This window comes from Microcebus murinus, chromosome 1 (genome assembly GCF_040939455.1).
Source record: "Microcebus murinus isolate Inina chromosome 1, M.murinus_Inina_mat1.0, whole genome shotgun sequence".
NCBI lineage: Eukaryota > Metazoa > Chordata > Mammalia > Primates > Cheirogaleidae > Microcebus > Microcebus murinus.
The window spans coordinates 26,968,759-27,112,937 of NC_134104.1; the positions used below are offsets into that span (position 1 = coordinate 26,968,759).

At 35.8% G+C, this 144,179-nt stretch overlaps 1 protein-coding gene across 3 annotated transcripts; it reads left to right on the top strand.

Moving 5' to 3' along the window:
* The first annotated feature begins 11,506 nt into the window (after window positions 1-11,506).
* On the top strand, window positions 11,507-99,534 carry NRIP1 (nuclear receptor interacting protein 1). Of its 3 annotated transcripts, none has more exons than XM_012786016.3 (4): window positions 11,507-11,774; window positions 33,225-33,306; window positions 56,179-56,301; window positions 95,403-99,534. In XM_012786016.3, exon 4 carries the CDS (start codon window positions 95,754-95,756, stop codon window positions 99,222-99,224), a length of 3,471 nt encoding a protein of 1,156 aa, XP_012641470.1. In that variant the 5' UTR covers window positions 11,507-11,774; window positions 33,225-33,306; window positions 56,179-56,301; window positions 95,403-95,753; the 3' UTR covers window positions 99,225-99,534. The 3 variants fall into 3 exon arrangements, with proteins under 3 accessions (XP_012641470.1, XP_012641469.1, XP_012641471.1); XM_012786015.2 differs by lacking the exon at window positions 11,507-11,774 and adding an exon at window positions 12,480-12,744; XM_012786017.3 differs by lacking the exon at window positions 11,507-11,774 and adding an exon at window positions 13,235-13,390.
* The last annotated feature ends 44,645 nt before the right edge of the window (window positions 99,535-144,179 follow it).

The window sequence follows — 144,179 nt, forward strand, 5'->3', positions numbered from 1 at the left end:
CAAAGGTTTTCATGTTTGTTCAGGAAATGAAAGACTTGTGGCAAAGTTTTTTCCATAATGCCTTAAAATGTTGCCATTGTAAACTGAAAATGACCATATATTCTGTGTAAATTCAATGGTCAAAAAAAATTTTATGTAGAGATGGTCACTGTTGCCCAGGCTGGTCTCAAACTTCTGATCTCAAGCAATCCTCCTGCCTTCAAGTCTCAAAGTACTAAGATTGCAGATGTAAGCCACCATGACCAGCCCTGGGAAATATTTGATTTAGAAAACTATCTGATAGCTGATTCTTTTCCTGCAAGTTAAGAGAAGATGACCATTATTTGATTTAAACACAGAATATCTTGAAACATCAATATTTTTCTAGAGCATAGTTTATGAACTATTGGATTAAATTTTTCAAGAGGCCAAGAGGAGTGACAGATAGGGAGGTTGAGAATTACAGTGTAGATCTATGAATATCTAAGAAGTATAATGAGAAGTGGCATGAATGGGTGGACAGAGTCTTGGATTATGAATAAAATGCCCCAGCACTACCAAGCACAGTACCAAATCTACTTTTTATTATCTTTGTGTCATGGGGCACATTACTTAATTTAGGGGACATCCATCCAGTACTTTATTTGTAAAATGAAAACCAACGACCACCTGACTTACCTTACATTATTATGATAAGACTGAAAAGATACAATGTATGCACTAACATCTTGGAGGTTATCAATTAATATATATCTTTGATTCTATGTCCCATGCCATTGATTCATCATTTGAAATAACATCTCTGAAATGGGAAAGCATCTTATTGTCATTGTCTGTGGGTGTCAGTTGTCAGTACTACTACATCAAAATATGCCCAATGGAGGTCAGCAACTTGGAAAAAAAAATCCCAAAGATAGTAGTGGATCACTCCTTTAAGAACTGCTGTATCAACAGTATTGCTTGATGTCACACAAGTTTAATTTTTTTTTTAAGTAGATATCTGCCCGGGTATGGTGGCAATCCTAGAAATTTGTGAGGTGGAGTCAGGAGGATTGCTTGAGGCCAGGAGTTTAAAACCAGACTGAGCAAGAGGGAGAACCCATCTCTACTAAAAAAAAAAAAAAAAAAAAAAAAAGAAGAAGAAAGAAAGAAAGAAAGAAAGAAAGAAAGAAAGAAAGAAAGAAAGAAAGAAAGAAAGAAAGAAAGATTAGCCAAGTATGGTGGTGTGCATCTGTAGTCACAGCTACTCGGGAGGCTGAGGCAGTAGGATCACTTGAACCCAGGAGTTTGAGGTTGCTGTGAGCTATGATGATGATACTGCACTCTAGCCTGGGCAACAGAGCAAGATCCTGTCTTGCAAAACAAACAAGCAAACAAACCAAACAAAAAATAATAAACACGGATGACTAAGTCAAAAAGTGATTCTTGGGAGATAGACTCAATGTGAAAACATTTTAGGAATATCTTAAAGAATGTGTTTTACTTATATTGTCCTTTTACTTATAAATAAGAGTGATATAAGATTAAAAATCTATAAATAATTTTATAAGAGATCTTTCAGTAGGTATAAAATTAGAATTCTGTGTGATAAAGCATTGTACAATTATTTAATTTGTTGCAATCTTCCTTCTTGGGGGTGTGTGAAACAATTGATGGTGTGTTAGAGTAAAAAAAAAAAAAACGGTACATAAATATACAAGGTTACAATGAAGTTACTGGCACCTAAAAGAGTATTGCACTAAAAATTAGTTAGAAAAAGGGCATGTATTGCTACCAAAGGTAAGGTTGGCACACTACATGGTTTTGGTTAAGACTGGCTTTGATACCAAGGAAGAGATCATGGAAATGACAACACTCACTACTACTAAAGACATCTGAAAAATTTCTACGAGCATGCAAGCCATGGAGCTATTAGAAAAACAGATGTTATCCCAAGGGAGGAATCTGAATCTGCTTCCAATTGATAAAATGCCACTCTAGCCCTACATAGTGACCCATTGAAAATTAATAAAGTCTTCCAAAAGGGTAAATAACACCTGCAAAATACAATTTGATGAAAAGATGTTATAGTAAGTGTATAAAAGCTAATCAGTGATGACCATAAAAAAGAAGCATGTTGGTAAATTCATTATTCATGATCTAGTTCAAAAATCATTTCCCTGAGGGAAGGAACCTTTCCTTGAATCCCTCAAAATATGAACCAATGCCTCTTTACCCTATAACACCCATTGTTATGCCTTTATTTAAAAACATACCAAACTAAATATTAGCTGTCTTCTCCTGTGGGTGCCATGAAGGAAGTAACCATGGTTTGTTCATTTGATATGAAGAGAACTAATACAGTATGCCAGAGGGTATATGTAGGCAATCAGTAAATAATTGGTGAAAGAATGAATATGTGTGATGTATTTTGTATATAAGAATAACAAGCATTAATTTGCAAGCAGACAGTTTGTAAATAAGATTAATGATGCTGTTACAACATTACAAGTCTTAATTTATGTGGTGTAAAAGATACTGACTGTACTAGAGACATTACTTTATTGATCTAGCACACTCATCTCACCCTTCTAGTTTTACCAGCTTTATTCACAGGACTTGGGAATGTTGATTCTTTGTACTAAGTTAACTTTCCCTCACCTCCTCTCAGTAAGACTGTTTAGACCAAGGCTGGATATCTCCCCATAAAAGAACTAGTTCATTGGCTGTCCAACAGTCAATCAAATTATCTCTTTGGAGAATTGGACCAATAGACAGGGTCTGAATAAGTAAAGAACAAAGGCACATTGTTGATGGAGATCCAGAGTGAAGGGCTATAGTTTCTTGAGTATAGTAGGACAGAATTTCCTCAGATTCCATTCGTTTTATACCTTAGAAGTTTATTTTTCCTCAAATTAATTGGCAAAAGTCTCTCTTCCTTACAACAAAAGATGGCCTATCCACTTATTAATACTTGTCTAAAAGTAAGTATATATTTTTGTTATCCCAACAAGATCAATATATAGTATACTGGTTAACAGTGGTTAGCCAACCTTCCTAGAGCTAGAATATAAATATAATCAATGTAAAATTTACCCAAATTTAATGATCCTTGAGTACGTTGTTGTTTATTTTACAATCTAATATATTTCCTTGCTTCAGAAACTTTGGGTTTTGATCTCTTCTGTATACTTGACTTCACATTCTCCCTTGATTTTGACCCACTTTAACTCCAGCTGATATTTTTCTCTCACTACATGATCTTTAGATGTACCTGTCACTATCCACTATTGCCCCACACCATGTCCCATTCTTGTGTCTTCACCAGGAACAGGCTTAGAACAAAGAGATGCACCTTATCAGAATGGAAAAGTGTGGGTGTAGACTGAGCAGTTTTTGATTCGTTTGTATAAGGGGATCCATATCAACATTTTTGGGATGTTATTAGCTGCTTTAAAATAGAAAAGTAGGCCAAACAAATTATTACAGCAACAACAATGCTAGGGTTTGGATATGGTTTAAGTTTGTCCCCACCCAAACTCATGTTCAAATTTGATCTCCAATGTGGTAGTGTTGGGAGGTAGGGCCTAGTGGTAGGTGTTTGGGCCATGGGGGTGGATCCCTCACGACTGGCTTGTTGTTCTGCTGGTAGTTAGTTCTCACTCTAGGGAGACTGTATTAGTACTCTTGGGAATGAATTAGTTCCCCAGAGAACGGGTTGTTATAAAGCCAGGACGCTTTTCTGGTTTTGTCTTTTTGCAAGTGTCTGCTTCCCCTTTGACATTCTCTGCCATGTTATGATGTAGCTCCAAAATCGTAGCCAGGAGCCGGGGCCCTGTCCTTGAACTTCCAAGCCTGCAGACCTGTGAACTAAACAAATCTCTTTCCTTTATAAATTACCCACCCTCAGATATTGTGTTATAACAATACAAAACGGACTAAAACACACACACACACACACACACACACACACACACACACATCTAGAGAAAAAGAGAAACATAGTAAGTCAACTTAATTCATATTTTTTATTAATTTTACTATATATGTTGTCATACTTTCCCTCAAAGTTTAGTATATCAATTAAAATATAACTGAAACTCAAAAATAAACTTTTAGGCACTGTGGCAGATACTGTACAATGACACACTGAACACCACTCTTCTCTCTTCCTAGTGTGCTTTCCAGGTTACTGGAGAATGGAAGCTGAATGTTACAGATATTTCTCAGATTCGGGTGAAGCTAAGGTTTCCCATTTGAACTGGTCTCCACCAGCCAGATGTCCCTACATGAGACATGGAGGATGGATGTGAACACTGTGAAGCAGAAGCAATAGGGCTGTTTGGCGAGTACAGTGGTTGAAGTGTTTGGTTCTTCCATAGAATTGTAATGGAGGTCCTAGTGTTTACTCTGTATCTCCATTAGTGCAAAGGAGCAGATTGTGGGTGGAGTTTCCTTAGGCAGTCTCTTGCTGCAGCTGGACAATTCTTCTATGTATCATTCAAGGTTGGTCCCAGGGTTCTAGCAGAAATTTTGTAAACTATTATGTTATAATAAGCCTGTTCCTGTTTAAACTGGCAAGAGTGATTTTGTTTTTTGCAACCAAGAACCCTTTCCAATGCAATAATTGGTGTCAGAAATGGGATACTGCATGGGACAAGTACCACTGATTTAGCAGAAGCAGTTGCACAGTGTATGGTGAGGGTCCACTTTTAATGTGGTAGCAAAATATTTGACTAAGCTGGCACTTACTTACCTTGACTGTTGACTTATGCAGACTGTTTTTAGACTGAGGCTATAATGTTAAGAGAAATAAAATAGTAGAACAAATTCATAATGTTGGCAGGTGGTGGCTCATTTTTTGCTATTTGCAGCAAAACCGTATGAGTTAAATGAACTTAGATTAGAACCAAACATTCTGGACACAGAAGTGGAAGGAAGGAAAGATTTGCTAAGGAATGCATTCTCTGGCCATGCTTGCTAACTACTTTCAGGGAAAGTCCAGTGATTTAGGCCTTGCAGTGTTGAAAAAGTCATCTGCTCTGTACCTGAAATTGAAGAAGTTTTAAGCTATGGCCATGAAACTGCAGGCTTAGCAGGAGGTAAGACTCATGTCTGTCATAAAACAGCAGTGATATTGTTGGCAAGAGGTGATAAATTGTATTGCCTTCCCTCCTAAGCCTATTATTTCAGATGATCTCAAGGTAGCCACCATTAATTTAAGGGCCAGAGGGATGGGCAGAGTATAGAGACTAGTAAATAAAAATTGAGAATTTGCAGCCTTGAAAACCATGTGTGGGCAAGACTTTTGGCTATGGTAGCTTATACATTGAATGGAATGGAAAAAAATCAAGCCTTCTAAGTGTCTGAAGAAATTAGCTTCCCAAGGAACCCTGAACTTGGTCTACAACAGTCTGTGATTGTAAAAACTTCAAAACAATCAATGCTGCAACATTTCAAAATCCAAGAAATCTCCAAGAAGGGCATCCTTCCCTGTGCCCACCTCAGATATACTTGTCAAGGAAAACTGTCAATTTATAAATCTCCCAAGGGCAGATCCAGTAAGAAAAAGGGCAAAGCATGGAGGAGAACATTTGAGAGAAAGAATTGGAGGCTACCAGATTGGCCAACTAAGGAACTTCCAGCATCACTAGGGCAGGGAGTCCTGGCTATTCCTGCTCAGTAGGTTGTGGTAATTATCATGAATGGTGAGTAATGTGTGTTCCTCATTCTTCTCTTTTCAAAGGGACAGATTTATCACAATGATCCTATTTCTTCTCCACCATTGAAAATTTAAATGTTCTGGCGGCTGAAAACACGTCTTTAGTTTATTGGTTGCCAGACTTCAAGGAGCCCTATCTGCACCTCTTGTAAAGGGCCGCATATCACCCAGAAATCTTGGGCAGTAGATTTAATGCAGTAACAGAAAGATACAGTGAGCTTGTTTCACATGTGAAAACAAGGATGCACATGTTTGTTTGGGAAACCAAAAAGGTAGACAGTAGCAGAAAATGCTGGTAGCCTACCGTGGTGGTTTTCAAATACGTCCACAAATTATTTGATAACTCCTTCTTTAAGGAGTATCATTTCCCCTTGAGTGTGGAATGAACTTAGTGACTCACTTCAACTAATAGAATAAAATGGAAGTAACCGTGTGTGAAATAGGAGACCAAGTCAGAAAGGACACTGTGACTTCATCATTGCTCTCTTGGATACCTTGCTCTAGTGGAAGTTAGCTGCCACGTCATGAGGATACTCAAGCAGCCTGTGCAAAGGCCCACGTGGCAAGGACCTGAGGCCTCCTGCCAACAGCCATGTGAGGGAGCCTTCTTGAAATCTGATTCTCCAGACCTGGGCACGTCTTCCGATGACTACGGCCCCTGCCAACAACCCGACTGCAGCCACATGAGAGACCTTGTGTCAGAACTATCCAGCCAGGCTGTTTCTACATTCCTTACCCCCAGAAAATATGAGATAATAAGTGCTTCTTGTTTTAAGCCACTAAGTTTTGAGATGAGTTGTTATGTAGCAACAAGGAATAACAATTGATCTTTCCAATTACTCTACATCCTCACCATTTGTTTCCATCTGTTTTTCCATTGTAGCCATACCTATTGAGTGTGAAGTAGCATCCCATTGTGGTTTTTTTTGTTTTTTTTTTTAATTTTTTTTTTTATTTTGGCATATTATGGGGGTACAGATTTTAAGGTTTCAATAAATGCCCATTTCCCCCCCTCCTCCCAAAAGTCTGAGTCTCCATCATGTTGTGGTTTTGATTTGCGTTTTCCTGATGGTTAATCCTATGGAGTATCTTTTCATCTGTATCTTTTCATCTGTATGATGAAACGTGTATCTTTTTTGGAGAAATGTCTATTCAGATACTTTGGTCATTTGAAAAATTGGGTGTTTGTCTTTCTGTTACTGAGTTGCAAGTATTCTTTACATATTCCAGGTAAAAGTCCCTTATCAGATTTATGATTTGCAAATATTTTCTCCCAATTTGTGGGGTGTCTTTTCATTTTCTTGATGGTATCCATTGAAGCACTAAAGATTTTAAGTTTGACTTAAGTCCAACATACCTATTTTCCTTTTGTCATTTATGTTTTTCAAGTCATAGTTAGGAAGGTTTTGCCTAACCAAGGTCATGAGAACTTATTGCTATATTTTCTTCTAAGAGTTTAATAGTTTAGTTCTTACATTTAGGTGTATGTTCCATTTTGAATTAATTTTTAGACATGGTGTGAAGAGGGGGTCTTTTTTGCATGTGGGTACCTAGTTGTCCTAGAACCATTTGTTGAAAAGACTATCATTTCCCCCATTGAATTGTGTAAATTCATGGGGGAGCAGGGGGTGTGTGTGTGTGCATGCTCCAGGTTTTAGTGTAAAGATAAATTATATAAGATTTTTATGTTTCTTAAACTAATCTAAAACAGATATGTCAGTGTCTCTCTGTTTCTTTTGAAAGTCAAACAATTATACAACTGGTAAGCATACATCATGTTTTCTTTATAGCTTTCTTCCCTACAGATCCTTGAATAATTTGGAAAAACAGATGTGTACTATACTTTGCTTTAGTTGAAGGCTATCTGAATAAATCTCTAAAAATTAACAGGATCATGTTTTCCCTGAATCAATTCAAAAATATGGACATATGTTTGTGAAATCCCTAAAAGAAACTTTTGTATTTATTTATGACAGGACTGCTTAATGAGATCTACATACTCCATATTTATATGAAAGGATAGGGTTCTGTATAATATTTAGTCTCAATCATTTAGACATATTAAGCTGACACAGCATCAAAACTGACAGGTTTTCTTTGCTTCATTGATATTTCTTGGCTTTTTAGATCCCTTAACTATACTATACATTTTTTTTTGTTTTGAGGAGGAATGAGAAAGCATCATGTACATTTGCATTTCATTGAAGTATTTGCCTTTTTATTGCATAGTTTCAGCTGCTTGTACACATTCTCAGAATTGTTTCTAAGATCTAGTTTTCAGAATTCACTTTAGTGTAGAAATTTTGTGCCCCGGTGTTGCCAGTTCTTTGCACTCAAGTCCTACTGAAATTAAAAGGGCTCCAATCTCATTAGGGAAAATTGCACAATAACCTGCAGATAAGCATCTAAACATCTTCACGTTCACTTTTTAGACTTTTCTCAGTACTCAGGAACCTGAAGCACATCCTTACAGCTGCAACTCTAGATAGGTGAATGCCTCAAACAAAGGCTAGTTTGGATTTTGTGGTCCATAAGTAACTTCCCGTGGAAGAATTAAAGAGCAAAACCCTAGGCTTCTACAGCTAGGAAGATGCTTGGCAGTAATTAGCATAGAGGTAGTTCCATGGTGTAGGAAGACTTTTTTTTTTAAGCTTATTTAACCCCAAATCTATAGCGTTTTATTTCCGCCATAAAGGCAGTTTACATTTACAGTCTACCACCACAGTTAATAGAGACAGAAGTAATTGTAACTACAGTATGGTTAATGAAGACACAGTACATAAAATGTAAACTTTGCTGATTCTCTAATTGGTATAAAAACCTAAATTACACAAAAGTGGTCTTTATAACATAGTATAATTAAACACCAGTAATTGACATAAAATCTTAGATTTAACGATACATATTTTCATCTTAAGAAAATTTGTTTTTACTATATTATTAAAGATTTTCTACATTCTCTGGAGCTGCACTATCCAATATGGTAGTCTTTAGCCACATGTGGCTGTCGAGCCCTGGGAGATGTGCTGAGTGTAAAAGATACACTGGATTTTGAAGACTTAGAATAAATTTTAAAAAGGTAATCATATTTTGTATATATCGGGTTAAATAAAGTACACTATTAAAATTAATTCTGCCTGTTTCTTTGTACTCTTTATACATGGACACTAGAAAATTTACAATTACATACATAGCTCACATTCATAAATGTTTTTTATGGATTCACCTTATGTTTTTATGGGATGGTGCTGCTCCAGAGGCTAATTGCCTACGTTGGGGTTCCATTTTTATATGATCTATTATTATACACATTTTTCCCCTCAGGTTCATTCCATAGTATATAATATGGGTTCAATACTTTTCAATGCATATTTTTTGTTTTATCACACCTCTTTACTGTTAAACAGTCAATTTCTTCTGAGAACACCTTTGCCCACTTTGCCTACTTGGCAAATTCTTTTTACCTTTCAACAGCCAGCTGAAGCATTATTTTCTCTGTAAAATGTCCTCTAAACTCCCTTGCCTCACACCATATCCCAAATAGAAAGACATATTCTGTCCTCTGGACTATGACAGAATCTTGGCCAACATCTATTGAATGCCTGCTATTTGCAGAGTACAAAGATAGGTGGCTGAGGGTGATCAAATGTGAATGAGAGGGATATGGGTCTTGTGCCTACACTGCTCTCATTTTAGAGTGGGACACAGAAGCGTAAATATTCACTCACAAATGGCTTGAAAAATGCTACACAGGAGAGATTCACAGAACACCAAAGGCTTACCTCTTCCAGACTTTGTGGTATATAGGCATATTAAGACTGGACTATAAGCATCTGATTACATGGGAACCCTGGCCTTTAAACCATACTTATGTATTTAAGTATAAAACATGAATGACATATTTTTCACATCACGAATGGCTCAAATGAGAATTGGTTTTATAATACAAATTACCGAATAGGCATTATATTACACATATGCCCTTAGTATCCTTGCAATGATTCTCTTAGCCAAGAAAGTTAGGTATTGATTTTTTAAAAACAAAGGACAACAAAATAGTCTCCACACAATTAGCATGATTAAGTAAAAATGAATTCCACAAGAGGTGTGCGATTTACTTAACACTACTGAACTATCAAAAGAGTTCAGGATTTTAATGATTGGATTTTGTGGGGCTGAGCAGATAGATTAATAATAAGTGAGCAGCTTTGGTAAGTCATTTAATGTATGGCAATGGACTTTTTAACACTGGTGTTGGAGGGCAGGACCAATACTTGGCTTGTTGGGCAGTATCAGTGATTCAAACTCTCATTAAGAAGCAAAGAAATTATTTTAAAAGCAACATTTGAATAATCCAAATATTGGTCCCTAAGGCTGTGTGCTACCTTACTCCTTGGTGAGCACATCGGTCCCTCACACAGACCCTATTTTAACTTTAAACAGAATTGTGACAAGTGAGGCTATCTGGATTCCCAGTCTGCAACAGACTGAGCTGCCAATCAGAAGAGGAGGGCAATGTTAGAGGGAGCTATGCTGGTAACAGAGAAAGGACAACAGATTGTCACTTAGTGAAGGGGGAGAGAAAGTACAAAAGGCAGAGATAATCACTAAGTCAGAGCATCCTGGTGTTCTACAGTACAGGGATTGATAGCTTTTATACCTATGGGGAGGATCCTTAACACCTAGGAAGAAGCCTTTTATAAGATAGGAACTTGATGTATTTATTGAATCCACTACAAGCTACTACAATAATTACTTTTAAGAAAATTGACACTGAATTGTCAATAAAATGCCAAATGGTATCCAATAAATTGCTTAAAGAAACAGAAACATTTATAATACATTTTAGAAAATCTTTGTATAACAGTTAAAATAGTTTTTTTTTAAAGTTTGACAACCCCTCTGCCAAATGGCCAAGGTCCAGTTTTGCCGATCATCATTTAATTAGAACAATTTACTTTGTATTAATCCTGAATAAATGATGCACTATAGAACGCAGGCCTTACTAATTTGCCTTGAGCAGATTTTGAACTGTGGCATATGCAAATAATATGCTGTTATACGAGGTTTAAACTGTATAATATGGCAACAGATTGCATAGTTGAATCACTGGGGTGATGTAAAATAATTGTTCTAAAAGGTACCATCACCATTAAGTAAAACATTCCTACCATGTGCCCGGCAGTGTGGTAGGTGCTGGATTTATTAAGCATTAATTTGAAAAATTGCTTTCACTTTCAGGATTGTGAAGGTATTCCGAAACTCTCATTCATATTTTTAAAGGTTAAGTGAAATTTTAAATGCACAACGCAGCCATTACATAACAGGCATAGAATACAGTTTTATGACTTGGATAGTTTTTGTTTTAAGTGCATTAGCAACTTTATTTTCAAATGCTATCAATTCTTAAGGATACGAAAACCTACATATAAGAATGGAGCTCATACACTCACTAGTCTTATGTAATAAGTGTTTTAACACTGGCATGCCATTTCAGCGTTTAGGGTAAAACTAAGCTATACTTCAGCGTTTTTGAGTCAAGCAAAAACAATTTTAGCAACGGCACTCATTTCCCCTGGTAATTTTTTTTTTTTTCATGGCGAGTTACTAAATGCTAGATCTAGAGTCAAAAAGAAACCTGACATCTGGGGAGGTGTTGAGGGGGTGTAAATAGTTCTAGTTAGATGTTTGGGGAGCGTTGAGGATACGATTTTGAAACAGCAAACACACGGAAAAGGGGAAATTATGGTTTCATATGACTTTCCCCCTTCACCAATTTGTGCCCCTCCCCGCCCCCCAATTTAGAGGCGGGTTCCGTGAGGTTAGGCTGCAGGAAACTGAGAGGCTCCACAGTGCTGCCGCCCCGGCCTCGTGATGTAATTGTTATTTTTTATTCGGAGGCTGAACGGAGGAGAGCTGCTGAAGAAGTAGCAGCCCTGCTCCTTTTGCCTTATCTAGTTGGGTCAGATCCTTCCCGGTGATGTAGACTGGCTGACGGACTCCGCTGGAGACTTCGCAGTGACAAAGCAGCTGAAGATAAACCCTGCTCCTGGGTCCTACATCCGTCCAGGGAGCTGGCCCGGGCACTCCTCAGGTCTCCTTCCTAGTTTTCCTCTCGGAGTCACTCCACACTGTCACTGGGAGCCTACTACGTGCTGGGCGTGGGGTCAAAGTGGCCTAGAGTTCGTGCCCGTGGCCCCCAAGATGAAAGCAGGACACACAGATTTCGAGGAGATGGAAGGGAGGCAGTGAAAGGGGCCAAGGGGTGAAATGGGAGGACGGAGACGCTTTAAGCGCCAGCCCCCGGGCGGGGGCCCTGGGGCATCTAGGGCGCCCCAGCCCCTGGGCTGCGCCCCGCGCGTGAGCGCTTTGGCCTGGGTAACGGGGACCGTCCCCGGCCCGGGGAGGAGCTGTCCAGGCGCCCACGGCGGCCGGGGGCGGCTGGGCAGGCCGGGAGCCCCGGGGGACGGCCGGGCGCGCCGAGCACCCACCTCTGCGGGCCGACGCGCTCCTCTCGCTGCCTCGGGGCCCTGCGGCCCCGGCCGGCCGTGCGGAGCGCGGGCGGAGAGAACAGCAACAAAGCGGAGGGGCTCCCGGCTGCCGCGCGCGGCCGCGATCCGAGCGGCTTCCTCCTGACCCGGCGACAATGGGAGGGCGGGGGAGAAAAGGGTTAAGAAACTTGGCTGAAGAGCTGAATGGCGTGGAGCGGCGAGGGGAGGGACTGGGCCGCGCGGACTCGCGGCGGAGGGAGGAGCGCGGCTGCGGGCGGGCGGCGAGCGAGGCGCTCAAGTCCGCCGCGCAGACATTGCAGCAGAGCCCCGAACTCGGGAGGCGGCGGCGGCGGCGGAGGAGGAGGAGGCGGCGGCCGAGGCGGAGGGACGACCCGGCCCTGCGCCCGCCCGCAGCCTGCGCGCGCCCGCCCGTGGCCTCGCGCCCGCCGCTCGCGGGGCAGCGCGGCTGGTTGGAGGGAAGAGCTCGCCGGGCGCCGGGGAAGGTCGGGCGGCGGGGCGCCTTCGCGGAGGGAGCCTGACGGAGCCGGGGGCTCGGAGCCGCGGCGGCCTCGGGTGAGTAGCGGCCGCGGCCGGGGCCCCGGAGAGCGGCCGCGGGCGCCGCCGGAAATGGCCTTGGAGCGCGGCCCGCGGCGGGGCTGGCGCTGGCGGGCAGGGCCGCGGGGCGTCGAGGCGGCGCGGCGGCGCGGGGTGGGCTCGGCGGGGGGAAGCGTTTCCGGGGAGCCCTGCCTCTCCGCCCAGGTCCCAATGCTCCCGGGCGCTCGGGCTCCTGGGCAGCGGGCCGGCAAGTTGCGGAGTTCGCTCGGGGCTCGCCCGTCCGTCGGTGCCAGTCCGGGGCCGAGGGCGGCCGCCGCGAGTCCCCTGCGCCCGGCCGGACGCGGCTGCCCGGGCGCCGGGCTGGGGCGCGCTCCGCTCGGCCTGAGTCCGGCGCTCCCCGCCGCGCCGCTCTCGGACCTGCTGTCCAGCGGCGTCCTGGGCGGCGCCGGGCACCGCTCCCGCCTGTCGCCCGGTGCCTGCCTGCGTGTGCCCGCCGGTCCCCAGCCAGGAAAAGTGACTAGGAGGAGGGACGGCTCTCCCGGCCCCCAGCGGACCCCGGCCCGCTCGGCCAGCACTTGTCCGTCCCCTCCCGAGGGCGAGGTTCCCGGACGGAGGCCTCAGCCATCGTTTCGCCCCTGAGCCGGGAACCTGGCTCGCTCGTAGGGTGAGCCCCGGGGAAGTGCTGGGAGGCTTTGGGAAGCTGCTGCTCTCTCACCGTCTGTGTCTTCCCTCCTTAACGACTATCGAATATTGTTGTTTCACCAAGGGTTTGCGTGGAAATACTCGACATACCCTCCCGTCCTTTCCAAAGTAGTTTCCGAATTTTAATCAGCGGTCCGTTCAGTCTGAGGGAACAAAGGAATCAACTGTGTGTTACAGGCGGACACGCTGAGAGTCTGTGACACATGTTGATCTCTGAAGCATTCCAGGACTTTCTACCCTCATCATGTTAGTGACTTAATTGGGTTCCAAAGGTAGCAAAAGAAGGACAGAATGGTTAGTAGCACTTTTGCGTTTTTGAACTATTTTTTAATGGGATGTTTTATTTTGGGGGGGAAAAAGAGGTTCTCAGGTACAAGGATTTTCAACTCAGTTGGTGGAACCGAGTTGGAGTTTGTCTCCGTGTAAATGATTGAATGTGAGATTGTGAGGAAATATTGTCTTTAGAGGAAGAAAGACCATCTATAGGTGTCCAGAATAAAAATGGTTGTCAGGTTATTTATGATGAATGCTCTTTATATTTCTTGGGGGAATTTGTGAAGCAAGGGGCTTTGGTAATTCATTCTTTAAAGTTATGAATCGCATTGAAACCTGCTTATTAGTGAATCATAGGTTTAGCAAGTGGGTGGCGTTATTCAATGTTTAATCACCAGTTTGCCACCTTTGTTGCAGAGACAGTGAAATAATAGACTTTTTAAACAAATGGTGCTTCATCTGCCTGGCCCTAAGTGTCAGTTGCTGTCTGGAATATGTTGAAATGTTTTTCAACTTCCAAGTGAGTAAGTTGTTCTAGTTTTGCCCGGCAGTTTGGTAACGTCCATTAGGTTGAACTGGCTCAGGGAGCAGTGGCTTCATCACCAAATAGTAACTTTTCTCTGCTTGGAGTTAGTGCCTAGAGACAAAGAAGGAGAATCAATCAATGGAGCAGCTACTACATAGGCTGTAGGATTGGTTACTCTAGTTTGTTTCATACTGTCCTGGGCAAAGATCTCTTTCCAAACTTACCCTAAAATGTACCCTAGGACTGTGAGTAAAATATATAAGTATTTTTTAAAAAAGGAATACTAACTTTTACTCAAATGAGTTCTCTACAGTGCCTTTGAGGTAGTTGAAAACTAGGTTTAATGTCTAGGGGAAGACTTGACTTAGAACTACATCTTACATGTGTTTCTAAACTCTACAGAACTTGGATTTTACTCATTTAAACACTCTAAAATATTGTAAGTTTGCACTGTAGAAATGTGTGAAGAGGCTAAAGGCTCTTCTGACTCTTGCAGTTTTAAGAGCAAAACGTCATGATAAAAAATAACCTATACCACCACCTAGAGTCTGTTTGTTAGTTTATTGCTCCTGAAGTTTGCTTAACTTGACATGTCTTTTACAGTCCCGATATAGTCAAAAAATGATTAAGAAACGATGACTTTCGAAAGGCCATCCAAGAGAACAATTATTTAAGTAATAAATAGCAAGTGCCAATTTAAATTATCCGAGCCACCTTTAGGATTGAAAATTATGATATATCAAGTTGAATGGGCTATTCTCCAAAAGATATTAATTCAGAAGAATTTAAAACAGGGAAATTTCAGCTCGTGCTCCAAGGCAGCTCTGATTGCTTAAACACTTTCTGTGTTTTTGTAGAGTCAAGAAATCTTACAAATTAAATGCCAGTAGAGCTTTCTGAAGTCCAGGTGAAACAAAAGCAATGGCAAAAATATAGGGGAGCATTACAGCTACAGGAATTCTGGAAACTTAAAAGTTAAGAGAGAATGTAAGCTGTGGCAGAGTTGTGGTTCAGAGATGTGAAAAGTAAAATCAATGTGAATTAAAGTGGTAATCTGTTTTGCTGGTGGTTTAGGTGTAGTGAAGCAATCTATTAAATGGGAGACATTAGGGAGGCAGCTTTTTTGGCCATGTGGCTTGTCATGTTGTCCATGGAGGAAGTAATGTACCTCCTTTAAGTGGTATAGCCTGAGAGAAAGATGGCCTCCAAGATCTTTAATTAAATACCAGTTGAACAGAGAGAACTAGAGCACTGTATTAATTCTGTCAAACATCACTATTTTAGAACATTGAGGACAACTAAAAATGAATTATCTCATATCTGAAAGCAGAGTTTTATGGAAGGTGACAGATGAGGCAAAATATGTCAATCTAATGGAACAAATACGATAAGGGGATATACCATCCTTGACTGTCTAGAAAGATGAGAGGAAGGGAGATCATTATTAATTGCACAGATTCTATTGCAAACCAGTAGTAGAAGATAGTGACATAGAAGTAATTTTAAATCATAGTGGCATAGGGTATATGAGGTTAAAGGATATAGGAGATTAAAGAAATTAGGTTTTTAATTTTAAAACCTAGAGAATGTAAGAAACTTAAAAGCTCGTGTTTTAAGTGTTGTTTGGGAAATACAGTAATAGTTTTTTGCACATCAGGTTGAAAGATAATTCTGTTCATTATGAGTAAGTTTAAAATATATAATTTTTATCAAGAAAAAGTTATTCACTTTAAATTCTTATAGGGTTAGTTTTGCTTTTCCCTAAAGTGAAGATTAATAGAAAAGAAGAGTTCAGTGTCTCCCCCTCTACTTCTCCCCCATCCCCTTTTGCTTTCTTCCCCTTTTCTGAAATAAACAGCTTCTACATCTTTGGATGTTTTCTTCCATGAAAATTGCCTTCGTTTGCAGCTTCCTTTCTTGGCTGTGGTGGGGTGAAGTTTCTTTACTCTGTACTTTTCCCCCTCTGCCCTTTCAGGTGATTAATACACAGAGTGAGTTTTGTTTTGTGTTTTTAGTAATGATTTACTGTTACATAGATGGAGACTGGGAAAAAGCATTTGCTATTCTGCATACCCATGTCTTCCAACTGGAGAAATATTTTTATTAATATACTTTTGCCTACTACTGAGAAGTCAGAGAAGCATTTTCAACAGACTGTGGTGGAGGGACTTTCAGGATATTTGAGTCCAAATCTGTGAATTGAATTGTTCAAGATGCATTTCCTTAAGTTGCAGTTTTTTCAGGGGACTGTGTGGGGAGGAAATGAGTGAACTCATTCTGTAGTATTTAGGTAACACAACAATGTGAGAAAAGTAGCACCAGGATGGTCACTAAGACTTGAGAAGGTAAAAACCAGGAGTGTCAGACGATGAAGCAGGCTATTGGAATGGAACAGAGGATTATGTAGAGAGGTTGGAATGCACAAAAAGTAAATGGAGGGAAGAGATCTTGTTTCTGTATCCTGTTTGCATCTGATGCTGAAACAGGGACATGAATTGCTGATGGTAATGGATTCCCTTCTATGAGGCCAACAATATTATATAGTGATTGTTTGAGGGAGAGAAATGACAAGTTCCCCATTTGTACATGTGCACTTTTTTTTAAATGTCTCTTATATATCCAAAGTAGAATATCAAAATTGGGTATCAGAATGAAATCAGGAGGTAAAGTTTGTCTGGAAGAAAATATATCAATATTATATCATTTTATCATTTTTCTTTTATCTGTTCTTTTAAGATCTGGAGTTTTCTAAGGGTCTTGTCATGGAAAATAGTTTTGAGTGCTGAGGTTTGGGTAGAGAACTGGGTAACTCTTTTATAGTAACTCTGATAAAGATAACTTGATGTAAATAACTACAGAAAGAATGCTTTCTTTAAGTACGTTATCATGTGACTTCAAGGTAGGGGGGAAATTGAGACCACAGAGACCTCTGAAGTCTTATCAGGTTTTCTTTGCAAACTATTACATAGATGCCCATCTGTTGTTTTTTTCTTCCTTGAAATTTAATGTTCAAGTTTCCTTCAAACTTAATGTTGATGGATACTGAATGTGTAGGACTAAAGATTTGAGTTTATTTAAAACAGAACTTTTGTTTTGCTACAAGTATGAAAGTCTTAATTTTTCATAATAAATATAGGTACCGAGACAAGTAGGAAGTTATACTAATTTTTGTCACTGTTACAGTAAATTTTTGTCACTGTTACAGGTTCATGTATCATGAACCTTGAAATTCAAATTGATCCCTACACTATCTTGCTATATTACAAATAAAGCATTATAAAATTTGTGATATTTTAGCTTATTAGTACACCTGAAATATAATTTTTCTTAAGTTTGTAAAACATAGAGAACAAAAAATGAGTTAAAAATAAATGTACTAAATTTTACAGTTGTATTAGGATTTTGTTAAAATTAATATCTTGAATCATGTTAGGGATAAACATTTAGCCTAGTACCTAGATGTAATATAATGAGAAACAAGTTTAAAGAATTTAGAAGGCTAGTAATTCACAAATGGAAGAAAAAACACTCTTTGTGATTATGAAAAAAGGTATCTTCACTGTATTTACTTAGTGGTATTAATTTTTTTTTTAAAAAAAGCTATAACCAGTTTTAAGATAGATTGTTTTTAGAGATAATGGTATGAATAATTACCTGTTAAAGAAATTACTATTTATATGATTTGGTTTTTGGTTGAAATAATTTCAAGATCTCCAGCATATGTTGCAACTTTGGCTGGAAAGATGACTGTCGCATCCATCCGTTGTTCATCCATTCTCTCCTTCCTTCCCTTCTTTCTACTTTCAATAAATAGGGCTGGGGTAAAAAGGGATTTTGTTAAGAAACTTGGAAATAGAATTCTCTGACAGGGTTAATAATTGTGTTTGAAATTCAAAACTAGCATAGTTCACTCTCCCCAGAAAAAAATTTAAATTCTTAACACCTCAGGAAACAAAAGCTCCAAATTAAAACCCATCTTGCCTCTTTAACTTTGTGTTGTTTAACAAACATATTTTTAAGGATGGAAGGAAAAGACACTTATTTGCCTTAAATTCCAAGTCACTGCCTGACTAAGCCCAGAGTTTCAAGAAATATTAAACTAGAAGCCTGCTGGGAATTTGAGTCATCAGCTTAAGATACCACCGAGATCAGGACAACTCTGGTTGACCTGATGTTGGTGTTTATTCAGAGCTTTGGTGGAAAGGAGTCTCTCACCGTTGTTAGATGTCTAATTTAAAAAGTCATTTCTTAGTCACTTGTTAAAGTGATAGGACTATTCTTTGTTTTCAGACCTGTAATTTGCTAAGGGATTGAGGACAATAAGAAACTAAGGAGTTTGGAGCCTGTGTTGTTAGTAGTCTGCTTTGATTATTTTACTTTTACTTTCTTTACTGTTATAGCTATGTGAAGGTACTAGGTAAAAGTCTGGTGGTTAGCTTTAGATAGTTAAGATAAAAGCTTAGCTTAAGTCACATACAGTGGCTAAGGTGGCGTCTCCTTATATTTAGGTGTTTTTAGTAGTTTGTTATACTCTACCTAACATGTTAAATGTGTTACTGCATTAAAAAGACATTGCAATAGTAAGATAGGAAATTATGTTTGTATGAAATCTTAAAATGAGAATAGTATTATAATGTAGTGTTTAATGATATAATGCAGGTGAGAGAACCTGGCTTGTAACAGTACACGATCAGAATTTGAGAATTAGAAGTTGAGAATAAAAAGGAGACATCTCTCTTGAGGAATCTATCCAGAAATTGAGCAATGTGAAATTTTTAAGGGATTGTAACTAGATTGTGAAAAGCACACTTTTTTAGATGCTTTAAATTCCTGAATTTATGAGTTTATAGTAATCTGTAATAGAGCAGTGGATTTATATACTGGAAAAGTAACACATTAAGGGAAGGAGGGAGGACAGAAGGTGGAAGACACAAGAAAAAGTATTTGGGAACATGTGAAATACTCCAAATGGGAAATAAGAAATGTCCTCAAAATGAATTAATCACAGTTGCAGTGTTTCTCCTAAAGGAACTATTTGCACAATGGGTCATGTAGGCTCACATTTGATTTTTGAAAAACATACTTAAAAATATTTCTGTTTTGTTATTCCACATTTATTTTTCTAGTCTAGGTTCTGCTACTAAATCAGTGATGCTACAGAAAAAGGAAAGTTTTTCTGTTTTTTTTTTTTTTTAATCTCCCTGGGCAGCATCTGTAGAATGAGGGGGTTAGATTTGATTTCTGAAATTCTGACTATACATCAGTCTATGCTGCTGTTGATAGTGAGCAGTAAAGATTCTAAGACTGCAGTTTAAAATGGAAGTAGAGATGATTTGGTAAAAACTTGGAATATAAAAAAAGTTGTTGTTTAGTTGCTTGCCTTTTGCCTTTTCCTTTTTTATTGGGAGGAGCAGGGAAAGGAAGAGAACTGCTATTTTGGGGGCAACTGCTTTGTGGCTTTGCACACATTTTCTCTTTTGAAATCCTTCAATTCCCTTTTGACATATAGGTGTCATTTTAAACATATTGACATTTTAAACATTTTGACATATAGGTGTCATATTACATAGATAAAGGAACCTAGTCTGAGAGATGCCAGAGTAACTTGCCTGATGTCACACAGCTAATTTAATTGATAATTTGATTTTCCATAAGAACATGCCATCTTTTGAAGAGAAAGCCAGTTGCCATCTGATTTTCAGGAAGTCATTAAAAAACCTTGCTCCCAACCTGGTAGCCACAAACTCGTGCAGCGTGTACAAGCCTCCAAGACTGGATTCTCAAAGACCAGCCTCCCTGGGAAGGCTAGTTGTTGCCAGCTGAGATTCTGCAGCAGTGTATGTTAGTTCTCCGGAGAGCTGATGTCCCACTGCCTGTGTTTAACTGGAGGGAAATGTAGTCACCAAGGGCAAGCTGTATAGGCTCTTTTCCCTCCAGTACCAGCTCTTGTGAAGTGTACCTCAGAATTACTGCAGTGTTCTTTGAGGCAGAAAGCAACTGTGTTTCTTGATATAATTCATTAAAATAGCTTGTCATGGTGTTAATCCGGGTGTTCCCAGGGCTAATTATGTTTGTCCACTTCAAGGAGCAGTTGTAGCAAATTCAGAGCCATAGCTCTTCCTGGTTGAAAAGTTACAACTCTTGACTATTATAGTTCTTAACATGATTTTTTTTTATTACCCTGGCTTCACTACAATAATTTTGTTAAAGACTATACTCTGCTAATAAACTAGTCTGTGTCCTACGAAGAAGAAGTTGATAATGCATTTGTGAATTTATTAGAAGGAAACAGAAGTGGAAAGATGAGTAGTAGTTGGCTTCATTTTGCAAGTTGACTGTTGTCAGTCAGGAGGGAGATTTTTGACTTGGAGAGGTTTATGGTACATAGTGTATTTTTAAGTACACACCAGGCATCTGCTTTTATTGTTAAGGCCATGAGAAATAGAGTTATGAGCCTTTCCACCTCTTTTTACTTGCCTCATTTAAAATTTATGGAATTTTGAACCCAAAAGATTCAAGCTGAGTGGTTCCCTATACATTAAAAGGTACAGGCAAATTGAAACTATATTGGAGACACAAAGATGAGTAATAAGATTCATATACATAATATATTCTAAGGTGCTTTGGATTTTGATTTACCAAGTAATGTTGGAAGAGCAAAGAATTTGTATTATGAAAACTGCAAAGGAAATGTTTTGCTTCTATCTTTTATTAAGATAATATATTGTATTTTGGCTAAATAAGAAAAAAGACAAATTGTCAAGGTGAACAATCTGAAGGAAAAAAAATCTTTCTGAAGTTTATATATTTATATTATTTCCCTAACCCATCCCTGCCTTTTTAAAATATCTAATTGAGATGCATTGAATCTACGAGATGCCAAACATAAGGATTGGAAATAGGAGGTTTGTTATTTACTATCTGGTTCTTTCTCAATATCTGGATGTTTGGTATTATTGAGGCAAACCCCAAGGCAATGCATTGTTAGCTCTGTTGCTAAAAATGTTACCTTTACCTATCCTGGTAATATTTGACTGACCTGAATCAAAGTCACATTTTCCTTCTTCCTTTTTTTCAACTTTGAATTTCTTTTGCTTAGACTTCCACAAATTGAAGTAATTTCAAAGAATCATTAAATTTCAGGTTGGAAGAGAATTTGTGAAACTGTGGATGCTGTGGATTTGAGGCTGCTTGTCTTAGAGGCACCTGTTCTACTTCCCCATTATCACACAAGTCGGTTTATAGAGGCATCTTGCTTATGGAAGAACACACGGTTAGTGTAGGCTATAAATCAAATAATGACAATGCTACCAGTCAGCACTTATATACCATTTTCTTTTCTTTTGATCCTCCTCCTTTCTCTATTTTTGTTTGCTCTTTACCTTGCTTTCCCTTTTCTTTCTCAATTTCTCACCTAACCTTTTTTTTTTTTTTTTTTGCCTGGGGATCCATGTGATACAATGGGGAATGATTACTTAAATTCTGCAGTGTGTGTTATTGTTGTTAAGTTAAAATTTCCAAAGCATTTATTATCTGCATTTTACAGAGGAGGAAATTGAGCCCTTAAGAATTTAAATAAATTGTAAAAGTCATACAGCAAGCAATTGGGTAGACCTGTGATGAGAAATCAAATCTTGATTTATTTCACACTTTTTGTTTGTTTATTTTTGTTCAGAAAGAGAAGTTTGTGTACCAGGTATTAAGGAAGAGTTAATGACCTTTGGTGATGGATCGAGCAGTAAAGTCCAAGCTAACCTACCAAGGAGTGATCTATGATAATCAGAACTAGGTCTTGAGACATGGAATGAGAAAGGGCCAAATGCATCACTCTTGACCTCGTATCTTATTTTCTTCTCATGGTCTTCAAAAAAGTCTTAGGATGCATTGAATTTTCTAATACTTGAAATGTAATTTGTAGGCTGAGAATTTCAAAGAGGTACGTTTTATAGTATAGTTGTGTATATGTTCATACAGTGGCTTTGTTTTACATGTCATATGTGTATTTGGAGTTCTATTGAAAAAGCCATGGGAAAGTTGCTATTTGTAGATTAACAGAGCCAGGTACCTTTAGTTGACAAGTGTGACTTGAATTCTCCCAGGCCAGCTCTACTTATTACTGAGGAAGAATGTTCCAAAACCATTAACAGAGATGTTGGGTCTATTGGTTCAATTGTAAACATATTGCAAAGATTGTGGACTCCATTCCTGTATTCTCCTATGAAAAGGTGGGGGAGCACTGTGTAGACCAGTGGTAATAATGTGCTACAAATCAAGTGCATGTAGGTCTACACCTCTAGAAAAAGAGCAAGAGAGAAGAAACCTAACTGTAACCCTTTATGTGGGCCATACACTGACCACATTCCTGACCTTGGTGAAGCAAATTGGGAGGGAGTATTTTCTCTCACAGGACTGTGGGCAGGAGAATTTAGAGCCTCATTACCATCCCCAAGCCTCTAACAAAATCAGATTTATCTTTCAGTTTTCTGTACCCCAATTGTAACAGTCATACTTGTTTTATATCTAGGTTCCTTGGTAGACTGTAAACTCCATGAATAGCAACTTATTCATCATTGTATTGTTGGTGACTTAAGTGCCTGGCACACAGAAGCGTGTCTATAAACATGTGATGAATTGAACTGTACCAATCCCAGCTATTGGTGAAATTTGGCTCATTTGGGTTAGGGATGGAGGCTTTATGTATCTATATATTACGATTGTTAATTATTATGCACAATTTATGAATAATAGCTGCTCTTCATTTTTTCTTTAGTCTATTTAAATTGGGATTTCTAAAAGGAAGAAATAGACATATTAATTATGCCTTTTTAGGCATATTAATTATGAGGGAAAAAGTAAAACTAACTGTTGTAACATTATAATTAATTGGCACTTGGAATAATTTGTTTTGTAATACTAATTTTCTTTAAAATACACAAGTTATGAGAAATATATACAAATATACACAAATATATGAGAAAACATGTTTATCAGAATCTTTGGGGAACAATATTTAATTTTTTTGGTAAGGAAATAAAACAAAATATTTCTAGAGCCTTCTAGGTAGTTTCTTTAGCTTCACTTCTAGCAGTCAGAAGGACCTACCAACTCAGTGCATTTAATTGCATTGGCTTTTACTGCTTAGGAAGGTGAGGCATCTTAAAGTTTCATATCTGGAGTTAATGTTGGCATTTGATAACCTTAAAAGTTACAGGGTACCAAGAATGATTGATGATTCAAAACCTGGCAAGTTATATAACTTAAGTGGTATATGAAGCCCTTTTGTTATCTTTAAAAAAATTAGAATTTTCTCTTCACTAGAGATGAATTTCCTGACTCTTAGAACATCATCATTTTCAGCTACATTAATAATTACTGGTAAGAGGCAGAAAATAAAATTTTGAAATGAAACTCAGAAATTTCTAGATGAGAAATTTATTTTCAAATGCTAATCAATATATACAGATTATTTGGGTATATGTTGTTATTTATAGCATTGATGTTTAACAAGTGCTCTTAAAATAACCTAGTTTCCTGTTTTGTGAAGACAAAATTTTGCACCAAAGGTAACTTTAGGGGTGTTTGGCAGTGAATTTCTTTTGTAAACAAGAAAAACATCTTCTCTTGCGGCTCTCATTTCTATGTATTCACATGCTTATAAATGATAGCAAAAGAAGCAACAGCTAATGGAGTAATGTCTGAAGTGAAAGGGCAGAAAAGTGAGCACATTTAGTATTTATGTGGTATTACTATTCTGTGTTTTCACCAGTGCTAAAAAGTTACCCGGAGTACCTGAACCCCTTTCCTTTCATTGATCATTAGTGTCAGTCAGTATGTTATAGAGTGCATGAATTTCTTCTATATGTTGGTATGAATTTCCCACTGCTGGATTTCTCAGCAGACACCCAAACTTAATTTCTCTTTTGTGAACTAAAACTTGTAACTGAGGTATGGCATTTCATTTTAATTAACATTATTATCCTATGCAGTGAAAAGGTGAATGGATCACTCTGAATGCTGCTAGTTGCCCCTGATACAAGTATTTTCTTAGCTTGACCAGTCATCCATCCACTTATTTTACATTTCACACATCCTTGTGTGTTCTACCTGATAATGCCAAGGAATGCTTTCCTTTGAAAGTATTCAATTAACAAACGCATTCACCTTGAATTTTAAACTTTTGTACCACAATCTTTTTTTCCTCCTTTAAAAATGACACATTCTCTTATTAAGATTATTCATTGTTTTAGCACAACTCTTTTTTGCAAAACTATCATTTTCCATCATGTTCCATTTGATGGTACATTATCTTAAACCTGTACGTTTCAGGGTTGCTAAAGGCAAAAGATGACAATATTGGTTAATATTGAGAATAGGTAAAAATGGGCAGTCAACAAAAAAAAGTAAAATTTGACTTTAAATCTTTTGAATATCTAATATTAATATGCATTTTTTCACACCAGTCATAGAAATCCAAGTACTGTTTTATGTTACTGATCTTTAAGTTGTTTCATGTGTCACAGTGAGAGTGGTAAAATTTTTTTTATAGTTGTATGAAGTGAAAAGAGAAATAATAGTATATATCACTATATGATAAAACTAAAATATCTCTGGGTTAATAGCTTGCTAGTTTAGACTGCATTTGATTTTATTTTACAGTGGCTTTTAAAGTTTGTGTTTTTTTGTTTTGGAATTCTGGTAAATGTGAACAACAATTCATATGCATATAGGTGTAAAAAAGATATTTTTAAAGATATGCTGTGTAAATATGTCCAATGGAGACAAGTAGCAAGTTTTAATTGCTTTCTGCAGTTTAAGTCACTGGCTCTGTTGAATACTTAAATGAAGCATCAGGAAAGAAAACAATTTGTATTTGTATATACTTGCCTTGAGAGTGTTGCAGGATTTAGCAGTTCTCAATGACGATTATTACTTTTAAAAAGGAAAAAAAAGAAAGTAGTGAGGGGATAGGAAGTTTTGGTATGTGGGAAGGGAAAGGAAAAATTACTTTCTAAATTGTGTTGAAGTTACCATTTATTTTGTTTTAGGCCTATTTGCATAGCACATTCTAAAGAATGGTGAAAGGTAATAATTTGTGGTGAAAATATTAGTATCCTTACTTAACACATTGCTGGGTGGTTTAACTATTAATCAGAGAGAGAGTGGAGAATAAAGAATTAGAGCTGGGGATTAAATAGGTTTTAGCATGATGGCTTTGCCACAGAAAAGCTATGAAATGGGTGAGTCATTTAATGTTTTCAGGCCTCAGAAGTAGTGTTACTTCGAAAGTGAGCTTTTATTTTCAAATGCATTGAGTATCAGGGTGCACAGAACTTAGGGCTGGGAGGATGTCCCTTATGATTTTTTGAGCTTGGCATTTAATATTTTACAGCAAAGTTTTTAGTCTAACATAATTGAACTTGTACTAGATAGGGTTAATAGGCTAGAACAAAAGGTCAAAGCATAAGGCATTAGGCTTAATTAAGGGAGAGCAGGAGTGGCAGGAGTGTGTGACAGTTAAATGGGTTTCCCACAGACTAATGTCGGTTACAGTGCAACCATGCCTCAACTTAAGTGGGTTATTTTGTGCAAAGGGCAGCAGTGATTAGCAGTTTGACATGCCAGACACTTCTGGCCAATCCCATCTGTTTTAGAGGTTAAAAAAGCACACCTTTATGAGCTGATGGATTGATTTGTGTGCCCGTCTGGTAAAGATTAGAAGTCCAAGGCCAATGCAGTAAATGTCAGTTACAGAATATTGTGCTTTCTTGGTTGGCTCATTGTTTTAACCGTCAACTGTTTTATAATGGGGGATAACTGCTGTTTATGGAGTTGAATGCAAGATGGGTGGGGGAACAGGTGAGGGAAGAGGAAAAATATTTCCTACATGGAATTGTGAATTAACATATTCTGTAGCAGGTGTTTCAAATTTTATGGCATGTTTCTGACCTGTTCCTTACAGTTTGAGTCACATTGTTCTTTTCTGAGTGTTAGCTCAGCAACACTGTCAGTCCAGAATTTAATTCTGCATACAGAATTGGTAGGTTTCTTTATTTAGGCACCTCTTTTTCAGGCAGATGGATAATTTATCTCCTATTATTATATATATTTTTAAAAGTGTAATGTTTTGTTCATTGACCTCCTCAGGAAGGGAAAAGAGAAAAGAAAAGAGGAAATGAAGAGAGCCATAGACACACAGATACACATATACACACACACACTTATGTTCTTTTATGTGGGCAGTCAGGTGCAGCCACAAAAGAGACACAGGAGAGACTCAGGACAATTGTTTATGTAGTTTATTATACTCATCAGTCCTAGAAGGCCATACGATGCAGGACCACGTGAGAAAGGATCAGCATTGGTCAGGAGGCTAACGGGGCAGGAAGTAGGAAGTAAAAGCCTAGGCTGTGGCCTTCATTGAAATTTCTGTGGAAAAGGCAAGGCAGAGCAGGGTAAGCAGGTTTAGGATTGGCTAGTTCAAATAAGCTATAGGTATATAATAATATTAATAATACGCTATAGGTATATAATAATAATAAGTTTTGAATAAGCTGTAAGTATATAAGCTCTAAACTGTAAGAGTAGTCCCTAGTTTGCCTGGTACCTGGCCCTGGGATAATAAAGGCAGAGAAATATTGCCTCCTAGGTTGTGTGTGCCAGTGAGAGGAGTTATGGGTCTGGATTGGTTAATTTGCGTATCAGAGGCATCCTCTGGCTTTGCCATATCTAAGAATTGACTAGCTCCTGGAAGGGTAGTGTCTCCCCAGCCAGAAAGGTTTTTAAGAAGTCATAATATACAGAAAATCATTTTTAAGAAGTCGTTTTTAAGAATCGTTTTTAAGAAGGTTTTTAAGAAGTCATAATATACAGAAACCTCATAATATACAGAAAATAAGAAATATAAATTATGCACATACATATATACTTGTTCTGCCCATAGAATTTAATGTAATCACCTGAGATTGAAGTGTGACTAAACCTAGATTCCAACCTGTTTCTTTCTTCATTGAAAGCTGTAAGTGATGCCATTAATATAGTTTGTTTTCAGTTCAAAATTGTAGCCCATTTAAAGATAACACAAAGACTAAGTTGTAGTTATAAAAATTGGCTTCAACATATTCTAATAGCCAAGGAAAGGAAAAAAATCCTAATTTTATGGAGATGAAATAGATTCAGATATTGTTGTCATAATCAATAAGTTTGGGAACATAAAACATTCAGTCTTTTAGGGTGGGCAGAGGGAAGTGTTTGAGAGAAACAAAAAGTTATCTCTATCGGAAGATTATCTTCAACCTGAAGTTTGAATTCAAATAAAAATATAACGAAGAATATGTAAATGACATTGGAAGATTCTGATTGATGTCATCTTCTCGTATTCTTGTCAAAGAATGTGAGCCATGAATTGCCTGTTACATAGTTACACAGATTGTGTATTTCAAGTCTGGCCCTGAATTGCTTCTTATAGAAAAAAATAAAGTATCCTAAGGAAATGTGATCACTGAAAGTTATATTGTAAATGATAATAGTAATTAGTATTTTATGAATTGTATGTATCCATTTATTTTTAAACTAAGCTAATTCAAAGGAAACTGACTTAATTTATAGAAAGAAATTGAAAAATTTTATTTCTTGTTTAGAAAGGACTGAATGACATCATGGTACTAGAGTTTATTTAGGCATACAGTACTTAAGTATGTAATCATCCTTGTGTCTTTGTGATGTAGCATCAATTGAAATAATTTGGATCTAATCCAGATTTATGTGAAAAAAGATTTGGTCTTCTCTGTAGGGAGAGAATGTGAAGAAGCATAAATTTTATATCATTGCTTCTCTTTCACTAAATCATTTTTAAATTGCAAAAGACTGGCTTGAGTAGTATAATAGTGTGTGAATGGTAAATTAAATGTGCGAAATTTACCTAATTTAATGGACAAAAACTTCTTCAATGAATCTCCTGGTGATGTTATATTAAACCTAAAATAAATACTTGACACTCTACATTTGTGCTCATATCATAAACATTTTTAAAAGTACTCTAGATCCTATCCTTTTGGTTTCCTTCCCTTTTCTCCGGTAACTTAAAGTGCCCATAATAATCTAGTTTGTGTTAGAATTGCATTTTACTAAACTAAAGGGAAATATTTTGTAGGGTTAACTTTTTTGTGTTTTGATATATTCTGAGGTTTTGAAGAATACATATTGTCCCCTGTAATCTATTAATATAGTAGTTAATTTCTGTCAATCTATTGTACTTCCCTTCTTTTACTAATGTGATATTATTGGATTTGTGACATGTAAAGTATGCTCCTCTAAGCAAATTAGTTGAACATATGCTTGTTTAGGTTATGAAAAATGAAAGCAAAAACTTAATGTGCTTAGCATCTTGTGTTTGCAGTTCTTCTCCTAAAACTATAGATTTGTAACTTGAATTTTAGTTGTTAGACATTTTTATGAGACAATGAAAAAAAAATTAGCCCTATTTTGTAATTTGATTTTAAATGCTATTAAGGTATAGAATTGTTCTAGGCAGATTAATTTTAATAAGAAAACCATGATACATGATGAACATATTTGAATATATTCTTAATATGTTATATATATTTATATTAATAAAATCAATGTATGTATATGTATGTATATGGTATATTTCCAGTAGATATGTCTGAACCTGTTGATTGTGTTAAGCATTTGGTACCTCCTAATGAAGGATGGAAAAGGTGCTACTGCACTAAGTGGATCATTTCTCCTCTGTAAATTGCATACATTTTACTTTTTTGTATTTTGTGACCTTGCAGTCAGTGACTTCAGCCCAGAATAGTTTCAAAGTCATGTAAATGAATGCAATTAAGGTATTGCTTATCATCTTACATAGTTCAGATGGAACCTTATTGGATAGAGAGGTTTATTTGTTTTATGAGGAAGGTCAAAATAAGGTTAAATTTTATTACATAAAATGATTTGGTAATGTCTTTATTTAGTTGCTGAAAAAGTAGTGTCCTAATAGGAAATGATAATGCTTTTTTTCCCTCAGTTGCCTGGAGGGCTCTTCAGGGTTTGTTTGTTTGTTTTTTCTAATAGTTATGAATTCTATTTTAAAAAGATGTCTTTTGTCTACTTCTAAGATTTTGAGAACATTCTGCCCTTACTTTTGATTCTAGGTATCTTTGATTTATGCCTAGGTGACATGCCCTGCTGCTGATAGAGGGTAGCTTTGGTGTTGCTGATGTATATGTAGGCTTACTTCGTTTTATTGTCTTTCACTTTATTGCTCTTCAAAGATACTGTGTTTTTTACAAGTTGAAAATTTGTGGCAAGCCTGCATTGAGCAAGTCTGTGGTACCATTTTTTCCAGTAGCATATGCTCACTTTATGTCTCTGTGTCACATTTTGATACTCCTCTCAATATTTTAAACATTTCCATTCTTTTTATATCTGTTATGGTGATCTGTGAACAATGATGTTTGATGTTACTATTTCAATTGTTTTGGGGACCATGAACCATGTAAACAAGTGAACTTAATCGATAAATGTGTGTGTTCAGACTGCATCACCACCTGGCCATTCCCCAATCTCTCTTCTTCTTCTCAAGCCCCCCTGTTCTCTTAGACACATCAATGGTCATATAATATCCCTATAATGGCCTCTTAAGTATTCAAATGAAAGAAAGAGTCACGCCTCTCTTACTTTAAATCAAAAGCTAGAAATGATTAAGCTTGGTGAGGAAGGCATGTCATATCTGAAAGCCAAGATACGCTGAAAGCTAGGTCTCTTGCACCAGTTAGTCAAGCTGTGAATGCAAAGGAAAAGTTCTTGAAGGAAATTAAAAGTGCTACTCCACTAAATACATGAATGACAAGAAAGCAAAACGTCCTTATTGCTAATATTGAGACAGTTTTAGTGGTCTGGATAGAAGATCAAATCAGCCACAATATTTCCTTAAGCCACAGCCTAATCCAGAACAAGGCCCTAACTCTTCAGTTCTGTGAAGGCCGAGAGAGGTGAGGAAGCTACCAAAGAAAAGTTAGGAGCTAGCAGAGATTATTTTGTGAGGTTTAAGTGGAGGAACCATCTGCCTAAAATAGAATTGCAAAGTGGAGCAATAAGTGCTGATGTTGAAGCTGCAGCAAGTTATCCAGAAGAGCTAGTTAAGGTCATTGATGAAGATGGCTACACTAAACAACAGATATTCAATGTAGATGAAACAGCCTTCTGTTGGAAGAAGATGCCATCTGGGACTTTCATAGCTAGAGAAGAGAAGTCAGTGCCTGGCTTCAAAGCTTCAAAGAACAGGCTGACTCTCTTGTTAGGGGCTAATGCAGCTGGTGACTTTAAGTGGAAGCCAATGTTTATTTACTAATATGAAAATCTTAGGTCCCTTAAGAATTATGCTAAATCTACTCTGCCTGTGCTTCATAAATGGAACCACATAGTCCAGATGATAGCACATCTGTTTACATCATGTTTTACTGAACATTTAAAGCCCAATTTTAAGACCTGTTCAAAAAAAAAAAAAAAGATTCCTTTCAAAATATTACTGCTTATTGACAATGCACCTGGTCATTCTCAAGAGCTCTGATAGAAAAAATGTACATGTTGTTTTCATGACTGCTAACACAGCACTAATTCTGAAGCCCATAGATCAGGAGTAATTTTGACTTTCAAGTCTTATTATTCACATTGTGTAAGGCCATAGCTGCCATGATAGTGATTCCTCTGAGGAATGTGGGCAAAAGTCAATTGAAAACCTTCTGGAAAGGATTCTCCATTATAGATGCCATTAACATCATTTGTTACTCATAGGATGAGGTCAAAATACTGACATTAACAGGAGTTTGGAAGAAGTTGGTTCCAACCCTTACAGATGACTTTGAGGGGTTTGAGACGTCAGTGGAGGAAGCAACTGCAGATGTGGTGGAAATAGCAAGAGAACTAGAATTAGAAACGGAGCCAGAAGATGTGATTGAATTGCTGCAATCTCATGATAAAACTTCAATGAATGAGGAGTTGCTTCTTATGGATGAGCAAAGAAAGTGGTTTCTTGAGGGGGAATCTATTCCTAGTGAATATTCTGTGAACATTGTTGAAATAATAACAAAGGATTTAGAATATTCCATAAACTTTGTTGAAAAAGCAGTTCCAGTCAGTATTTGAGAGGACTGACTCTAATTTTGAAAGAAGTTCTGTTGTGGGTAAAATGCTATCAAATAGCATTGCATACTACAGAGAAATGTTTCATAAAGAGAAGAGTAAACTGATGGGACAAAATTCATTGCTGTCTTATTTTAAGAAATTACTATAGCCACCCCAATCTTTAGCAGCCACCATCTTGATCAATCAGCAGTCATCAATGTGGAGGCAAGACCCTCCATCAGCAAAAAGATTACGATTTGCTGAAGGCTCAGAGCATTGTTAGCATTTTTTAGCAGTAAAATATTTTAAAATTAAGGTGTGTACATTGTTTATACACAACGCTATTATACACTTAATAGACTACAATGTAGTATAATACAACTTTTATATGCACTGGGAAACCAAAAAATCTGTGTTACTTTATTGCAGTATTCACTTTACTGTAGTGGTCTGGAACAGTTCTAGTGATATCTCTGAGGTATGCCTGAATGTGTTTAGGTGATTTGTATTAATGTCCAAGTACCATGCCAGTTGATACAGGACCTGAGACAGTGGCACTAGAGTCCTAGCTGACCTGGGCAGAAAGGAGACATCCCTCCCAGCCTAGCTGATTCTGGGCATTGGGAGAACATTAATATAGACACTAGAAGAGTCTTACTGATGAAGAACTGAGAGTGAATGACTGAGTGAGTGTCTGTTTGTGTGTAGTAAGCAAAAGAAAGGCAAGTATTTTTCATTGTAGTTGGTCCATATAACTATGTTCCTTTTATATTATTTTTACTTAAGCATGGTATGTCAATTGATCAAGGCTCTAAGATTCATTGATTTCATTTTGCAGACATTTACTGAGTATTATTTGTATACCTTGCACCATGCTGGCATTGAGAGATCGAAAGATGAATTAAGGGCTCACAGACACAGGGAAAGTAAGATAAGGAAGACAGAGATAAAGTGGCCTAGAGGCATAGTGGTGAAGTGCCTGCTTGACTAGGATGCTATGGAAACATCACTCTGAGAAATTTGGTACCTGTATATATCTATTTAAGAAGACTGAAGGGCCCTGGTAAAATGAAGTGATAATGAAAGGTAACTATTTTGGGAGGTTAGAATTCAGATTTATTTTGAGTCAAAGTATAATCCTTGAGAGCTGATAGTAGATTATGGGCTAGGAATTGAGAGCTATAGAAATGTAAGTCAGATATGAGTACAGTGGCTGGTCGAGACAAAGGGAATGCTGCATGATACCTGCCTTATCACCAGCTAGCTTCCCTTGCCATGCCCTATTGACCAAAATAAAACTTCTTCAGCCACCACAGTATTAAACTGTATGCTGTGTCTTTTTCTGGCTAAAAACTTGCACCCATCTTTGGTTCCTGAAAGTGTAAACTTTCCCACATGTCTATGTCATTCCATGTCTAGAATGGTTCTAATTCTGAGTTTAACATTTTCTGTTCCTAGTGGTCTGGAAAAGAAATGAAGTGTTTTAAACTCTGTGATGACCATCAAATAATTCTAATACTTTTTCTCCCAGAATCCTTGATTGAAATTCCTCTTTCACTGTCATTTCCTTGACATTAACTTTTCACATCTTTGAGAATAGGCACCATATTTACACTAGTGTAAAAACAGATAGGTGTATTTTGGTAAATAATTATGAAATGCAAGTTGTTTTATTAGATGTGATCAATAACTATGCCAGGAAAACTTGTATCATGAAGAATACTTTTTACCCTACAGTACATCTTTTTTGTTGTTTTTTGAGATGATTTATTTTAGTCAGTAGTTAAAATTCCATTGTAAAACATACTATTGAAATTCTTTAAGATAAGACACACTTGAAGTAATACTTATTTCTCTTCATTTTCAGGGAGTGTTTGGATTGTGAGCTATTTCAGAACTCTGTTCTTAGGACCCGTGATTTTAACATTTGGGAGAAACACATCCAGAAGGTATCATATTTTGTCTTATTGCTTCATTTATTTAAATGTAATCAAGCCTTTCCAATTATGGGAAAGTAATATTATTATGCTATATTGTGTTGTTTGTTTTTCTTTAACTTTCAGAATTTTTTTTAGACACAGGGTCTTGCTTTGTCCCCAGGCTGGTATTGAAGTAGTGCAATCATAGCTCACTATATACCTCAAACTCCTGGGCTCAAGTGATGCTCCTGCCTTGGCTTTGCGAGTGGCTAGAACTACAGACATGTACTACCATACTAGCTAATTTTTTTTTTTTTTTGCTTAATTTTTTGTAGAGATGGCATATCACTATCTATGTTGCCCAGGCTGATCTTGAACTCCTGGCTTCAAGTGATCCTTCTACCTTGGCCTCCCAATGTGCTAAGATTACAAGCATGAGCCACTGTGCCCTGCCAACTTTCAGATATTGATAAACTAGTTTGACATTTCTCACCAAGAAGGGGGCGGGGGTATATTTCAATCTTGATAAATCTAAATTTTATGTAAGTAAATAGAAAACCTGGTTTAGATTAAACCACTTTTGTATATTTTAAACACTAAGGTATTTACATTTTACCTTTTTAGTATAGAGCTATTTTAAAGAATGTCTTGATTCAAAAATAAGATACATAAAGTTCTTCTTTATCTAAGACAGTGTGAAGTATACAATAAACATTCAGTCTTAAAGTCCTTCCTGCCTATGACTGCTCTGCCTTCTAGTATACAGAGGAGCTGTCATCTGTATTTCTATCAGTCTGTTATCAGAATCCATTACTCAAACAGGCCACCTGGCTCTGCCTCTGTCCATTTACTAAATTTTCTCTTTGCATTATCATATTTGGTTACATCGGTATAATATAATAATTTATCTGCTTGTAGACCCAAAGTGTCAGGACATGTGACCATATTACTAGAAAGGAAAGATATTAAGATCATCATGCTGGACGCGGTGGCTCATGCCTATAATCCTAGCACTCTGGGAGGCTGAGGTAGGAGGATAGCTTGAGGTCAGGAGTTTGAGATCAGCCTGAGCAAGAGCAAGACTCTGTCTCTACTAAAAATAGAAACAATTAGTCAGGTGTGGTGTGGGTGCCTGTAGTCTGGCTACTTGGAAGGCTGAGGCAGGAGGATCACTTGAGCCCAGGAGTTTTAGGTTGCAATAAGCTATGATACCACTGCATTCTAGACCAGTGACAGAGCAAGGTTCTGTCTCAAAAAGCAATAAAAAAGATCATCAGTTGGGAAACTTGCCTGCTTTGTCTTTTTCACCTTATCTTAATCTGTTTGGGCTGCTATGACAAAATGCCATAACTTTGTGGCTTATAAACAACAGAACTTTATTTCTCACAGCTGTGGAGGCTGGGAAGTCCAAGATCAAGGTGCAAGCAGATTTAGTGTCTAGTGAAGGCCCATGTGCTCATAGATGGCTGTCTTCTCACTGTAACTTCACATATTAGAAGGAGCTTCTGGGCCTCTTTTATAAGGGCACTAATTTCATTCATGAGAGTATCACCCTCATGACCTAATCACCTCCTAATGGCCCCACCTCCAAGTACTCTCACATTGGGGATCAAGTTTCAATTTATGAATTGGGGGTGGGGCACAAACCTTCAGACTATAGTACACTCCATATACCCCACGTGGATATGCTGGCTGATTGGACTAAAGTCAGTGGTGAACAAGGTCCCCTTGGTCCATACCCAAGATTTCCTTCTTAATGTTCATCTTTATACCTCTCCTGTACCTTGTGTTTCCCTTTTTAAAAATTTTTACCATCTGTCTTGCTTAGAATAGAAACAGATGGAGAAAGGATATATAAATATATTTAATAAAATAATGTATTCTTTAAGGTTGTAAGGAATAGGCCAACTTCTTTGAATATATATTTACTTTATTAACTGAATATTCTTGATTTATACTCAGATGAATAACATAAAAATCAGTTTTACAAATTTTCTTTCTTTTTTTTTTTTTTTTTGAGACAGAGTCTCTCTGTTGCCTGGGCTGCAGTGCCATGACCTCAGCCTAGCTCACAGCAACCTCAAACTGCTGGGCTCCAAGCCATCCTTCTGTCTCAGCCTCCCGAGTAGCTGGGACTACAGGCATGAGCTACTATGCCCGGCTAATTTTTTCTATATATTTTTAGTTGGCCAATTAATTTATTTCTATTTTTAGTAGAGATGGGGTCTCACTCTTGCTCAGGCTGGTTTTGAACTCCTGACCTTGAGCGATACACCTGCCTCTGCCTCTCAGAGTGCTAGGATTACAGGTGTGAACTACCTCGCCCAGCCCAAATTTTCTTAATCACTGTCAAGTACTGTGAATTTCTAGGATTGTATGAATATATTATGTTTTCCCAGCACATTGTATTGAACTTTTAAAATAGAAATTGTTTTATATTTAAGATTCTTCACTAATTAGTAAAGCAGCATTTTCTTCCTCTTCTTGTCAGTTATGGGGGGAAGGCAAAAGCAAATAAAAAATTGAAATGAGCAAATTAGAACTGTAAAAGAACGTTTCAGTGAACCCCAAATATTAGTTAAATTTATTATGTATTTTATTAGTAAAAAGAGTTATGTGTCCAGAAACTTTGGATAATATGGAATTCAGAGTGATCTTTTTAGATTAAAGATAGAATTAACTATTTCAGTTAAATATTTGAAGGTATAAACATTCAAGCTTAGTTATAAAGGGAAATGATCTTTGACATCTTTTACCATAGATTAGTTTTGCCTGTTTTTGAACTCTATAAAATTGTGAACTGTTTTGTATCTGATTGTTTTTATCAACATTTTGTCTGTGAGAGTCATTCACTTTGTGCATATCATTTGTTTTTTCCTCCTACATCGTCTATATTCCATTATTTGATTATATTACCATTTATCTGTTCTACTGTAAATACACATCAACTGTCTTTCCAATTTGTTGCTACAAACAAGGCTGCTGTGAACTTGTTTATATCTTTTGGTAGATATGAGCATTTGTTTCTGATGAGTATAGTATATGCACAGGAGTGGAGTTGCTGAGTTGTAGGGTATGCATGTGTTTAGAGTACTAGAGTGCTTTTAAAGATATTTAGGAAATGTCATTGTATCTTTTACTAATGATAGATTTTATTGTAAGATAGACTTTTTTTCCTTCAACTTTATATAAACTCTAAAGTTGTTTTTTAGAGTTATTTAAATTTTCCCATATGTTAAAAAAATAAGTTACCTATTTTCCGATTCCATTATAATATGTATTTGGTTCACAAAACCTGGATCTGTTCTAGCCCTAGTGAAGGAAAATAGGACACGAAACCTTCTTATAAATACTTATGATTGTGGAAATACTGTAAATGGATTTTAAAGCAAATCAGACAAAACATAATGAAGACTTTATTTGTTGAATGTTTAAATATGTCCTTAAATATTTAAAGTAATGGATATTCTTGATTTACGAAAAATGTATTTTAGCATTTCTGATAAATATTTCTTGTGTCATTTGACTGTGTTTGTATTACTCTGGTGACTAGAGTGAAATTATTCATTCTAGGATATAAGTATTTGAGAAATTCTATATTAATCTTTCTCTGGGTCTTTCCTGTAGAGCAGTGCTGCTCTGTAGAAGTATAAGGGAAGCTATGCTATGTAACTTTAAATTTGAAATTTTCTGGTAGCCACATTAAAAAAGGGAAAAAGAAACAGTGAAATTAATAATATGTTATATTTAACCAAATATATGAAAATATTACCCTTTCAATGAATAACCAACATAAAATTATGAGATATTTTATATTCTTTCTCATATTAAATTTTTGAACTCTGGTATGTATTTTTGCTTATAGAACATCTCAGTTCTAACTAGTCATCTTTCAAGTGCTCAGTAGCCACATGTCCCCAGTGGTTGCTATATTGGACATCTCAGCTATAGAGTTACATCTTGGGTTTTTTTAAAGATAATGCTTTAGTCAAATTCACATATAGTTAAAATTAGCCTTAAAAATCCAATATAAAGATGCCGTGTCAGATGCTGATATACCGTCTTTAAGTAGGTCTCAAACAGCCTATTTTTCCTCCAGTGTTGGAATAAATAACATTTTCTTTGGTTGAATATCAGATAAAGCAATTAGTCAGTGTTTAGGGGGCATGCTGAATGACAAATATGTATCTTTAAACTGTAAAATCAAAATGTGTAACAGTAGATTTACATCTTCCATCTTACTCTAGGTTCTATGTAATGTAGAATTTTTTTTTTTTTTTTTTTTTGAGACAGAGTCTCGCTTTGTTGCCCAGGCTAGAGTGAGTGCCGTGGCATCAGCCTAGCTCACAGCAACCTCAAACTCCTGGGCTCAAGCGATCCTGCTGCCTCAGTCTCCCGAGTAGCTGGGACTACAGGCATGCGCCACCATGCCCGGCTAATTTTTTATATACATATCAGTTGGCCAATTAATTTCTTTCTATTTATAGTAGAGACGGGGTCTCGCTCTTGCTCAGGCTGGTTTTGAACTCCTGACCTTGAGCAATCCGCCCGCCTCGGCCTCCCAGAGAGCTAGGATTACAGGCGTGAGCCACCGCGCCCGGCCGTAATGTAGAATTTTAATGGGGGTTGTTTTCTTTTTTTAAAAATAATCATAGCTGGTTTAATTTGAATATGATAAATTGCTATGTGGTGTAACTGTACTATATTCTGAATAAAATATATTTGATATGTGTACCTATACTGTGGTTCTCAACCCCCACCCCACTTCCATGGAAAAATAAAACTGTCTTCCATGAAACTTGGCCCCCCCCCCCCCCCCCCCCCCCCCGGGGGTGCACAGCAGGAGGTGAGCAGCTGACTAGGAGGGAAGCTTCGTCTGTCTTTACAGCCTTATAGGCACTCCCCATCACTTGCATCACTGAGGTCCTCCACCCATCCCCCATCCATGGAAAAATTACCTTCCATGAAAACGGTCCCTGGTGCCAAAAAGGTTGGGGACCGCTGCCTATAGATATACCTAGGCCTTTACATTTATTAGGATACTTAAAGGCTACCTAGATTTTGAGGGTTAATATTTCATCATGTGTATTCTAGCCAAGTAGGGGAAGTCAAGACCATAAGCTATCTTACATGAATGTAGGTCAGATTTTGCCACCAGATTGGTTTTTAAAGCTTTTTGTTGTTCAAAATTGTGAGTGTGGATAAAGGCCTATCGACCTGTGAAAACAGTCAATATGGAAGGTTGCTGTGGGGGTAAAGCTTTTTGAGCGATAGTTGGCACTGTCACGCATGTTAGCAGTTGTTTTGAGTCCTGGATCTGAGGTTCTGTAGCAGTTTTACAGCCCTACCTCCCAGCACAAATTTTTTGATTGTACTTCCTCTTCCCTCTTAAAGAAAACCAACTATACCTTTTACACTCAATTCTAATTGTACATCTTGTTGGCTGTTTAAAAAAAGGAAAATCATTCCATTGCTTAACAGGCTTCGTCTCAGTTAGTAGGAAACTACAGCCACTCAATTCAAAATTCAAGCTTCCTCTTTTTTCCTCTCTCCCTTATGCTATTCTCTTTTCTTTTTCCACAGCACTGAAAACCTTTAAAATTGCAATGAGATTTATTTTTTAAAAAAAAATACGTTGATAGCATATTGATCATTTACCCCTTCTAATTCCTGAGGGAAGGAATTTCTGTTGTGTTCATGAGAAGAACCTAGCATAATGCTGGGCGTCTAGACGGACCACATAAGTATATATCGACTAAAATATTTTATTGTACATGTGGAGAAGATACACACTTTTTTCCTCTTGAAAATTTACCTTTATGGATTTTCTGGGCCAGGGAATGTTTATAATATTTAAAGGATATGAAAACAAAAATCTTCAATTATAGGCATAACCATACATTTTGATAATGTGAATAATTTGAAAGTAGTTTTTTCATCAAACTGACATATATGTCCCTTTGAAAGGTAATTTATAGATATGAAGTTTTAAAAAAATAGGGTTTATTATTATCAGGTAATTTTTCTTTTAGGTATATGTGTTTTTTTATTTGGGTAGTAAAATAATGTTGGTAATCAATTTGAGAAGTACCATTATTACCTTTATTTATAAGAGATTTCTCTTCCTATAAAATATAGGAGATACACATTATATTTTCATATTTTTAAATTAGTATAGATCAGACAGAGCTCCAAAGTTTTAGTAAGTAACTTTTGTGTAGTAAAATACAGATTGTTTTTCATTTCATATAGGTAATTTCGGATTGTGGTTTTTGAAAGTGTTATTTTTAGGTCACCAACAATAAATGTTTTTTAAATAGTACAAAAATGTAATTAAAGACATATTAAGTGATGGTATATGGTACCCTAGAATACATCCAAAGGGGATATTATAATGTTTATTTTTCATAGAATAAATAACCTTATGAGATGACTTAAGAAAGTTTTTCCTGAAAGTTTATTGGCAAGTTTTTGGTTTTACATTTTGCCTTTACTTATTCAACACATGATAGCAGTCTGCCATACATATTACTGTGTCAATAATCATTTTCATTAGAATAGGAAGAATTAAGAGTCTTGGTTATTTATTTGTCTTTCCACCACCATCTTCTAAATTCAGGCTTTAGTACTTACTGTTATACAGATACAGTAGTAACTTTCTAATTGGTCTTTTGCTTTTTAGTTTTTATTACCCAGTAAATTCTACACACTATAGAAAAATAAAGCTTTCTGAGAAATGTATCATTATTCTAAACAAAGACCTTTGCTCCCACGATAAAGGCCAAGTCCTTGTTTCTATCTGACTCCTGCTTACGGTAGCAAATATTTGGTTTGCCCATCCTTGTTAATTGCGCGTTTCTTACGCTGCCACATTATTTTTGCCATCTTCATCTCAGATGTGTTTTGGTCCCCACTAGTTGTCTTTTACCAAAATGCTGTCCATCCTGTGATTTGTGTGATCACTCTGGCAGAAGGGAACCGTGCTTTCAGCCACTCTCCCATAGTAGTTGATGAGTACCATTCACACTGCATTTATTTTTCATAGTTTATCTCTTCAGCAAGATTGTAAACTTCTAAAGGGAAGGGATAATATTTTTTATAAATTTGTGACTTAGAAAGCACTCGGCTTGATGCCTCACACATATAGGGTGATAAATCAAGCTGTTTATGAAATAAAACTCCAGGGTGTATACTGATACTATTTTAAAGTTTTAGAAACAATTTTAAAAGGGTAAAAATTCATCTTCTATTATAATGTGCAAGTTAAACTTGTATAATAAGTTTTCTTTGTGGTTTGTGTGAAGCTGAAATAATAGCATGTGTTTTAGACAGTGTATCTTCCAAAGTGTGATATGAATATTTGTGATAGCACCCATACTTTATTTTGTTGAATATATAAATTTCTTTGGCTTAACTTAATATGATACGTAGAATGGTCTTTTAATGTTCCTTACCTGAATAACAAGCAAGATGGGCTTAGCATACTAGCTGAACATCTACTATTTGCTGTTCATCCAGAAAGAAAATACAGATGCCTTTGGTGAAAATAATAAACTACCTATTTGGAAAGCAACAATTTCAAAATTAATGATTTTAAAAGTTTGGTTAACTTTCCAAAATTTATTATTAATTTTTCATATTTAATTCATATTGGAGCAAAATATATTTTTTAAAGGGTGCATCATTAACAGATTTCCCCAATTCTTTCAATTCTATTTCCTTAGAGTATTTAAAAGTAAATAGCTTACCTGGTTGGTGGAGGTTCCAAATGGGACTGAATTTGGGCTGATAAAAATTTTATTTGGTTGGGGTGCTAAGAATAGTATCTATGAATGGAACAAGTTTCTGGCATTTAGAGATTTTTTTTTCACCCCTCAAAACCCAAATCTGAGGATCATGTGTATCCGGGTGGTGGCTGTAAATTAGGTCACAGAAAAAGATGGTACAAAGTTCAGGGAGGAAATCAGTTTCATAGAATCAGCAGCTTAAACCAGGATAAATAGTGTCATCACACATAGATCTTGAAAATTTGGGCTAATTATGGTCTTATATATCTAAATGCTCAGATGTTGGTAACACAGAGCATATAGCAGAAACTGCATTTGGGAGGAGGAGACAATGATGATGGTTTCTAAGTCTTCCTTACTCATAATAAAATAAGATTTGGATAATATTCTTTTGGCCACTAAATAGGTTTGGGAAGTTAACTTTATAGACCACCCAGATTATTTAGGCAGTATTCAGAATACTCATTCTTTTTTTTTTTTTTTTTGAATACTCATTCTTATCTAAGGCATAAAGTTTAGAAAATAAGAAAATATTCAGCCTTTTTCCCTATTGTTGGCCAAAAAAATTGCCCCTTTGGTTTTATTTTATATCACAGACAAAAATTCTGAAGGAAAGCCTGCTTATTCTAATAGAAATGGATATAATGACAGTAAATGTTATTAAAGTTACTTTGATAAGTATATTAAAAACATGCATGTAGATTGTATTAATAGTGATGATTTAACTGAATTAATGCTAACTTGCCATTTTCACAGTAATTTCAGGAAATAAGGAATGTATAACATTTTCATTTTATTTAACTACTCAGAAGTTTCTTTTAAGGTTGCAAAGCATCATTACAGTATTTGTTAGAAAGTCACATACGATTTAAACTTAGTCTGGTGACCTCAGAATGCCATTTTGATAGCTTTTAAGCCTTTGACTAGTGTAACCTCTCTTCGTCTAAGTTACTTTAATGTAAAAAGGAAATCAGGGTGCTGACTTTCTTTTTACAGCAAAATTGTATGAAATGAATATATGTGAACTTTTCAAAACTGGTTCAAGTATTTAGACTTGTTTCTAATATGCTTATCACATGATCATAACTCATTAGCTGGTGAGCTTATAAAATAAAAGCTTTTAAAAGCTTTCAAAGTAAAAGGAAACATTTATTCAGAATAGATTCTTTTTTTTTTTTTGTGAGAGTGTAGAGATAATTATTTTTTTAAACAATTTTAAACCAAAGAGAATCTTCCTCTTTTACCCGTTGGGTAGTCACTGAGAGCAGTTTAGAAATAAGAGGGATAAAAATTCATCCTGTATTATATTATGCAAGTTACACTTGTGCAACAAATTTTTTATGGCCAAAGTTAAATACATCCCCGCCAAAGTTAAATATGGTAGCATAGAAAATGTTAGCTTTAGAATCCTAAGATTTATTTTTGAGCCCTGGCTCTAAACATAGACTATTAGCAAATCATTTAACCTGAGCTTCAGCCTTCTGATCCGTAAAATGAGAATACAACCTACATCACAGTAATATTTCCCATCGCAGAATAAATGGGAAATATATAAAGGTGCATTTACATCAGTGTAATGTCAGGAAAACATGTTATTGAGAATATTGTTAATTCTAATACATTTAAAGAAAGAAAATAAGTTTGTGGCTGATGACTGTTTTACTCAAAAGTACATCCTTCTAACATAGGACCTTATCTTCCATACATTCTCTGTTTTTCTGTTTTTTTCTACTTTCAAGAGCTCTCACAAACCTGGCCCCTGCTTTTGAACTCCTTTCAAGTGTGAGCCAGTTAACATCTGCCACCTACTGACCCAGTTCTCTCTACTTCCTCCAACTCTCCTCTCCCTGTGCACACTTGCTTATTTTTGTTGGGTGATTAAACTGGCCTTCATTTAATTTTTGCAAATATCTAGGCAGTATAGGGTTAGAAACAGCAGTTTCTGAATTTGAACTATAAACCAAGGTGGTGCAAAGGCATCAGCAATAATATTCATTTTTTTCCCCAGGGAAAACAGTTTTCAGGGAAAAGAATTAGTAAAATCCGGCATGGACTAGCTTTTCCTTTCATAGTATGGCAGTCATAGGTTTTAAAAGTGCTCTCTGCCTACATAGACAGGTTAAAAAAAGTTTTCAGTACAAAACATGAGTTTGGAAGTGACTCACCACCTATGGAACTACTTCAAAATGCATGCCCTTAACTGCGATTTGAATTTTTATAGGTTTGTAGTTTTGCTGACTGCAAGAAAATAAAAGGCCCAGTGCCAGTTCTTACTGGGTCAAAATTTATTTTGAAGTATCAACATTTCCTCAGCTTTTTGACACTTAAAAAGTCCTAAAGATTTTCCTGCAAAAAGTTTTAACAGGCTTTATTCCAGTAAAGAAAATTCAGTGTGTTCCTGGTGTGGTAGTAACAAAAGCAATGTATTTGGTGAATTTGCCAATAGAAATTTCCAGAAGCTAGACTACACTAGGAATGTATTTTTATTTAAAGAGTCTAGTGATGTCGGCAAGAATTTATAATTATATTTGTCCTGTTAGCATAGCTCTAGGCACAGAAAATTTGACCAATGATTTATAAACACACTGTTAATCTTTTACAAAATCATCAGGAGACCAGCTGACCAAGGCAACTGATCTGACACTGGGCAAGTCACTCATCTTCTCTGAGCTTCATCTATAAAATCAGGTTATATCTATTTTATAGATAATGATTAAGCAAGATAATATATGACATAGCACTGTTGTCAATAATAGGTATTTACTTGTATTTAATTAATGAAAGTTAATCATAATAACCGACTGACCCACTGAACACTTGTTTTAAAACTTAACATTTCGGGTTCAGAACCATCATTAGAGTATAGAAGTATATTTGAGGCTACTTAAAATCTTTAGGTAACCACATTTGAGTCAAAGCAATGTTTATAGTAAATGGATTAAAGATGACAAGAGCTAAGACACTATGGTATGGTGGTTTTGAACAAGACCAGGTATTTTAGGTGTGATTGTTCACTTGGGGCAAATTACCTTACCTCACTAAGTCTCAGTGTTCTCATCTGTAAAATGGGGATAACTTCATATTTGTTTTGAGAATGAATGTGTAATAATTGAACCCTTGCACTTAATGCAGTTCCTGGCACATAGTAAGTTTTAGTTATTTCTGTTATTCCTTAGATAACCATTTTGGACATGACCTTAACTGCTTGTGGGAAATATTGCTCTGAATTTTATAATGTAATGGTTAATGTTGGAATTTTTGGTTTTAAATACTTTTTTCTTTTTATTTGAATAATGCTTATCCATCTGACTTCGTTAAGGTACTTTAGAGATGACCATTTTAAATTTTCAGCTTTCCTAGTGGCTCATTATTTAAAGGAATGATATTCTAAATCCTTGTAGTTGAAGAGACTAACTTATATTTTATAAAAACAGATTTTTACATAGCATACCATTTTTGGTCATTCTGTGGCTTTACACTTTAACCGAATCTTAATTTCTGCATCTGGTGTCTCCCTTGCTTCATTTCCTGTGTGTAGAGTGACCCAAAAAGGAAGAAAGGAAGAGCAGGAAAAGGCAAGGATTGATTATATCTGAGATCAATATAGTCAACCTTAGGGTGACCAGACATCTTCTCTGGATTAAAGCCCTTGGTTAAATTGATGCCATGACTGCTTTTTGAAGTTTTACCAACAAAATAACTTTTATGGCTTTTGTTTACTTTTGGAGAATATGGCAAGAAAATTTTGAAGGAAATATTTACTTTTCCCAGGGACTTTAAATAATTTTTTTCAGAGCTATAATTCATCCAAATAATTTTTCAAAAATGACAGCTAATAAAAGTGTTGATATTGAACAGTTACCGTATATTACAGATATTATATTAAGTATAGAGTTAAGTTTATCCTATGGTAAAGTCCTTTTAAATATCTTCTATTTTTGGTGCTATGTATCTACAGTAAGTTAGGTAGTAAGTGTAGGGACTTTGTTAGAATTTTCAAATTTTTTAAGACTTTATGAGGAAGAAATGTTGTTTGTTAGGTTGTTGTACTGAGAACTTGAAGAGTTCTAGTTTTGGGTAGTTATAGCTTTGGCTTTATCACCAACTAACGGTTTGGCTTTGATATAAAAATTAACACACTGACTCAAAATTAGCCCTTTGGCGTAAACCATTCCTGACCTATTCCTCCCCCGCCCCTCAATTTAGGTTTACTTCAAGGATGAAGGGGAGTATCTCAAATAAATGGTGGTGTCCCCCAACTGCCTTCCAGAGTGTACACACATGCATAGGGACTGTAATTATCTCTTTTGACTTTGTTTAATTCATCATCTTCTGAGTTTATTTGAGTTTGGGGCCTTCCTATCTCCCTACTTCCATTTTTCCTTCCTTTGGATGATCACTTACTGTTCTACAGAACATCATTAGACATATAGTGATGTGGAGCATAATTTTGTCATTTAATTTTATCATAATTTTATCATTGGACCAGTTTACGTTTCACTAGTAATGTATCGCAAGCTTCCCTGAGCCACATCGTTGCCAAATCTTGGAATTGTCAGGCTTCTTAACTTTTCTTAATTTAGTAAATACAAAATGTCATCTCATTGTGATCTTAAAATTTGCTTTTCTGTGATTGTTAATGATGTTGGACATCTTTTAATGGTCACCATTGGTGTTTTCTTTCATGAAATGCTTATTCCTTTCTTTTGTCCATTATATACTTAAAATTGTATATTCAGAATGTGTTTTATGTATGTTTTAAATTTTAAAATAATAACACACACGGAAAAGTTATACATATAATACAGACGAAATTTTTTCCACTGAAGATTTGACTTGATACCCCTTTGCCCATGAATAAACAAGTGTGTGTTTCCTGCAAAGAAATAAGGACATTGTCCTATAAATTACAAAACTATCAAAATCACTGATCATTTCTACCAACTAATCCTCAGATCTCATTCAGGTTTCCAAGTTGTCTCAATAATGTTCATTATAGCAAAAGAATTCAGTTTAGAATCATACCTTCATTTTACTTATTACATCTTTTCACTCTCCTTCAGTCTCCAGTAGTTCTTTAGTGTTTGTTTGACTTTCAAGACCTTGGCACTTTGAAGACTATAAAGGCTAGTCATTTTGTAGAATATCTCTTTCTTCAGAGTTGTCTGCTATTTCCTTATAATTAGATCTATATTATGAATATTCAGGAATGTCACAGAATTGATGCTGTGTCTTCTCTTTGCATTCTATCAGGTGGCACACAATTTCATTTTGACCCATTATTATTGGTGTTCACTGGGATTACTTGATTAAGATAGTGTCTGTTAGGTTTATCTACTGTGAAATGACTCATTTTCCCTCTGTAATTAATAATTATTTTGCATGCAGGTGCTTTGAAACTATGCAAACAATCCTTTCCTGATTAAACTTTCAGTTAATTAATTTATTTGTATCAGCATGTACTCATGATCCTGTATTTTATTCAAAGAACTATAATCCATTACTTTACTTACTTTGGTGCTCATCTCATTCCTGATTTAGCCGGTGGGATCCCCTTCAAGTTGGCTTCTATGTCTTTTTGACATGTCATTCCTTGATCATACTGGTATCTCCAATTTCATTCCAATGCCAGAGGGTTCAATTACATTTTCTTCCTTTTGTTGTACCTTGTCCTCCTCTAACAGTGAGAAACTTGCCTGGCATGATACTTAATGTGTTTCCTTACTTGATCAGTTTCCCTGTGTGTGGTCAGTCTGCCATTTCCATTGTCCCTCCTCCTGGCCAATCTGTTTGAGCCTCAAAGTCCCCTTCACGTGGAAGCAAGCCCTCCTCACCCCACGTGGATTCCTACTTTGCACACCTTAGTGCATTTTTTTGTGGGCACCCTCCTCCCTCAGCTTGGGCATTGATACACAGTGCTGGAACATTCCTGGGCAGGGACTCCTCTGTCATCCTGCTCACCTCAGACAAAACCACCCTTTTCTCAATATAGTGGATGCAAAATGTCATCTTATTGTGGACTTGATTTGCTTTTCTGTGATTGCTTATGAGGTTCAACATCTTTTCCTGTAACTATTCACCATTGGTATATTCTTTCATGAAATGCCTGTTCCTGTCTTTTGTGCATTATGTACTTAAAACTGTGCTTTCAGTACATTTATATTTTATACTTTTTTATGTTTTAAAACAATAACACATACAGAGAAGTTAGAAGTACAATACAGAATTAGAGCTTGGGCTGTAATTCCCTATACCACTGTGTTTCTTCCATTCCACAATTGACACCTACCTCATCCTGCGTGAGCTCTGACGCCTCTTATTAGGGCTACCCTTCTGCATTTTGTTCATTTTTAATTAAAATATGATACCGCACACATACACACACACACGATCTGGATACCAAATTTCTTTGGCAGTGTATTTTGTGGTATTGTAGGTGATCTTTTCATTGATCTTTTTTGTATTTGTTAATGAATGGAAGGTTTTAATTTTAATGCAGTTGAATTTATTAATCTTATGCTTTATAGTTAGCCCTTTCTATGTCATAAGAAAACCTTCCCTCCTCTTAGATCATAAACTTTTTTTTTATATTTTATTTTAAAAATATTAAAGACTTGCCTTTTGTATTTGAAACTTTAATCCCTCTGGAATTCATTTTTTATATGTTGGATAGTGGGGATCTAATTTCATCTTTTCTCCCAAGTGGATAACCAGTTATTTCAACACAATTGAATGACTTCTCCTTTCTTCAGTGATCTGCAATGTAACTTTCATCAAATATTTTCCATATGTGTGATGATCTTCTTCTCTAGCAGTTAGTTTGTCTCTTTTCCAGGAGCACACTAACTTAATGTTTAGAGCTTTATATTATAATCCGTTTTGGTATCTGAAAGGGCAAGATTCCCACTAAACTCGTTTTTAGGTTAGATGGCTTCCCTATTATGGGCTTTTGCTACTCCATGTAAATTTTACAACCAACTTATTAAACCTTTTGCATTTTGGTTGGCATTGCATTAAAAGTATTGGGAAGAATTGTCAATTTATGATACTGAGTCTTTCTGTCATGAACATGGTGTGTCATTCCATTTGTTTTGATTGTGTGGGTTCCATTGTTAATGTCTTCCAATACATTTTCTCCATATTGAAGGCACAATATTTACAAATTACTTTTATTCCTAGGTATGGTTTATTATTGGATATTTTAAAAATATTATTTTGTTTGTAACTGGGGTATAAAAATATAGTTTATTTTTAAAACGTGATCTTGTATTTAGCCACAATTAATTAAATACAAACAAATGTGAGATAAGCTGAAAAGCAAGTAAGATTAGAGAGGGCCAGGTGTTTACCCTCAAGTTACTTTTGGTGTTTTAATAAATCCAGGTGAATAGTCATTTTTTTTTCAGCTTTATTGAGATATAATTTGCATACCATAGAATTCGCCCAGAGTTTCAGTTTAGTGGCTTTTATAATCATCCAGGTGTGCAGCTAACATCACCATCTAATTTTTTAAGTTTCATGACCCTCAAGAAGACCTCTATGCCCATTAGCAGTCATTCCCCAATCTCCTCCTTCTCCACCCCAGCCCTGAACAACCACTGATCTGCCTGTGTCTGTTAATTTGCCTCTTCTGGACATTTCATATAAATTAAATCATATAATCCATGTTTTTTTGTTACTGGCTTATTTCACTCAGCATAATAAGGCTGAATCTGTGTTGAAGCATATGTCAGTACTTCTTTTTTTTTTTTTTTTTTGAGACAGAGTCTCACTTTGTGGCCCAGGCTAGAGTGAGTGCCATGGCGTCAGCCTAGCTCACAGCAACCTCAAATTCCTGGGCTCCAAGCCATCCTTCTGCCTCAGCCTCCCGAGTAGCTGGGACTACAGGCATGCACCAGCATGCCTGGTTAATTTTTTCTATATATATTAGTTGGCCAATTAATTCTTTCTATTTATAATAGAGAAGGGGTCTCGCTCTTGCTCAGGCTGGTTTTGAACTCCTTATCTCGAACAGTCCGCCCGCCTCATTCATTTTTAATCTAAATAATATTTCATTCTATAAATTTATCACATTTTATCTACTTAATAGTTGATGGACACTTAGGTTGTTTCCAATTTGGGGCTATTATGAATAATGGTGATATGAGCATTCACATACAAGTTTTTGCATCAACATGAGTTTTAATTTCCCTTCTGTATATATTTACAAGTGAAAGTTCTAGATCATATAGTAACTCTGTGTTACCTTTTAAGGACTGTTTTCCTTAATGGCCAGACCATATTTTACATTCCCATCAGCAGTATATGAAGAAGGTGAATAGTCATCTTAAATCTACTTTTATATTCTCCAAAGAGTAATTGCAATATGTTAGGTTTATTTTAAATTATGATTATTATTTTAAATAATGAATGAAATGACAACTTACTTTTTACATCATTCATTTTAAAGGAATTTATGATTCTATGTGTAGTATATACCTTTTTATTTTTATTTTTTATAGCCTTAGTGAAGTATAATTTACAAACATCAACATACATCAACATATACAGACTGTGTTTAGTTTGATGATTTTGATTCAGTTTATTCATATGTGCAGCCATCACCATAGTGCAGGTTTAGAACATTTTCATCACCCCGGGGAATTCCTTTACACCTATCTTCAATCTCTGTTCCCTTCTCCTGCTCCAAGAGGTGATCTGCTTTCTCTACCTACATTTTAGCTTTGCTAGACACTTCATATGTAAATGTAATCATACAATATATATGTCTTTTGTATCTAGCTTCTTTCACTAAGCATAAAGTTTCTGAAATTCATACTTATTATATAAATCATGATTTCATTTCTTTTCTTTTTTTGTTACTACTTTACACTTATCCCCTCCCCAGTTGATAGGTATTTGAGTTATTTACAAATTTGGGCTATTATGCTTGATGCTGATACCACTATTTGCATACAAGTTTTACATGGATATGCGTTTTCATTTCTCTTGGTTAGGTACCCAAGTGTGAAATTGTTGGGGTGTTGCAAAGATATATACATACATGTCTGCTTAATTGCCAAACTGTTTTCCAAAGTGGCTGTTCCATTTACATTCTCACCAGCAACATAGCAGGATTTCAGTGTCTCCCTGTCATCCCTAACCTTTGTTTTTTTTTCAGTATCTTAAAAAAAAATTTAATAGCTAATCTAATGTGTGTGTAGTGAGATTTCAGTGTGATTTTATTTGCATTTCTCTAGTGGGTAATGGTAATGAGCATCTTTTTGTGTTTCCTAAACATTCATATGTTTTCATTCGTGAAATGCTTTAAATCTTTAGCCCATTTAAAAAAATTAGTTAATCATCTTATTTTTTACTTCTAAGGATTTTGATATGTGCTGGATACCTCTTCTTCTTCATGTATGTGATTTGTAAATATTTCCTCCTATTCTGGAGCTTGTGTCATCTAACTGATGTCTTTTAAAATATTTGATGAAGTTAAATGTTTTAATGTTTTTTATAGATTGAGCTTTTGTTTTCATATTTAAGGAACCTTTCTGTAACTTAAGTACATAAGATTTTCTCCTATTTATTCTTCTAGAAGTTTTGTTATCTTAATTCTTAAAATTCAGACTATGATCCATTTTGAGTTATTATTTTCATACATTGCAAGGTAAAGGTTTACACTTATCTGTTTGTTTTTGTGTGTGGATATTCAACTGTTTCAGCACCTTTTATTAAAAAGACTATTCTTGCTCTGTTGAATTGCTGTGGTACATTTGTCAAAACTGAAATGACCGTGAATGTGAAAGTTTATTCTGGACTCTCTGTTCTGTTCCATTATCCATATAGTGTTAGTACCAACACTATGTTGGTTACTATATAGCTTTATAGTAAGTTTTAAAATTAGGTAGTTTAAGTACTGTAATTTTAATCTTCCTTTTTGAAGTTATTTTGAATAGTTTTAGTCCTTTATACTTTCATATATATTTTAGGACCAATTTCTAAAAAAAATGATGGAATTTTGAAAGATCAGATTGAGGAATTGACATATTAAGGATATTAAATTTTCCAATCAAGCTGAATCTATTCTAATAAACAAATCTTCTTTAATTTCTCATGGCAGTGTTTTATAGTTTTGGGTACACAGGTTGTACACTTTTGTTAAATTTATTCTTAAGTCTTTTTGCTACAAGTAGCAAAAGAGTGGGATCCATTTTTAAATTGTTACTAGTATGTAAGAAATGCAATCTATTGTTTATGGATATTATCATACACCTTTCTAATTTTTCTTAATTTTAGTTGGTTTTTTTTTTTGGTGGTCTTTTTAGGAGTATCAGCACACAAGATCATGTGACCTGCATATAAGGATAATTTTAACTTTTTCTTCTTTAATCTATATGTCTTTGTATTTTTTGCTTCATTCCACTAAATAGACCTCAGACATTCTTGCCTTATTTCAGTCTTGAGGAAGAGGAGATCATTTAGTCTTACACCATTAGTATGATGTTAGTTGTAGGCATTTATCCCAGAAAGGAAGAGCTTTTTTTAACATTGAAACAATTAATTAATATATTTTCTTAATAAAGAGCAAAAACCACACGATTATCTCAATAAATGCATAAAAAGCATTTGACAAAATCCAACACATTAGTGATTACAGCAAATGAACAAAGTCAAAAACAAGGTATAGAAGAAAGTGAAAAGCCTATTCTTAATATAATAATTAAGAGTGAGAGACTATTTTTTCCCTAAAATCTGGGGACAAAGCATGGATGTCTGCTCTCACCTATTTGTTCAACACTGAACTGGAAGTTCTAGGCATATTTTTTTCTCATTGTAATATTTGTACAAATTATTTTAGAGCATGTGGAAGATAAGTATTAAGGAGAAAAACCCAAACTACTTTTCCTACTGTGTAGAATTATCACTGTTTCGAACACCTGACCTTGAGTGATCCACCTGCCTCAGCCTCCCAGAGTGCTAGGATTACAGGCGTGAGCCACCGGGCTGGGAATTATCACTGTTAACGTTGTGACCTCCTTTCCTTTCAGTATTATGTGTGTAGAGTAACATTTTTTTTTTTTTTACCAAATACAAATTTAAGATTATATTTTATACTCTTAAATTTGTTTTTTACAAGAAACAAATTTAAGGTTATATTTTACTCTGACCTCATTTCTCTCTATTTTCTTCCTTGCTCACTACTGCCTACTCTGATCATCTTTCAGTTCCTGGAGCAGGCAAGTTCTTTTTTTTGCTTCATGGCCTTTGCATATGCTGTTTCTTCTATTGGAAATTCTCTTCACGTTATTATTTGTATGACTAGGGCCTTCAGGTTGTTTAGATATTGGCTTAAATGTCATTTCCTCAGAAAATATTTTCCTTATCACTATGTAAAGAAGCTTCCTGTATACCTCTTGCTTTGTTTGAACTCCTCAATTATTTTATTTATTTTCTGTTTTCTTGTTTTTGTCTCTTTCCCACGGGTGCTGTGTTTGTCTTATTCATGTTGTAATTCTAGCTCCTAGCATAGTGCCTCACCTTCTAATTATTTGACAATTGTTCAGCTCAAATGAATAGTATCTTGCATTTTTAGCATCGTAATCTGATAATTTTACGGTGTCATTATTCTTTGAAAATGTACATTTTAATAAGTGCATAATATTCCACAATATAATTATGATTAAGTTATTTAAACTTTTTTTAATTCACAGTCATGCTTCCTGCCATTATAATTCAAAACACATCTACCATATTAAGTTTCATTGGCTTGGATTTAAGGCTGATTTACCCATTTATTAATATAAGAAAGCTTGTGAATATTAATCTGTTTATATTATCTTTTGTTAATTTTTATTATTTAAATATTCTTTTAATTTATCTTTAGTATAGTCATATATTTATCTTGAAAAGGATATAATAATGCTTTAATAGAGGCTGACCATTAATATAACTAATTCTAGACTGTGGCAAAAGATCAGATGCAAATTGTGGGCTTGAAATATTTTCAATTCCTTACTTGGAAAATGTAGACTCATGAACTTCATATGCTATTACCAAATGTTTTATACTACTTGAATTGGAACTATTGTAGATGGATAGCTAGAGAGAAGTTAGTATTTATGTTCCAAGGAACTGCCAAGGCCTTTCTTTTTTCAAGTAAAATATACCAGGATTTGAACTCCACTTCATCCTCTTACTAGCTTTGTCATTTGGGGTAACTTAAACTCAGTTTCCTCATCTATAAAATAAGGATAATAGTAGTTACTTCATACAGTTCTTTTAAATATTATATATGTCATAACATGACATCATGTTTGACACATAGTGCTTGCTCAGTGAACCATTGCTATCATTACCTGTTAAGTCTCACATAGTCCTGGAGTTAGTTTTAAGAGTAGAAGTTAAGACCAGGCACGGTGGCTCACGTCTGTAATCCTAGCGCTCTGGGAGACTGAGGCGGGAGGATCGCTTGAGCTCAGGAGTTGGAGACCAGCCTGAGTAAGAGTGAGACCCTGTCTCTACTATAAATAGAAAGAAATTAATTGGCAAACTAAAAATACATAGAAAAAATGAGCTGGGCATGGTGGCGCGTGCCTGTAGTCCCAGCTTTTGGGAGGCTGAGGCAGGAGGATGGCTTGAGCCCAGGAGTTTGAGGTTGCTGTGAGCGAGGCTGACGCCAGGGCACTCACTCTAGCCGGGGCAACAGAGTGAGACTCTGTCTCAAAAAAAAAAAAAAAAAAAAGAGTAGAAGTTATAAGGGTTCCTTATGCTACCAGGTATCATCACTAGATATTGACCAGCTCTATATTAATAATGTTTCTCTAAAGATGTTTACTTTTACTCATGCGAGGTAGTTTTTCCCACATGCCTATTTGGAGACTATTTCTTGTCTGTGTACCTAAAAAACAAAAAAAAATTTAGCCTGAAAGGTAGTTAAAGTTCCATCAATTTCGATCTTTTGACATCAGTTCATAAGTTACTGTTGGTAGCATTCTTAAATATAACTATGATTACATTCTTGTTACAATTTTAAAAAGTAATAATTTTTTTCAAGAAGGAAAGAAATGTAGCTGAAAATTGGACAGTTAAATTCTACTAGAATTTCAGTGGTTTGATAGGTAATGCTGACAAAGGGAAGTGGGGGTTTACCTTGGTTATAGCTTCTGGAATTGAGAATTGGGGGTTTAGGAAATTCCCAAAGTACCTGGCATATTCTAATAGGAGTACTAATATAATTGCAAATACTGTTATTTTGAAGTTCACATGTGAATTACTTCCTTCTAATCGTAAAGACTGTTTGTTACTTCTGTTAGAATTCCTATCACAATTTATAGTCAAGGCTCAATTTCAGTCCAGGATCTATAATTTGGGGCATTTGACTTAATCAGCCCTGCTCAGTGTCTGTTTCTCCTCTATAAAATGGGATAATGCCTTTTCTGCTCATTTCACTGAGTTACTAAAATCAAGTAAGGTCATGTTCATTTAAAGTGCTTTGTAACTGCTAAAGCATGTAGTTTACTTAATGATTGTTCCCATCCATCCTGTCAGACCTGCCTCTTTCTCACAGCTATTTGGTAGGTCACTAGTGAGGGTGGCACGATAGCCCAGAACTACATCTGTAATGCACGGCCACCTCTTAGGAGTATTTGTTTTATACTTGTACTAGGGAGTGGACAGTTTTAGATTGTTGCCATTTTCTTCACCCTTTAATTTGTTTTGTTTTTTAGAAAAATAATATGTATTTGTTTATTGTAGGGAAATAGAAAATATAAACCAGTAAAAAGAAAAAAATAAGTGCAGAAATAATTACTGCATTTATTTTTATTTAATTTAAAACAAATATTCAATTATGTATTTCCTGTTTTTATCATTTTATATATAATATAGTATATCATTTCATATAATTTAATTTTCTTATGTAATATTTTAATGGCCACATAGTATTCCATAATATAATATACCATAGTTTATTTAAAACCAGTTCCAATTTTGTTATTTTGACATTTTAAGGCTATTTCTAATTTTTTGCTAGTAGACATAATAGGTATTATGAACATCCTCATGGCTAAATATTTGTACATGCCCTCCTTTTTTTTTTTAAATGATAAATCCTAGGTGTGGAATTGCCACATCAAGAGGCATGAAACATTTTAAGGCATTTGATTTTTTTTTTACAGATTTATTGAGGTATAATTGATATATAATAAACTGCACGTATTTAAGGTGTACAATTTGATAAATTTTGACATATGTGTACATTCATGAAACCATTACAATTAAGATAACACCCCTTTGCAATCCTTCCCTTTAGCATCCTGCATCCTTCATCCCCTTAGCCCAAGCAACCCCACTCATCTATTTTCTTTCACAACAGATTAATTTGCATTTTCTAGAATTTTATGCAAATAGAATCACACATTATAAATTTCTTTTTGTCTGGCTTCTTGCACTCAGGATAATTATTTTGAGATTTATCCATGTTTAGTATTATCACATATCTATCCATAGTGTATTTTGTTTTGTTACTGAACTGTAAAATTACATCATATGGATATACCATATAATTCATTCACCTATTGATGGGCATTTGAGTTGTTTCCAGTTTTTGGCTATTAAAAATAAATCTACTTTGGACATTGGTGTACAAGTCTTTGTATGAACATAAGGCATTTGATATTTACTACCAAATTTTATGCTGGAAAGGTTATACAGTTGGTATTTTGAAACTGAAAAAGTTTAATATGAGAGAAACTATAGCTGTGTATTTTCTGAGAATTTTTGGATATAACTTAACATAATTAATTTGACTTAACAGAATACTGTTAAAAAGTTTGAAATTAACAGAGGTTAATAAGCACATCCTAATAACTGTAAACCATTTTTACAGTTTATTTTGTTGAAGTACTTTATTTTATCAATTCAGTAAATGTATTATACAGAAAGCAAGGATCTGTTGTTTTTCTTTAATGAACTAGTATTCATAAAGAATTTATATTTCCCTGTCAAATGACTGCTTTTGCATAGAACTTGAATAACAAAAGGCAGTAGGATAAGTTTACTGAACTTCATAAAAGGTGTTCCAGAATCTGGTTTGGAATAGATGCCAAACTTTTTTTTCCTTCTTCTTCAGATGCACACTTGACTGAAGGAGGAGGGGGAATCTGAAGACTCCAGATGACATCAAAGCTACTTTTCAACAGCCTTCTCAATTTCCTTTCTCAGAAAGCAGAGGCTCAAACCTTGGAGACAGACGGTGAGAATATTTTTCCTGACTTCTTAAGGCTTAATCCTTGTGACTTTAATATATTTCAGGCTATTCTTTCTTAGTTATAAATTAGCTTGTAATAACCAAATGAGTATTATGTACTTTTTCTCTGCAGGTTATTTCATGAGACAGTGTGGTTAAGAAAATGAATAAGATACAATCCTACCTTTAAGGAACTTACAGGGAAAAAATAAACATAGATAAATAAATGTAATCAAATAGTAAATGTGGTTAAATACCATAAGAAAAACACAAAAAATATTCTTGAGAATTCAATGTGTAGTTTATTTCCATTGAGAGGGATTTCAAAGCTTGAAAGAAGACATAGTATCTGTGTTGGTGATACTTAATTTGTTTTTACCAAAAACCAGAGAAAATGGACAATTAATATAAAACCTGAAATAGCAATCTAATTTCAGATAAAAAGTTAATTACTGTTTTGAGGAAAAATAGAAGCATGTGTGATTATTGTGGGTTTATTATAGTATAAAGTCAGTGATTACTTTTGGAGTTATATAAAATTCGTCTTACAAGGCAAAGAGTATATTAGTATTTCTGAGAAATGATAAAATAATTGGATTAAATTAACACAAGTAGGTGGGCAGTGCAACAAAAGAGATAAGTGAGTGGTTAATTCTACTTGGATTAACACTCCTGTTTTCTAGTTTAGCTACAACCTAAATGAATTTGTCATGTCTTAAGCTCTCAGACCTTCTGCTGCTTATTTCTGGGCAGAAGCAATCCAAGTAAACTGGATAAAGACACAGTGATTGATTATTGTGCTTATAGTTAGTTGTGAAGAGTTCACGTCCAACTAGCTAACTGAAAAACTCTGGTCAGAAGAGAGATAAACAGATACAGTATTCTAAAATTCAGTGTTTTAATTGACCACTGTGTTTCAAAAGGGATGGCAAATTTGAACCAAATTTGCTCTTATTTGCTCTTTACCTGTAGGCATAATATAGTTGTTAGTGATAATACTAAATCCTTTTTCTTCATTATTCTGATTATATTCAGAAAACCTAGTGATGAAATTATTTTAATCACTCCAATTAAATTCTTTTCTTGTAATTTCATCACGAAAATCTTTAAAATACTATTTTAAAAAAACACTGTATAAAATTATTAGTAATTATTTGGTTGCCAGTCATTTTTCATAGTCATATATTTTTTTCCTTTAAATTGGAATTTAAAATCAACTAGGCTTTTATTTATAAATAATAAAAGTTCTTTCAGGTTCAATTATGTGTTAATGACTGGTCAATAGTCTCACATCTGCTTTTATATTTGGCAAAGCATGGTTGATACTGAACCCCATTTCTCAACTTTTAATTGTGTTAAAAAATTAACATTGTAATAACCATGCATATTTCTGTGACACCCATGATATAATTAGTTTGGTGTTCTTAATGTCGACTTTGTTTTACCAAGTAACCAGAATCATAAGTAACAATCACTTATGACAGGTGGATAAATAAATCAGATCAGCATATGATCAGTATACACAACCAATGAGTTGAGCTTAGGAAATGGCCAAATTTAGGTCTTGCAGATTGAAGGAATAAAAAGACAGATTATTTAAAATGTATAGTAAACAACTTTGAAAACTAAAAATTCATAAAAATGAATCATTAGTAGTGATTTTCTATTTTCTTACACATACTCAAAAATGTTTCAAGACTTTAAAGGTGATTATGTGAGTTGTGTGTTTTCTAAAATAGGTTTTGTTAAATAGCTCTTCGTTTTGAATGATGAGCCTGTGGTCAAATACGCTTGGGAACTGTTGGGTTAAAGTATATAATATTTTTTCAGAAGACCTCTCATTAGCTGGTACACTATGTCTCCAAAAGAAAGATTTGGTATATATCTCAGGATACTAGTATTTAACAAGTTGAAGACTCTGAATTGATATATTTTATGAAGTTTTACAATAGTTTGTCGTATAGCCACTCTATAAAAGCACTCATGTTGTATTTTTAAGTATAACTTTTTTGAATGAGAGCCCAAAGTGGGGGTGATTGGAAAATAAAAAGAATTTGATTAATTGAATATTGCAAATCACACAAAACATGAAGTGTTGGTAAAACTTTGTAGTGTCTTAGGCCAGATTTCTCTTGCTGTTTTGTGAGCAAAAAATACAGTCGTCCCCTGTAGTAACTAACAAAATAAGTTCACGTTTTACTGTATTTTACAGGACTTGGCATACTTTCTATGCTTTGTTTATCTCAGTGTGTAACATTTATTAGCTAATTTTGGTAAAAAGTAATGATAAAAAAACAGTATATCTCTTGGGTGGAATTAAATAACTGGCCATAAATCAATTTAACGTAAACATTGGAATATACTAATTTTCCCACTAATGGAATTTTTATTGTCATATGTCATGGTTTTTCACTGGGGAGACTTCTTTATTGCACTTTTTTGATTAATTTGATGATGACTATTTCAGTAGATGTCTTGGGTGTTAAAACTTTCATGTTGGACATAGAGATAGCTATGTAAGATACAAACGTGGTCAGTGATTCAGCTGGTTCTGACAGGTTGGGATACCAGGTTGGTAAAGAAGGCTAATTGTGTTCATGGAATGCCTATCCCAAACTTCATAAACACTCCTCAAAGTAGCATTTTTTTTGTTTAAGAAATAACACTTTTTACAAAGTGTTTAAACTTTCTACACCAAGTTTTCGAAGGAAACGTGGCATTGGTGAAACCCAAGATCAATCCACAATCTGGGCGAGTTACTGTACTGAGAATTAATTGCCTTAAACCAACTTGGCTGTCTGCCTGGTATTTCTCTGGCCTCAGGAATAACCCTGGTAAGAAAATCTGGATGCTCAGCTCAAAGGTAGCACCCTTAGTTTCCAATATCTCTTCCATCTACCCTTAATTCCCTTTCTCGAAGCCAACTGTCTAGTTCAGAGCCTTATTTCTCATTTGGAGCTCTTGTGCTGCCAAGCCTCCGTACTGAAATCCTTGCCCCATTCTCTCACAGCTACCAGATCTTCCTAAAACTCCAGTTTAGTTGTGTTACTTCTCTAATCAAAAATAATTTAGCGATTCCAGTAGCACAATGACCTTAGGAAAGTAACAGGCCTTCCTTTATCAATCCTAGTGTTTACTGTGGGAAACACTAAAATAATTAACATTTCTTCTGAATTTGATATCTTTAAAGAATTTATTTTTCTTAAGTCTTTTACTTACTACCTTAATTAATATAACTAACATCATTTTGGGAGGAAAATTCGTAGTATACTAAGCCTCCAAATGAACTCAGGTTTTTTCGTTTCCTTAAAAGATTTCAAATGACATAACTAAAATAATTTAAAAATGTGCTGATCATACTGTCAATATACTTTCTCTTCTTTATAGAGACCCTGATCTTTTTCACTTAATGATGGTGAACCTGATATCTTCCTTGATTCTCTGCTACATTTGCCCTTCAACAGCATGGCCTGTGGTTTGCACATCTGAAGTGTGATTCATCTAACAGTTGAGCTTATGCATTTTATTTAGATAACTAGAATTTCTCCATTCTGGATTAGAGATATGCTAGTGATTTTCAAACCCTGTTTTTTTGTTTGCGTTTGCCTGTAGAAACAACAACGTTCCTGATACAATTTCTGCAAGCTTGTAGCTTGAGGCTTCATCTCTGGCCATTGCCACTATTTGCACCTCTCATCCCCACAGTGGTGCAGCCTGTCCTCTCAGCTAGTGCTTCTCAAAATATCTGAAGTGAAAGACCAGTTTTCTTGTGTGTGTTTTCATTCATTTTTTTAGTAACTCACTTTTATTGTATTTTCAAAAAACTTCTGTCTATGACAGATTGGAAATTTTTAAAAAGACTACAAAATATAAATCCAAATCTTTCATCATTAAATTCAACAGACATCAAATTACTTTGTCACATTCTATAAAAGTTTCTAATTACTGACGATTTCTGCTCTTTGAGGAGCATAAAGTTTCTAGAACATACTGTGTGCTGCTGTGCGTCCTTGCTTGGGCTGGTGCCCACACTCTCTACAGAATGCTAAATAAAGCCTCTTTTCCAATTGGCAAAGCTTCAGTTGTCCCTAGACTTGACTTGCATGCCACCTCTGTAGAGTGCCTGCCCTAGGAATAGTGTTCCCTGCCCTGTCACCCAGTCTTCTCCCCCAAAACCTGTACTTCAGTGCTTTCTCCACTTTGTTCATGTCTTCTCTTAATTAGTATCTCACTACATACTGATCATATTTTTTCTAGACAAGATTGTGAGCCCACTAAGGGATGGTTTATCACTCAGTTATCCATCTAACTTCAACTCTTAACACATAGCAGCTTCTTTATAAATATTTATGGATTTGTTACTTCTTGCCTGGGAAAATCAGAATCAGGTAACTTCAAAGATGGGAGATTTTTCACATCCTCCTTTGTCAACTAATCTTCTTTCTTTCTTTTTTTTGAGACAGAGTCTCACTTTGTTGCCCAGGCTAGAGTGAGTGCCATGGCTTCAGCCTAGCTCACAGCAACCTCAAACTCCTTGGGCTCAAGCAATCCTGCTGCCTCAGCCTCCTGAGTAGCTGGGACTACAGGCATGCGCCATCATGCCCGGCTAATTTTTTCTATATATATTAGTTGGCCAATTAATTTCTTCCTATTTATAGTAGAGATGGGGGTCTCACTCTTGCTCAGGCTGGTTTTGAACTCCTGACCTTGAGCGATCGGCCCGCCTCAGCCTCCCAGATTGCTAGGATTACAGGTGTGAGCCACCGCGCCCAGCCTTAATCTTCTTTCTAAAAACGTCATTCTTTTCTTTCCCCACTTAGGTCGTAGGGACATTGCTGCACAGAGAACATTGTTTGTCTGGCATAATTTTAGTGGAAATTCTTGAAATTAGAAAGTAGAGATTTTGTTTGAAGACAATAAGATTGCACTTCTTGACTTTTACCAGTAGCAGTTCTCAAATTTCTTACTTTATATTCTTCAGTTATTCAGAATCCAAGAAAGCATTTGTTTATAATATTAATATCAGCTGATAGTTACCATATTAGAAATTTAAACTGAGAAAAATTTTAAAACAAGAATTCACAAGTATGCATTCCATTAACCATCAAAACAATGGCACATGCATAGTCTCTGGACAACTCCACTGTATACTCATGAGAGAGAGATACAAAAAGGCAGATGACATTTAGTGTTATGAAAGTAGTCTTGACCTCATGTGCCTCCTGAATGGGTCATGGGATGCTTGGGGTTCTTGGAGCACACTTGAAGAACTGCTAATTGCCAACAGATATTCTGTATTTTTATTTCAATAATATTGTATCCTAGCTTTTGTGTTTATAAATTAGTAAGTTTTCTTTTTAAATATCTGCAAAGCTTATCATATTACTTACCCTTCTATTAGTGTCTAGACATAGAATGTGCTGGAACTTATTGCCAGTGTTGGCTTGGCAGCTATAAGATGGAGATGCTTACTCAAGGAGAAGTCATTTTATTTGTGGATACTCAGTAAGGTCATTCTTAGTCGTGCCATGTCAGTAACCCTGGCTTCCAAGTGGTAGCCCTTTTTATGACTTGTGAATCTCTTAATACTTCTCCTATGATGATTCTCCTTACTCCAGAGGTTTTGGAGGTTTGGTCATTTTCTTAATGATCTCACAGAATGAAGTTGACGTCTTCTCTTGAGGGAGTGAGTAGGCTTTCTCTCAGTTCTTTCCTTCTTCTCTCCTTTGTGTGACCTTCCCCTCCACTTGCCTCAAGCTGAACCTGATCCTTGATGCTGGCGCTCCTTTTCTGAGAGTACAGTCTGCTCTCTGGCAGATATATACTTGGCCCTAGTGGCTCCTGGCTTTTTTTTTTTTTTTTTTTTTTTTTTTTTGCTCCCTACCCTCTTACCTTGGCTGATACTCTGTTAAATTCTTTCTGAGGTCTTAGCAGGACAGTCAGTCTCTAGAGTATTTGACGACTCTCTTCAAATTACATGGGTACTGGGTCTTCCCTGAGAGTTTTGGGAATGCATTGTGTGCCTTTCAGTTGGATGAGAGTACCAAGATGGCTGGCAGTTCAGATGCTTGATTTACCAACAGCTCAATATTCTTTTTACTTACAGTCTTTTTATTGTGTGATGATGTCATGGTGAGAACTGGAATTTGGGGACTTAGTATCATTATGAGTGATAGTCTAGAAGCATGAAGCTGATAGAATGTTGGGGGAATTTTACCTTTTAATTCCATGTCCTAAACATAATAAGCCCTCAAAAAACGTTTTCTGAGTTAATTTTTTTCTCATTAGTGTTGGATGGAGCTCCAGCAACCACATGGTAATTTAAGTCAGACATCTCTCTCTTGTAACTAAGGGACATGTGCCCTCACGTTATGAAAAGGTACATGTTGCTGTCTTAGTAAGCAAAACACTTACTTAATACTTAATGAAGATTGATATTTGAAATCTACAAAATTAAGATTTCCAACAGGATCTGATTCTGACTCTGTTAAATACCTCTACAATAATTACTGGTTTTCTTGAAACTTTGTACAAATCATTTCATCGCAGTGTTTAACAAACCTAGGCTTGAGATATAACAATCGTTTTCATCATTCTCGTCTTTTGATTTAATGAAGTTGCTATGAAATAAAACCCTATTTTATAGCACTGTTTATGTTATACAAATTGGTTTCTAAATATTCAAACAAACCAACCTTCATTGTTTTCAGAGCTATCCTTTTCTTCAGCTTTCCCACTTCTGCCTTATTTTGACCATGATTTTTTCTATGCACTAACTGGTCTACAATTTCTTCTCCCCTCCAAGCCATCAACTCCATGGCTTCTGTTTTTGTTTTTTAATACACTTAATCATACCATTGCTTATAAACCTTCCACTGCCCACCAGATAAAGGCCAGCTCCTTGGCATGGCCTTGATTCAAAGTCCTTGGTCCCACTTGCATTTCTGGCCTAATCTTCAGTCACACTGGACTACCCCCTTCCTGTATCACACTCAGCTCTTCCCTCCTTTAAGTGCTATTTGTGGAGCCTAGAGTGACCATTATTCTTTTCTGCCTGGCTAGCCCTTACTTATTTTTTAACTATCGCTGATCACCACCTACACATGTATATAAGAACTGAAAACCTGGCTATAGCCTACTCTGTGTTCCTAGAGTACTTTTTACATATTTCAGTCATAGCATTTAGCGTTTCCTAGCATGAGAGTATATACTCTCTTCTTCAGCACAGTGACTAAGGAGGAAATTCTCATATACTCTCCTGTGTTGCCTGCTCACGAGGTATTATCACTCCACCTTTTTCCTGTCCCTTTCAGGAAAGCAAATCTGAATTCAAGGGAGTGAAAGTGTGGTTGTTACTCAGCACAATCTTAAATGTATCTTATTCCCTTATTCCTTTATTTTTTAAAAAAGGAATAATTTGTAACCTATTTGTCGGCTTTGGCAGTCTCATCTGTGTTCTCGGTTCTTGGTGTGCTCTTTGCTGAAGAACGACCAGACATACCAAAGTAAGGCAAGCACAAGGTGAAATTTATTGAGGGGAAACAAGATAGGATTATAGAGCAAGAGCAAGATAAAGGTTTACAGAACAGGATACATACACCACAGATGACGACTGGACCCCTTGTTGTAGCAAAAAAGACCTTGGTTATGGTTTGGATCTTGTTTTATAGTGTCCAGTTTGGGACCTTCCCATGGTTCAGATGTCATCATTTAACCACTTTGATGGACAGTTGGGAGTTACATGACCTGAATCTTATGTGCATGCAGCTCTCCCATGAACTCCTCTGAAAGCCCATGGGGCCAGTGAACCACAATGTAGATTTAAGCTAATGACATGCTACTTAGCCTTGGGCTGTCCTAAGTCACCTTCCAGACTCTATGGTACCTATGTCATTTGCTTTGTGGGCTAGGGAATCCTCTATTTTTTTGCAGTTGGTGTGTTAAGTTCTGATTGGTAGATTGGTAGGGCATTCCCTCCTTTTCCAGGTATGGTAGTCGCTGGGGACAGGATTAAGGTGGGGAAGCACCAAAACAGGGACCTGGGGCCTGCCCTTGTTCTTCTTCCCAGATGGGGCAATTGTTTGAGGCAGCACTAAGACAAGGCACCCACTTTTGTCCCTAGGAGACTCAGAATCCCTCACTATCTACCTAACATATTGGGTCTTAATAAATTCTATATCTTACACTAAATGCTCTTTGAACTAATCATGATATACCTTTTATCTGATGATGACAAACTAACATGTCATAGATGGAGACACACTGATTTTAGGATATTACATTCTAAGGATGACAGATGTTTGTTCCACTGGACTATTTATTTCTTGTGAGCTAGGACTGTTTTATTGATCTTGTTGTTGTTGTTCTAGAGTAATGATTTTAACAGTTGGCTACTGTAGCTGCTAAATTAAATTTTGTGGGTATTGCCAGGGAAGAATCAAACACCCTTTACTGGCATTAATACTTTCTCTTTTGGCCCATGCATTGGAGATGCTAAAACACAACAATAAAATGTCATGCTGATTTCTTATATATAATAGGACTGAGCTTGCTTTACCTTGTTTTACTTAATGTTCACTTTTACTATTCTGACTCTTAACAGTGTATCCATCATGTTAGCAATAAGAAATTTAGTAAACATATGATGTAATTTCCATTACATATAATTTTAGTAAGCTATATGAAATATGCGTGAAGTTTGTGACTTGACCATCTAAAAGCTTATTTTTTTTAAAATGAAAATTCTAGAGATAAATGTTCATGGAAATATTAACTTTGTCTTAACCTATCAGTGTGCTTACAAATCTAAAAGATACAAATAGAGCTTTAAGTTTTACATTGACTACCTTAAAATATGGTCAAGAAAAAATTCGACCTGCATTCTTGAATAAGCATAGTGGAAGGGTTGTTTACTTTTGAGGACTAATAGCTGCCCCATCATTTGTGATTGCTTGCTTACATAATTTGTTATGAAAGAATGCTTCTAGGTAAACCATCTCTTCCAAATGCTTGTGATTTGTTCTGTTCTGCTTGGGAAGGGTTAAGAGGAGACAACATCCTGTCAAAGACCTTGTTTTTAATTTTGCTTCTCACACTGGCACAGATCCTGCTAAGAGCAGCCCAGATTAGTTCGGAAAACCTTTGAAGAGATTTAAGATGTCCTTCAGCCAGTTTGAAGGTTTTTGTCTTGCAAATCCAGTACAAGGGCGCCTGCAGGCATCTCGACCCTTGCTGTGCTGCTGATGCAGCTCAAGGTCACACTAACCCGCCCTGTGACATTCAACAACAAAAAAAAATTATGCGGTGAAACTGCTTCAGCGTTCAGCCAACCAACAACTTCCTTTAGTGAAGAACTGAGGATGAAATCTTTTTTTCCCCTCTTTCTTTTTTTGGGGGCTCTGTGAATTTTTGCTGTAGGAAATAATCCCAGTTTTCTGGTGTATGTGATGACAAGGTCATTTCTTAATTAGAACACATGTAAAGAACAAAGCTAAATGGCTTCAAAACAGCTTTGTAGTTGATGGAGAGGATTTAAATTATTTAAAGAGATAGTCACCCATGTATGATGGAAGCTGAATTCTAAAGGCATTAACTCCTTCATTCCTGTCTACTTGCCATTGCTTTGAATTCCGTATGTCTGACTTTAGAAGGTTGCATTCTAAATGTAAGGAAATTTATAAATGCCCATTTTTAAAAGAGTGAAACATAATTTATAAGTCAAATTCTCAGATAAACTTTTAATGGAGAAGTTTTCTTCTCCCCATGACATTTATCTCCTGGAAATTTTATCAGATGGCTTGACTGAGGAAATAGGAATTATGCACTTTTCCCCCTGGCAACAGTGATTTATTTATAATGTGTTGGAGAGGGGTCTGTAAGTGCTTCTTTATTGCCTCACCTTCCCTCCCTCACTTTTACTCATCTGTGATTTAGAAGTCTAGTTGATCAATTTACCCCTGCCTCTTTAGAAATAACAGCACACATCATTCAGGTTTCTCAGCTTTCAAAGAATTGGTGTAGGAAGACATGCTTTTTTCCTAAGGAAAAAAATAATTTTAGCTCAAAATGGACTAGTTTCAGAAAGTTGTTTCTGAACATGCGTGACTTCTGAAAGCACAATGAAACCATGTCCATGAACACTCAATAACCATGTTGCACTCACTCTCCTGTGTGGGGCTTATTTCCCCATGTTTCTTCTTTGTTGCCTGCAAGTGCTAACTACCAAATAAATTAGCTGGATAGCGTCCAAGTGAATTGGCTTTCTATGCTTGAGACTTAATGCTTATCACCTCTGCAGGATTGAAGCAGAACAATCTAAGAGAATAATTTTTGATGGTTGATATTTCCTTTATATTATATATAGAAGCACACATTGCAGTTACTTCTCTATACACAAAATCACATCATGTAGAGAAATTTAACTTAAAGATTATGATATTAGGAAAACAGTGTTTTCAGAATTCATACCAAGTTGCTTTCTCAAATGGATGTTTTCCTGTAAATGTGACCAAAGTAGAATCAGGGCAAGTGCTTTGTAAGATGGATAGTATTTTAAGTGTGGTTACTTGAACTAATATTTTAAGTTTTGAGGGCCACACTTAAAAGATGTTAGTTTGAGGGGATAACATGATGGATTGCATAAGAACAATTTAGAATTATAAAGACTTATTAATCTGAAGGATTTTTCTCCTATCAAGAAGCAATTTCTTTGGGCCGATGCAAAGAAAAAGGATATGTGTACATTAAGATACATGTTTTTAGGTATGAGTATTTTAAAGGATTCCTGGTTTGCAGAAAGAAAATGTTGGAAGGGAAATCTGCATGCAAGGAAATGGTTAGTGTGATTCAGTGTGTCCTGCCCTTGCCTGGAGTCTGGTATGCCCTAAATGTCATGTATGACCCAAGCTCACCTGCTAGTAATTTCTAATTTACTGTCCTAATTCATCGATTTGTTATCACTAATTGTTCTTCATTTACTTCTGTGTAGTTTCCAGTACCTAAAGGGTTGAAAGGTTGCTGTAATTGGCACCCGCAGCTGCTCTTTCTTTTGACAGGGGATAATTTTGCAGCCTATGCTTTGTGTGACAGCTGCCTAATTGGGCATTCTCCCCTTGTAGCAAGCCTGCCTCCTCCAGCCTCCCTGCTGACAAATGGTGGTGGATTATAGATGAGGACACGCTGACCCATTCGACCTTGCTGAGACAGCGGGGAGGGGCCTCCTGCTACTTGAGGGAAGCTTTAGGTCATTTAGAGGACAAGGTCATGAGCCAGGTGGAGAAATGACATGATATCACATGACAGTAGCCTGATGACATGGTCAGTGTGTCAAGGACAAATGCATCAGTATCGATTAAACATTATTGCCATACTTCATTGAAGTTCCTAGTATTTCTTAATTGTTCCTACTGATTTTTTTTTTCAAAAGGAAGAGTATAGAATAAGACTCATGTATTTTAGCAGTATTAAAGCAACTGTGTACATGAAAATAGAGCTGGCATGGGAAGCCTACTAGTAAGTTTCTTCAGTTATTTAGGGTATTTTGTTTTTAATTATTGCTTAGTTTGCAGCCCCTTAACTATCAGTACTTTTTTCAAGAGTTATTTGAAAATTAAGGCAGACAAATTAAAATGAGGCAATCAATGTGTGTTTTTAAAAAATATTTAACAACTTCTTTCATCACCCTACTCAATGATTGGCACACCTTTTTTCATATTTTGAATCAAAGAAAAATAAGCCAAGTGAAAATGCCTAATTGAAAGGAACCTCAAAACTATAGATTTGTGAGATCAAATATACCACTTTGCTACCGTAATTATAAAGTGTTAAAAAGATGCTTTTTAAATAATTTTTGAGGCCTGAAAGTATTTTTTTAAATAGCTTGAGATTATACTTGATGTAAAAACTTGAAGGTAAATGAAAATCTTTTGGATGTCTTTTCATTATTGGTAATGCACGTGTGTTTTTCTTGAAGAAATAGACTTGAGCTATTGCAATACATTTTTTAAGTCTAAGATCTTAAGAATCCATGCTGAGTCTGTTAACCCTATGAAAGTCCATATAAACTATGCTGGATAGTACACTTTAGAAAAACGCCTAGTTTTAAAAACAGTGAACACTTGAATGCAGAGAATACTGATCATGATTGTCATTTCTAGAAAAACAGTTGTTGTTGGGCACTGTTGGATCTAAGCCCTCAGTTCAACAGGAGGTAATTTTATGCCCCTGAGATAAAAAAAACGAGGAGTGGTAAAGTGTGATGAATTAGTTCACCGAAGTAGACACATCTGTATTTTCATGGCATGTACGTGAGAAATTGTGTGTGTGTGTGTGTGTGTGTGTGTGTGTGTTTAATTTGGACCGTGCTGTGCATGTGTTTAGCTGTTCTCAAACCCTGCCTCAAGCTTGGTGGAGGTTTAATCCTGTGCCCTTGTACACGTATACTTGATTAGTAGTTGTGGTTATCTCAGCAGAAGACATACCGCCCTCCTCCTTGTATTGGTCGGGACCCGGGCATTGGGGAGTCAAGGCAAAGGAGAAAGAAAAGAGATTTTACATTAGTATTCTATGAAAGCCTTACTGTCTGCAGAACAAATTGATTGCTCCGGTGTACCTGTGCTTGGCACCACTGCTGTGAAAGAAAGGTAGGGCTGTAATCTGTTTTATTGTATTACATATTGTGACACTCCAGGAATATTTAACATGCACTCTTTCTAAGGCACGTGCTACAAGTCTAAGAAAAAAAAAAAAGGAAATAAATGAATGGAAAGTATATAAGAGCAGGGGGCTGCAGCTTTGTTTACTTCAGTCCACGAGAGTTCATTCAAATAAGATAATTTTGCTGAAAGCGTCACTGGGAACATAACCTGATTGATAACGCAGCCCTGTAAAGTGTTCTGAGGCACTAATCTGCTTCCCTGCTTGAAATGTGTCAGGCAGAGATGAAATTCAAGCTAATATTGTAAGATTTTAACCACAGAATGGGAGAAGTCGTGGAGGTAGTTATGTACATAATTAGTTTAGAAAATCATTTTAAATTATTTTTCAGTACATTATATTCTTAAAGGTTCCTACGTAATGTAGTGCAGAAGATAAGAGATTTTCACTAAAAAAAAAGAGGTGGCCACTATACCACCTTCAACTATATTAAGAAATGTATTATTTATTTTTTTCTTTCAGTAGTTTGATTTGTATAAACATTATACTGTTTGACTCTGTTGTAGGAAAGGAGATTGCAAAACATTCCTTAGAGTTTTTTTATTTTTGTTTTTTTTTTAATTCTGTGAATGTTTTTCAGGTAGAGACTTGTACTGTACAATTTGGGATTGCTTAGTGTGAATTTCATAAATGTCTTAACATTTCACAAAATGATTAAAATATCTGTGATTGGAGTTTGACCCATTGACATTTTCAGGCATTCTTGAAATGTGGTCATAGCAGCACTTTTTAGGTTGTGTATAAATCTGTACTGCGAGGGGAGAGAAGAAATTCCTCTTGTCCAAGCCTCTTGCCACATGTGAACTGCAGGTGCCCTTTGCCTCCTCTGTCCCCATCCTGATCCTTTGATTACAATCAGAGCCCTTGATTTAGGAGAGAGAGGAAGCAAAATAGCTCAGATTAATACACTGATGGGATTAAAGTTGTTTTCTGTTGTTTACTTTTATGTTCTTGAAATTAGTACATAGCTTTTCATTTTTTAGATTACATTTTGCTTTCATTTAAATGTGTGAATGTGTTCCGTGTATATACTAATTGTATGTCCTGAAGATGTACTGATACAGATCTGTGTAATCAGAGGCAATGGACATTGGTCTAGACTTGCTCATGGATACTTTTATAGAAAATGGACAAGTGAAGAAGCATTTTTAATCGCTTGTAAATAACAAATACAAATATACTAAACTCTGACATAGAACGCTGATTAAAATGAACTATTTGTGATCATGTTGTCTCTAAAGGAAAGGAGATATTTTCAAAGAACTTTTGAACTCCATAGCAAAATTAAGACTATTAAATATGTTTTCAAATGAATGGGAATTATTAGTATTGTATTTCTATATACCTAGTTTTATGGGTTTTTTTTTTTTCTTATTGAAAAAATGTCTCAGAAATGTAGAGAAAGAATAAACCATAGAATTAAGAATTTGAATGTTTTAGTTTTCAGAATAAAATATGTTATTAAGCTAGTTTTAAATTTTGTTACAAATTTAGAAATTTAGAAAATTTAGAGTCTTTCAAAAGAAATATATAGCATGCATATATTTAATAATTAGCCAAATAAGAAAGGGAAGATAAAGGGAACACCATGTAGAGAAAATTGATATTTATGTTTTCTTGGGGTTTTTTTGTTGTTGTTGGTTTTGTTTTGTTGGGGTTTTTTTGTTTGTTTGTTTACTTTTTGGTAAAGTGGAAGATTGTTTTAGACAGGGACCATGCTTTGTTTATCAAAGTATCCACAATGCTTAATACTATACCTAGCACATAATAACTGTTTAATAAATATTTGTTCAATAAATTAATAAAGCATACTTAAGCAACCTGTCCTCCCCCCAACCCACTTTCTTTTCTCTTTCTGTTTACAGTTTTAATTTGTGCTGTACTCATCTAGTGAGTTTTTAGCATGTTTCTCTTCTGAAAGTATTCTGATATTGAAGGAACAGGAATTCAGTGTTCTAGAACCAGCCTAGGAACTGCATTTATAGAGTCGTTTTCTAGTCAGAGTAGTTCAAGTAACTGAGCCTCATATTGTTCTTCTTCCAAAGGTGTGCTTAGAGTTCTTCTTCATTTCAGTTTGCCTCTATTCTTTTCCCTCATGTGCTGACCCATTCTGTTGAATATTTTTAAAGCTGTGAAGTCTATTTCTTATAGTTTAATTTTTTGCATTTGGCTACATTATGCTTATTAACCAATATCAACAAATTATTTTAAACATTCAAGAAAATTGCATGTTAACTGCAGTCAGAGAGACCTAAGTACATTAAATTATGTAGTAAACAAACATTTGACATGTTATTATGACTATTAATTTAAGCCATGAAATGAAAGTCATTCATGAGAACAACTTTATGTGGGTGACAATTCTCTAAGCTCAGTTAATGAACATCCAATTTGGTATCCAACATTAGCTAGACTTGTACTGGAGTTCTTGAGCATTAGGAACGTTAGAAATTAGTATAAAGAGTTCATTTAACTAATGAGAACACTGGCCCTTAGACAGGTTGCTGCTTAGCCACTGTTATGAAACTGCTTAGTAGCAGGGCTAAAACATAAATCACTTAGCTTTTTAAAAAGTGATTTTTATTTCAGATGCTACCAACTTTTTGTTCAATTTAATAGTTGTATTGATATTAGCCAAGTTTTATATCTGTAGCCACATTAAAGTTTAATTTGTAACTAAATAGAATGTAAATCAAAACAAACTGACATTTTGTGTGTGTGTATACACACACCCCCACCCACCCAACACACACACACACACACTATTGTGGATTGATTCCCATGGATATGGACCCAGTATAATTTTATGTCAAGAATGGGTGACGTATCATCAAGAAAGACATAAAAAATCAAGAAGCCAACTTTATATAAAGTCATAGTATCTGTATTAGAATAAATTTGTACATACAGTGGACCCTTAAACAATGTAGAGGTTAGGGATGCTGACCCCCTGTGCAGTCGAAAATTTGTGTATAACTTTTGACTCCCTCAAAACTTAACTACTCATAGCCTACTATTGACTGGAAGCCTTACCCATAATATAAATAATTGATTAACACATATTTTATATGTGATATGTGTTATATACTGTATTCTTATAATAAAGTAAGCTAGAGAAAAAATGTTATTAAGAAAATCATAAGAAAAAGAAAATATATTAACCATTCATCAAGTGGAAGTAGATCATCATAAATGTCTTCATTCTTAGCATCTTCATATTGAGTAGGCTGAGGAGGATGAAGAAGAGGAGGAATTGGTCTTGCTGTCTCAGGGGTGGCAGAGGCCGAAGAAAATCCACATATAAGTAGGCCTGCACAACTCACATTCATGTTGTTCAAGGGTCAACTATGGTATAGTCACAAATAAACACATTATAGTCTGTTGATATTTAATATGGCAATATTTTCTTTAATAGGATTGCTGTAGCTGGGCAGAGAAAGAAGGCAGCCAACTGAAACTCTTGCCACGTGGGGAACTTCAAGGGGGATATTAACTAGGCATGGCTTCCTTCAAAGATAATTAAATACTGAATTGTCAGAATTAAATAAATATTCTAATTCAGATTGTTCATGGAGAGATTAGACTCTAGGGGGTAAATTGGGGGTTTGTATGTAGGTCCCAGCAGTGTATGTCAGATGAGTATCTGAGTTAAAGACAGAGAAGGTACGTCCAAAAGTCATATGCTGACAAATCTAGACTCAGCTATGAGTGGGTCAGGCCTTCATCCACATGGACTGAGATTCATGACTAGGTTTTATTTACAATAGAGAAATGAGCAGGGAACTAGACATTGTCAAAAAGCCAAAATGACCAAACATGGAGACAGTGGGGAAACTAGTGGGCAGTAGGTATGAGGTTTGGAAACTTGGCAGTCTTATGCTCAAAATTAAGTTTATAAATTTACAAGTCATAGGGATAGTGGCTAAACTGTTTCTCATTCTTTTCCTCCCATTAGTGGAAAAGAAATCTCTAGATCTCCTTCTTTATTTCAACTAATGGGCAGAGTGTTCAAGCAAATTATTTAAACTCTCTAAACTGCAGTTTTCCCATCTCCAAAAGGGGATTATTATAGTATCTACCTCTTTAGGTTATTATGAGGATAAATTAAATGAGAAGATACGTATATAGTAACTAGAGCAGAGTGTATGTGTGTGTGTGTGAGAGAGAGAGAGATTTTGTTGTGTGAGTTTTTGCGTCTGGGTATAAAATAGCCAAACCCTCTACTGATGTAATTTTTATACTACTGTTAATAACAGAGGACTTGACTAGGTAGCCATAATAATGTACAGTAGAGCTATCTGAGTATTTCAAAATCAGGGATATAGTCTTTCCATCTTTTATGTGCAGCCTGGTAAAGCTATGTCTAAACTCTTATTCCTATTTTTTACCTATTAATTAATTCTCAGATTTTAACCTAAAAAGTGGTCTGTGCTTTAATAATATGATTCCTTCTCCAAAAGCATATACTCCTTGTCTTGGTCAGTTATGTGATTTTTATTTGTGTTGACTTTACTTGTATTGACTTTATTAAACTATATATCAAAAACTAGGCATAATTTTTAATGATAACCTTTCCACGTAAAAGTCTAAAATGTCTAAGTGAATCATAATTCTCACTTTAGAATTACAGTAAATAATTTTAGAAGTAAGTGGCTAGAGCAAAATTTAATTTGTTTACATCTTAGCTAAACTTTTCAGCTTTCTTCAGATATTACCCATAGTTTTCAGCCCTTTTTTTCTCCCTTTAATTGTAGAAATTTCTTGACAGTTAATAATTTTTTGTAGATTTCTAGAAGACTGAGGTGATCTGACTTTACAAGTGTGAATGCCAAATGTATAGCAGTTAACACTGTTTTTCTCTGGAAGGCAGAAGAAGGTGGAATATAAGGAATGCCTTATGACTTGATTTGAATTTAAATAAAGTTTTACTTTTTCATTAGTACTTGTGATTTTAAATAAAGCCATTTTTCGTTTTATCTTTATAAAACCTTATTATTTAAAAATAATAAGGTTTTTTCAGTTTTTTCCTTCCTTCAGTAAGAAGGATTTTTCAGTTAGACCTTGTAAGCATTTTTATTTGGTTTACATGATAAATAATTATATATATATATATTTTTTGCATGTAAATTATGCTGCCAATTTTTTCTTAGAATTGTATATGTAAATGAGTGGCCAGAGAGAAACTAAAAATGTGTATAGACATGCATTTATTTAGCAAAAATTCAGTATCTGAGATGTGCCCATAGTGAACAGAATGAAAGTAGTCCTTGTCCTCATGGAGCAATAGTTACAGTCTAGTGTTGGAAGACAGGCAACAAAAAAGTATAAGAAAGCAAGGAAAGCAAGCCAAGAAAACAATGAGAGAAGTCCTAAGACAATTGTGATCTCCTTGGTGCTCTGCTAGGGAATAAATGGGAAGATTGTTTACCCAAGGCCACTGTGAAAGACTTGTCTCAGGAAATAATATTTAAACTGAACTTGGAAAAGAAGGCAAAGAAACCAGCCATGAGAAGAGCTAGGAAAAGCTTTCCCGAAAGAGGGAACCACAAACAAAAAGGCCAGAGTGCCAGAAAGTACTATCCGTGTTCTGGTATCAAAGGAAGTCCATGTAGTTTGAGCTGTGCTGTCCAGTACAAGAGCCACCAGCCACATTTGGCCTTTCCAAATTGATATGTGCTGTAAGTGTAAAATACTCACCAACTGAGAGGACTTAGTACTACAAAAAGAATGTGAAATATCTTAAGAATTTTATATTGATTTCATATTGATAACATGATATTTTGGGTTAAATAAAATATATTCAAATTAATTTTCCCCTTTTAAATTTTGAATACATATAGTTACTGAAAAACAAAAAATTACATTTGTGGCTGCCTTTACATTTCCATTGGACATCACCCAACTAGAATATAATGAGCAAGGGACTAACTGATATAAGAGTTGTCAAATTCACTGGAGCCAGTTAATGCCGGGTCTTCTATACTATAGAGAGGAATACAGACTTTATTGTAAGTGAGATAAGAAACCTTTAGGAGTTTTTAGGTAAGGGATTCGCCTTTCACAAAGAGCATTGGCTACAATGTGGAAAATGTGTTAGAAGTGGCCAGTTAGGAAGCTAGTACACACACACACACACACACACACACACACACACACACACACAGTCTCTCTAATCAGCAATGAGTTTTTCAGTCTTATTTGGTAGAATCTTTTAAGCTGTGAGTGTAGGCATTGATTTAAGTTTACATGTATTAAGAATTCTCTTTCTGCTTATTCATGGAATATTAAAATTCTTATAAAATTAAATCTCTCATACTCCCAGAACACTGTAATTTGTGGAAATCATAATACTACTTTAAAATCATTTATACTTTTAAAGATCTTGAGGACTTTTGACAAAACTGCAACATTTATTAATATTTTGGGGTTCAAGTAATTGATGATATGTTGGAAGCTACTGACATCTCCTGTTCCACAGTCTATATGTACATTTCTTGGGTGGCCTTAGATCCTCAATTTAAGAAATCTTGTTGCATGGTTCAGGCTTTAATCCTCCTACCAATCCTCTGCAGTAGGGCTTATTCTCCCTGTTTTGTAAATGAAGAGACTGAGACTTAGTAATTAAAAGCAAGCTTCCAAGGTTAATATTAGTATTGAGTGACAGGCTTTAGACTAAAACCCAGATCTTCAGATATATATTGTGATTTTCCCTTATCAAATTGCTCCTTTTATGTAGCGTGTTTGTGTATGTCTGACTGTATGAATGTGAATTAAATTTGCCATTTATTTTATTTGGATCAGAAGTTATATTTGTAGTACCACCATTTAATTTGTATGAAAGGGGAATAATTATTAATCTTTGGCATTGTATTGTTGCTTACTGTTACTCTGTGATGGTACAGGGTTTTGGATTATATTTTGTAGTACTGACAAAATGCAAAACGTGTCAGTATAGTTTAGGAGGGGATTGTTTGTGGGGGTTTTTTTTGTTTTTACTTTAGAGGAAAAAATAAAATATATTTGCTATAGAAACTACTTTGAGTTATGAGCACTTAGAGAATAGAAGACATTGTGCTAAGTTCTTTGAATGTTTTATTTTATTAAATCTTTTGTAGAGCCCTGGTAAATGGGTAATATTAACCCCAGAATCTCAAAAAAGTTGTTACTATCTGAACTAAGATTCAAACCCAAAATGGACCACCTAACTCTAAGGCTTCAGTGTACCCTTTTTAAGTATCATTGAAGTGAATGTCTTCATGGTATCTCTATTGTGTAGCTTTTACACTTGTTAACAGTATCTTTCATTGTAAAAAGAAAAGGTCATTTGAAATCCCAATGGAAACTTACAAATAAAAAAAATCATATTTCTTTAGTGAAATTAAAGTTGATTCATGACTTACCACTCTGATCCTTTTCAGTAAACTCTTAGTTTTACGTCCTCTAGTTAAATGAAAATAAGACAAATCAGGTAATGCTCAAAGAAGTTCACTATATAACAAAATCTGGCAGTTTGCTTTTAATGGATGGTTTTATAAGCAAGTAGAATTAATAGACTTATTTGTGACTAAGCAGTGTCATATGATTTAAAGTAAATCACAGTAAAATATATAAATATATGATTCAACTTTAGATGTCAGAGTCTACTAGGAATTAGAAATGCTAGATACTTGGTGTATAGTATTATTATATAGATAATGGTTTAAAATACTTGACTATCTAAAGTATTTATAAAGTGGTACTACTTGCTTTAGTTTTTTTTTTTTTTCCTCACAGCATATTACAGGGTACAAATGTTTAGGTTACATATATTTTCTTTGCCCCGTCTGAGTCAGAGCTTCCAGCGTGTCCATCCCCCAGATGGTGCGCACCGCACCGCTTTAGTTTTCATTATACTGTTTGATTTCGGAAAGGATAGATTTTGCCTAATTAGTATAAAATTATATACAACAATTATGTAAATCATAATCAATATCTACTATGTGTATAAATACCATAAAGGGAGAAAAGTGAATTAGCACTTCTTGAGGACCTCCTGTGTTGGATGTTGTGTGTGTGTGTGTGTGTGTTTGTGTGTGTGTGTGTGTGTGTGATCTTCTTTAATCTTCACTACTGTGCCCGTTAGATAAATTGTATCATACACATTAAACTGAGGCTCACACTGATTTACCCAGGGTTATATAGCAAGTGGATGAGCCCCAGCGTTACTGTTTTTAAATCTCATGGTATCTTTTAGAAATGCAAGTGGAAGAAATCGTTGATTATGGAGATTGTTGGAAGGTGTAAAAAAGAAGCTCTTTCAGAAGTGAACTGTGGAAAATCTGACTTTTACATTTTCTTTCTTTGAAATTGTTGAAATCGACAGTTGGTGGATTAGAGTGGTGTCTACTCCTGTGTGAAGCCAGTACAGTGAAATAGTTAATGAAAGTCAAGTGTAGGTTCCTGAGCCTTGATTTTTTTGTTACTGTCTCAATTTAGTTGGTTATTTCCAGTCATCTTTTTCCTCCAGGCTCATCACTGATAACACAAAGCTAAGTACTTAACAGTGCAAAATACAAGAATTACCCTCTGCAATTGTAGAAGTATTTTTTCATGTTAACATTTTTTTAAGAACTGAAAACTAATTATTGAACAGAGATTTTTAAGAAAGTTTAACCATTTTCATCCCTTCTCAATCACAATTTTGCTAAGATTTGACTAGTATCAACTGATGACTTTTTTTATTATGTAGGTAAAAGTTAAGATTCAAGGCACTTTCTTAATTATCCCAATATGCAGATTTTAATGTATGTATATGTATGTGTGTCTTAATTTCATAATTTTGTTCTCCCATTTTGCTGGTTATGCTGAACTCCACTTAACCCTTTTATTCTAAACATGTTCCAACCAGTTCTACTTCATAATGTTTATGCTATTGAATAATATATTTGGAGGAAAAATTGCCAAATATAGATGTTTTCACCATATTGAAGGAGTATTTTTTTCTCCTCTTAGTGTCACTTCCTGGGAGTATTCCTGCAGCATATATACTTTTAGGTGGAGGGAACGCCTTATTTGGTAAATCAATTTTGAGAGTTATTTTGTAGCAAACTGATGTTTACAGTTGGACTTCTCAGGGAGAAAATAGTTTTTATTTTGAAAGTTTGAATAGTATTTACTTATATAAATGGAGTGTAGAAACTTATCAACAATTTTTATCACTATATTATAAACCACAAAACTCACTCCAACTAAATGTACAAGTTACATTGTTTAAGTGATACCCTGACCTCTGTGGTTTATTTAAAAAATGGACTGAGTTCCTTCAGGCTCTGTAAAATATTCAGAATAGAGGATAAAACATGGGTCAGAGAATGGGGAAGAAGAAAAAAAAAATCTTACAGGAAGAGCTGCTTTTTAATTCTGGTTGAGGTTTCTTACCATCTCGAATGTAAATGAACAATGTTTTTAGTCTACTTCCACCTTAATACTAGGATCATTTTGGCAAATTTTTGCCACGTGTCTGAGCTCTAAGAATGTCTTGGCAAAAGTAAATAGAAAAAGTGACCACCTTGTTTCTTTTTATTTCTTCCTTTCCATAGATGAGTATATTAATTTTTTATCGTTTATGCAAATACTTTTATTTCCTTTTAGATAGCCATGATAATTATCTCTAAAACTCAACTGCAGAAATTGAGTGACATGTATTAAAGTCTCCTTTTTTGTGGGTAATAAGGAAGATAAAATAGGCATTTATTCCATCTGGAGTGGGAATACATACTTAAACCTTACAGGAGCATCAATCTTAAAAGATGGAGCAGGGAAAGAAAGGCAGAGTGATTAGATTTAACTGTACTAACCATAGAACATTCTTAAGAAGGCCTTTAGAGTAAATAACTATTAATAGCAGTAGTAAAAGAATTAAAACCAGGGAAAATGCAGTAGAATCTTAAAAGAGGACTTTCCTTAGACTTCTGCTTTTAAATGAGTAATGTGAGGCACGAAGAGAAAATAACACACAGTGACTTGTTTTCTTTCTTTAGTATCTCAGCCCCAGCATTCTTGGAGTTGGTGCATATGGACAGTTTTAGGCTTCCCTCCATTGATCTTGCCTAAGTCCTGTTAATAAGAAGAGTCGACATGTTACATGATATGCAGGAAAGAATTGAGGTTAAAGTAGTTAGAACTACAGCAGTGGAACCTTCTGCCTCTTTTTCTTGATTATTTCACCATGGAATAATTGTTATTTCTGACTCATTCCTTTAGGCAGTTGCTGTCAAGACATTTTGGCCTTGGGCTGTAATCTAGGACCAGGAGACACTGAAGTTTATTTATGAAAAATTGGAGACATGTAGAAACTCAGTAGTTTTCAACAGCAAATGAACAGACACAGTGTGGTGGTTGCTCACTGTTAGATGCTATGCACATTCCTATTAGAAATAGAGGCATACTTTGCTAGGACTACTGAAAGTTAGCTGAATCAAGATCCTTTTATCTAAATATTTTGCTGTCTGGCCCTCTGAGGAAGAACCATCTGGTCTGTATTTGTTGGCCAACTTCAACATAACCATTCACCCATCCTTTGTGCTGGGTTTCACTTTAAGAATTCATTTTCCATATCTGTTCACACATAAAGCTTGAATAGCTAGTATCTGTTTTAAGATTTTACCATCTTTCTTATCTAGTTCTTGCTGTTGCTCCATGGTATGGCCGCTTAACTTCTATTTAATAGATGTAGTCCCTAGATTATGTATCCGATAAAGGCATTCCTCCTAAACCTGTCTTTCATTCATTCATTCTCAAGGTTCTCTTAGACCTTGTTCAAAGCTCATCATCTAGGACTTGGACAACCCTATTCTGACCCACAGGTGGGCATTAATAGTTGTATTGCTTGAGGGTAACTGACCCAGTCCCAGCCCTGTACACAGTTTCCTGCTTACAGAATGTGGCCTTCATGTCAGTATGTGGAGCCTTTGTAGTTCTGAATGCCCGCAGTATTCATAAGTAAGATGGGTGGAATTAATTTCAAACTCGAAAATTAAATGATGGAAAAAAGAAGAGGGAGCAAACCATATGAGAGGAGGGATGGAGAGAGGGAGGAAGAGAGAAGAGATGGAAGGGGGAAAATACAGGCTGGAGCAACTCTTAGGCTAGCGACCCTAAAATCAGGACTGAAACCCACTTGATGGATATGCCTCTGATTCTGAGGTATTAGAAAGTACTCTTGAATTTAATACTACAGAATTATTACCACCTTAGCACAATTACAAAGTGGGAGAAGTAAGGAAAATGGGCAAGGAAATAGGCTACCTGTGCTATCTCGTTCCTTTTTTTCGTTGATTAATAGGAAGACCAATATTTTTAGTTTTCATGTGAAGTAACACCAAAATCTTTGTTTCTTTTCTAGTGTCCATAGTCTAAATGAATTGCTCTTTTTGAATATGAGAAATCTTTTTCAACAACAAATAATTTCAGGCTCCCCCCTATGTATACCCACACACACACAGAATATATCAAATATATATATTCATATATATTCGAGAACTACAGAGTCAGTGAAACTCCGTAGCCAGTATGAACATAAAGATTTGTCTACTTTTAAATTTAATAGAATTGAAGGAAAATGATGAAACAAATTAAACTGTTAAGTTCTTCAACATCAGTAAGTTTCACACAGCTGCAGGGATAACTTGAGGAAAGGACATGCTCAGCCAGATGGCCTGTTCTGGCCTCCTTCCCATTCGTGTGAAAGATACGTTATTCACTCCCAGGGTAGCTCAGGGAAAGAGCTGATTATGGAATTAAAACAACCAATGTCCAATTAACCCCTGTTTTGGTCAACGTTTCTTACACAGTTTGGATAATTGGCATACTTTAGTTCCATCAAGGGAGGCAGTTGGTTTATTGGTTAATGCAGACTCCTGGGAACACGAACTCTGAAATTCTGTTATCAGTTCTGCACCTACAGACTCTAAGTATGACCTTGGACATCTTATTTACCTTTTTGTGTCATTAACTTTCCCATTTGAAAATCGGAGGTACATACTGCTTGCTCTTTGACCATACAGGAAGTGAGAAAAAAGAGTGTTTGTGGAGTTCTTTAATGCATGCAGTTTGCCTTATACAATATGACTACAGTTTCTCAGGGATGGGGTTATTACATGGAACAGAAGCCCTCTCAACAAAGGCCAAGCATGGGGCATTTATCAGAGGTACTTAGCAGGCTTTTCAGGAACTCAGGAATAGGAGTGCTCAGCACCTCCTTTAAACTGGAAAACCATTCAACAACCATTCTCTGTTGTCTCATCTCTCTTCTGTTTTGCCTTTCTCATCTCTTCTGACTTTGTGCCTACTCCATTCTTTTCTCTCAACACACTGACTCCTCTGTGCAAATCTGTGCAATGTGCCATCATTAAAGCCACCTCAAAATGAAGCTTTCTGTCTTTCTTTGTATTCCAGAGCTTAGAAAAGGAAATGATTGGTCCCTTTCAGTCAGGTTTTCAGTGTTGGTCCATTCCCCTGAGGCTCATGGTCTGGTAATAGGTTATTTAAGGAAAAGTTCTAGGGAAAGGAAAAATTACAGGCATCTTTTGTACGTGAAATTACTCCTTATTTTAAGTAAACCTGTCATACAAAGTTATAAATTAAAGCATTAGCTAGGTTACTTAACTATTTTATAGATCCAAGTGCTTTATTTTTTTAGTTTTTCAGGCTGTGTATAGAATATGTTTTAAAGCATTCAACAGATAATTTTGAGTGCCTCTAAATTATCAGGTATGGAAATACAAAGACAAAAGGCAGTCCTAACTCTCAGGAAGCTTTGTATCAGGTGTAAGTGAAAAAATCAATTTTGGAGCAAGTTCTTTTCTCTGGTCCTCTGCCTATGAATAACAGAATAGTTAACATTCATTGAGTACTTAGAAAATGCCAGGTATTATACTAAGTGTTTTGCATACACAGTTCATCTAATAGAATAGCTTTATGAGGTAGATAACTATTATTATTATTCTTTTACAGCTAAAGAAACTGAGCCTCAGAATGGATAAGTAAATTGACCAACATCACCCACTGCTGAGTTGCAGAGTCAGGAATCTGAGAGTGTTCTTTTAGCCATTGTGCTTTGTGGACTTCTAATAAATACAAGAGACTTATAATGACAGAGACAAGATTTTTTTTTTTAATCCCATAGTTTTGGGGACAGAGACAAGATTTTAAGAGTAGGAAAAGTAATCCACAATTTTCAAAGTGTTGCCAAAAAAAGTGTTTACCAAATATTTTCAAATACATTTTTGTTACAATCTATTGCGATTTGATATGATAAGAAAGGCTAGAATTCAGAAGACCTTGATTTGGTTTTAGATCAGCCACTTCCTGAACAATTAACCAATCACATAGTGGTTCTTAGCCTTAGTGCCCTTGTTTGGCAAAATGTGAATGAGAGTAAGTAATATATTAACCAAGCCCATGAGGACAATCAAAGAAAAATATATACTGGTATTTCATTTGAGGAGAGGGTATGGCTTAGAGCACCTATGAAAAAGCAGAGTTTTTTAAATGTGTAGTATACTTAGTAAGAGTCAACAATCCATGCCTAGAGCTCCCAGAAGGTTTTGTATACTACTTTGGCCAGTCAAGACTTTGTAAAGTGTTGCATCTTTGCAGCACCCACCACAGACTGGTGCCCATGAACATTTGTCTTCCTTTGTTTGCCCTTTGCTAATCTCCTGTCAACAATGGGTTTTACTTATCTTATCTAGACCTTAACAAGGTGATAGATCCAGTAAGGGGAACATGGCAGCTATTTTCTAATGCTGGAAAGATAACTGAAGGATTAGCCTTGCTTTCTGTGGCCCCAAAAGGACCAACAATTGAACTAAAAAGAGACAGATTATGGCCCCGTGCAAGAAAGAATTTTATACTGATGCAGTTGTGCAAATAGCTCTATTGGGCACTCTGTGCCCAGGCTGTATGACCATTATCACGTTTATTCCTCACAGTAGCTCTATGAAATAGGTATTAGTTTTTACACATTTATAAAGAATAAAACTTTCAAGAATAGCTAACTTTTCCAAGATCAAACAGTTGGTAAATGGAAGAGCCAAAAATTGAACCCAGAGCCATCTGATTGCAAAAAATACCATCTTGGAAGACAGGCCATGGTCACTAGAGGTTTTCAGAAATAAACTAGGCGACCAGAGTTAGCAGATAGGTTATAAAAAGTATTAAGCATCAGATAGAAACTTTGCTTAGGCAGATTACCTTTCAGTTGTCTTCTAACCTTTAAGTTCTATGATTCTGTCGTGTTTGGAAAAATCACTTTACACACTATGCTGTTATGAAAATGATAGCTGATGGTAGAATCATTAGAGGAAAATAGATTTCACTTCATAAAAATTAGCTCTTCCAATTTTATACCAGTTCTATAAAATTTGTATCTAGTATGACATAGGATGTTTGTCAGTTTAGCTTTAAAAAAAAAAATCATTAGTCCAAGTGAATAAAGTGTCTTCCAAGAAAACCTATCATTTTCTAATGATAAATTTGATAGCGTAATATCTTTAAAACAAATGCCTAAACAAATATCCAAGCAAATGCCTTAATTAATGAATGTCTTCCCATGCATTTTAGAAAACTGGGTTTTCTAAATCCTACCCATCCATATCAAAGTCAGATGTTTTCTGGACCAACATGACTTCTTAGCCTCCTCAGAACTGAAAACATTATTGAGGTTTAATACTATCCCACGAAGCAGGAGTGGACCTGAAGCTTAGCTCTTCAATGCAGTGTTAAAGGAGTAATTTTTCTTGATTTTATATTTCTAGTAATGGCAACATGCCAATACGGTAAGAAATAGAAAAGGCACAACAATGACATGTTGACTCATCTTGCACCAGTATTCATGATCTACTGGGAAAATGTTTGTTTTTGTTGAGTTGGTTTTTAGTTTTTTCAGGTTTAAATTCTTTAAAAGATAATTTGATTACTCTTAATATTTTAATCGAATCATTTTATAGTAATATATTGTTTTTATTTAGCCAACTCAATGAAAGTCCATACTTGAAGCTCTTCAACAAATATAGGTTCAAGTGAAAAATATTGCAAGAATAGCTTTGACAAATTTCATTTAATCTTTATCACACAATTTAAAGGGTTAGGTTCTTTGGCATACAACTGTTATCGACTTTAAGGATTGATTTTTAAAATGAGCCTAGATAGAGAAACAGTTTCTTAATTGTGGTCGGTGCAGTTTTAAAAAATTCTCATTTCATTGTAACTTTTTTAGAATTAGTGTAAATTGTCTGCTTTCAGGGAATAAATCTTTCAGTGTGATCTGTCATTTCTTAATAATCTGCATCAAAAGAAAATTTAACAAAATAATATTTTAACATTAAATGAGTTTTATTCATTTTTCTTTAAGGGGAGTAACTTGAGAGGGGAAAATGATGTAAAACTTGAGGGTACTAGTATTTTGAAATATATGCTTATTCTTGCTATAGCTGAAATGCATAGCAGATTTTACTACCCTTGTTTGGGGAAACAGTGACTAAAGGAAACTAAATGAATATGGCCAGTTCTTTATAAACAAATTGTAAAATAAAGATCATCTTAGACAAACTTTAAAATCTTCTAAAAATCTGTGTATTTTTAAAATGCTTATCTGGGTGTGGTGGCACACACCTATAATCCCAGCTGTTCAGAAGGCTGAAGCAGGAGGATCGCTTGAGCCCAGGAGTTCGAGGCTACATGAGCTATGATGCGCTCCAGTCTGGGCAACAGAGCAAAACTCCATCTCTTAAAAACATTTTTTTTTATTTAAATTTTTTTTAAAAAATGTTTAAAACTTGTGTTTTTCTACTAGAATACTAGTAACACGTTTTCCAAACCCACAGAGCTTTCTGTATAGGATAAAATACTTTATTACTCTTTAATTTGTAGGTTTTTTGTTAGCTTGAATTCAGCTCTGATTTCAAATTGAAATGTCTTAATTTTGAAATCAGACATTATAAATAATAACATTATCATATTATTTTCATTCTTGAGAAAACTAAGAATTATGACAGCACACCCCTCATTTTACTGAGGCTCCAAGTAGTTGACTTGTTGCTTGCTGCATGTTCTACGGGGAATTGTACCTCGCTCAGGTGCTGGACCATAAAGATGGCAAAGACATAATTCTTGCCCGTAAGGAGTTTACACTCTAGTGGGGAGCCAGGACTAAACAAACCAGTATACAGGCATACCTCAGAGTTATTGCAGGTTCAGTTCCAGACAACTGCAATAAAGTGAATATCACAGTAAAGCAAGTAACACACATTCTTTGGTTTCCCAGTGCATACAAAAGTTATGTTTATACTGTACTATAGCCTATTAAATGTGTAGTAGCATGAAGTCCAAAAAAAGTACATACTTTAATTTAAAAATATTTCATTGCTAAAAAACTGCTGATGATCATCTGGCCCTTCAGCAAGTTGTCATCTTTTTGCTGGTGGAGGGCCTTGCTTCCATGTTGATGACAGGTGACTGGTCAGAGTGGTAGTTTAGGTTTAGGTGGCTGTGGCAATTCCTTAAAATAAGACACCAATGAAGTCTGCTACATCAATTGACTCTTCACGAAAGATTTCTTTGTAGCAAGTGATGCTATTTGATAGCATTTCGCCCACAGTAGAACTTCCTTCAAAATTGGAGTCAGTCCACTCACACCTTTCTACTGCTTGATCAACTAAGTTTATGTAATAATATTCTAAGTGTTTTATTGTCATTTCAACAGTGTCCACAGCATCTTCACCAGGAGTAGACTCCATCTCAAAAACCACTTTCTTTGCTCATCATAAGAAGCAACTGCTCATCACTGAAGTTTTATCATGAGTTTGCACCAATTCAAGTCACATCTTCTGTCTCCACTTCTAATTCTAGTTCTCTTGCTGTTTCCACCACGTCTACAGTTACTTCCTCCACTGAAGTCTGAAACTCTCCAAAATCACCCATAACAATTGGAATCAACTTCTTCCAAATTCCTATTAATGTTAGTGTTTTGACCTTCTCCCATGAATAACAAGTGTTCTTAATGGCATCTGGAATGGAGGATTCTTTCTATAAGGTTCCAAAGTCAATTAACTTTGCCCACATTTGTCAGGGGAATCACTGTCATGATGGATACAGCCTTACAGAATGTATTAATATTTCTTCAGTAATAAGACTTGAAAGTTGAAATTACTCCTTGAGCCATGGACTGTAGAATGGATATTGTTTTAGCAGATATGAAAGCAACATTATCTCTTTGTATATCTTCATCAGAGTTCTTTGGTGAGTAAGCACATTGTCTATGAGCAATAATATTTTTTTTTTTTTTTTTTTTTTTTTTTTTTTTTTTTTGAGACAGAGTCTCACTTTGTTGCCCAGGCTAGAGTGAGTGCTGTGGCGTCAGCCTGGCTCACAGCAACCTCAATCTCTGGGGCTCAGCGATCCTACTGCCTCAGCCTCCCGAGTAGCTGGGACTACAGGCATGCGCCACCATGCCCGGCTAATTTTTTGTATATATATTTTTAGTTGGTCAATTAATTTATTTCTATTTTTGGTAGAGACGGGGTCTCGCTCAGGCTGGTTTCGAACTCCTGACCTTGAGCAATCCGCCCGCCTCGGCCTCCCAAAGTGCTAGGATTACAAGCGTGAGCCACCACGCCCGGCCTGAGCAATAATATTTTAAAAGACATCTTTTTGTCCTAGCAGTAGGCCCCAACAGTGGGTTTAAAATATTCAGTAAACCATGCTGTAAACAGATATGCTTTCATCCAGGCTTTGTTGTTCCATTTATAGAGCACAAGCAGAGTATATTTAGCATAATTCTTAAGGACTCTAGGATTTTTCAGAATGGCAAATAAACATTGGCTTCTCCTTAAAGTCACCAGCTGGGTGAGCCCCTAACAAAAGAGTTAGCCTGTCTTTTGAAGCTTTGAAGCCAGGCATTCATTGACTTCTCCTTTCTAGCTATGAAATTCCTAGATGCCATCTTCTTCCAATAGAAGGCTGTTTCATCTACATTGAAAATCTGTTTTTCTAGTATAGCCACCTTCATCAGTGATCTTAGCTAGGTGTTCTGGATAACTTGCTGCAGCTTCTATGTCAGCATTTGCTGGTTCGCCTTGCACTTTTATATTAGGCAGATAGCTTGTTTCCTTAAACCTCATAAAACAAATTCGGTAAGCTTCCACCTCTTTTTCTGCAGCTTCCTCACCTCTCTGCCTTCATAGAATTGAAGAGAGTTAAGGCCTTGCCCTGGATTAGGCTTTGGCTTAATAGAATGTTGTGACTGGTTGGATCTTCTACCCAGACCATTAAAACTGTCTCCATATCAGCAGTATGGGTGTTTTGCTTTCTTGTCATTCATGTGTTCATTGAAGTAGCACTTTAACTTTTCTTCAAGAACTTTTCCTTTGCATTTACAACTTAGCTCTTGGGTATAAGAAACCTAGCTTTTGGCCTATCTTGCCTTTTGACATTCATTCCTCACTAAGCTTAATCATTTCTAGCTTTTGATTTAAAATGAGAGGGGTGTGACTCTTCCTTTCACTTGAACGCTTAGAGGCCATTTTAGGCTTACTTGGTCTAATTTCAATATTGTTGTGTCTCGGGGAACATGGAGGCCCAAGGAAAGGAAGAGAGATTGGGGAACACCCAGTCGGGAGAACAGTCAGAACAAACACATTTATAGATTAAGTACACTGCCATAACAATTGCAATAGTAACATTAAAGATCACTAATAACAACTTGCCATAACAGATATAATAATAATAAAAGAGTTTGAAATATTATAAGAATTATCAAAATGTGATGCAGAGACATGAAGTGAGCACATGTTTTAGAATTGTGGCCCCCAACACCTGGGCCGCAGAGCTCTGCTGCAAGGCCCCCACCCCCATCCATGGAGAAATTGTCTTCTATGAAACTGGTCCCTGCTGCCAAAAAGGTTTGGGACCACTGTGGATAATGACACCGATAGACTTATTTGGCACGAGATTGCCACAAACCTTCAATTTGTAAAATCCACAGTAACTGCAAAGCACAATAAAGCAAAGCACGATAAAATGACATATGCCTGTACAATTTTGTAAGTGAGAAGTTTGAAAGGTCTGAGTCTGTGGAGTCACAGAGATGAAAAACTGTCCCTAACCTGTGGAGTTTGGGGAAGGCTGCCTAAATAGGGGGTGAGTCCTAGCTGAGACCTACAGAACGAAAAAGATGTTCAGTTCTTTAGCCTGGGTGTGGATGAATGGGGCTTATTGTATGATTCTCTGCCATTTTTAAGTCTGATATATTTCATCAAATGATAATGATGGTAGGGATTATGTGGGCGAATGGGAGGAAGGGTACCAAGCAAAAAGTTCTTTATATTCTGTCTTCTGTACCACACTCTTGTCTTATTTATATCCTTAAGTTTAATGACAAGAATTTAAATATAAAACAAATTATTTTATATAAATAATTAAATGCTATAATTGAAAGCACAGGAAAAACCAAAACACAAAGCAAAATCTAAACAGTAGGATATATTGATATAAGCATTTAAGAAATTGATGTTAGGAATTGAAGGAACAACTAAAAAGTAAAGAGATCAATGTAGTGTATCTTTGCCATTCCACACATCATCATTCTATCTCAAAAAAAAAAAAAGATGAGAGATTTTCATAAAATATGTAGATTTTTGGGGTGTTCAAGTGATTTAATTTTATTAAGTGACACTGATAATAGATAAGTAGTTGTTTTTCATGATCTTTATTGTTAAAGTTCAAATGGTTCTGAAATAATTTTGGCCCAGTAAGTGAAGTCAGAAAAGCCCTGACTTACTGCTACCTAAACTACTTGCTTTTTGATCTCACTGGAGTCCTCTTCTAAAGCCTCCTTACTACTCACTCTCTTCTCAGTCTATGCCCACCTCAGAGTGGCAGAGTCGCAGGTTCCGTGGCAAGAACAGTGTATAGACTTTCCTTGCTGCATGGACTGAACATGCCTTAGACCTGGACAGCAGCAAAACCTGGGTCTCAGATTAGCAGTTACTGGCTGCAGTTACTGAGATCGTTACTTCATGCACTTGGTTATGTGTACGGGATGGGCAAAAGAGAGGTCAGGGAAAAGTATGCGTAGCAGTCTCTTCAGTAAAAATAAAACCATTTAAAGTAAGCAGCCTACTACTGATGGTGTGCCAGTAGCTTCATCTTCCTAGTTGAAAGACATATTTTAATGTCATGTCACCTATTAATCTTTAGATATATTGACCTTCTCCAGGTACATTGTGCGTATAAGTATTCCTGTTTTTTGTTCCTTAATCCTCTGGGATGGGATCTGGTCAGGTTCATTGACTTCTTCCCTCTACACAAATCATTGCCACGTCTTTCTGTCCATGGGTTGTGTCTGCAGTGACAAGTCTGTTCCACAGACTGACTGAAGCTTTTAAACTGAAGCTTGAATCTTTGTGTTCTGAGCCAGTACTGACAAGAGTGTTGTAATATAATGTATTTACATTTATAATGTAAATACAATTTTCAATTGTATTTAACTTGATACTTTGATATAATTTTTTTTCTTTTTTTACTTCGTTTTGTTATTGAGAAACTAGCAGTCTTTCCAGGATAGTACATTTCTGATATTTTTATTCAAACCTATTTAATTCATCAGAAATACTTTTGCAAAATTAAAAACTGATAATTCAGAACATTTATGTGTATCGTAAGAAGAATAATTTGTAGATTGTATAATGGTATACCAGGTGGTACTTGATATAAAAAGGAAAGCTTTTATAGTGTGAATTTACCCCAACAGCATTATGCCTCCTTAAAAATGATTTCTTGATCAGAATGCTTAGTAAGAACATTCATCACATAACTCTCGGTTTCATAAACGTAATTTAAGATAAATTCAACATCTTGTTTAAACAACTAAACTAAGAGGCATGATTTTGTTAGATAATTGCACTAGTATGTTTAATAATATATTCCATTAGGAATCACTTTTGTTGCTGTTGTTGATAACCACAGTTTTCTTCTGATATGTATGATTTGGGAATTGTCATGGAAGATTATGGATACATTATAAAACTTGCCTGATTTGACCAATGCTTAGCAGTTAAATTGGTGTATTTGGAAAGAAGTGACCCAATATTTTGGAGAGCATACTGTTAACTTAATGTGGAGGTGTGAGAAAACATGATCCATTCAGAGACGTGCAATTTAATTTCAAAATTAGCACATGGCAAAGATCAGATATAACAAAAAATATACAAGTATACATATACATACACACATAAAAATTTATAATTCTGAAACACACACATGCTGGTGTCTTCTCTTATTCTGTAATCCGGTACAGTATTTTTAGCAGAACATGATTTATAATAAGAAGTGCATGAAGATCTTGTCTTCAAAAATGGGGAACATTTTTAAGACAGAGTGTACCCTATGAGTAAATGCAGTGTCTGCTAAGTGTACTAAAAACCCTAGGAGCTTTGATCAAATGCCAGCTGTTACATCAGTTCTGCTGGTAATCTTTCTTGCTGATCTGTGACCTTGACCTTGTGCTTGTGTCTGTATGTCAAATCTGTTTTAGGGATGGGGAAACCATAGTTGAATTTAATAGGATTAATGCTCCAATCTCAAAGGATGTCCCTGTATATATACTATAAACACTCACAGTTCCAGAAGAAGAAACAACCATTTTCCATTCTATTTCTTATTTTGATAGAGATTGGAAAATATTATACTTTTGACAACTGATAGCATTAGTTACTCTAAAGAGCTATAGGGAAAGATTAGGAGAAGCTATATGCTCTATTAGTTTTATATTTAAACTTCTTTTTTTTTATCCTTATATGCTACCAAAATAATTTGTTAATGATTATTTTGTGTTCCTTCAGAGAAACTATTGTTTATTTGAGAACAGTGGAAGACAGTGAAGAGACATTAGTATAATGATAAATTTTGTTTGTACTCTCTGTCATACAATAATTCTTTTCCTAGACTTTTTAAAATTATTGTTAGAATAACTTTTACTTAATAATATTCTGCTTTCTGTGTTTTTAAGACAGTATAGCACAGCATCCAGGAACGTGTTGTGTATTTGAAAGAGAAATTGTTTTGCAGTTTAGCTCTTTCTGTAGCTCTTTTGATTCTCTTGCTCTTTGATTTTTAACTTAAGGTCTCCAACTTTTTCATCTTAATTTAATTTTGATTTAAAATTAAAATTTTTTTAGATAAGCTAAAGAGGAAGCATAAAATGAATAGCAGATTTATTGAATCTGATTCATATATATATAAGCCTTTTGAGGAGAATTCAGAACCAAGAAGCCTGTCTTTATTTCACTGTATCAATTGTATGGGTGATTTGTTTCTGTAACCAGGACTGTTAGTTCATCACTCTCTTGCATTTGTATATGTCATCAAAGATCATGCATCGTTACTCTTATCTTGTATTTTATTCATTATATAGCCATTATAAAAGAAGCTAAAGTTCTGGTTTAAATATAAGCTCATATTTAGCTTTTAAATAAACATCTGTTTGACATTCTATGACCCTACTGAAGAATGTAGTGAAGATAAATAACTTTTTGGGGATTGGGTGGGCAGAGTGTATGGCTATTTCAAAAACCATTTCCTTCTCCTAGAATTCACTAAAAAGACTATAAAACATATTGGTCAGGGCTATTTCCACAACTTTATGACAGCATATCATCTTTCTGGTTAAAATGCTTGTCATTTTTATCAACTACAACTTGACATATTACATGGAATCATAGAAATAAAATTTTAAAGTTGAAGAGGTCCTCAGATACATATGTCCTTGTTGAAACGCTTGAGTTAGTCAAGCAATAGTGTCTCCTAGTGAGTTCTTGTTAGTAGGGTATGTGAGTGACACTATTTTACTCCTACAGAAGCAGCTGACAAGCAAGTTAAAGCTGATAGACCTGGAAGTTAGGAGCAAATTTGGCCTTGAGCGAAAATATGTAAGCCCCTCAGGTTGCAACGGAAAGCAATCCAGACACCTGTTCTACTAGCTACAGTGTCAGTCAGTGGTTTCCATGCTACCTATCTCTGAAGAGTATTTATACCTAAACCTAAAATGAGAACCTCTGGGAGAGAGCAAAAAACTCTTCAGGTCAAATTTCAAGTATTGAGGCCCTCAGTCAAACAACATGTTTTTAGATAAGTTCATTTTTTGGCACCTATTGTACAACCACATATCTACCTTTTGATAAAGATGGTACTTCAAAGAAAGTTATTATCTTGGGATTCAAATTCCATCAGAAGACATATACTAATTTTGATTTATATTTTGCAAGAAATTAGAAGTATATTTTCATAAATGAAATTTCAGGTTGATTCTTTTACTATTCTCTTATTATTCCCTGATGTGCAATATCAACACTTGCATGTTTATTTTATTCTTTTTCTAATGTTTCTTTCCAACAACTTTATAACTTTTAATTTATAGTAGAGCACTTACTGTAGTCTTTTTAATGAAGCTTCAGGACTCTTATCTAACATGTTACTTTTCCTTTCTTCTATGAGATTAAGTATCAGATTTGATATATTCTAATTTTTCATTGGCCCTTGGTTTGGAAAGCTAATTTCATCTTTTTGGATAAAATGTTTAGTATTACATCCTATTGATAAATTGTTCTTGGGTTTTGTTTTCTGTTCCACTTGTAAAACTTCATTTCAAAGTTCTACCTTAGAGCATACCTCTAACCCTTGCTAGGGAGAGGCAAAGATATAAAATGTAACCAAAATGTTAAAAAAAATAAAATAAAATTTATTGGATGTCAGGCAGGTGGGAGGGGGGAGAATGGGATGGATATTTACTTACAGAGTGAGTGCTTTGCACACTGTCTGGGGGATGGACATGCTTGAAGGTCTGACTCAAGGGGGGAGGAGAGATAAGGGCAATGTATGTAACCTTAACGTTTGTACCCCCATAGTATGCTGAAATAAAAAAAAAGTTCCACATTAGAGAACACTGAGAGTTTTCTGAATACGTGGATCTATATTGTTTAAATAAAAGCTTCAATAATTAGGACTTTGGAATCTTCTTAGTATGTACTTAGATATTTTTCTTCTAATACTTAGTAAAACATATTAATGTCTTTCTTAATCTTTTGTATAAAAAGTACCCTTGAAATAATCCACAGTGGAATGTAGATATTATTTTCCCATAGGAATTATTCTGAATGATATTATTAAGTAGCCCTCCAATTATTTCTGCATTCAGAGTAAGGAATCTAAATGCTCCTTAAAGCTGAATTGCAGAAATTCCATCAAATTTAGTACTTAACTAGAGACTATTCGATAATGCATAAGAAATTGGGGGAGATTGCATGGAAACAATTGGAAGTCATGAGATATTCCTTAAACATAATTTAAATAGCATATCAAATGACTTCATAGATATTTAATCATTTAAGTATGCTCTAATGGAGAATCCAACTGCAAGTAAGAAACTGAATTTTTTCTTTAAAAACAGCTGGAGAAAGAATTTTGTCATTATTTATCTATTCTCAACCAAAAGTAGTCCAACACGTAAGAATTCTATTAGGTGGATCTTGCATTTATCTAAGTAACTTCTTATTACTTGGATTTTACCATTTTAAAGTGTGTAAAAGTTCAGCAGAGTTTCTTTTGGTGTAATAAATCATTTTCAAAAAGAGAATGTAAAGCACTTTGCAATGGAAATGGTTTTACTTTGGAGAATCCATAAAACACCCATTTGTGAACTGTTAATATGCAAATTATTTACAACTTTTATTGTTAAAGCTCTTAAAAAAGTTACACTTCAACCTAATTTCATACCTTCCAGGTACTTAAAAGAAAATGCAGCTCTTTTTAAAATATAATTTGTAATTCAATCATTTTACTAGATATTTCATTCAAATAACCTGTAAAACTTGGATATTTCCCAAAGTCTGTCTATACATATGGTCAAGTTCCATGGATTTTGATTTCATTATTTTTTTAATAATTATGTCTCACCATAACAATAACTTTTTTGTATGTTTACTGGATTATTATTAATACAAAGTATATTAAAAAGGATACAGATGAACACCAGATGAAGAGATGAATAGGGCAAGGTTTGGAGGAAGGGGCTCCGAGCTTCCAAGCACACCATGAGTTCGGCTATCATTTTTTATCTTTTTAATCAATAAATCTAATAATTTGATACAATCAAATAATTATTTTCTAAAGTTTGACTTTCAGTTAAGCATTTCACCCAAAATGCTACAAGGTAGTCTTTAAAATTAATTTTTTCAGTTTCTTGGGGACCAAGGTAGTTGTTGATAGAACTTAGGGAGTCTAATAACTTGAACAACATGTTTTGGCATCTTGAAAAAGAAAACATGGAATTCATTCCAGCTTCTCTTCCAAAGAGTGTAATGGTTCCAATCTTTAGATCTGTTTTGACAAAAACCTTATCTAACAGGTTTGCAGAAATTAAATGAATCATTGCTTCTTCAGTTTTATATATACCGGTGATAGAAAATTGTTTGGTACCTTCTTGGATAAATATCAGTGAACTATTTTTCCAATTCTGACTAACAAGTCTTTTGACATTTCTCATTGTACTGCGCGTATATAGTAATGTTCTATCTTCTATGTCTGTACGGAATGGACCTGACATTACAAGTTCTGCATAGGGCACATGAGTAAGGATTTTAAAACAACCGTGTTAAACCTTTGATACCCCTGAAAGAGCACTATAGGTGGATAAGCTCTGACTGTATTTTAATGTTTATGAATATGATTAAGACTGCCACGCTTTGTAAGGCCCACAAAATAATCCTAAATTTGTTAATGCTTCCATTTTTTTTTAAAGGCAGAAATTCTAAAAATTACTTGTGGAATGTCTGGTATTTGAGGGATGATGTCAGAAGTGAATCTGTTCTGTTGGTCTCAACTCCACTTCAGACTCATCAGATGAGTCCTGTCATATGCATTTCTTTTCCTTTTTCTGCACATATATCTACTTTTGTTTCTTCCTAAGTGCCCAGTAATGTAAGGAAGCTAGTTCTAGTTGCCTTACAGAGCTTTAAGACTATAACGGAGACCTAGCATTCACATTACTTTGCATAAAGGTACTTATGAAAATTCAAAAACTTGGCAGGCTTCAGAAGGCAGTTATATAACGGTAAGTATTTTCTCTGATTGATCATTTTAATATGGATTAACATGAGATTTCCTGTAGATATTTTCAATTGAATAAGAATGGCAATAAAATAAATGACTAAAGAAAAGACTAAAATACATATGTATATTATTTATGTGTATAGTATATATGCATAAACTTACAAATGCTATGTTCCTTTGCTTATAGATATCATAATATGATCCTAGTTCTATACCTCCTTAACTATTTTTATTTTTATTTTTCTTAGAACACTGATATTTGCATTTCATGGAGAACAAAAGATGAAGAAGGAAAAGCAGTATATTCACTAAGGATCATATCTGCTTACTGCTACAGCCTTGTGTTTTAAGGGATTCTTCTGCTCCTTCTTACTTAGAAGTTGATCAGCTCTGTGGTCAGACAGCATTGGAGTTTGCCTGCCTTTATCTTGTCATTGCCAGAAGAAATCCTGGTCGGAATGTAACAGTACATCTCTATCTGATTGCTATGGAAGGTGATAAACTGACACTCACTTATTAAAGTTACACCTCATTCACTCATAGAAAACCATTCTTTAAAGTGAATAAAAACCAAGCCCTTGCGAACACTTCTATTGAACATGACTCATGGAGAAGAGCTTGGCTCTGATGTGCACCAGGATTCTATTGTTTTAACTTACCTAGAAGGATTACTAATGCATCAGGCAGCAGGGGGATCAGGCACTGCCGTTGACAAAAAGTCTGCTGGGCATAATGAAGAAGATCAGAACATTTCTGGCAGTGCATTTCCCACCTGTCAAAGTAATGGTCCAGTTCTCAATACACACACATACCAGGGATCTGGCATGCTGCATCTCAAAAAAGCAAGACTGTTGCAGTCTTCTGAGGACTGGAATGCAGCAAAGCGGAAGAGGCTGTCTGATTCTATCGTAAATTTAAACGTAAAGAAGGAAGCTTTGCTAGCTGGCATGGTTGACAATGTGCCTAAAGGCAAACAGGATAGCACATTACTGGCCTCTTTGCTTCAGTCATTCAGCTCTAGGCTGCAGACTGTTGCTCTGTCACAACAAATTAGGCAGAGCCTCAAGGAGCAAGGATATGCCCTCAGTCATGATTCTTTAAAAGTGGAAAAGGATTTAAGGTGCTATGGTGTTGCATCAAGTCACTTAAAAACTCTGTTGAAGAAAAGTAAGGCTAAAGATCAAAAGCCTGATACCAGTCTTCCTGAGGTAACTAAAAATCTCATCAGAGATAGGTTTGTAGAGTCACCTCACCATGTTGGACAAAGTGGAACAAAGGTCATGAGTGAACCCTTGTCATGTGCTGCAAGATTACAGGCTGTTGCAAGCATGGTGGAAAAAAGAGCTAGTCCTGCCACCTCCCCTAAACCTAGTGTTGCTTGTAGCCAATTAGCATTACTCCTTTCAAGTGAAGCCCATTTGCAGCAGTATTCGCGGGAACATGCTTTAAAAACACAAAATGCAAATCAAGCAGCAAGTGAAAGACTTGCTGCTATGGCCAGATTGCAAGAAAATGGCCAGAAGGATGTTGGCAGTTTCCAGCTCTCAAAAGGAATGTCAGGCCATCTTAATGGTCAGGCGAGAACATCATCAAGCAGACTAATGGCCAGCAAAAGCAATGCTACAACATTTCAAAACCCAGTGGGTATTGTTCCTTCCTCTCCCAAAAATGCAGGCTATAAGAACTCACTGGACAAAAACAATATAAAACAAGCTGCTAATAATAGTTTGCTTTTACATCTTCTTAAAAGCCAGACTATACCTAAGCCAATGAATGGACACAGTCATAGTGAGAGAGGAAGCATTTTTGAGGATAGTAGTACACCTACAACTGTTGATGAATATTCCGATAACAATCCTAGCTTTACAGATGACAGCAGTGGTGATGAAAGTTCCTATTCCAACTGTGTTCCCATAGACTTGTCTTGCAAACACCGAATTGAAAAACCAGAATCTGACCAACCTGTTTCTCTAGATAACTTAACTCAGTCCTTGCTAAATACTTGGGATCCGAAAGTCCCAGATGTAGATAGCAAAGAAGATCAAGATACCTCAAATAATTCTAAGCTGAATTCACACCAGAAAGTAACACTTCTTCAATTGCTACTAGGCCATAAGAATGAAGGAAATGTTGAAAAAAATGCCAGCCCTCAGGGAGTACACTGCGATGTGACAAAGTTCAATACACAAAATTACACAAGGACTTCTGTAATAGAAAGCCCCAGTGCAAATCGGACTACTCCAGTGAGCACTCCACCATTACTTACATCAGCCAAAGCAGAGTCTCCCATCAATCTCTCTCAGCACTCTCTGGTCATCAAATGGAATTCCCCACCATATGCCTGCAGTACTCAGTCTGAAAAGCCAACGAATACTGCCTCTAACCATTCAATGGACCTTACTAAAAGCAAAGAATCGCAAGGAGAGAAACCAGCCCCAAATGAAGGTGCACAAAACTCTGCAACTTTTAGTGCCAGTAAGCTGTTACAAAATTTAGCGCAATGTGGAATGCAGTCTTCCATGTCGGTGGAAGAGCAGAGAGCCAGCAAACAGATGTTAAGTGTAAACACAGATAAACCTGTAGGTATGATTGATAGATTAAATAGCCCTCTGTTGTCAAATAAAACAAATGCAGTTGAAGAAAACAAAGCGTTCAGTAGTCAACCAATAGGTCCCGAACCAGGACTTTCTGGTTCTGAAATAGAAAATCTCCTTGAAAGACGTACAGTCCTCCAGTTGCTCCTGGGGAACCCCAACAAAGGTAAGAGTGAAAAGAAGGAGAAAATTCCTCTAAGAGATGAAAGTACTCAGGAACATACAGATAGAGCTTTAAGTGAACAAATATTGATGGTGAAAATAAAATCTGAGCCTTGCGATGACTTACATATTCATAATACAAATATGCACTTGAGCCATGATGCTAAGAGTGCCCCATTCTTAGGTATGGCTCCTACTGTGCAGAGAAGCACAGCTGCCTTACCAGTGTCTGAGGACTTTAAATCGGAGCCAGTTTCACCTCAGGATTTTTCTTTTTCAAAGAATGGCCTGTTAAGTCGATTGCTGAGACAAAATCAAGAGAGTTACCTGGCAGATGATTCAGACAGAAGTCACAGAAATAATGAACTGACACTTCTAGAATCAAAGAATCTTTGCATGGTCCCTAAGAAAAGGAAGCTTTATACTGAGCCATTAGAAAACCCATTTAAAAAGATGAAGAATAACATTGTTGACGCTGCAAACAATTCCAGTGCTCCAGAAGTACTGTATGGGCCCTTGCTCAACCAGGAAGAGCTGAAATTTAGCAGAAATGATCTTGAATTTAAATACCCTGCTGGTCATGGTTCAGCCAGTGAAAACGAACATAGGAGTTGGGCCAGAGAGAGCAAAAGCTTCAATGTGCTGAAACAGCTGCTTCTCTCAGAAAATTGTGTGCGAGATTTGTCCCCGCACAGAAGTAACTCTGTCATCGACAGTAAAAAGAAAGGACACAAAAATAATGTGACCAATAGCAAACCTGAATTCAGCTTTTCTTCTTTAAATGGACTGATGTACAGTTCCACTCAGCCCAACAATGTCATGGATAACAGGACATTTTCATACCCAGGAGTATTAAAAACTCCCATGAGTCCTCCTTTCCCTGAGCACTTGGGCTGTGCGGGGTCTAGACCAGAACCCGGGCATTTGAATGGGTGTTCCGTGCCCAGTGAGAAAGGACCCATTAAGTGGGTTATCACAGATGTGGATAAGAATGAGTATGAAAAAGACTCTCCAAGACTGACCAAAACTAACCCAATACTGTATTATATGCTCCAGAAAGGAGGCAATTCTGTTACCAGTCGAGAAACACAGGACAGGGACATTTGGAGGGATCCGTCATCTGCCGAAAGTGTCTCACAGGTTACAATCAAGGAAGAGTTAGTTCCTGCTGCAGAAACTAAAGCTTCTTTCTTTAATTTAAGAAGCCCTTACAATAGCCATATGGGAAATAATGCTTCTCGCCCACACAGCGCAAATGGAGAAGTTTATGGACTTCTGGGAAACGTGCTAACAATAAAAAAAGAATCAGAATAAAATGTACCTGCCATCCAGCTTTGGATCTTTTTAAAACTAATTAGTATGAACTTGAGATCTGTATAAATAAGAGCATGATTTGAGAAAAGCATGGTATAATTGAAACTTTTTTCATTTTGAAAAGTATTGGTTACTGGTGATGTTTAAATATGCATACTGATTTTTGCTTAACATTAGATGTCATGAGGAAACTACTGAACTAGCAATTGGTTGTTCAACACTTCTGTATGCATCAGATAACAACTGTGAGTAGCCTATGAATGAAATTCTTTTATAATCATAAATAATAGGCATAAATTAAAATGTAAAACTCCATCCATAGTGGATTAATGCATTTTGCTGCCTTTATTAGGGTACTTTATTTTGCTTTTCATAAGTCAGCCTACATACCATTTTTTAAAATCCAAACTGTTAAATAACTCTTTAAAGGATAATTATTGAATAAAAAACCCTAGTGCTGATTTACATCTCATCCAATTTAAAAATAAATTAGAAAAATATATGCTTACATTTTTCACTTTTGCTAAAAAACATATTTATTTTTAACTCTTGGAAGGGATTTTATGGTTTCCAATGTGTCTGCCCCACCCAGTCCTTTTCAATATATATTTCTTTAAACCTTGTACTACTTAATAAAAATTGATTACAATTGAGGGAAGTTTGATAGATCCTTAAAAAAAAAAAAGGCAGATTTCCATTTTTGTATTTTAACTACTTTATTAAATTAATACTTCTCCTTTTACAGAATTAGGAAAGTTAATATTTATCTTCAGGTGGTTTCCTGAATAGTTAAATATTTAAGAAATTGTTTTTAACAACAGAAACAAAATGGCTTTTCTTTGGACAGTTTTCACCATCTCTTGTAAAAGTTAATTCTCACCATTCCTCTGGTAGCTGCGAGTCACGACCAGGATTCCTTAAAGCTGGACTCAGACCACTTGCATTAGAATCATCTGGAGCATTTGTTTTAAAATGCAGATTCACAGGCATCTCAGATCTACAGAACAAGAATCTCTGCTAAGTGAACCTGAGAATCTTCCATCTGCATCCTAACATGCTCCATAGGTGTTTCTTCTGCACACTGAAGTTTGAGAACCATTGCTTATGACTTTTCTCAGAACATGGGACTGTAAAAAAAACTATTTGATGCCTATATTTTCCCCAGTACAGTCACACATCAACTCAAAATTTGCAATATTGTAGTTCGTATTATTACCGTTATGTCTTTGAAAATCGGGTTCAGAATAACTTTTTATGACAAAAAAAAATTGGGTGGAGGGGACAACTTTCATAACTGGCTCAACATCTCAGGAAAATCTGTGATAATTTATGTGTTCTAATGAGTAACATCTACTTAATTAGCCTTAGGGATGGAATAACAGGGCCACTTACCAAACTCAGGTGATTCCAGGATGGTTTAGAAACTTCTCCTGAATACATCCTTAACTTCTATTAAAACCATTGTCCTAAGAATAATGTTGACAAAGATTAAAACAGTTCAAACCCAAGAAAGGCACTAAACTCAGATTGACTAAACAAAAAAGTACAGAGGGCAAATATAGATGACAGAATTACACACAATCACTTCATCGGATGTATTATTTTAAACTAGTGATTAAAAGTAAACATTGATACTGTCTTAGAAGAACTTAATATATTATGAGCCACATGGGATTTTGATCTTGAAACAAACCTGTTTTTAAGTTCAATTTTTACAAGCCACAGTTCATTCACCAGATAATATTTTTGTTTTTAATTTTGAACCAGATTAGTAACTGACCTATCAAAAATTATTATAATCACTTAATTAGGAAATTCATTTAAAGTTATTCTACTTGAAGTTGTTTCTAAGATTTTTATATTAAAAGTGGGTGTTATTTCCTAATATCTGAAACCCTAAATGGCTTTTTTCCTCAAAATGATTTGTAAATAATTACTAGAGATATTATACAATAATAGGAGTGAATATTATGCTAGATCATGGAGAGGTGAAGGCATATGCTTCTTCAGACACAAAATTCCACTGGCCAGTGAATATGTTCTATTCCATGTCCATAATGTGACAATCTTATTGTCGACACTGTATAAGTAAGCTTTTAAGTCATTTTTCTTGGTCATTGTGAAAGGTCTGGAGCCTTAGAGGTATGTCAGAAAAAAGTGTGGGTATTCTCCACTGGTTAGGAGGAAATGGGCTTTTTACAAGGGAGTGAAATTTAGGTCAGGGAAAAGAACATCATGGGCCAGCATTACTATTTTTTGTTTTGTTTTTTGGTTGGTTATTTTTGTTATCAGTTAAGGAAATGAGAATATGTAATACTTATATAAATGTGACCACAAAGAATGCAGTTCTGATTTACTAGAGAATGCCCCCAATTTGAGTTTAGGATGATTTTAAAGAATAGCAGTAAGAAAGGGCATACATCCACAAATTCACTTTGTTTATGCATATGTAGATACAAGGATGCACATATACACATTTTCAAGGACTATTTTAGATACCTAGACAATTTCTTCCTAATAAAGTCATTTGTGAAAGGGTACTACAGTTCTCATTGGCATCAGTAAGGTAGCATTCGTTACCTGTTTATTCTCTGCTGCATCTTACAGAAGAGTAAACTGGTGAGAGAATATATTTTATATATATATATATATATAAAATGTATATATATATATTGACTTGTTACATGAAGATGTTAAAATCGGTTTTTAAAGGTGATGTAAATAGTGATTTCCTTAATGAAAAATACATATTTTGTATTGTTCTAATGCAACAGAAAAAAGCCTTTTAATCTCTTTGGTTCCTGTATATTCCATGTATAAGTGTAAATATAATCAGACAGGTTTAAAAATTGTGCATGTATGTATACAGTTGCAAGTCTGGACAAATGTATAGAATAACCTTTTATTTAAGTTGTGATTACCTGCTGCATGAAAAGTGCATGGGGGACCCTGTGCATCTGTGCATTTGGCAAAACGTCTTAACAAATCAGATCAGATGTTCATCCCAACATGACAGTTTTCCATTTCTGGACATGACTTCTGTGGTTTAAGCTTTGTGGAAGAATGTGCTTTGAATTCAAGGGTTTTAATTTTTTTTTTAAATCAAGTCAACCACTTTTCAATATAAAGAATTTACACAGCTACTTTCATGAATTTTTTAATCCCATTGGAAACATACCAGAAGTATTCTGGTATTAGCAAATACTGGAATACAAGCACATTACCATTCATAATAAGAATTCTGGGGTTTACACAACCAATTTTGATGCAATCTGCTCAGTAATATAATTTGTCATTTTTATTAGAAATTTAATTTCTTCATGTAATGTCATGAAACTGTACATACTGCAGTGTGAATTTTTTTGTTTTGTTTTTTAATCTTTTAGTGTTTACTTCCTGCAGTGAATTTGAATAAATGAGAAAAAATGCATTGTCTCTGGTTTGAAATGACTGTTATTTTATGAACTTTCTCTGCTTTTCAGGTTTTTCCATAAAAATAAAACACATTGCTATGAAAATAGCAATAGATCTTCAGGGATGTTTTGGCCTTCTCAGAAAAAAAAAAAGGGTTGCCTGCAAGTCAGTGCATGTAGAAATAGTAATTAAAGCATGGCAAATGACAATCAGTCTATATCCTCTCTTCTGTTTCAGTTTGTAACTGGGTAGCCACTGTAGATTTTTAAACTGGAAAATAATTTATTTGTACAGTATTCAGAAATAAAGTTGACTATACATAACACATATTTTAAGAAAAGATTTTATTAGAGGGCTATTATGCACTTTTCATTGGGTGTTAAGTTTATTTTAAATAAAAGAATAAAAGTCTTTAATAATTTTCCAAAAATGAATGTGTGTGCACACATACACATATTTAAATAGATACTATATGTGTATAGGTAATGAGTAGTTGGAAATGATAAGCAACATTCATATGTAATAAGTAATGTAGAGACTAGTTTATTTAGGGGAAAAAAATCTGGCCTGTGCACCTGTTACTGAGCAGCCACTAGGCTTGGTGTCCAGTGCACATAGTTGCCAATACTATGGCACCAGTTTTTGAGAAAATTTCTTTATTGAGAATTGACTGGCAAGGAGACAGGACAAAATGCTCAAATCTGTCTCCCCAAGCTGGGACTGGGTCGAGTTTTATAAGCATGGGGTAATGAGGTGTAATTTGATTGGTTCTTGCAATGATGTGATGCTGGGAGACTTAATTCCTGCCATGGGGGTCACACCTGAGCTTGATGTGATTGAATCCTAGAACTTGCCATGTGGTCAGTGTCTGCTTCTGAATTCATTTTCACACTCCTCTGTCTGAACACTCCTCTGTCTGAACTTAAGTTCCACCTGTGGTTGTACACTTGATTCACCTGGGCATGGTAAGGTTACCTGACCTTCAACCTGAAGGTCAAGGTTGGCAACTGAAACACAGTTCACAACTTTGTTACATAAAAGTTGAGCTAGATTGGTCTGGTGTGGCTACATACTCTTGTGAACCTATGGCCTAGGAATATTTATTTTTACAAATTATATTAATGATAATTTAGGAGGAAGACATTTTCCCAAAGAGTTCTATTTCCTGGGACTAAAATGGGTCTATTATAATTCATGTAGCTTCTTTTAACAAATTTATAAACATCTAAAAATTGTTCAAGTAATAGAAATACATTCTACTGTTTTAGATTCTTAAGATGTTGAAAACTTACATCTTGCTATATGTATAGATGCTGACATCAGAATGAGAGATGCACTACCATATTTTGTTATATTTATTTATATGGTAAAAAAGAAAAAGCATGACAAGTGCATCAAGTAATAAATTACATAAGAGATTTTTATAATGAGAACCACGAGTTAGCAATTCTTGATTATAAAACAGTACCAATGACTTTACCATTGAGGGTCTTTAAAATCAAATTAGATTAAAATCCCTCATACTATGTAAGTTTCTATTTCAAGCTTATTAGTGTGGAAAATTGTCAACAGAGAAATACTTTTGAAATTTCTTTTTCTAACATGGATATAACTAAACTGCAACCTGTTTGGCTCCAGATTTTTTTTTTTTTTTTTTTTTGAGACAGAGTCTCACTCTGTTGCCCGGGCTACAGTGCCGTGGCATCAGCCTAGCTCACAGCAACCACAAACTCCTGGGCTCAAGAGATCCTCCTGCCTCAGCCTCCTGGGTAGTTCGGACTACAGGCACGCATCACTATGCCCGGCAAATTTTTTCTATATATTTTTAGTTGGCCAATTAATGTCTTTCAGGCTGGTTTTGAACTCCTGACCTTGAGCGATCCTCCTGCCTCGGCCTCTCAGAGTGCTAGAATTACAGGGGTAAGCCACTGCGCCCACCCTAGAAAATATGTTTTAAATGTTCATTATTAAGCATGCCAGTAATTTTTTGTTTATTCCATAAAACTTGAAGTATCTAATACTACCTCACCTCAGAATTGGTAGAAAAATCTATTGGCATCATTTAGCCTTCATTTAATACTCCAATTCTCTAAATGGTTGGTACAATAATTATTTACAACATTTTTAAGATGCCATTTTCATAAATAAGTTAAAGATTTCTGCTCTTACACAAAATTAATGTACTCTTGAGTTGGTAGTAGAATAGTTGAAATCCCATAAATTCTAGTTCTGGAGAAGAGCTGCTGCACTTTTGATGCCCTCTTATGAGTGTCTAAAAGAAGTATATAAACCTTTTCAACAATAAACCAAATTTTGAATTAATGTACTCTCGCACTCAGAAGAGAATTTCTGAGCCATTCTAAATAGTCTTTATACAGCCTTTGTACTGACACAAAGACTTAGACAAGCGCCTGCTTTTCCTCCCTTGCTTTTTACCAAACGTCACTGGTAAGTGCTCTGACCTTTGAGAAATGTCTCCAATCCTTTTGGACTATGCGTTTTCCCCATTTTTGCTAATAAACATCCCCCTCTGAGATCACATCTGGAAAATGCCCTAATTTTTCATAGCTGTCATAGCCTGTGTGTTTGGAAAGCTGCATATACAGTGTCACACAGTAGAGCTATGGTAAAGGTTCCTACAGTACATTGTCTGAAATTCTGTGATAATTCGAAGGTAGAACCATGGGATAATTTTCTTATAATTAGAAAACTACAATTTTCTCTAAAGGCTGAAGGGTTGCCTCTGGCAGCCACTGTGACTAATCTTTCCATAAGCAAGCTGCAAGTCCTTAAAAGACTTTTAGCATCCTGTGGAATGTACCAGCTAGCCTTGCTACATCTTGTAGCGTGCACTGCCTTTTTGCCTCTCTCGCCTGAGCTTGTGAATTGTCTTGTGTTCTCGGTTTATTCAAAGTGGCACCTTTGAATTTATAGACTTATTAGGTGAATCTTGAGGGAATAATGGGAAAGATCATCTTTCTTTCCCTCTCATAACTTTATAGTCACTTTCAAAAACAAAATTGTAATGTTAATCTCAGCCACCGTCCCAACCTTCTAAATCATCCTTTTGCCTTTCAATTACCTTTCTTTTGGGGATACAGATTACCCATTAAAAAAGCATTTAGAGTGTTGATACCTAATGTAGATACAAACAGGCTCAGTCCAGTCAGTGGGAGAGACTAAAGCACAGGGTTAATGCCAGTGGGGTAAATGATGTAGCGCATACTGATCTCTTGCTTTAGATCTCTAGCTAAGGCCTTTGTCTTCATTTTCCGTAATTGCTTTCTTATTACTAATAAATATTTTCCTTCACAAGACCATACCATTGGGTTTGCTGCCTTCATTACATGTCACCTCAGCATAGAAGGTGCTGAATTAAAGTTACAATGGCCTTTTCATATGTCCATAAAAACCTAGGCATTTATCCATAAAACCACTGTTCTTTTCTTGCTTCTCTAAGGGCAGTTGGCAACACTGTGGGAAAGAAACTGTTTCCACTCCTCCCCACCTTAAACAACATACACAGAGATTTTTATGTCCTAAGCAGAGTCTAAAATGGGGACTCACACGTGGCTAAATTCTCGGGCTAGTCCTCCCAGAGGGCACAGCAATTTAGGGCTCAGTGGGCTCAAGCATTATTATCTGCTCTTCTACACACTTTCACCTCCATAATCAAATGTACTACTATCTCACTTTACTTAGCTCTATACTAATAACGATGATTGTAATCATCTTTCCAAAGTGAGCAGCTTGCATATCATTTCAATCCTTTGAAATTGCTTGCAACCTAAAGAATTTTATGCCCTTCCTATGTAGTCAGATCCACCTGCCAAAGAATAGACAGCCCTCCGAAAGGGATAGTTCTTGCCGAAGTCCACCCTGGAAATGCCTGTTTGGGGGAGACTGAGATGCTCAACGGTGGAAGTTCTGACCTATTTTTCAGGATCTTATGCTGGAAGGTATATAACAAGAATATAACAGTCCATAGAAAATAAAGATTAACTGCTCAGAAGACAAGCAGACCTGAGTCAGAGACAGAGCATGTCCTGCCAATACTTTCATTTCTGGCCTGGGCAAGCCATTGACACATGATCTGTTTGGTCTTCACAACCTAGTGTTTCCCACTAATTTTGTTTTGTCTCACAAGAGGTTCTTTTACCCATAACTGTTCATGTTCTGCCCTTTCAGTTCTCTTGTCTTCCTTCATACCTTTGGCAATACCAGTCATCCCTATGTTCAAAAACCCCATATTTTATTCCAAGTTCGATCTAATTATCTTCTGTTTCCTACTACTTATGGATATCCACCTTGTCAACTATTAATATCTGAATTTCAACTCGTCCCAGTCTTGAATTCAGTATACATTCATTATCCCCGATTTGTTCTTCTGTCCCTTGGTTGGAAATTCATTTGTTTCTAAAAGTGTTGGTCCTCAGTGAACTCTTCTTATAGTATTAATAGCTACTATTATTCATTGAAAATTTCCTTAATCGCAACTCATCTCCTTTGCCTTAACTCAGAGCCTTGTCATATCTCACCTCAAGTATTTCTCTAGCACCTACTTGGCCTATCTTCCTCCCATATGTCCTTTTTTTTTTTTTTTTTTTTTTTTTTTTGAGACAGAGTCTCGCTTTGTTGCCCAGGCTAGAGTGCCGTGACATCAGCCTAGCTCACAGCAACCTCAAACTCCTGGGCTCAAGCAATCCTGCTGCCTCAGCCTCTCAAGTACCTGGGACTACAGGCATGCGCCACCATGCCCGGCTAATTTTTTCTATATATATGTTAGTTGGCCAATTAATTTCTTTCTATTTACAGTGGAGATGGGGTCTCACTCTTGCTCAGGCTGGTTTCGAACTCCTGACCTCAAGCCTCCCAGAGTGCTAGGATTATAGGCATAAGCCACCGCACTCAGCCCTCCCATGTTTCCTTTTCCCAATAAAAATACCTCTATTGCCAGAGCAATCATTCAAAAATATAAATCTGTTAATTCTGCCTAAAACCATCTGGTGACTTTTTATTGCTTGTGGAACTACACACTCACATGTCTTTAGGGGCCTGGTGGAGTAGTAAAGTGTGTAAGGCTTCAGTAGGAAATGGTGGGTCTATGTTAAATGGAGGAGCTAAAGATACTGAAATTCAAATTTTTTTAAAAAAGAAAAAACTCACTGTGTTGGCCAAACAAAACTGATATGACTCCCAGCGTCCAGTAAATGAGTCCAGGGGATTAATTCTATGTCCTCCAGGCTCCCTGGACTTCTGGCCCTGACTGCATCTTCACCTTTTCAACTCCTTCTCCCAGCATATAATGCCTTTCTGTCCATCACCAATCATTCCATGTTCAAACCTTCCCAGGTAAGAGCTCGCTGTTTCCTGAGTACACCTGCCTTCTTGGCATCAGCGACTTCAGTTACTTCAGTCATGTAACATTCTCTGCCTAAAATACCTCATTCCCTTGTCCCCCTTCCCCATTCTCAGTATAGCAAATTCCTATTCATATTTAAAACCTAACAAATATTGCCTCCTTAAATAAGCTCTCCCTCCATAATTTTCTCTTTAGGACAAGAGTGTATTTCTCAATCCTCTGCAATGCCATAATACTTTGTGTAAACCTCCCTTGTTGCACTGATTGGAAGGGCTGAAGACATACTTTGTATTAGTTCTGAAAGGAAAGAAGTGTATCTTCTTCTTAATCTCTTTACATTCTGTACCTAGTACATGAAGTGATACATAGCGGTTGATAAATGTATGCACAGTCAGAGAATGAATGAAAGGTGATCGCTTCTCAAACAGAAATTGAAAGCCTCCCCCTCCCTGGTCTGGGAAAGAAACAAAGTAATTTATAGGGTAGAGAGGGACACATCCATTGCTTGAGGCAAGGCCCAGCTTCCCTAAGCCACCTCTGGCCTAGAGCTCCTGATCTATCTGGGCCAGCCCAGGCATTCTCCCTTCTGCCTTCTCAGCTCTGCAAGCAGAAATTTGATCTTTACTGGGAAAGTCCTGATAATAGAAGCAGGTTCTTGAGAGGAGAATGGGACCTTTGGTGGCTTTGCCAATAAAGATCTAATTACCTGCCGTACTATACCTTCAAACAATAGCAAGAACATCTTAGAAGCTTTGCTTTCAGCGTGGAAGCTATCAGCCCTTCCAAATACCAAAACTGATATGCTTCCCAGCATCCAGCAAATGAGTCCAGGGGATTATACTGAGATAGGCCTGAGATCAGAATTCATGGATTTTCCCAGACAATTAGCTCATGAATATGTGTCATATTCTATAGGGCTACATTCTTTTGAACTCTCCAGAATCAAACACAGGCAGAATATACTCTCCCGTTGAGTGTGGTATGACTAACTCCTTGATGGTAAGATCCTCACCAACATAGGAGCTGGAATTAGCATTAGGGTATTTCAGATCCCCAAGACAATCTGGGTCCCTGTGGTGTGGAAATGCAAGAAACCAGTGCCATTTATGAACTTGTTGACCAGCATGTTCTTTCATTAGAGGGTTTTGAAAGCATCAACTCATCTATTAAAACCAAATCACCAGGTTTTCAGTGATTCAGTAAGGGCTTAATAAAGGTATGTTAAATTAATGTGAAAGCAGAAACTCATTTCTTGTATATCTGTGGAGTTGGGCTAATCGATATGATTTCCCTTTATTCTGATGCCATAAAATTAATGTAATAAACATTTCATTTTTTAACTATTGTATTTTATTTACCAAAAAAATCCCAAACAAACAAAAACAACCCCTCATTTCCTATCCCCACTCCCCAAGATAGAAAATAAGGGCTTGATTGAAATCACCCTTGTTATATTCTAGATTTTTTTTCAAATGATACTGAAAAATGTAAATATAGAGCATATTTAGGGTGAAGAATTAGGTTTACAGTGAGGATAGGACAGTCTCCTTTCCGTAGCCACATAATACTGATTAACATGACTCATTATGATTTCTACCCAATATAAGGTCGTGACTCAAAGCTGTCTTTCTCAATAAAAGGGATCTTTTCCAGTAGGTATTTATATACATAGAAGGACCATGGATATAGGTAGATGTATTTGCAGAAGGACAGGTTAGTTTGAAGTACAGCGTCCCTAGGTTTGCTAAGGAAGAGGGGACCCTCCTAAAATGTTCTCTTCCTGTACTCTCCTTTCTAGCTTGAGCAAACCAAGAAGGCCTCTAATCTTAACTGTGTAGAGGATAATCATACTCTTATATTCTCGTAGAAGATAAATAGTTTCCTGAGAGTCTGCACATTTAAAATCAAAATTTTTTTTCCAGTATCTATTTGGGTAAGGTTATAGACTTATAAAATTGGGATATGAAACCATTGACTACATAATGGTAAGAGGCCTTATCAACTACATTTTATTAAAATAAAACCCTAAACCCAACAGCACCCTAATAAATACACCATGAAAGCAATGTGCTTATTTACCCAAATGGCCTTAAGGATTATCAAAAAGAGTAGTAATATGTCTTTTTCTTCTTAAAGCCTGCCTCATCCCCTGAGCAAAATTTCTGAGCCACCTCTTCAGAGCTGGGGACAGAGATAGTGCCCTGCTTCTCTCAGAGTGACAATCCTGCTTTGCAGGCAGGGGACTGGGTGGGGGCAATAACCTCTGATCTTTTTCAGCTTTCTTTTTCCAGTAGGGAACATCTACCCTATCAGTGAGCTACAGTTAAGGCAGTCAAACCCAAGTATTCTTGGCCTGCCACACCTAAAGTGGAGGCTGTGTAGAAGAGAGCCCCTGACTTTCAATGGAACTCACCTGGACTTCATGGAGCTTCACGTAGGATGAGAAATGCTGTTGGCCTGCCAACCCATGGAGATAGTGTAGCCCTTAACTGGGAGCTGGGCAGAGAGAGCCTCATCTTCTTGGTCACACCCAACTTGAGTGGAGCTTCATCGTGCTCAACTGTGGAGGGGGAAAAGAAACAGGTTCAATTACCATAGACTCTCACTGTTCTGACCAAGATTTAACAGAGTTTCTTGATTAATGTTTTTTCATTGGTGTATGCACCTAGGAAAATTTTCAGTTTTCTTTTTTTTAATGATTTTTACCAGTTATGTTGTTGCACTGGACAGTGGGATTGCAGAGGTCCTCATACTGCCTGTCCCAAAGTGGACCTCTCCTACTTATCTCATTTCTGATCACCAAATAAGTGCATACTTGAAGCCACATTCCTCCAGGGTCACCTGCTTAAGCAAGGTTGTGATGCAGCATTATTTCTGTCCATAGGATGGTATATTTCTGGCCTTGGGGACTAAATCACATGCCAATTTTAAAGACTATTCTTCTTCCCTTCCATTAACCATAATTTACCTAAATCTTCTATTCTTTTCTCTTCAGAATTTTTCATTTATTTTTTATATGCTCTCCTGAATAATATTCAAATTCATAACTCTTTGTGCCCATCAAATATCCCACAGTTAAACCCACCAAACCAACCCTCTGTGCAACAACCTGCCACCACTTACGTATTCACTTTTAATAATTTAAATGTCTCTTTGGTATTTAGCTCAGTAAAAATATTCTTTGTTTTTTAAACTTAATTTTCGTGAGCAGTTTTACAGAAAAACTGAGAAGAAATATGAGAAGATTTCTCATATACCCCATCTTCCAGCTCTACCAGTTTCCCTTAAATTAACATCTTATGATTAGTGTGATATATTTGTTAATATTGGTGAACCAATATTGATACACTGTTATTAACCGAAGTCCATAGTTTACACTTGGGTTCCCTGTTTGCTTTGTGCATTCTATGGGTTTTGACAAATGTCTAATGACATCTACCCACCATTGTAGTATCATATAGAATAGTTTTGCTGCCCTAAAACTCCCCCATGTTCCACCCACCCTCCTGCCTTCATTTCCACCATAAGCCCCTGGCAACCACTGACTACCCTACTGTTACCATAGTTTTGCTTTTTTCAATAATGTTGTATGATTGGAATCATATACTACTTAGGCTCTTCAGAGTGACTTGTTTCACTTAGTGATATACATTTAAGGTTACTTTGTGTCTTCCTGTGGCTTGACTTCTTTTTATTGCTAAATAATATTCCTTTGCATTTGATGTACCACCTTTTTTTTAATCCATTCTCTTATTGAAAGACATCTTGGTTGCTTCTAAGTTTTGACAATTATGAGTAAAGCTGCTATAAACATTAGTGTACAGGTTGTTGTGTGGACATAGTTTCCTTCATTTATATTTTATAGGCTTTTGGAGGGTAGAGGCTTACCTGCTAATAGTTTAAATTTCCCACCACTCTTGTGCTCAAGAAATGCTTAACCATCATCAATCCCAACCCCATCAATTTCAATGGACCTACAGATCAGGAGAGGCTAAGTTATGCTGTAGTATCTCACAACCCTAACCTCTCAGTGAATGAGAACCACAAATGTTTATTTCATATCCTTGATTCTTTTCCATGTTCAGTTGGCGAGATCTCTTTGCCACCTCATCCTCACTCTGGGGCCCAGGGTGGTGGAGCCTCCATTATCTGGAAATGTCACTGGTTATCATGGCAGAGGGGAGAGAATGTGGTGAATTAAGCACTAACTTTTAAAGGACTAAACACTTCTTGCATTACACTAACTAAGCACTGCTCTGCTTACCTTCAAGGCGGTGAGAAATGTAATTTTATAATGTACCTGGAAGAGGAAGAATCAGAAATATTGACGAGCATTCAGTAATATTTCCTTTTAATACTTGATTTTCTGAAGCACAGACCTTTTGATCACTAAACTAAATTTGATTATATTGTAATGTTTGCCTTCCTTCTTCAGACTATAGACAATAGGCTAGAAGATAAAATTAAGGGCTTAAGGGCTCAAACAGTATTTACCAATCCAAAGGCAAAGGCTTAGTTTTTAAGATAAGCTCTATAAGCTTACTGGAAGGAAGAAGCAGGAGTCTGAGTATGAGATCTAATAAGGAATTGATAGAGTTTGGCACTGCTGACACTGCAAGACCCAAAGTGAATGAGGATAAGTTCTTTCACCAAGCATCATTATAACAATAGAGGGGTGTCCACTTGTGCCATCATACAACTGTATATCTATATACATTTATTGGTTTCATTAGTTCAGTTTATTTATATGATTAAAGCTTTTCTTTTCTTTCCAAAGTGATATATTCTATTGGAACCTACACACATACTGAAGCAAATTTCAACTCAGAAGATAATTTTGGTTTAGATCATTTCAATTTATTTAAGTGCCCTTGAATTCTTAAGCTTTATAGACACTTCTTTCTTCAAGGTTTGCTGGCAGATTCTGATTTACCAGCCCCGAACATGTGAAAATCCTTTATTTATGAACATTTCCTAGAACTGGTTACTCACCCCTTTACTAGACTATCCTGAGAAACGTATCCTCTTCCTTATAGAAACTGCAGCCCTTGGAAAGTCACCTATCCTTCCTTTTTTCTCATCTTTCTTGTCTCAGCATCACTGCAGCCAAAAGTCCTACCTATGCTACCTGAGCCTGTACTCAATAGGAACCAAAATCACCCCTGTATTCCTGCTTCTGTTTCCTACAGCAAGAGAATTCTCCCAAGTCCCCATCTCAAACCTCAGCATTCCCCATTCTCTTTTCCCTGAACCTTTTCTGAACCTTTTCAGAAGCTTTTTTAAGGTTTTTTATTCTCCCTCTTCCCAGCACCTTCCTCTAGGGAAAAACAGATTCATGGAGAAGAGGGAGGAGGACTCATTTCTGTCCACAGCAATGAGGAGGAAGAAGATAACAGAAGAGACTCTGCCCTAGAGGATGACAATCAGCTGCAATTCCCAGCCCATTTTGAGGAGAAACCATGGGAACTAGAACAGTAGAAAACAAGGCTTTGGAGTCAAAAGCCTGGAATGTGAGGTCCAGATCCACTTCAAACTAGCAGTAAACCTGTCTTAGCCCCAGATTCTTGTCCCCAAAATGGGTTTAGTACCTCTCACCAAACAGATTATTGCTAGGAACACATGATCATTTGCATATGAGAGTATTGTATAAAGTGCTGTTCACATACTCTCTTTTCTAAAAAGTATGCTTATATTTTCAGTCATAGGAATTATATTTGATCATAAAATTTATGAATAATTCAGAAAAGCAGACGAAGAAGAGAATAAAAATGACCTATAATTCTTCCACCAAGATACAAATACTATTGGTTATTTTTATTAATATAAAATGCTTTTACTACTTTCTTCTAATCTGCTAATAATGATGTGTTTGTGTTTAACATTATCAGGCTTATTCTCTGTATTTGGCGTGTGTCCTTGTGTGGCAAACTCTATTTTCCATAACTGTTCACATAATATTTCTAGTGTCTGAACCCTGCCTCTCCATAAGAGGTAGAGTCTTATTTTCCCTCCATGGATTGCTGGCCAGGCCTTGTCTGGCTGTTATCTGGCTCTCATTCTTAGGACACTGGCCCTGGGAACGCAGTCAGCATGTTGTAAGGAAGCCCACGTCACACTGAACGCCTCTGTGTAGGTGTTCTGACTATAGCAGCAGCTGCTGGGCATAGGAGTGAGTGAGGTTTCAGATGATTCCAGCCTTCCAGCTGCTTTAGTTTACACCAAGTGGAGTGGAGAGAAGCTGTCCCTCCTGAGTGCTGCCCAAATTACACACTCATGAGCAAAACGGGTATTTTCAATATTTCATAAATGTTACATGCACATTTTCTCATGTCTTCAACCATTTTACATCAATGTAATATGGTTGGATAACATTCCATTATGCAGATATTCTATAATTTATATAAACCCTTCTATGTTGTTGCATATTTAAATTCTCCCTTCCATATCTTTTTATGGTATGGTATATAATGTTGCCAGAAACATCTTTGAATACACATTTTATGTTTTGACATTTCTGATTATTTCCATAGAATAGATTCTTAGGAGATACAAGTAAACTATTTCTATACCTCAGTTACATTTAATTAATATTATGTGGCTTACTAGAATCAAGTTGTCTTAGGTATTGTTTCTACAGAAAAGTGACATAAGATACAAACTTTCAACAACTGACTTGGAAAATTTAGGAAGACAGTCCTCTTGTTAGGAACTCATTTTTGCATTGACTTCTGAATCACAGGGTCAGCATGAGATTTATGTGGGGATGATTCTTTCTATCAGAGCTTGTACCTCTTATCTTTAATTTATCTTGAATTGCTTGCATCCCAGAAGAAATTTTTTTTATTAAGATGGTGTGTTTACCATCTTTGGTAGGCTGATTATGACCTCCAAATGGATATTCATCTTTTAAATCCCTGGAACCTGTGACAGTTACCTTAGATGGTAAAATATAGTTTGTAGATGTGATTAAGATTTTCCAGATGAGAAGATTATCATCAAGTATCCAGACAGGTACCAAATGCAATCACAAGAGTCTTTATAAGAGAGTGGCAGCAAGGAGGTTTGACATAGACAGAAGAGGAGATGGCAATGTGACCATAGAGGTAGAGAATGGAGTGATGGGGCCACAAGCCAAGGCATGTCACCAGCCACCAGGAGCTGGAAGAAGCAAGGAACAGATTCTCTCCTAGAAGCTCTGCAGGAAATGTGGCCCTGATGACACTTTGATTTTGGCCCTGTGGAACTGATCTTAGACTTCTGGTCTCCAGAACAGTTAGAGAATAAATTTCCATTGTTTTAAGCCACCAACTTTGTGGTATTTTGTTATAGTAGCCCTAGGAATGTAATATACCACTTGCTATTACATAGGAAACACTGAAATACAAGGGAGTCCTTTTTAATGTTCCAAATTCTCTTCCTCACATATCTTCCTAGGGCAAGTACAAGCTCCAGTAAACATGCACAAAATATGTTAGAGATCTTTGCTTTTTAATGTGTGTGAAAATTTGTTAAGTATCAAGTGTTTACTGGCCTGTGGAGAATAATAAAGCAAAGGTAAGACTCTTGTGCTTGAGGTATTTATGTTCTAAGTTGGGACACACACACACACACACACGCACACAGATATATATATATATATATAAACAGCTAGAGCAGAGTACAGAAGCCTGTGTTTCTTCAAAGTCCACCTTGAGTTATACACTTTGAAATATGTAGGAATTCAGAGCACATAAACATGAAAGTGTAGTTTGAATCTTCCCCCTTTGGAGATATAATTGCAGTCGTGGACAGGAAAATAACAAGGAGTCACAGATAACAGGGCCCCAAAGAACTCAAAGAAATAGGTTAATCTCACTGTGGATCCTAGCATGTCATAAAATATCAGTGTACACTAGCTTCTCTTTCCCTTCTTTGGTTAAAACTGTCCCTTTATTGTCAAGGTCTAAAAAAAGGCAAGACATAACGGATGAATCTGCAGTGATGTTTGAAAAATATGCCCTGACACATTTGGAACATACCCACTGTTCAAAATCTGCCGGCTAAGAGAGGCTGATTAGAACCCCTGATGGCCCATGGGGAGCCCTGTCCAGGTGCCTGTTACCTGCTGCTGTCAGCTCTGCCTTGGGCCAGCATGGAGCCAGAGTCTCCAGCTGCCTCTCATCTTTATGTGAACATCAGACCAGGAGGCAGCCACTGCTGTTGATATAAACATGAAGGGAAGGTGGTGCTGGCTAGAGTATATGACGAACTTCCTCTCTTTCTTGTCCTCAGTATTAGACTTTAGCTCAGCCTGTTCAGTGATGAAAGCATCATCCTTTTCTTTATGAAGTGCTTTGACTTTGGTAGTTTTCATGTGTCTTTTTATTTGGAATCAGAAAATATCCACTCTAGACACTCTCTCCTGAAACTCAGAACCAAGAGAGACCTAAAATTATCATCTTTGTTGGTGTGTTGCTTTAAAATTGAAAAAAACAATTCGAAGGTTGGTCGGAAGTCCTGCATTCCATCACCACATGGTGGATTTTAAATGTATTTTTTATCTGCATTTCCTTGCTGATGGTGAAAAAAAAAAAGCTGTCAGATTTCATTTAGCATGTATCATTTTTTTACTTCAGTATATTCTGATATAAATCATTAATATGATTATAAATAATAAAGCTTAGGAAAAGTTTTCTAGGAATGAAATCAGTCAAAGTGGAACAATTTACAGATAAAGCAGGCATGATCCATGGTGTAGAGAAATACTTGTTAGAGGAAACATAATTCATACATATATTCATTCATTTAACAAAATATTTATTAGCACACACTCTGTAATAGCATTGTTTAAGGTCCTAGAAATACAATGAGGAATAAAACAGATCTGGTATCTGTTCTTAGAACTTACAGTCTAATTAGTTTAAAGACTAAGAAGGGAGAAGGACAAAGTGCAATCACCAACGAAAGCCTCTAACCCAACCCTGAGTGCTGGTCAGTCTTTGCAGGGAAATAATATTTTCCTTGGAACTTAAAGCATGAAAATAGCATAAGCAATGGTTTGGAGCCAGGAGATAACCTGAAGCATGTTGCAACAACTGAAATAGGATCCTGGTGGCTGAGAGATGAGGCTGTGACTGTAGAAGAGACCTCTTTATATGGGCCTTGCAAATAAAGACCATGGAAGTTATTAAGTAGTGTTAAGCAGGTTAGAGATGTGATCTGATTTATTCTTCAGAAAGGGTTCATCTACAATGTAGGAGGCTGCTATTGGAGCTACAGAGGCAGGTGGTGGTGGTGGCCAAGGTAATGGTTGTGACAGTGAGAAAGCAGATAAGTGAGTGATACAGGGATATTTAGGAGAGAGATTTGTCAGCCTGGGAGATTGAGTGGGCAAGGAAAGGGGGAAGAAAAAGGATAAATCAAGGATGGCTCCTAGTTTTCCAGATTGATCAAGTAGGAGGTGAAGTTAATGAGGTCAGTTTCAGACCATTGAATTGGAGATGTCTAAGTTATGTTAAAGGGAAGATGTTCAGCAGACAATTGGATAAACAGGTTATTTCAGGAGAGAGACTTTGGCCCGAGGTCTAGATTTCAGAGCTGTCAGCATACAGTTGATTGTTGAAGCCATGAAGCCAAAGAGATTGCTTAGGGACCTTGTAGGTTAAGAAGAGATGACTACCTGGGTCAGAACTCTGAAAATTAGGGTGTTTTAAGGAATGAGGAGAAGCGAATCCTGCAAAAGAGACTACTAGGTAGGTGGGAGAGTGTGTATCATGGAAGCCAAAAGGAAAGAATGTTGAAAGAAGGATGGAGCGATTGCACGTGTTGAAGCTACCTTGACTCGGGTGTACCTAGTATATTTGACACCCAGAGTGGATTCCCTCTGCCATATGGTAAAACTATTTTTAGTCATCATCATGTAAGAATAAATGATCATCTTTATTTTCTTGATTCTTCAATGTTAACATGAGCATAATTTTAAAAAGAATGAATTTCAATTTTAAAGATATTCCAATTCAGTAAGCTATCTCATGTATGAATTAAAATTTGTACTTACCAACCAAGTCAATAATTAACACCTCACAGTTTACACTCTTTCACTGTTTTCAATTTTAAATACAAATAAAAACTCCTAGTGGTAACATAAAATGACTGAATTAAAATAACTCAATTTCTGTTTCTTTGTCTTTACAATCTTTATGCTGTCATTGTTTATTTTAAATCTACTGATTAAACATAGGATATTAACAGCAGGGTCGTGTAGCACAATGTTGGAGACATTGTGCCCAAAGCAAGCTTGAATGACTCTGAGTTGTTATAAATTTGAATCCATGTGTGTCTGGGATAAATAGTGTAACTGCAAACTCCTGAAATTAACTTTCAGGTATATATGATGTTTACTAAAGAAAGATTAAATAATAAAAGTGTGCTTATTTGAAGTTTGCACATCTATACACATATACACACAATATAACGTGATAACATAGACATATAATAATAATATGTTAGAATGCAACAGTCACCATATTAATTGCTTAGAACTTAGATCAACAAAAGAGTTTTGGGGGAGGAGTTGTATATACTAATGTTGTTTGGAATTGCTGGTGCATTGAAATATTAATAAAAAGCTAATCAACTTTTATCATTTTTTATGACTGTTTCTAATTTTTTACAGACAATATGTTCCCTTATTGCTTGCACCCAAGGTGGGCTACTGTGATGGCCCAACCTTTGGTATAATACTGGCCTAGACGGTAAGTAAAATGAGGCCAGAAAATTACCCATGTGCTCAGTTGCAACAAGGTAATCGATAACCTTGGCAAAATTAGTTTCAGAGGAGGTGGGGAGGGCAAAGCCATATCACTTTGGGCTGAGAAACGAGTAGGTGGAGAAGCAGTTTAGATGTGACCTACCCCATTACTCTCAATTCTTGCAACTCCCTGGTCATTCCTTATTCCTTCCCCTTCTCCCCTGCCTATCCATCCTACTCTCTAGGCATATTGAATTTTTCTACTCTCCTCCAAGCATGCCAAGACCGTCAGTGCTCATTTGCCTTTATACCTACCATTCCTTCTGCTTGGAATATCTCTTCCTCATGATTAATTTCTGTCTTGTTCCTCACTGCTTCTCAAGGTCAATGATCCAGTGGAGCCTTCTCTACTCTCCTGACAGAACTTACAGTTAGTCCCGTCTGTCCCACAATCTTGGGCTCCATATCTGGCAAGGCAATGCTACTAGTTGTGTCGTGTGTTTTGTCTTTCACATTCCATCCGTGAACACCATGCCTGCCTGTCCTACTCATAAAGGTTTGTTGCGTGGATAAATGGGGGAAGGAGGAGTAAGAAATTAAATGAGTACGTAAATGAAGATGTGAACACCATTAAGGAAGCCTGGGATCTTCAGTTCCATGTGTGTAAGTGTTAGTGGCACTATATGCATAAGCCACAGTCTCAGGTGTGGCTGGTCATGGGCAGATGATTAGCTAAACCTGAAAATTATCCTAACACCATAAATGAAGCCCATCAATTTGTGGTCCTAACTCAGACCTCTCAGCTCTGGGTGCCTCACCTCTATTAGGATTTCTCTGGCCCTTTTGCTGGGTTCCTCTCTCATCGTCACTGCGTGGGGCATTTTAAGTCTGTAGGTGAAAGGAGGCAAGGCCAGGCTTCCACAAGAGCAGTTTTGTCAGCTCAATCTAGAAAATCAGTTGAGCAAAGACTAAGTTATTGCTGCTTTAATCTGTCCTACTTGTCCAGGAAAGGGTCTGTTGGGTTTTCAAAATGAATGATTCAGGTGCACCTAACTATTTACATTTGTTTGGGAAAGATTGAGATTACAGGATGTAATTCAATATAAACCTTTCCCCCAATTCCTCAGCCTCTCCTTTCCTGCGCTTTGTTACATGTTCAATGACATGAAACCAGGTGGTGCTTGGCACTCTCAATAGCTCTAAACGGGTCATTGTCAGCTCCAAAGTCAATCATTTGCCTGAGGTCAGGAAGGAAAGCTGGGTTTCGACTTCATTTGCTAATGCTTCAGACTTTGAAGTTTCCTCTCCCCTCCCCTCACCACGTTTTGTTAGTACTTTCATTTAAGTTTAAAATGGGACATCTATGTGTCTCGACCACAGACAATGTGAACTTAGAGTCTTATTAATAATAGAACTGCTTGAAGCTGGTGTCCTGGATGTAAAATTGGACTCTCTATTCTGAATATTTGTTTTCAGACTGTGCCAATGTTGCTTTCCATCCTACTTATACCGATTCACTATGTCTTCAACAAGAGCCATTTAAATATTTGCAGGGCACTGCGGTTCTCTGCAGAGTTCAATTGAATGAATAGTTGAATAAATAGTGAAAGATCAATTTCTGTGAAGCAACAGTAACATTCAATAATATCTTTTTAAGTACACTAACCTTTATGACTTTTAAATATTAGAAAATCTTAGCAATGTACAGCTGGTGAATGAATGTGCCCTTTTGATAATTGAATATTTTTCTGGGCTACAAAGCTCTAGATTCAACAGCTGTCCAGTGAACAGTGAAAGATGCACTCAGTTGTATAAACACTGATGTTTTCTTATCCACCCTCACAGACCCACCCCCCATGAGATTGCTGATATATGTCTAAGCACTCATTTTACCATGGTCTATGCTGATCTTGAATACATTTTTGTTACTTATTAGCAATGTAGCTAGATTTGGGCACAGTACATTCAGAATGAGAATAATAGGATCTTGTTATTTGGTGATAAATGCTTGGCATGGGAGGATATTCATGCTAAAATAAAACTTGGGAAATGTAGTGATGTAATGGAAAGCTGTCAATTCCAGTCCTGTCTTGGCCATTAAAACTACCAGATGACCTTAGAGAAGTCAATTAACATCTCTGGGCCTCAGTTTCCTCATGATTGTATGAAAATGTTGGATTAGATCGATGGTGTTCAACTGTGCCTCTAAAAGCTCTAGGGTTTTCTAGGAAATACTAGGTGACATATGACTTATCTTCTTTTTGTCATTTCTGCAGCTTAAGTTTCCTTATGGGCCAGCATAAAACTTTGCCATAATTTTATGTTACTATGTAACTGCTCGATTTGAATTTTATCAGCATTTGTGGTGGAGTTAGGATTCTGCCTTTCACCTACCCTGTACCACCCTCATTCAGCCTCATGTCTTTCTGACTTGACTTCTATCCAAGGACAAACTCAAGAACCGCCTCTTCTATGATACTTTTATTAATTATCCATCTCATATGAATTGCTTCTTTTCTCTAAGCTTCAATGAAATAAGTGCTTCATGTCCTCTTATTTTATTTCTCTCTCTGTTATTTTTGTCTCAAGAAGTAGATTGCAAGTTTCATGAGAGCATGACTGTAGCAGCCTCCTCAATATCTTTTCCCATTAGATTCAACTTAATGGAGTCCCTGGCCACATTTTCATTTAAAGCTGATGATTCATAATTGGTCTCAACCAATTATGGAAATCCTGTTACCCTCTCCTAGGCTCCCTATAGCAGAGGTTGATGCTATGATCCAGTTCTGGTCCATGAGACTTAAGCCAATAGGCAGTCTGTAAGGAAGGTTAAGGAGTGGGGGGAACCATAAACAACTTTAATTCTCTTGAGGAAACTGTTCTTTCTCTTCTTTCTCATTTCTCATCCTTCCTGCCTTGAGCACAGTAAGATGCTGGAGTAGCAGCAACCATATTGCAACTATGAGGCAGCCAAGACGAGAAAAAGGCCAAGGAAATCTCAGGGACATGGGTCCTGACCTTGTTAAATACAAAACCATTGACATCAACTTACCAGTGGAGTTTTGTTTGGTGAGAAAAATTTTATTTAAATAATGGTTAGAGTTTCAAATATATAGCTGTTAATTCATTCATTAATTCAATGAATATTTTGTACATACTTACAATATCCCAAACACAGTACTTAAAATACATTAGTAAACAAAACATACAATGTGACACATAAAATTAGAAATAACCATAATAAATAGGTAAATTATAAACAATGTTTAAAAATGCAAAGTGCTATGGGAGAAAAAAGAGCTGTGGGGGAAAAATGACTAGGAATTCCAGGTTTTAGGGTCAAATGTGGTTACAAAGTAGGTAGTAGGGCTTGACATAGCAACATTTGAGCAGAGACTTGAGTGAACTGAGAGATTTAGTCATGCAGTTTTCTGGGGAAGGAGTAAATCAGACATTAGGTATGATCAATGCAAAGATTCTAATGCAGGAGTAAACCTGTTTGGCCTGAAAGATAGCAGTGTGAAGTGAGCTGGGGTAGAGTAGATTGTGTGTGTACATGTGTGTGTACGTGTGTGTGCACTTGTGCAAGTGTGGTAGATCATGTAGAAGGTCATTGTAAGGACTTCGCCTTTTGTTTTCTGGATGAAATGAATAGCCATCTGAAGACCTTAAGCAGAACTATAAATGCCTGACTTACATTTAACAAGATTGCCTGAACTACACAGTTGAGAGTGGCTGTAGGAGAAAGCAAGGATGGAAACAGGGAGAAGGGTTAGGAGGTCATTGTGATAATCCAGTAGAGAAATGATTCTTGCTTGGATTGGCATGGTAGCAACAGAAGTACAAGTGGGAGTTGTTTTCTTCTTCTTCTGGATATATTTCATAGGCAGGGCAAGATTTCTCAATGGATTTGAGTAAAAGTTATCAAGCTCTATCATATTAAGGTAGTAAATACATATTAAGGGCAAAATAAATATCAAAATAATATAAAATTAATCCCAATTTTAAAGCAAAGTCAACTGAATAGAAATTTAACATTTACTGAAAAAATTTTTATTTAACACGGAAATATGGTAAACAATACCTTATATCCAAACAAATGTTTATTGATTTTTGAGAAGCTTTACCATTATCCTTTTTTAGTCCTATCAGAGAACCTCAAGAGTAGGTTGAAGAATTTTACATGCCCAAGACTTCATTTATTAAGGAAAAATTCCTAAATACAACAGTATGAACTGGACACACAGTTCTCTTTTGCCATTTTCCTAAAACGAATTTAATTGAACCTAAGTAGAAGTTTTAGTGGAAATAGCATTTTTTTGGACAAAATGTGGAGAAAAGAGGAAAAACTTGAGTTGATAATTTCAGGTTCAAATTATCTGCCAAAAAGTATATTTTAGTTGTTTAGATTTGATCTAGAAATTTGGCAGAACGACTTTGAAGATTCCATAGTACTTAATAATTGGTTATTTTGGGTTCTCAAAATAACTATACAATTAAATGTATATACATGTTTGTGCCCAAGTTTAATGTTGGCAAATCAAATTGGATGAGGTGCTACAAAATGTAGATACTGGTGAGACAAAGGTGCATTTGAAAAGACAAAGTGTAAGTCTAGATAGCATTTTAGTTTTCCATTACATTGCGTGAGGTTGGGCTATAAGGGCAAGAACGATGATGTTAATAGCATTTTTCTTATGTGCATAAGGTATTTATTGGAAACTTTCAGCCTATAATGGATTAAATCAAAAACTACATGACAAGAAAAAGTTTTGCGAGCTTTTCAAACCTAAATCCATGAGAAGAAGAAGGGCTCATTATCAGATCTTCCTCTGATAATGTATAAATTGTAAATTAAATACTTCCAGATATTTCATATTTACTGATTCAAATATAGGGCTTGTTTTTGAGATATTTAGTTTTTGTTGTTGTCGTTGTTGTTAGTTTACATTATGGAATATTTTATGGAACATTTTCACATTTCTGAATATTAAACATTTTAAAACCACCTACTAAGTGCTTAAGTTTTGGATAAGCAATAGTGCCTAAGATGAATACGGTCCCTATTCTCATGAAGTCTTTTTAAAATTCTATTTGAATGTTCATCTGATTTATAGAAATGTCCACACAGAATTTGGTGAGCTAGAATATCAGAGTTGTAGATCTGGATGAAATCCCTACAATTTAAAGATGATGAAGCTGAGGCACAGAATGGTTAAATGACTTGGCACAGGACATGCAGTCGCAGAGCCAGGGAGGGAATCCAGGCTTTTTAACCTTCTGTGCTTCATACTCAACCACAGCGTTATAGCTGGTTGGAAGAGAAGATAACGGGGGATGGAGGGAATCTCTTAAGTTAATTAGCTAATTTTGCAGCAGGACAGATACAATTGTAAAGATTAAATCAAATGCATATATACGAATTTAAATGGATCTTGGAACTAACCCACTTTATTTTGAGAACCTGTTCCAATGGTGCAACCTAGCAAAAATAATGTGGATCCTGTCCAGACATGTCCCATTATTGCAGAACTGTCCTCACCCTCTCTAAGAAGCAAGGTAAAAAATCCGCATTCTGGCTGCTACTGTAGGACTGAAATAACTCCCATTACGGGAAAAGCCCAGTCTTAATTCTTGTCTACTACTAAGTGGAATCAGTTATGGAGTATGTGTGTCAGTCATTTCATCTTGATGAGAAGCAGTTTGGCATACTGAGAGATATTACCATATAGTGGGTATAAGTGTAAACCCTGGAGGCTGCTTTCTGAGTTTAAAGCTTGGCTTTCTACTTACTAGTTGTGTGAACTTGAGTAAGTGACTTAACTTCTTTGAGCCTTAGTTTTATTGCATAAAAATGGGGATCATAATAGTGTCGTTGTAAAGATTGTGTTTATATACCTAAATCATTTAGAATGGTGTCTGACACATGGTGAAATCTAAATAATTGCTATTTTTAGAGTAATCACCAGGATTGTATAGTATCGATTTGCATGAAAATAGATATTAATGAGGCATCATTGTGTTTGCATGTGTGTGTGTATGTATATGTGTCTGTGTCTCTACAGATTCAGTGTTTGAAACAAAAGAAAGCCCTCCAAAATAGAGATTCGCAAATGTATTCATTTTTTTCCCCCCAAAGACTCTTAACTTTACCTTAGAGAGTTCTTAAAAAGCAAAATTTATTGTGTACTATTGGCCTACTCCCACAAATTAGTAGTCCTCACTCTAGACTTTCTGCTTAAAGTATACCCCTGGCTGACAGACAAATTAGAGTACCCTGGCAAACTGAGGTGCTGAGTTAAAACAAGCCATGACTGGGTGAGGGAGCAATACAGTATACTCTGTCAGAGACACCTGGGCTTGGAAATCACCCAATTAGAGCTCAACTATTTCTGCCAATCAGAACTGAAGAAATTTGAATCCTTCATTTGCATAAATGGACCTGATTGAGAACTCGGGTGAGAATTGTCCCTATTTAAGCCAGGCTCTACTTTTGTTTTTCATAGAATGCACTTTCATTTGTATTGAAGGCTCTACCCCAATCTGTAGATTGTTTTTTTATAGAAAATGAAACTCTCCCTTTTTCCTCTTTAGATGTCATTGTCTTTTGTTAACATTTCTCTGTACAGCAGTGTGCTGAAATGAATATTTCTGGGTACTGCAGATATCTAGTTTTTCTCTCAAGATCACACTTGTCCCAGGACACTTCATTGGACCAAATGAAGAGAGAGAAGCTAGTCTTGTAAAACATTGTGATACCAATGAAATTAATTATCATTTTTCTTTTCTGAATTTGTTTTTCTTGTGTTTAAATGAAATTGAGAGAAAACTGGTTTCTGCATATCGGGATACATTCCCTATCCAGTAGAATATTTTGCAGTCTGGACTTTATACCAGAATGTACGAACTGGACACTTGCAAAATCTGGACTACTGCTAGCTCTCACTCCAGTATTGGCTGGAATGAGAGAGCATTTTAGAGGTTTTTCAAGTGCACTGCACTGGAACCACTGATTACACTTAGTCAGCTTGAAGAAAGTTGAAGACATGTGACAGACTGTATTGGGTAGATCTAATAATCTCCTTTAGCTTTAGAGAATTGTAAGTTGTCAGGGATTCTTGGCATCATGGCAAGTTGTAGCATATATTGTAAAATAATATACTAATAGACAAATAGCTAGAAAACACTTCAGCAAAAGTAGTGCATTCTTGGCAGAACATGACTGCATTTGGCATCAACCTCAAAGGAATAAGAGAAAGTTTGGAAGCATGATTCTTTCAAATTAGGGTGTTTTTCTAAGATCCATTGTTTTTTTTACAGTGTGATTTAGTAGCAATAGGTCTTATACTTCTAATATTTACTCTTAAATATTTAATATGCCTTTAAAAACTTACATTTTTACATTGGTATTTAAGATTAATCATTATCTGTATCCACTCCCCTAAAATGGCAAGAATCTTATCTCAATTTTGATATTTTCTTCTTCACTAACTCTACCACGTCTGGTACTAAGTTTACCTGGAATTTTTTTCCCAAATGTTTATTATGTTTTGGTTTTGCATTGCACATCAACAATTACTTAAATGTTACTATTCTTTTATGTATTTTAGAGTACATGATACCCTTTTTTGAGTTTACTATTTATTTGTTAGTATGTATCCTCAAGTAATATTTTCAAAGATTGCTTAGCTTGGTAAACACTGTGAGGCTTTGCTTGTCTGAATATGCATTTATATTCTCTTTCACTCCAATGCTAATCAAGCTGGGTATAGGATTATAAGTTTAAAACCATTCCCTCCTTTAATTTAGAAAATACTAATCACTTATCTTCCAGTATTAAGTTGTGTTTATGAGAAATTATGGTGATCACAGGCTGAGTTTTTGGGGTTTTTTTTCCTTTTAACTGCTTGTTTTTCTCTGAAAATCTTTAGGATTCTATTTATTCTTGAACTTCTGAAATTTCACAATGACGCATGTAGCTTTGGCTCTTTAAATGTCTGGCTTAGCACTTTTAATTTAAAGATTCATGCTTTCTTTAGGCCTGAGATTTTGTTGTTGATATTTTTTTCCCCCTGCATGATTTTCTTTCTCTCATTCTGGAATTCCTATGATCTAGATTTTGGAATTTCTGAATGTATTCTTCATGTCACTTAACTCTATACTTTTATATTTTTAACTTCCTTTTGTTTATGTGTTCTGCTCCATGCAAAAATGTTTTTGTTCAATCTTTCACTTCACTAATTCACTATATAGTATGTATTACTATTTTTGTCCACCTATTAGAAATTTTTGTTTCTGTGTGTGTGTCTTTTTTTAATTCTAAGAGCTCTAGGAGATACTTGTACATAGAGGCAATGTTCTTTCAAGTCTTTCTAACTATACTTATTCTAATTCTTTTTGTTAGCTTTATTAACTCTTTATCAGGAGAGCATGGTCATTCTTCTTGTTGTTAATGCCTAGCTTCTATATTATTGACTTTCTTAAACTATTTTGGACTTCATGGCTATCTCCAACTCTGGATTTGAGAACCACCATTCCTTTGCACTTAGTATTACTAGAACCTACCCCCAATGTATAAGGGAAAGAAACACTGGGAATGGAAGCTTGCCTTCCCAATGTGAAGGTTCTCATCACTCCTGTAGCTAAGTAACTACTTGGGCACTACAAGTCTTCACCAGCCCCAATACTCCTGTTTAGGCAGTTGTTAAAGTTCACATAGCACAAAAGACAGAGAAAGGAAGAAATTGACTATTCTGCTCTGCCAAAAGAAACCTTCCAATTAAGTCTTTCTAAATGTTTCAGGGTTTTCTCTTAATTTTTGGAATTCTTGGCACTGGGTTTAGAGACTTTCAAACCTCCTACCTCAACTACAGACTTCTCCTATGTGTGTTCTAGCCTGTAGTTTCATTCAGCTTTGTTTTGCTGAAGACATGATTTTATGTGCTATCTTTTCAAACTTCACAAAATCTGTGTTTCATTGATTCTGCTTTTTATCGGCAAAAATTATAATCACATAAAATATAAAACATTTGTGTGATTTGGAAAAGGGATATATAAATATACATTCAAGTTATTATATTTAAATCATTTTTATGAAAGATACATACAAAAGTGAAATTTATTGTCCCCAAGTTGAGGGGAAACACTTCCATTCAAGAATTTATTTAGCTTTCAGTACAGGGCTTTGCAAATATGGTCATGGTGAATTGTATACCACAAGCAATATTGTACTACAAATATTTTCTTAGGTCTACTGTGAGACAGTAAGGTGAAGAGAAGGTGTTTTCCATTCTTTTTTTCACCTTATACCCTTTTATTTTGGGACATTATTTTCCTAGCAATGGTCTCACTACAATAAAGTTTCACCACAATAAAAATGAAATCTCCTTCCAGTTTATTGTAATTGGTGGAGATATTAATTTTTAATGGAGTTCTCATGAGGACAAGAATACATCCTTTGGGATCATGTGGTGGTTTTATCCTTAGAGAAGATGAAGTCATTTTGAATATAGAGCATTCCTCCACACGCTTAATGGGATCATCGACCAATAACTTTCTATCAGTGACCTGATTTGACTTCAGTGCTGAGTTGTCTGAAATATATGCAAGACTGTGACATTTAATTACAACACAGTTTTCAGAAATAGCATCATTACATGTTAGCCACTGGACCATGTACTTTTGGCAGTGGATATGGGCTAATTTCAACAATGCAAACTTTTCTTTTTAAGCCACAGTTACAGATAGAGTACAGAAACTCTCCATGCTACTCTATATAGCAATAATATTAGAGTAATGAATGTGAAGCCACTGCAGGTGGTTGATAAATTAATGCTGAATATTAACTCCATATTAATCTCTCTTTCCCCTCTCCCTCCCTCTCTACCTTTCTCAGAGACTTTACTGCAGAGATTGTGGATTTACATATAACCTGTGTTTCAGCATGTTTCTGCATTAAAATATCACATTTTATGAAGTTCTGGAGGTCACTATAAAATTGCAAATAATAAAAGTATTTTAGAAATCTATATAGTTTCTTATTTGATTAGGTGCTCCTACCACCCTTTCTAATAACACAGGCTGACTTAATGCTTTCTTATTTGTAAGAAGATGCACCTATAGTAGAAAAATGTAAATACTTGCTAACTTAGCAATTGATTAAACAGTATTGGATTCAAAATATCAATGATAAAGAGATCAATCTAAAAACAATATTTGGGACTTGTTAATAAAGGCCATTCTCACTGGAGATAAGTGATATCTCAAAAATAAAATATGCTGCTGAGAAAATTTCGGCTCTTCGCAATGAAAGAGAATGGTTAAACAAATGATAGTATATCCATACTTATAAATACTATATTCAGCAGTTGAAAAGAGCAAAGTAAATCTGTATGTATTAATATAGAACTAATAAAGGTTTCTTTGAGGGCAGTGAAAATTTTCTAAAATTGATTGTGGTGATGCATGTCTAACTCTATGAATATATCTGAAGCCACTGAATTGTACTATTTAAATGTGTGACTTGTATGGTATGTGAATTATAGCTCAATAAAGCAATTAAAAATATATACATATAAAAAATAAAAAAAATATTTGATTTTCTATAGCAAATTTGACTTTGACTTTCATATTCCATTCAACTAGTATGCAAGTGCCTCTCCTGTATGTATGTTAGCTCTTTAATGTTTAGTCACTTCTTAATATACATGAGAGTAATGACTTTTATTCTATTTTAGTAATGAGATGAAGAAGTTCAGTGAGTTCACTAAAGTCAATCTGTCATTGGTAGGCCCAAGGTTAAAATTCAGAAAATCTGGCAGAAATGCAGGGAGGACTCCCCACTGACCAAAAGTCTAGTAACAGAGCTATAAATAGAAGAAGAGATGCCCCATGGTTCAGAAAGATGGAGGCTAGATGGAAAAGACAAAGAAATCCCCAGAGTATCACTGGTACTAAGATTCCTAAGCAACACTGAAGAGAAATTCCTGATTTTATCCTCACACAATTTGAAGTCAGTGGTAAACTGAATCTAACATAAAATGTAAAAATGTCCAAACACAGTTTGATCATAGATTAGGTTGACTCAGCTCACCAAACTTGCACTCAGAGAGAAGAAAGGCGATGGTTTTTTCTGTGAGAAAATGTTGTTTTACTTTTAGTCATTACTGTTCCTTTACACACTATATAGCAAAAAGTTATGAGACATGTGATGAAAGAAGAAGTTATAATCCATGTTAAAGAGAGAACACAGTCAACAGAAGCAAATACAGAGACGTTCCAGGTGTTGGAATGATCATACAGGAACTTTGAAATAACTATGATCAATATGTGGAAATGGTAGATAATGTGTGTAAGTAGATGGGGAATCTTATTACAAACATGGACATTTTTAAATAATCAAATGGAAATGTTAGCAACAAAGCACATGATATGGGAAATGAAGAATTCATTTAGTGGGCTTGTTGACAATGGGACTGAGCAGAGAAAGAAATTGGTAAACTTAAAGATTGATCAATAGAAATTATCCAAAATGATACACAAACACACAGATGAAAAAACAATGAAAATAATGGAATAAAGTATCTAAGACCTGTGGGACAAAATCAGATGATCTACCATATGTGTAGTTGGAGTCCCATGAGAGAGGAGAAAAAATGAGATAGAAGAAATGTTTGAAGAGATAATGGATAGCAATTTTCCAAAATTAGTTAAAGACACCAAAGAATTGCAACCATCCTTAAGTTGAGTATATAAAAAGAAGTTTCCACCTAGGTAGGTACATCATAGACAAGCTACCAAAGATGAGCAATAAAACATTGCAGAGAGAAATTTTTAAATACCTAGATAAATGCCATACTCATGAATTGGAAAACTCAATATTGTTAATATGTTCATCTTTCCCAAAATTACTTATATTTGAAGCAATTTCAATAAAAATCTCAATAGGATTATTTGAAATGAATCTAAAAATGCAAAGGATCTAGAATAGACAAAAAAGAAAATCAGTAAAGAAGAAGAACATTGATGGATTTACACACTTGATTTCAGGACTTAACACAGTGTCACAATAATAAAGTCAGTATGATATTGGCATAATAATAGACAGATTGATGGAACAGAATACAAAATCCAGAAACAGGCATATACAGATATATGTGATAAATAAACACATATCTATGACATATACATACAAAAATATATTGATATCTAACCAAAGTGGCAAATTAAATTAATGAGAAAGAGAAAATTCTTTTAAAAAATGATGCAAGAAAGACTGGATACCTATTAGAAAAGAAATTGCTTTCTGTCCCTGTCTCACCTAATATGCAAAAATTATTTGGAGATACATTATAACTTAACCATATAAACTATAATCAAAAAGCTTTTAGAAGAAAACAAATAAAAATATCTTCATAACCCTGGGATATGCAAAGATTTATTAGACATAATTTAAAAAATACCACCTATAAAAGAATATTTGAATTTCATCAAAATTAAAAATATCTGCTCATCAAAATGAAATGAATAAGCAAGTGACATACTGTGAAAATATTCTTATCACTTATATTTCATGAATAACTTATATCCAGAATATATAAAAAACTTTAACATGGCAACAATAAAAAGATAAACATCTCAATATAAAATGGATTCTCACTCTGTCACCCAGGCTGGAGTGCAGTGGCTATTCACAGACACAAGCATAGCTCACTGCAGCCTTGAACTCTTGAGCTCAAGTGAGCCTCCTCAGTCTCCCAAGTAGCTGGGACTACAGGCATGTGGCACCACTACCAGCTTTGGCCAAAGTCTTGAACAGACACTTAGCATAAGAAAATTTGGGAATGAGACATCCTATTCAGGATGAGACCATTGAACACATGAAAAGATATTCAGCATAGTAAGCCAGCAGGGAGATGAAATTTAAAAACAAAAGGAGATGTCATTTCATACCCACTAGAATGGATAAAAAACTGAGAATGTCAAATATTGATCAGGATGTACAGTTATACATGTGCTTACATAGTGTTGTCAGTAGAGTAGTATTTTACAACTATTGTGGAGAATGGTTTGCCAGTTTCTTAAAAGTTAAACATGTTATGTCCCAGGAATTCCACTCCCAGGTATTTATCCAAGTGATATAAAAACATATGTCTACACAAAGGCTTGTATAAGAATGTTCAGAGGAAATCTGGAAAAAACCTAAATATCCATATCCAGGAAAATGGATGGGCAAATTGTGGTATATTCATATGATTAAATATTGCTTTGCAATGAAAGGGCATGTGCTTGGATACATACAACAACATGAATAAGCCTCAAAACATATATTGAGCAAAAGAAACCAGACATAAAATAATATATACAGTATCTGCTCATCAAAATAAATAAAATCTCAATAAAAAATGGTTCCTGATTCTGTCACCCAGGCAGGGGTGCAGTGGCTATTCACAGATGTGAGCATAGCTCATTGAAGTCTTGAACTCCTGTGCTCCTGGGATATGGATATAAGATAATATATACAGTATATTATCTTCAAGAACAGGCAAAATAATCTATGGCAATGGGAATCAGTACAGTGGGAAAGGAGAATGAGGAGAATTTGTGGGGCGATTGAAATATTTTATATCTTGTTTTGGGTGATGTTATGTTGTTGTCTATACAACTCTCCAAACTCACACAGTGAGTTAGTACATACTTAAAATATGTGTATTTTATTGTAATTTTAAAATTATCCAATTAAAAAAAAACTAAAAGAAAAGAAAGACCAACCACAACAATTGCAGGCATCATTACTCCTTAGGAACTGTTATTTCTTAAGTGCTTGGTTTTCATCTGTTAAGTGTTTTAAAGCAATACTGTGATGAGTATAGGATTTGTTGAGAGTATGTGTAGTGGAAGGAGAGGGTTAGGTCAGCACCACCTGTTTCTGGCACTCTTCTGATGAGACACCAGATTGCCTACTGGCTTATTTCAGCTTTCCTGAACACAGGGAGAGTGGCGACAATACCAGGGAGCCTTATGCTTACAAGATGGACACCATATGTTTTCACTATCATTTCATAGCTGTTCTCATCTGTCTCTTTCCTTTGTCCTTTTAGCATTTGAGGTCTGGTGACCCCGTGAAATTTAATGCAAGAAGATACCATGAATGAAATAGTAACTATTTTTAATCACACACAAAGTGAAGACTTACATGTGAATGTTAATTGTCTTCCTTTGTCCAATAGCTGTTACTTATCAAAGTATCACCAAAACTTTCAAACTGTGTCTTAAAATGAATATCTATGCTTTTTGAGGATAGTTGTGAAAACTTATTAAGAACTTCTGCATATATTATTTAAAGATACCATTCACACATGAGAAGAATTATAAATAAAATATATCAAATGTCTGAAAATAGCAACATGTGGCAGAATTTTCAGAAAAAGAAACACTTTCGCACTTGAAGAAGACATTCAAATAAGGGAATTACATTTTTACGGTAGGATTGTGGTGGGTTATTGAGCTGGGTCTTTGGTTTCGTAATATGACCAGATTAGGATTTAATCACAAAATAATTTATGCATAACCTGAGATTTCAAAGACTTTTAGCAGCTGAATATAAAATGTGCACTTCTGCCTTCCTTTTGTTGCATTGGTCTGATTTCAGGAAAATTTATCAGCAAAACTTTGTGCTTTTGGCCACAGGCATCTGCTTGCAATTTCTTATCCTGGAGATATTTAAAATGCCTGGAGGAAGAGGATGGAAAGATTTGCTGTGAAAAATGATATTATTAAGGATGAGAAAAAGGAGTACAAAATTTGAGGACTGGTTCTTCGGGTTTGAGTGTGTTTTAGAATTTAATTCTAAGTCAAGCCCAGAGCAACATTATCCTTTTGATTACATTTGTTTTTTCAAACTGCCCCTTGTTTGTGGAGCTAATTTCTTCTCAACCACTAAACATCATTGCTTGCCATTTGAGCCACACAGTGTAGTAATGAAACAATATAATTTACTTATGAGGAATAGAATGTGCATGTATCTTTAACATCACACTTAATGCCTACAGTTTCAGAATCTCCTTGAAGGAGTGAAGAACAATTTGTATCAGTTTTCAATCTATTGCCCCCTTTCATGTGGGAAATTCACCACCCCCAAGGCCTTAGGAAATAGCTTCTTTCTCCTACCTGATACATAGAAATTACTTCTTTTCTTCATTATCTTATCATTTTATCCAATCTCCTACTCTCTCTTTCTAACTTCTACTTTTTTTCCAGCCCACTCTCATTTTCAACTTTTTGATGTGTGTGATTATAACTATTTATAATGTTCAGCTTTGGATCAGTGTGTTCTTAGGTGGTTGCAAAATATGCTGCACCCAAGAATAATTATTAAAAGAGAGTCATGCCAAGCAAAAATAAATATTTGGAAAAGAAATATTAGGCCATTGAGAAATGTTTTTCATGTCTCAATTGCAAATGAGATGTGATTATGATTCAGATGGAACAGAGTAAATAACTTAAGCAACTGGGGATGTAAATATCAAAACATCTTAAGTTTTGCTGTGCTTCTTCTGCTCATGGGACCAGTCTCTCTTACTGATCTTTGGAAGCAACTGGTATGTAAAAAGCCAATGCAAGTCACACAGCTTGGGTTTACTGGCTCTGTATTCTCTATTTCTGACCTTTGCTGTCTTCTCAGGAGCATGGAGTTTGCCACAGGCCACAGATTGAGATGACTCTGGTAATATTAGGCCAATTTCCCACTCCCCAGGCCCTGCAAACTTTCACACAGTTCACTGTGGCCTTCAGTACATGAGGAAAGTTCTACTTATTAAAACATCAAAAGTAGAATAACTGGTTTTGTATTTGCAAAACCAAGTGAGTTTATCTGTGCTTTGTCATTCCAGGTGATTATCATCTTCATTATTCAGGTATTTGTAAGGTCAAATGTGTACATAGGAGTTTTTAAACTCATTGATTGCTTATCTGGTTGCCAAGGAAACTGGAAGGCAACTCTTTGGGCTCCTACGTTCATTTTCTATCAGAGTTTGTTTATTATTCAAGGCTTTCCATGCTCCTGAGTTAGTTTTATATTCCATAATCAAAGTGAAATTTCAAGTTTCATCTTTTTTGTTGCTTGCCTACTAAAATCCCAGGCCTGAGCAAGAATAGAGCTGAAACTTCTGTCAGCATAAAAATATAGTCAAGCTTGCTCTCAGAGCATTTGAGATCTTACTAGGTGCTCACTTGGTTAACTCAGACCAATGCCTCTTGCAAATGCTGCTTGACTGGTGTGATACTTTGGCAACCTAGAACGAGTGCCATCCAAATCTAACAGCTTTTCTTGCTTTGACCTGACTTATAATAATCCAAAGGTATTTGGGGTACTACTTCCCTAATGGTGCTTCTGATCCACTTATTCTATAGCAACTTTTGTTGCCATAAAATGCTGCAAATATTTTAGGTATACTTTGTAACACTAATATATGCTATATTTGGCCATATTAAAATTTTCAGTGTCTAGAAACAGTACATTTTTCTTATTCCTTGTGAATATTTCAGGCAATGGTAGGAACATAGGTTCATAGATTAAAAAGAGCATAAGAATATAAGAACATTAGGAAGATAGAGTTAAGAATTACTATTAAATGAATTGGATATATTGCCTTAACCCCAAACTACTTGTAATAAACCACTAAAATAACATGATAATAAATGATAATGATATAAATCTCTTTCTGTAAGACCACTGTCAGGAACTTATTCTGAATATTGAAATGGTACTCTAGAGCATTGGTTCTCAACTATAGAAGAGGGGAAGCAGTGAGGAAGGAGATTTTTGTTCCCAGGGGTGGAGGGGGGGGGCATTTAGGCATGTCTGGAAACATTTGTGGTCATCACAATTGGAGGGACGGTTGTTAATGGCATGTAGTTGAAAAGCCCAGGGTTGGGAAGCTGCTGAACATATTGTAATACACAGCATAGCTACGCTTTCATCCCCATCCATGCACCTAGCGAAGAATTACCCAGCTCCCAAGGCCAATAATGCGGAAGTAGAGAGACATACCTCTGAAGACTACATCAGAGAGATGCCTTTCTTTTATGTCTTTAGGGAACATAAATTATGTTCCCTACACTAAATAAAAGTATGAAAGAAAGAAAACTTAGCATATAAGTCCACCTTATATGCTAAACTTTGACTTCTTACTGCACATTTTTATCTTATGACAATTGCAGTACTCCCATAACTTTTGACTTTGGCATGGTTTGATTTTCAAAACATGTATTCTATATTTTGGAAAACAAGTTAAATACTTAAATATTCCTAAGTAATTCTATATTTTGGAAAACAAGTTAAATACTTAAATATTCCTAATTAAATAGAAAAGACATAAGAGTCAAGCACAAACATAATAAAGTTGAGAGACTGTGGAGTAGAACTCCTAGGCCCTCTCTAGACTTCAGAAATTTGTGCCCAAATTCTACAACCTTTTGTAATATTAAACAATGATTTTAAAAGCTACAAAACACCTGAGTCCTTCTCAATGAGCACAGTGGTAGGGAGAAAACATTTTTGTATAAATAAGTTTGGCTGAGTTGATATAATTTTAAGGCTAGTAGACTGAATTTATATCAACTTCAAGTTCTAAAACTTAACGCAAAACATTATTTAACTGCATTTGATATCAAAAATTTCCCATACAGATCATCATAGAAAAAAAGTACAAATATTAATAGTTGCAATTGAATAGCATAAGAGAGGTTATAAAACAGTATTTTGAAAATGAGAAAAATCTTTAATAAAAATAATATAAGAGTTATTAAAATTCTTGTCAAAGCATCTTTCATAGGGGACATTTACATAAAAGATGGAAAGAACTAGCTGAAAGAAATCTCATATTTTGATGTGATGTCTTTTAAGAAGTTTATGTGTCAGTTAGTTGCAAGTATTTTACTAAATTATTCAACGGTGGATTAAACTATATATGGAACAACATTCTTATTCTGCTAAATATAAATGATTGAATTCTGTAGAATCTTTGCTTTCACTATAATGAAATATACACACATTCATACATTCTCTCACAAACAAAGAGAAACCTATTCTCTTTGTCAGGAGAAGAATCCAGGATGTTACTGCTTTTGAAAGTGAAGACAACAAAAGCACCTCAAAAAAGACCTGAAAGTATGAAGTATGACAAAATAAACAGCTGAAAAAATGTAAATACATCTGAAAGAATACCTCTGACAAAGTTTTTGCAATGTCTACCTTACCTCTCTTTATGAGATTGCCCAATTTCCCAATTTAATTGTTTTTCTTGTTCATATTTACTTCTGACTTACTTTTGGTTATTTCTAAATCAAGTTTACACTGAAAAGATGAAGATACATTACCCTATGGACAGTCAAAAAAATGTGCCACAGAGAACAAAGGCTCTCTTTGAACAGGAACTTTGAAAATTGTTTCGAACAGTGGCAGCCCTATTAGGGTACCTCCCAAATGGACACTTTAAAAGGAACAACACACACTTGAATGTGTGAATTATGATTTTTAAAAAAATCATGCTAGTTCATGTGTTATAATATTGCTGGTAGAGCATATCTTTCTTGGGAATGTTTACAGACCAAAGGCTGCCTGTGTGTGACCCTACCAGTAAGCATGTTTGCACTCACACACACAAGTGGGATTAGTAGAGGACACTCTTCTTTTGTAACTAGGCCAACATAATATTGTGATGCCTTGGAAACATCCTTAGATATTGATTCTGAAATATCTAATGGCACTGATTCAGACTCCGTAGAAGCAAGGAGCCAGATGATCCAGTTTGTAGTTTAAGATACCAATCATGTCTCTATTTAACTGAGCAGAATTTTGCATCTCAAAATAATATATGTAAGTATCACATTTCTAGCATGACCAACAACAGAATGGACCCAGAAGATTTGGATTTAGGACTAGAGACCTGTCTCTATTTTAAAAGTAATCATCTAAATATTTTCTAATTATTTAGTTCAAAAAATACTTTTCTCTTTGCTGTGATAATTGAAGATTTATATAGCACACAAACTATGTTCTCAATTAATTTTCTCTGTCTGGCAAGGGAGTCATCATTTTTTAATACATATTCTTCATTCTTCCTTTTTTTCCCCTCTCTCTTCTTTAAGGTTGTTGTGATCTTCCTTCAAGTATCTACTTCCCTTTTTTCTCTGTTTTAGCTGCCACTTTGCAAGCTTTCACTTAGGTTCATCCATGTCCTGAGTTGTTTCTGGGCCATCTCACTATTTTGTAGCATATCTGGAATAATAGACCAACTTAACACTTTTATTGAAAACCTCATTTTTCTACTTTCATATTTATTGCACTGTATATCCACGAATAATAACAGATGACATAAAATTGCACTAGTAAAATGGATTCCATCTTCATATAAACCACTTTAGCCCATCTCTTGAATGTATAACACCTTTCAATTCTCTTAGTGGAGTTCACAACTGATGTTTATTCTACCATTTTTATCTCTTCTTTCTATCCAAGCCCATTCCATCTGTTTGACAAGATGGAAAATCTTTCTGTTTGCCATTATATCCTGTGAACAATATCACATGTCATTTTACCCAGCCAGCACAAAGTTTTGCCCCTAGTGCAGTATATTTTCATTCAAATTTTTTGGCCAGCTAGGAGAAATTGTGACATTCATCTTACTGAAAATACAAAAGACTAAGGTATAAAGGCGACTCTGTATCTCATCTTTGTTATTGTAGTCTGGTGTTCCAACTGAGCAAATGTAGATGTAGACTGTGATCTGTGCTTAGCCTAAACTGAGAACAGCTTTTTGGATTGGGCAATCCTCCCAGGGATATATTTGCATGTCTGATTTGCATTTGGAGAAGGGAAGAGAGAAGAGCAAGGAGATGTTTTATATCTGAAGGCCTGAGAGGGCTCTAGGAGACAAGAATGTAGGAAATGCGGAGGATAATATGGTATCTACTTCCTGGAAGTGGGGAGGGCAAGGAATAGTACCGAGCCCTGTGAACTCAGGAATTAGACACATTTTGCCCTTTTTTGGGTGGAATCCAGCAAGGAAGAAAGAAAGAAAGACAATGCCATGAGGATGCCACATTGCTGTGTAGCACTGAGGACACCAGGAAATGTTCTGGAGAAGATAATATTTTCCTTAAAGATCAGTGGCTTAAGACAGGTAGACACCTGATTTCCCATGGACCATGGCAAAAAGCCAGGAGTGGCCAAACCAGCACAACCAGTAGGCTCCTCAACATTAAAGATGCTATCTTTGGAAAGTGCCAGAATTTCTTGCATAGTGGGAGAAACTATTCAGATCCTAAGGTTTTTTTATAAGCAGGTAGCTGAGAGAAGCCTGCAACTTTGTGGGCATACATAAATGTGCCTTCATTCCAGTCACAGACTGAGGCCCGAGGACATTAGGGTTTCACAAATAAGGAAAGGGGAAGACAGTGTTGGTTCTATTACATGAAAAAAAAAAAAAAAAACTGGAAAGGGAAAGCATGTCTATCTGCAAATATTTAAGATAGGGAACGTACTTTCGAAATCTCCTTTCTTTGTTTACTGTGACATATGACTTGAAGCCAGTAACATGTGATACCTCTACTAGTCTGAGTTTGGATTTGGATTTGAATTTCTAGGTCCAATATTTTTTAAGAGTTCTGAAATTTGATAATTTTTGTTTTGTAACTTTGAGTTGACTTCTTTTTTATGGGCCCAATTTGATGTGTTATATGGAAAATTATAGGTGTGATCTGGGCTTTGTCTGTACCTATTATTATTAAGCAAGGCATAATTACCTCTTTTGACTGTAGCGTAAATGCTTCCAACTATGTGAACTTTAGGGAGTTTGTTTTCAGTCTTATGGCTTGAGAACCATCAGGAAACCTTACAATTTATTGGTCAAACTGTTACTAAATCCCAACAGAATAAGAATTCCAAGAACAGAACTACTAGACTTCTGTTTCTTATAGATGAGTAGGTCACCAAAAGATCACTTAAAATTTCACTTCCTCTTATCATCTCTTAAGCATGGTTTTTCATAGGTTACACTCTCAGAAGTCTTTGGTTCTTACCCAGATACTCTGGGTGTAAGGACTCTAGGATCTCTGTCCTCATCAAGCATTTAACCTGGCACATTTTCTTAATGAGGCCTTCCAGGAGCAAAGTACAGTAAGCCACTGGCAGTCGGGATAGGTGGCTTCTTCCACAAGTGACTCACCCTGGGAGTCTGGTTCCAAGTACTCTTGGGTATTTGGGTGTCCTATAGCAAACTAAAATACTTCCGATTACCTAGATCATTCACATAACTGAGATGTGCAAACACCATATCTACAGGCAAGCAGAGCAAAACAAACAAAATATACCCAACAGTCTTACTCCTACCAGGGGTTAACTTTCAAACAGTGTATCCCTTAAGCTGTTTCTAAAAAGCACTATAAACAAAATCACTGAGCAGTTTGATCGGCTCTATGGAGAAAAATTCTGTTCAACCTTGTCCTTGTGTTGTGGACATGAAACAACTGCATAACTAATTTTTAAGAAACTTTCCAGTGGTGTGTGTGCCTTCCATAAATGTTAAATTTGCTGAATTCACACAAAAGCTCTCTAAGACTGATAAAATGTTTCTTTTCAAAAACTGTTTCAGCTGCTAGCCCAAAACATTCTCTTCAAAATTATAGATAGCATTCTTATATTCTTAGTTTGGTTTATAAAAATTTAAAACTTTTGAATTTTAAATTTGAATGGAATAGAAACTCACGGGAACAATAAGTTCATCTTTTCTCTTGGAATTTCTGTGAAATCCTATGAAAGTATGTAGGATCCTTTTTTTAGCTATCTGGGTAACCAAATAGCTAAAATGACTTTGAAAAATAACTTCTAAGCCAATGTTTATGTTATCCAGAGCTAGGAAAAATACGATGTTAACAAATTCCAGTGGGAAAAAAAGAATATATTACTGAAAGATAAGTGTTTGAATTGGGCTCTTTTAGTCATAAGGAATAGAAACTAGCCCAAAGTAGTTTAAGTGAGAGAGAAAGAGAGATCTCATGGGAATCCCTATAAAGATGAATATAAAACCTACAGGACTGAATCAGCCTTTCTTCAAATCTGATTTCTCATCTCTAAAGATGTCCTCTTCCAAGGAATGTGTTTTTTTGGACATTGCTTCTGCTTTCTTTCTAGTCTTCTCTCTACCGCAACTGGATTGTTCTGCTTATTCATTCATTATTCATGGGGCCCAGATGGCTACACTTGTCCTGATATTTCATATTCTCAGGCTCCAAGGCAAACAGTTCATTGACCCCCAACCCTGACTCTCATAGAACTAATTCCTAAGAAGGAGAATCTGATTGGCCAGGCCAGAAGAGTCACAGATTGCTATCTTGTCTATGGATGAGCCATTTTGTAGGTCATGTGTTATTGCCACATCCAATCAGCTGTGTTTAGGAAGTGGAATGGCTCTCATTTCACAGAACATAGTTGTTTAGGCAGAAGTGTCTGTGAGCACAGGCATCTTATACATAGTTTTAACATTTTAAGGACCTAGTTTCTACTAACAAATGTTAGATTTCCATTTGTTCAATCATTTATTCATTCACTAATCAAATATATATTGAGAAACTATAAAGTTCCAGGCATTATGCTGGGTGCTTCTGAATCTATTATGATATCTTCACATTAGGCTTGAATTTGTTTCCCCTTGGCTGTGCATAAATTGTCATGACCTCCAACTTTTATGAAAACGAACATTCCTGCGCACTGCCATACCATTCCCAAGAATATTGTAGAAATATTTTTCTTAACAAATGTTTTTCTGCATTTTGAGAAAGAAGTTATGCACATCTCACCCTTCAAATGCCTGATACGTGCTGAATAAAGTCAATACTGAGCAATACTGTGAGATACTGGATCCAGGTTCTTACATTCCTGATTTCAATTCCATCTTATTACATTAACCTGGTGTTGTTACCTCAGTAGTATGTCACCCTCACAAGACTATCCATGTTTTCCCAGGGTGTTCCATTTTTTTCTAGAATTTCTGTCATTGTCACTGAAGCCATAGAACTTTTGCAGCATGTGTTAATGACAAAGGGGCATTGGATGTGACCCCCAGTCATTTGTCAAATGTTGGTGCTTGCTTAGTGACTTTGGTATTTGTGAGGCATGACCAGAAGTAAGCAAACATTTTAGAAATTGCAAATAGCCTCATTAAAATGCTGACTTGAATGGATTTCCCAAACGAGGTTTTGCAGATCAAACTTTTCTTTTGCTTCCTCCAGACAAATTACATTTTGAGGCTGTTCCTAAGATACAGGTATTACTGAGACCTAATTCTCCCCCCCCCGAAGTATGAGGAATTATTTAAATTTTTTACAAAACTGTAGTGAGATAGGTTTTAATTTTTAGCCCCCTGTGGATTTTGGAACAGCCATGTTGAGGATGCAGAACCATCAAAAAGAAATGGACTTTGAAGCCTGGGATCACTTCAAAGGAATCAAAAGCAAAGAAGAGTTTGTATCATGGAGAACCCATACAAGGATACTTTGATTATTGGTGTTGCAGGCCTGCCAGCTGTCAAAGAATTTGACAGCTGGCAGAAGGAATTCACAATCTTCAAAGATAGGATTCTTCCAGTTCTTTCTGAAAATTGAAGAAAGTTACAGATACATAATACAGCCAACTAGCATTGAGTCCTAATAAGGTCCCATATACTGTGATGAGAACTTCATGTGCTGCATTTCATTTAATTTTCATGACCTCCCATGGGATATATACTATCATCATTTCTTGTTTTATAGATGAGGGAAATAGCATATGAAGAGATTAAGTAATGTGCCTGAGACAAGAACTAGAGGAGAGCTCAGATATGAGCAGAGCCAGTTAACTCTAACTAATTCTAACTACTTCTAATACCTAACTATGCTATACTGCCCACTGGCTACCACCATTAATTAAAGTTAGAAAACATCTATGGATTATCCTCGCTGACACCCTAATCTGATAAATGAGGAAGAGACCAAGAAAAATCAAAGTGCTCTGTTGAAGTTTAACTAGTTAGGAGTAGAGGTAAACCCAAGTTTTCTGATTTCCAGTCCAGTACGTTCCCTGATATGTCAAGGTGTTTTCTTTTACAGCTTCTGGAATAATTCAAAAGAACTGCAGGGACATGAGCTCCAAGGGGGAAAATGTTGATATATAGATTGATATTTGCAAGATTTCTTTGGCATTGATTTTAAGTTAATTTTCTAAATTTTTTTCTAGTCATTTTTCTTGAAAATTGTTCTTGTTGCTTTTCTTGAAAATTCCTAAGAGCAGCACAAATTATTGTTAGGCAATAAAATTATTGTTAGACATGTAAAATATGTCTCCCAAGATGAGAACTTTATGATCGTATATAAACGAGAAAAGAAAACCTCTACAACCTAATTGTGAATAATTGAAACCAGGGATTTATAATGGGGAATTCTTGCAAGTATTTAACTCTGATGAGATGGTTAGTGGTTGCATTATGAAGTAGTATTCCCATTATAAATAGATTTAATTATAAACTATAAACCTGTGGACAATCCAGACCTATTGAATAGTTTTTGTTGGTTGAGTCTCGGAGACAACCAATATTAAGAGGACAGTTGGGTTTTTTATCTTTCCATTTTTTTCTGTATAAGGTTTATCCAATTTCTATCATGTGCATGAAGATGGAGAGGTAGGAAAATTTGAAACGTCATTTGTGCAAGACACCAGCCAAGTGCTGGGCATCATTCTCCAGGATCCTAAATAGGACTCACCTCTTTTAAAAGCACTTACTTATTTGTTCTCTTATTCAAGCTTCCATTTACTTACCAAGTGCTTATTATATGTTATAATATGTGCTGAAAAGGTACTCAGCACATGTAAAATGTACACTCAGAATCTATAGATGGAAAAAGTATCAGTACTGCTAGGTGGTGGGATTACCTCTGATCTCTAGGCTGTATAACATTCAGAATTTGTTCTATACAATTTAGTACTTAAAGGAATATAAGGTAGCATGTAGTTATATTTTTTGTTTGCTAGCCTTGTACCTCTAACTGGATTGTTTTTCATGGGCAGGGGCTATTATAATTTGTACTATAGCACAAGCTGGGTAGACATCTAATAGAGAATGTGCTGGTTCTTTCCCAATTTATTTCTTTGCCATCTTGCTGTCAAGATAAAACTTTGGGAGAAATAGGGTTTAAATATTGTGGAAAACAAAGTCTGATTATAGCTATTTAGAGTGAAAGAACTCTATTTTCCTTTCTTTCTTGTTATGCCACTGCTGCTTCTTTCTGGAAAAACTTGCTTTCTGGAAGTATGAAATAAAATATGTTATTTAAGCAAAAATATTATAGTATTTTTATATATATATATTTATATATATATTTATATATATATTTATATAATATCTAGTATTATATCTAG

Excerpts from the sequence above, each read along its gene's own strand:
- NRIP1 (XM_012786016.3), top strand. The coding sequence starts at position 95,754 with ATGACTCATGGAGAAGAGCTTGGCTCTGATGTGCACCAGGATTCTATT.